Below are 104,389 nucleotides of genomic sequence, written 5' to 3'. Positions count from 1 at the left end.
TCGGCCGGGACCGGGACCGGGACCCTGCGGGTGTGGCGGGGAGCACCCCCCGCGCCGGGCGCCCTCCGCTGGGGGGGGCAGGGCGGGCAGCCGCCCCGAGCCACGGCGGGCGGGGCTGGGCCGCGCCGCGCCGTAGCAGCCGGAGAGGGAGCCCGGGCCTGAGGGGCCGCGTCCCGGCGAGCCCCTTCTCGGGGATCCGGGTGGTCGGGCTGTGGCGCGTTACGGCGGGTCCTGGAGGCGCTGGCGAGCCGGGAGCTGGTTTTCTTTAACTCCTCGGGTTTGGGGCTTCCCCGTTGCCGCCTGGTACCGCTCGCTGAGGGGACGGCCGAGGGGATCCCTGCAGCCCCGCGGGCTGCTTTCCTGAGAAAGGCTTTTGCTCAGAAATACGGCCGTTCCCGGGAGAGTCCGCTGGCGGTAGCCGTGAGGTGATGTAGCCAGTCTCCTGAGCAGAGGCTGCCGCAGCACGGGGGATCAGCCTGCGGTCCTGGAGCTGCCGGGGTTCGTTCAGATCCACGCTTTGCGCACAAGGCTGAGGTCGCAGCGGCGCTTGCGGCTGCACCCGACTTTTCCACGCTCTCCCAGGTAGTCGGAGGAGGTCAGCTTACGGCCGGGAGGAAAGCAAACGCTGCAGAGGTTCGCTGCTGTGTGAGATGCCGTCCCACCGGAGCGGTCCGATGTCGGTCTCGTCAGTGAGATCGCTGACACCCGCCCGCTCTGCTGAAGAGGTTGCGCTGCTGCTTCCTCCAAAGCACAAGGCAGCACGGCCCGTAACGCGGAGTTTATCCTCACAAATAGGAGCGCCCACAGCCAAGCCTTTGGCATCTACCGCTGCCGTAGCCGCTGTCGAGGTGCAGACTGAAATTCTCACAAGAGCTAGTGTAAGCGGGAAGTGGTCACAGAAATAAACAGAAGGTGAGCCCTTGTTTCCTGGAGCGTTTGGATTGCCAGTCTCCTGCTCCGGTCAGTCATACCTGCAAGTCTCCTTGTTGCAGTGGAAAGAACAGAGTAGCTACCACATGAAACTTTACCCAACAAACTGCTGCCAAATCAAAGTGCTCTGTGAAGTGCTGCATATGATGTATTAGCAGGCAAACAAGGTTTTGAGATTAGATTTTTTTTGCTTCACAAACCATTTGAGCCGCAACTGATTGGTCTGAGAATAAGCTTGCTCCTAGTACTTTGCCTCATTTCATTTTTTGCAAATTGTAAACCAGGCTGAATTCGGTTTAATCTTCATCTCGATAGCAGTGAAGAATATCCTCAGTAAGACTGTATCCTCAAACTGTATTTATGGGCATGATGGGGAAAATGGCATCTGCGTCAAAGCACAGGAAGAACATTTCACAGCACATATTTGAGCAGTAGTCAACTAACATCCAATCCTAGACTGAAATCCAGGTACAGATCTTCCCGTACATACGCAGGCTGGAATAGCTACAGTAGGCCTATGAGTACGAAGGTCATCTTCAGCTCCCTCAGAAATTTATTGCTTCTATCAGCAGGTGAAAAAAACCTGTGCATTTTAATATCTCTAGAAAGAAACTGTAGGCACCTCATGGCACTGTCTCAACCTCACAGGCTTTACAACCCAGTTCATCTTACTTCTGTGCTGGTATTGATACCAAATCAACAGTATATTAAGATCATTCAGTAAACTTATACTTCAGATAAGCCACAATTATGTTTTCACACACTCACTTTTGGGGGCATTGGAAAACAGAAGAACAGCATTTCCTGAGGGCTTTGGTCTTTAACTAGAGTAAATGCTAGAGCATGCTTTCGGTCGAAGAAACTTGACCACAACCTCTCTGAAATGCCAAAGTCGCCTAGGAGTACCACATCACTTTTCTCCACGTGGCAGGCTTAGCAAGATTTATTAGGCTAATTAGGCTAGATAGCTATATAAATAGCTGACTATCTTCAGACGTGCACTTACATTAATGTAGTTAAGAAGACAAATCTTCCTATTTCTGAACTTACTGGACATGCTGGATGTCTACAAAAAAATGCATTGAATCTTAATGCAACATACTAACGTGAAAATAGATACAAAGATAAAACTGGTGGAGGGGGAGTCATAGCCCAAAACTAGATGTAAAAACTGACACGTAAACTAATAAATGTGCAGCAAACTTTAACAGACAGCTGACAATATGCTACTAAACTTCAGTCAAGCTATTGTTTCCTTTGCTTTTTGAAGTACTATATCATGCTTGTAAGCATAAACCACGTTTTTATTAGCAAGTTCTTCAGAAAATTCAACTGGAGCAAGATGACAGAGTACCTATTCAGTGTAATTGTTGCTTGTCGGAAAGCAGTGTGACTAATGTTTGGAGGTTTTCTGCTGCTATCACATACCCATTTGTCAGCAAGGAAAATTACAGGGCACTTGAAATTCAGAAGCCAGCCCTGTATTTCAGATCCCACAATCCTGCTGCTGCCATGGGGTGGCCAGCCTGGCAGGCACACTAGAGAAATAGGTGTTGTCCCTGTCACTTGTCACTGATCACACAGATGCATTAAAGTGCTGTGCCGTACCTATGGTGAGCACACATTCCACAATACTTAAACCAAATTTCAGTACGTCTTCCTTTCTACTTCTTTTTACTTTAATTAATCCTCTCGATGCTGGCGCATACACCACAGACAGACGCTTGGGAGCAAGACACAGACAAAATAAGAACCACCAAAAATGCTTCAGAACAAAAAAATGTCTTTGAAAAAAAGGGGGTAAATACAAGCAATATACCTTGCATAAAATACAGGTTAGGATCACAAATTTGTTCTGATGTTAATTGGAAACAGCAAAATATATATGCTTATAATAAAATGATGCAATCTCGAGAAACACCGTCAAAAACATTGCCCCTAAAACCACACTATTAATAGAGAAATGTAGTAGCATCTCGTGTCACAACTCCAGTCCCCCTGCAGTGGCTGCACAGAGATTTATGAACTCAGAGAGCCTTTGTGGGGATCGGTCCTTGGTGGAGTGACTGCAGCATGGAACAGAATCCATAAATACAGAGAGCAGAGAAGCTGATCTGTTTCAGTAGAAGACTTCAAGCTCATTGTGGAAATGATACCAATATGCTTTTCTCTATAATTTTATATGCACTTGGGGAAATCTCTGAAGATTTTCTAGACCACAAAAACGCAAAAGAGGCAAAACCGTAACAGTAAAAATGCCAGGCACACATCAGTCCAGTATGGAAGATGCATTAAGGATAAGCTTACCTGAGTGTTGGCTTGCTTATTACAAACATGTTGTCATTTTAATTAGAATAATTATGAAATGCTGATATAATTGGTTATTAATCAAAACATTTGTTTAAATACCTGTCTTGTTTCAGCAACTAAGGAAGCTAAACAAGTTAAAGTATATGCTCACCTAAACTGTCAAATTTCAGATGTCCCCTATAAAATAAAAAGCTATGTGTAAGTGCTGTACACAGATTGAGTTACACTGTTTTGGCTTTATGCTCTTAGCTGCCTACCAAAGTGATGCTCCAGAACCTTACTCAGGTCTCCAAATAGAAATACAATTTTCAGAAACATTATTTAATCCCGTTATAGTTTCAACAGTTTGCTTTCCATGCACTTACTTCCTTGGTTTGGCATCTGTTCAGTTCCCAATTCAAGCATGGAAATAATTGTGCCAAGAGTAAATTGAAAACATTTGATAACACTTAGACACTTATGCTGGTTTTTGTCTGCAAAATTAGCTAAATGGAATTTTTAATGCTATTCATTTTTTCTTACAATTCAAATTTTCTTCAAATGAAGCTGCTGGTTTGCGACTGGAGTTTTTGCAGATTAACACCCTCCTCACTACCATTTGAGGTACCTGATTTCTCTTCTGGTCTGCACAGATCTATACAGATAGTTACACAAGTAGTCATTTTTTTCATTTCCCTTAGAATCCACTACTATTATAGCTACCTGCACTTAAATTCCTTCGGAGTCCAACCACTCTTAAGATTTATTCACCATATCCTGTCTGCATTTTTAAAAGTACAATGCAGAGCCTAAACCTTGCAGTATATATACCAGAGCTGCTAGAGCAAGACTGCAGTTGGCCTGTCCTTGGTGAACAGGAGGCCGTAAGAGAAGGGCTTTTTCTGTACGCAGCGCTCTGCAGGGCCATGCCTGGAAATCACCGTCTTTTCCTCTGGTTGGTGCTCTGCCTGTGGGCCACTCTGAACGACCTGCAGGTCACCTCCTTTGCTTAAGCAGGCACAGGAATCAGTATCTATTTGCTATGACAAGGAGTTAGAGTGGCCGCGTTTCCAGGAACAAATAAGCTGAACTCTATCCGCCTGCACTTAAAATAGCCCCATACCCCATCCTTTCTTTCATATCAGCTTGGAAATTCTACAGGAGTCTTGCAACAGGAGAATCTGGGGGCTTCACAGCTGATTGTGGTTCTAGTTTGGTTTTGACTAAGGGCTTTTTTGGTTTAAGTTTTAACATAACCTCTGTTAACAGCAATGCTGAATAATTCTTTAAATCCTAGTTTTACCAAATGTCCTCATAGTATCATGTCCTTCAATCTAATCATTTGTTGTTTTACTGACACTGACCATTAGGATGCATTCACAAGATCTTTTTTAAAAGTTTAACATTGCTTAGGTTTTAGTCAATCTCTTCCCAAGCAGTCTACAGTCAATTACAGTCCCTGTTACTTACAGTCAGTTGCATATGCCTACATAACCTACCACCCCTTCCTTATTCTTCTTTAAACTCTGAATGTAGATTTTCAAATATTTGCACAGTATAGGACACAGTTCTTCAGTTACCAGTCTCTCTTGCCATATACCCTAAACAGCTCTTCATTTGTTCCTGAAGCGCAGTCCCTTCACAAACAATGGGGTGAGAAAGTTACAGGTTCATAAAATCAGTTTCATTAATACTAACAGCATTTTCCTGCCCCTTCTTACTATTTCTAACTGCTCCTCAGTTGGCACTACCCAGTAGGTCCATCCAGTCAGATGTGTGCTAAAATATGCTATATAGACATGTTGAATATTTTGTCTTATAGAGACTGTAGCACAAACTTGCTCATGTAGACCTTGGAAAGTGACAAAAGTAGGGTGTTACATAGCGTAAAAGCAGAAAAAATCCCCTTACAATGTCAAATCTATACAGTGATTTCTGGATGTTGCTGAGCTAAATTATAGAATATCCATTGCTCTCCACTGCAGATTTTAGAAAAGTTAAAGTCACTTGAACAAAGTACTACTTCAGGGGATGACAACAGATGATTAATTTTCAGGTTCTGTGGACAACTCAGAGTGAACCAGCTGAACAAACAGAAAAGGACAGCTGCCATCTAGGACAGGTAGCACTGAGGGAGATGACTGCAATAAGGCAAGTTTCACAATTGTACTCTGAAGGCCACAGAGTAAGCTACGAGAGTATTAATATTCTGAGAGATCTATCTTCATCCAAGTTAAATCCAAGATTCCTTCAGCCCATTCAATCTAGGGGAGAAATCCCTTGGTGAGTATCTGTAATCCCTAGTCCGTGATGCTATGGCTTTGGAAACAAGAAAAGGTAAAACTCTAGTGAAAGTACTGTCAAAGTCCCCTCTAAATACAGGTTGAGAAAAAAATTGGCAGCTATCAGTACTATTGAGGTAACATTTAGAGCTGTGCATAACGTTTGTTCGAGAACCAAATGGGACAGTTTCAAATCTGTGGGATCAGAAGCAATAAAACCCAATTATGTTAACAGGGCTAATGCAGCAAGGGACAAAGAAACAAGCAGGAAACTTTCTGCACTGTTTTCTAGAGCTGGAATGTGGTATCCATGCATGGGTAGGTATGCGACACCTACAAGCCCAGCATTTCCATTGCTTTTCAGTTTCAGAGTCTCTAACCTTCTTCCCCCATCCCCAACACAAACAGAAATGCAATAGGAGCCCAAGCTGGACCGAGGGAAGATGTTGATTTGGAGCCAGATGTTCTCCAGCTCAGAAGATTCCTCCAGGGCTCGAGTGTGTGAGGATATTTTCCCAAGAGAAAAAGCAGTAACTAGTAACATAAGAATTGTGTCTAAACAGGCATCACAACCGCAACTCTCCTTTTTAACATCCTTTCAGGAAAAAGAAAAAAAAAAAAGTGTAGTAGTTGCAGATTTGCTGCTTATGAAAGCTTTAAAACAGCCTACACCTCCAAAGCAATAATCGACACGAGGGAATGCTGCCTTGCAGAAGGGAAAAACTTAAAAATAACCGTTTCAAATGAGTCAACTCTAATGGTAATACAAAGGAAAAAAAAAAAATTATGGTCTGGGGCCCCCAGCATAAGAAAGACATGGACATGTTGGAGCAAGTCCAGAGGAGGGCCACGAAGATGATCAGAGGGCTGAAGCACCTCTCCTGTGAAGACAGGCTCAGAGAGTTGGGGTAGTTCAGCCTGGAGAAGAGAAGGCACTGGGGAGACCTTATAGCAGCCTTCCAGTACTTAAAGGAGGCCTACAGGAAAGATGGGGAGGGACTCTGTAACAGGGATTATAGTGAAAGGACAAGGGGTAACAGTTTTAAACTGAAAGAGGGTAGATTTAGATTAGATATTAGGAAGAAGTTCTTCACTGTGAGGGTGGTGAGGCACTGGCAGAGGTTGCCCAGAGAGGTTGTGGCTGCCCCATCCCTGGAAGTGTTCAAGGCCAGGTTGGATGGGGCTTTGAGCAAGCTGGTCCAGTGGAAGGTGTCCCTGCCCATGGCAGGGGGGTTGGAACTAAATGATCTTTAAGGTCCTTTCCAATCCAAACCATTCTATGGTTCTATGAAAGTAAAGTCATAGACTCTCCCAAAGCAAACTCTAAAAGAATACTTATTCCTTAACAAGCAATTCCTGTGAGTTATGCATACCCTTTATTGTTGCCAGAGTTAAAGTCAATAGCAAAGGAGAAGGACTGTATCACAGACCATGGATTTCCTTCTCAACCCCAGGGACACAGAGGACCTGTGCGTGGTCACTAGGAGTCATTCTGCCTTTATGAGGGGTTTACAGGTAGGGAACTAGTATGCATGGCTGGCCAGAAAAATTCACGTGCATCTAGAAGGGAATAAAGGCAACCCCCTGAACAATTGGTCTAAACACGACTTTCTTCCCTCTATTTCTGGCACTTTTTGCAATGGAAGCAGTGAGGTATTTCTCAATAGGTTGCTGTAGTTTCTTTTAAAAACTGACATCCAAATGGATTTCCTGATGGGTTTTGTTCCCCTATCCCTAGACGCTTATAATCTAAGCTGTTTCAGAGACAGTTCTCTGGAGTACATTTAATTCCAGGAAATTCAGGTCTGGTGTCTTAGAGACTGGCACTTACTTGTAGAGTAGCAGTTTGTAAGTGTGTGTGTGTGTGTGTATAAAAAAAACCAACCAGCTACTTATAAGTAGCAGCTAATCTTTCACTGCTCACCTCAGCTTCTCACTCATATAAACAACATCTAAATGGAAAAATCGACAATAAAGAGCTTTCTGTCTATTCATATATTTTATTCCACATTAGAGGAAGAAGCTCTTCAGATCAGTGGCCTCAGTGGTTCTGGGAAAGAGTTAATTCAAGACAAACTGCTGCAAGTGAAAACACATTTGCCATAACGTCCTTAGATTTTCTCAGATGTATCAGCGTAACTGGAAGATAGTTGTACCTGAAGTTTCTAGACCATAGGATTAGGAAAGCATCTCACAGAGACAGCAAGCTAGGTTTAAGTGGAAGATACTATACTTACTTCTCATTAGAACATATTTACATTAAGTCACCCAAAAATGTTTAAATATATGTACTGGATGGCAGTTAGGGGCTTTGGGATCCATTCAGGATGGAATGAATAATGTTAATGTAAATCTAACACATCACTATCAGCCTTGGATCACCGTCTTGAACATGGGAGAAAACCTGGCTCCTCCCAGCCTGTTTACGTAAACTCGCAGTTGTACCGTACTTTGTTACTTGTACAGTCTTGCCCTGGCTCAGAGGCAGGAATGCTAAGCGTACGTGATGGATAGCCCCAAATTCCAGTAAACGTGTAGAAAGAATTTGTCATCTCACCACAGACACTGGCCCAGAGTCTGCTCCAAGTGATCTCCTTCATGCTGGTTGATTCTGACTCTTGGAAATAATGGGGAGGGAAGAGGAGAAGGAGGGGGGAAGTAGAGGGAGAGAGGAAAACAGATGGAAAAATACCTCACACATACAATGGATCTTAATCACTGAAAGAAAAGACATTGAAAAGTGCTTGCTTGATACATCTACATAGTACCATTGAGATAAAAATTAACTCCAGTGAGCCTTCTGAATCATGTAACTGAAGTGTGCAGTGAGTTTACAAGAAGTCAAGTACCCTGGTGTCCTCTCCCTCAATCTTACTGTTGATGTATATTTTGGTCTCTAGCAATGCGGGGATTTGTTTCATTGTTTTAAAGACAAATTTAGATAGGCAGATGATGTGGTCTGTAAGAGCACCTGTACATTTTATGAGTTATGAGGAAGTCCCTAGAGCACGTCACATGCTCCAGAAGCAGTGAGGACAAGAGCCCTGAATTGCCAAAACACAAAGCATTCAGTTCAGTGACAAATGCCGGCCCCTTCCAAAGTACTTTCCACGTGATCTTGGGGCTGTGGACCAAGAGAAAATCTGCACCTCTAAGAGCTAAACCTCTCCTGGAGGCAGGGTTGAGCTAGATCTTGTAGACTGATCTGGAAGATATATAAAAGCCATTCTGGCTTCATCACCCAGAGAAGGCTGGCAGGTGCCTGAAGTCCAGGAGAGACCTGCCTTATTTCATTTTTTTAATTATAAGAATAGAACGCCCCTGTCTTATGAATCAAGGAGTCTGAGAGCACCTTCCCTGCTGTGGAATAGCTGCCTGAGTGGGACTTCAGTTTTTCTAAACTGAAAATGTGAAAGGCAGAAATGATGGAGAAGTAAATTCAGGACAACTTTGACCGCCACACAGTATCCAAACTGTAAAGAACTAAATCACTTGTAGAAGTATTTTTGTAGGGTCTGAAAATTTATTTCCCAAAAGGAAGGATTAAAAAAAAAACAACAAAAAAAAATCCACTTGAGTGTTCTTTCCAGCATCACTAAACTAGTATCAGTTTGCTGTCTGAGAACACAGAAGGGGAAAGAGCTGCTCAGCAACAGTTTCCAGAACTGTTAGGTGTCCCACTAGTCATAAAGTATAATAAAGGTTGATTTACTTTATCAGAATAATAACTTTTATTGCTTCCTTATCAGTGGTTTACATAAACAGACATTTAGATAAATATGTATTCATTACATGGCAACAGCATCATAAAGTGCCACTGTTGAGGTGTCACTCTGAGGTCTCAAAATCTACAGGTGACAACAGATTGCTTTCTAAACTTGTCATTCTTCTTTTCCCCACCTCTCCCACCCACCCCAGGACATTTCAAGGATCAGTTTATCCTTTTTTAGGTCCCACCACCAATTTTTCTCCCACACTGGGGAGTAGTAATCATTCCCAGGGCCTGATCAGCCAAAACCAAAAAAGCTGGTACACAATTGCACGTTTTTTAGAAACTCAAACCCCACCAATTTGTTTAAAGAAGCGTCTTCCTTGTGCTGCATTCCTGTTACCCAACCACACCTCTTCTGCCCTTTTGAGGATCTTACAAAACTGGGAACCTGCTTAGCAAGTTGACTTCAGCCTTTTATTACCCACAGGCAAAGACAGTTCCCTCCTTGTTCTTGCTATGGTTCAGCTCTTCCCACCTCTTTCCTCCTGAGCTATGTGCTCCTTGTTCTTCCCGACTCTGCCACACTCACTTCTTATCACACACCCAGCAGAGACCATGATATTTTACGAACATGTTTTGGATCAGCTTCTCTATCCAGACAACTTGTTTCACTTTTGAAGGGCTCACAAATTACTCCCCACAGATCTCATGACCTGAGTTATGAGTCATTTTTTAATTAACTTGTATAAAAACCAACACGAAAGTGCTTTTCCCAAAAAGCCTGATAGAATGGACTGTTCACATCAATGGGAAATGTAACCCTAGATTCCTTACTGGAGTTCATGGTGGTGGCTATTTTAGTTTTTAATTGTGTCTAATGAAATACAGATTAGAAACTACATTACTACTTTTTAAACAAAATTGCCAGCCTTTCACTAGTGGGTTCAACTGTGTTCAGATACTGGAGTAACATGTGGAATTCAACTGTACCAGACCCAACCTTCCCTCACTTACAGCAGAATAATTGTGTTCAGTGCATGCGAGAATGAACTCCTAAAAAGAGAAGTGTGCTGGGCAGTGGTGATAAAATGCATAAGTGATATTACAAAGTTAATTATTCACCATAAAGCATATGCAGCAAATGATGAAACTATTTTGGAGATGCAGCAAGTAAAAGGAGAGCAGCTACAGCCAATGGACACCAGAGAGCTTGCATGTTTCCTCGTAAGATTTGTCTTCTTCCTGCCGCCTTCTCCAGGCTCACTTGAACAATGAATACACCGTTTAAAAAAGGTGAAAATAGCAAGAGAGCTAATAAAAAAATTGAACAAATGTAGCAAAAGATTTAAAAATATTCAGATTCATGAACCTGATTTTTTTTTTTTTTTTTTTGTCCTTTTGACATTAGACCAGAGATGTAGCAGGTGGAGGTGGAGAATATACTGGGATGGAACCACACACCAGACGACTTCTGGTGAAGAGTGAGCAGAGTCAGTAAGCAGAAAAGCTCAGCAACAGCCTTTGATACTCCATGTTTGAACAATGGGATCCTCTTTGAACCAAGTCTAGCTCTTCATTTGACTTGACAGTCAAGCTCTCCATGGGATTTTGGCCCTACCTACCCAAAAGATGAATTTTCTTACATGCCTGTGATCTTTTACACTAAGGACTGTAACTCTGTGGATCAAAGTGGGAATTGTAGATGTGAAAGACAACTTCCACTTCACTAGCTGAAATTCATGGAGCTCAGTCGCGCTGCCAAAGAGAGAGCTAACCGCTCTCCTTACAAGAGCCCCAGAACTGCAAACATTTACACGCATGCTTAACTCTGCAGATGAATGGCCTCATTGAGCTCACTATGGCTGTTTACATGCATAAGTTACTCGCATAACTGTTTGCACAATTTAAGCCAAAATGCAAAACTAATTTCTTGCCTTGGCTTCACCACAGTAAGTTTTTCATACAGACACCCTATATTTTCAGGGGCAAGAATCAAGTGGTTAAAGAAACCAACTGTTACTGCAACAATGACTTAATAGACCAAAACAGAAGATGTTTTCAGCTAAGTCTCTTCAAGGAAAGACCGTTTACTCCAGAAGTTCAGACTGTGAGATTTGAGCACACAGGCAAACAAGATTTTATTTACTCACTGTTTTAAGACGGGGAATACTAAGCTTTTGCCACGTACAGTTTTAGAAGTGATGAAGTTCAGCATTTGGTACAGATCTTGAGGGTGATTGGGGATCCCACAGTATCACAGCAGAAAAAACAGTATTTTCTAGCTCTAGCTGATGGCCCAACGCTCAACAAATCTGTGTTTTGATTAAGTACACACATTGAAATGGTCAGAAAAATTCACGTCAGAAAGAGCCTGGCTATTGCTGGATGCTACCAGGACTTACTAACCACTCTGCAGACTTCCTCAATATCTTAACAGGCCTAAAATATGCTGAGGGTTCCAGCAGGCCAGTCGGTGCGTTGCAGTGGCTTGCCCCAGCTACACTGTGTCCTATTTTAATGCGTTCTTTGCATTTAGCCCTGCTTTTTAGCCCACACAGCATAACCTTCCGTGGAAGCTGTTTCAACTCCTCAGAGCATGAAAGGCCCTTCTTTGGTGAAGAGCTGCTGTAATTGCAACTTTTTTATACTGTTGAGGTGTTACTTCTCCCTCAAGCATCGAGAAAACTCTCAAAGTTGTAGTTGCATGCAATTGTATATGCTTGCATATTTGCTCAGTTACATGAAGCTGACATTATCCAAAGTCCTTAACTCCTTGTTCCTCCTCAAACTCCCCATTTCAAAGTGATTTTCATTTCTAGTCTTTCTCTAGTCCAACCCTCTCTTGCTCAATTTTCTCTCTCTGCTGCAGTGTGCCGGGGTTATGCTGCAGGCAAGAGCTTCATATTTAGGAGCTCCCCAGTGCTGCAGGCAAATCCCAGTTGAGTAGGAAAGCAGCTGGGACTGCATGGTGCCGAAAGCTGTACTAACCTGGCTGGCTACCAGGACTCAGCCTGCATCCCAAGCACACTCGCCTACATTTGTATCATCCAACTGCATTTGAGCTTTCACTACCAAATCACACCTATGGCAGCAGCAGCAACAATAAAACCCCTAGAAGCAGAGTTTGAGCATGGCCTCTTTAGTGCTGCTTTTCATGCCTGGAAATAAAAAGATACTCAGAAAGCAAGAAAAGGCTCTGAATCAAAAGAAACAGCATACCACAGAACCTGCGGCTGAGTGAGGCTACTTTTGCAGTTTGGCACACAGGACAGGGCAGAAGCAGTCCGTTAGAAAGCTGTGTAAGTAAGTGTACACTTTCAAACACAACTGCAGTTGCATCATGGTATGGACAGACATGTACTGATCTCATATTCAATGTCAAGTGCAGGTTTTTAAGACTTTCAGATTGAATTAGCAAAACCCTGATGATGCTTAACACCTGACTTTGCAAGCAGCTATGCCCTTATTTCCAGCCTGTACATATGGAGAACCCTGTGATGTAGGGAATTTACTTCTATACAGTTTAGTAGAAAGTTTCAGCTTATGCTTTGTCAATTTAAATCATTTTAAAGTGGTTTGCACTTATATTGCTACAAAAAGCCCTCAAGATAGTAAATCTTCTTGTCTTTGAGCCTGTAAACATCAGTGTCATATCATGTCTATCACATTACCCTTCATTTCAGTCCCAGCCAACTAGGTTAATGTTCTCCAGTTCTGTGTCAAGAGAGCCAACAGCTGCCATGAATATGTATACAAAATTGCACATTGTTTGCTTGTTGTTGACAGCAAAGATTATGATAAACCTTTGGGAAAGAGTGAACCAGAGCTTTCATACACATATCTTAATGGTAACATCCCAGACAAGGCTCAGAGGTCAAAATCACCTGTGTTTTGTAGTTCAGCTGAGGGTGGGAGTGAAGAGGCATTGAGCTAGAGGATTTTTCTTTATCTAGGTTTGAGGGATTTTCACTGCAGGTCTACATAGATGTTCATCCTCAAAGAAAGGGAAGTAAACTTTCAATAAGTGTCTTAAACCTTCACATGCACAGCTTTAAGGGATAATGTGGAAGTGAGCTTTACACAGAAACAATTACGACAGGTGAGGGGTCTCCCTGTAGAAGCTGAAATACCTCTGATTCAGCTCCTCAAATCCTCCTTGACTTCTGCCCTCCCTTAACTGTAGGGAATCTCTAACTGCACCATTTTCTCCCACTGATTTACCTCTTTCACAACTCATCTTTCTTCCATCAAATGCATGAATTTTTCATCTCTTCTCCTGAAGTTTTTCTGCTTGCCCTCAGTTCCATCCTAACCTTGATCTCCATTTTGCTGTTGTCTTTTGCTCTTCCCCTTAAAGCTATTCTTTTCCCTCACAATACACTCTTTAGTGTCTGTATGGGTGTGTGCACATGGGCAAATGTAATGCTTGAGCGTTTTGCTCCCCAAAACATTTAGTATTTGTTTTCATTTTCACCTCCATGCTCACTTCTTGCATTCATGTCCTGAAATTTTTTTTTGGACTATGTCCAACCTCGCTTCTCTCAAACCAGTTTCCAAAGGCTTTTTGATTTCAGACACTTCAAGTGTAGGATCCTTTTCCTCCTCACACTGTCCTGAAAATTATTCTTCCTGTGGCTCATGCTTTTTCTGACTTCTTTCCCATCTTTTTAACACTTTCAGTGTACTTCAGGAGAGTCCTCCCCCAAGCCTTCTAGCAGCATGGGCACTCCAAGTAGTCCCTAACAAACCCTAATATCACATAGGTGTGCTCTTACAATCCAGATTTGTCTCCTCCTGCACAAAGGTGTTACACAACTTCTTTTCTCTTTTCTTTTTCCATAGACACCTAGCCATCAGCTGAAGCTCCATTTGGCTTAATCACACCTTTTCTCCTCTGTTTTCCCTTTTCTACCCACTTTTCTTATCATTGTGCTTGCTGCCACCATCCCAACCATCACTGATGCCTATTCCCTTCCACCTGGACTTCAGGTGCTCCGATTTGGGCTAGTCAGATCTTGCAGGTCTTTCCTGCTGAACATGTAAGACCTTATCTTCTCAGAATTCTTGTCCATCTCATTTCACCTTCACAAATAAAATGTCTTGCTTACGCCCACAAGAGAACAGCTGCCCTCCAGACTTTTGCTAATTGCATCATTTATCCTCATCTTACCTCTTGCTCTGCTGTTTTCCATCACACTTAACAGAACTACTTGTTTTCAGCTTCAGTGTCCTCCACACCCTTACTTTTGCCCTTCATGCTGTTCTAAGAGATCAACTTTTGCATGACTGACCTGTCATGCCAGCCTTCATGGTCCTCTCCAAGTTTTAAGGCCAACCTTATAATTTCTTCCATGCTGCCTCTCAAGTTTGCAAGTTTCCTTCAATTCTTCCAAAGCCATTTCACTGTTTGTATTCCTCCTCTAAGAATTTTCCTTGACTGAGGCACAACACAATCTTGTATAGATTGCATGTGTCATTTTTATTTCCACCACAGAGTGCTACTACAGGTTCCTTGCACTCCTGCCCATTACTGGGGGGGCAGGCAGGAACCCATATCCTTTTTGTTTTGTACAGCCTTTAGCACAATGGGTCCTGGTCAGAAGCCTGGCAGAGACTTTAGTGCAGTCCCACAACCCAAGGTTATAATGAGCACCATCTGCAAGCACCTTGTATACTTTCTAGGTCCTGTATGAGAAGGGCAAATATAAAGAATAGGTATGCAACTGAGGGACAAAGAGAAGACATACCAAGGAGTGACTAGCACAAAAGCCACCTCAGCCTGAGAAAATTAATAACTGACTTGTGCAGGCACTTAGGGACATTTAAAGCAAGCCTGGCCACCAACGCAGCAAAGCTGTTTTCCTTGAAGTGATGGGCCCAGAAGCCCTTTGCTGGGCAAGGCAGAGTGCCTTCCCGGGGAGGAAGAGTGACACTCTCAGTTCAGAAGTGCCAAGTCTGGACTGAAGGTTATTCCTCGGCCATATGCCAAATAATTTTCTTGTCATTGCTGAAGTAAATTTATTTAAATACAGTTCTCTCCCGTGCTGCAAGACTGCTGCTTTCTAAACATCCAGCACTCTTCCACTGTACTCCCCTGCTTGCACTTGACCTTCCTGGCTACTACTGCATTACTGATTTACTAGTAAGGGCAGAGAAACTGCTATTTACTACAGCTAAATAAGAAAAACTGTTTTGCCAGACATACTTGATGTCACATGGGAGATGAAAAACAGCAGACTACTACCTAACCAAAGTTACATCTGCCCACATTTACATGCCAGCCAAAAGAGAACTGTGTTCAAACCAAAACCAATTGCTTTAGGAAAGTATGCAGCTTTCCATCAGCTGCCTTCCTACCTAGGATTCATATGCAGTTTCTTGGCCCACAAGCTCCTGCAAGGCTAAAGAAATTCACTTTTAGGTAACTTGATACCCTGGAAAAACATGAAGATAAGACAAAAGAAGTCACTGCATGATCATTTCAGGTACTTACACTTTGTACTTAAACTTTGTTTAGGAGTAAGCTACCTCTGCTCTCTCTAGTTGAGCTGCATGAGTGAGAAATAATAATTGGAAAAAAAAAGAATAAAATAAATGCTGTTAGGATACACTGTGTCAATTTTCTCTTTAAATTGTGTCATATATTTCTCTGTTGACTTGATGTTGTATTACACATAAACTACACTATATTCTCACCATGACCGAAACAAACCCCCAGAAGTCTTGAGTCTTGGTCCCATACCAGTTATAACCTAGTGATCTAGCCCATGTGGCCAGTGGAAGGAAGTATCCCATGTGGGATTGTTTGTTTATGGCAAAGTCTGCAAAATAAGACTTGAATAGAAGAAAGCACTTGCACTTATGAATTTGGTCCATTTTCACCCATCATATCAGGTATTACATCTGCCTAAATAAGAGTGACTAACCTGGCCACAAAGACACAGTACCAGACGGCTAAAAGGAAGAGAAGACAAATGCAGATGCAAGATTTAGTCAAAATAAAATTTGGTGCAGCAAAATACCCAACAACTAAAATCAGGACAACTACTGGAAAAAAGGCACTCCTCTCATGGTAGTTGGAAAAGAAATGAATTAGAGGAAAATGCTGAGTCAAGAGAGAAGGTGGGAGGAAAAGAGCTGTAAGCATCCATGGAAGAACCAGCACCAGGGCAGGTGCCCACGTTACCAACCTCTTGGACAAGATGACAGGGCTACTTTGCTTCATGAGCTCCTGTTAACAGGGTCAGTAAATCAGGTTAGTATTCCATCAGGCACCGTACACTTAAAAGGTATGATAGTTACCAATTCAGTCTATTGACCTGCAAATATTCCTATTATGGGACAGGAGGAAGAAAATACTTTCAGTTAAATATATCAACATAAATGGACAGTTACTCAACTAGACAAATTCAGCCTGACTGCAACAAAATCCGGTTACAGCTGTGCATGTATTTTTGCCTAAAAGACACTAGTTTGCCTCTGGGTAATATTCACAATAGAAATATCCTATGTTAAAGCTTGAGTTCATGAATTTCAAGTAACTTGCTATATTATAAAGCCAGTTTGTATTCATAACTAGTTACTGTGACTCGTTCAAACTTTTTTTTTTTTAAGGTTAAAATTGATCTTTAGTACACCTTGTGTTCTCTCCTGAACACACCTCGCAGGCAGTAGTCTTGGCTTTCTGTCCTTCCCACTCAGAAGCATCATCCAACTACTGACTAGATCTCAGAGATACTCTTCTTCCTTTTCCACCCTTACTACTGCTCCCACTGCCTTTGCAACACATAAGCCCTTTCACTCCAGTGCTCTGAAAGCCAGCAAGTCAGTTACTAAACTCAAATTACATTTTCAAATTTCTTTATTCTTCTATTCCCCTGCTGTTAGTACAAATCAGCACAAACAAAAAAAACCAAAAAAAGCCTTTATGTCTGAGTCATTATACCTTAGGATATCCTTGCCAGTGTTTGCAAACTTTTCTTAACCCAGCTGAACTGCCAAATAAGACTGGGAGAAACACGGTCTTGTTTGCAGTGTGCTCTGTGTGGTCCAAGCCTTATCACCTGCTTAACGCTGACAATCCATTCCCTCCTTCCAGCCAGGAAGTCTAAGGCTTAGCTCTCATTTCTTCTGTGATCTAGCAGTAGAAAGAATATTTTCAGACTGCAAATCATAATAACAAAAAAGCAATTTTTATATTTTTTTTTCCCTGGATCTTCATGATCTTCACTTTTTACCAGCTTATTCCCTTGCTTCAACAATCATAATTGTTCTGGCCAACTGTCATCAAAACATCTTAACCATCTTACATTAAGCTGATACGTTAATCACGAGTTGAATAAATTATGCATGGCTACAGCTGGATTGTGGGTGGTCTGCCTGGCACGAGGCCAGATAGTCTCAGAAGTGTCCAGGCTACACAGAGCTTCCCTAATCTCAATTCTGCCTCACAACCATCTTCCTTACCACCACCTCCTCAATCCTCAGGTACACCAAAGAGCAGATGCTCTAAGATACAGTCATTGCCCAGCTCCTTCTTTGGAGCCCAAAGCCTCTGCTCAACTTTGATGAAAGTGGCTTTAATTGCTGTGCAACTCTCCTTCCACATCCACAAGACAACACATGAGGAGCCACTTGTCACCAGCAGTACAGTATTATCAAGTATGTGAAAAGCACAATGATATAGGTGAGATAAATTATTGTGCTAAGCGACCTTGAAATAAACCAGCAGTGGTAACACTACTCCATTAAAAACATGGAATTTGTACTTACTATATATGAAAGCGTAAGTTGCCACTTCATACCGAGTGCTATGTGGCACAGTGGGAATTACAACCTGAAACACACAGTTTAATCCTCAAATGCAAATATATGTGTTCAGCTGTCAGATAGTAAAAAAACTGTTTAAAGACAGTATGATCTACAGCTAAAAGCAACTACTCCAGCAGCCGAGTCACTGTGTCGCACTTGATCTGCAGTCATGCTTTTAGAAATTTGTCTCCAAAGAAATCCAATCCAAGATTTCAATATACAAAACCCCAGAGGTAATTCTTCGAGATTTTTCATTGTTCTGCACAGTTGCCAAGTCAGAAACTTCTTTAAGGAAAACTACATGTAAATGCAGCAGGCTTTCCTAACAGATAAGTAAGAAATAAAAAATGCTCAAGTAATGGTCTGATTACTAAGAAGTAGAAAGCTACTTGCCAAATCAATACAAAACCCAAAATATGCTGCATAATAGAGATGAGCAATGATATTAGTAGAGCTCAGCTTTCTTCTGAGACTTGAGAATTTACATTTCTAAAACATGGAAAACTCATTCTTCTCTTGACGTGATAATTTACTGCATAATTTGTTCAATATTAATACATGTAGAAAATTTAATAAATGGAATATTAGAAAATATTAGAAAAATACTGAAGGAACAAGTCAATGCAGTGGTTATTAAGAAGAATAGCTGGGTTGAGTAGTGTTACTGGTTCTATGCTACATTGATCAAGTCAACTGTATGCCTGATAAAAGCTTTAGAGACTGAAGTTGAAGACTGCTTTTGGAAAAAATAACATGGAAGACTGGAGCTAAATGAAAGGAAAGATTATTCTGTGATTGATTTCAATACATGTATAAAGTGACTTGGTCTAGATCTGTATTCAGTGATAATTTGCAAACTAATGTAATATTCTAAACCCCTTTAAATTCAATTTCAAATAACCACAGCAAAGAAGGGTCTTGTTTTTTGAAGAAGCTGTTAAGACTGGATAACATTTCAAAGTTACCACGTGAAACTATCCAGCATACAGCACCCAACCCTGTGCTTATCACTGTACCACCTACAAGGGCGGATACAGAAAGTAATGACATTGGGCAGGTTTTGCCTTGCACTTAAATCTGTCAGTTTACCTGAAATAAACTAGGTGAAAATATAAATCTCAGATGAACATAAGCAGGCAACTGAATTTTAAAACAGGTCTGTCAAAGGATACAAAAATCCATACAGGACAATCACAGTTTCATGTTGCTAAAGCAAAGAAAGGCTGAGAACTTTCCGTGATGAACTCAGTCTGGAATATGATCCAAATCCATGCAAATCTAAGGGAAAAAATATGAACCTGGATGCACTTTAATTAAACATTACCAGATGGCCTGTATACAGTGCACAGATTTTTGTCAGCCCTTGCTCTAACCGAAATTCAAATGTGGAAACCAGAAAATCTACAATCCCCACAGTTCTGTATTTTCTTGGTAGAGAAATATGGAAATGATCCTTAAGAAGTACATCCAAAACTTATTTGGAAATTTTCTTATTTAACAGTTGTTTCAAAAAGTTACAATGATTTGGACTGTCCAGTGGTGATGACAGCCCATCGTGCATTACAAAACCACAGGAGATCCATAAATGGGGAAGTCTCAGCTAATCATCTTCAATGCAGGGGAAGGGGAACAAAGTTCAGGCCAACTTTTTTCTGCCAACTGCAAGACATTCCAGCTGTCTGAACTGTTTACAAAGCAGAAATCTAGTTGATATAGGTTATCCCAAATGACATAAATCATTGAATTATTTATTTTTAAATGAATAATTGCAAAACTATATCCATGGGAAGTTAAGATAAGTATTTACAGTGCATACAGTTCTTTGAAAGAGCTCCCCAGCTAGGCAGTCTGTCATGAGTACCAAATGCATCGTGATTAATCCACAGTCAGACAGTAATTGCAAGTTATGTACCTCTTGAAAGTTATAATAGGGCTGCTATCTGGGCATTAGCTTTCTTTTAGCAGAGAGGCCCTAAAGGTACAAGTAGCAAATTGGATGTAACGTTTCCATGGCTAAAGATCAGATTAATAGTTTCACTACCTAAAATAATTGGTTTTTTCCTCTAAACATTCTTCTTCACTTCTCCAGCATCATTGCTAGCCAGAACTTTTCAAGTAGTTTCTAAAAATAAAATCCTGAGATTCACTATTTTGTTCACGTACGAGATCTATAAGCTAAGCCAGACTGCTATCCTTCACTCTATTTTAGTTTGCTTCTGAATACAGATTTTTTCTTAAGAGTAAAAACACCCATAGTGAGATTTTGACTTTCTTTAATTTAAAGATTGTATTACAGAAAAGTTTAAGTAAGGAATCCTTATAAGGATTAACTCTTGACATAATATATTGCCAAGATACAGTGTAGCTGCAAGGGCTCTATGTGAACCTTCATATAAGTTGCTTTCTTACATACACAGTCGCTGAACAACAAAAATGGTATTTACCATTTGTAAGAGAAGACAGTGGTATTTAAACAGTCCTTTTACCAGTGTGTTCTGGTTTTCCCAAATTAGAAACACGCCATATTAAAACTGTAAAATCCTATTATACAGAAAGTTGATAGAGATGAATTTTCTAAAGATTGCAACTGATGAAACATTAAAATGAAAACTAAGGAGTGTTGATTACGTAGAATGGTTTCTCTTTTACTGGCAGGTCAAATATACTAGAAACGTACAAATATTTTTTATAATCTAATTCCAGATGAACTCAAAACACTGAAGTAACATACACAGGCTAAGAGAATTCAATACTGTTTCAAGGCACTTACTGAATCTCCATGACTAGATGAAAACCAGAACAAATTAGGTCTGACAATTAAACAGTATATAATATAAAAATAACCTTTTGCTTACAATTTACAAAATGTATTACAATCTTTATCTCTGCTAACCTGCAATTCTGGCTGTGTGTGTCCAGCAATTTTTGTAAAAAACCCCAGAAACTATTTTCTAAAACTTCAGGGCAAATAATTTACAAATAAGGTACACAAAAATTTAGATCATGCAGAGATTTCTTACATCTTCTGTTAATATTTTATGATTGCAACTTTATCAAATTATATACTTACTTGCCCTGTACATATACAAAATAATGCATACATGGTAATCAAACGTTAGCAAAAAGTAGTCCATAAACACAATCTGTCAAAAGTATTACTATATTAACATATGTCTACAAGCAGCGTGTAACAGGGTTAAAAGACGTTAAGGCAATAATACTTGAAGTTACAAAATAAATCATATGTAATACTTTCTCCTAAGTGTGATAAGGCAGGTAGATGGCCCCAGCAAAAAGTTAAGTTGTAATACTGGAATCCACTGTTGTGAACAATGTTTAAAGTTTTGCATGGGATGTACTGTAAGAGTGTACCATTTGGTAGTTAGATCTACACTGCTCTGTGTTAGTTGCCTCCCAGAAAAGTGGAATACTATTTTTCTAGTTCTCAGTGGCACTTGAGTTTTCCAGTATAATTTATTGATGGTATGTCCATTGGTTCTTGGATCATGTCCATTCTGAAGGTGGCTCTCTTGGTCCTCTGGGCTTTCCACAGCGGTTACCAAAACCTAAGGAAAGAAATGTTTTTAATACTTCTGTCCACTCGGACAACACAGTCTCACAAATGTTGGCAGCAGTCAGAGGGATCAGTGTAAGATATGCTCCAGCTCTTATGGAAGAAGTTTATTCTCAGGGCTAGAAAATGACTTTGTAGTATTAGGAACTCCAAAAAGCACTATGGCCACAGGAAATACAAACATGAAGAATTTGTATCTAATTACAGTTCATTATTTAAACCTCACTTGGAAAGTACTTTTCAGTAAATACAGTATTACATACAGCCTTTGTTTTCATTTATTGATTTTTTTCCTTCTCTGCATACCAAAGCAGTTTTCTCAGGTATTATTTCTGAAAGTTTTCAGAGCTCTACAGAAATCATATCCCATTTGAATAATTCCATATTTCATACACTCTAAAAAACAAAGTCAAGAATGACTGAATCTCTCATTCTGGGAAAAATCTCTTTCAGCAATGCTGAAGAGACAAGGCAGGCTTATTTGGCTGGGTTCTGCACCTCAGCAAGTTGGAGGGAGATAGTAGTAGCAGCTATCCAAACTAGTACTGCTAATGAATCTTCTGTTTAAATCATCTAGTCATTATGTTTTGAATGAACTGTAATTACCAATATCTGTTACTTCTGCAGGCAATTCTGAAATTTGACCTCTTGTATCAGTGGAACCAGAAAAAGAAATCTGAGGTAAAACGTCAGTTGGTGTTTTGTTGCTTCTTTCAGGGCGATCTGGAAAACACACACACCCCCCCCTTACTGTAACATTCATTTAGTCAGCACTGTGTGAACGCTATTTTTAAGTAAAGCTCAGTCCAGACCACAACTTGCACCAAATATTATTTAAAAAAAAAAAAGATTTAAAAGCCAATTTCTCATATTTTAAAAAACATACTTCAAAATTCTTTATGAAGCAGATGTTCAATGACAGTGACACATTTCTGTTTGCCAGATATGGATTTTTTTTTTTTAACGTTTGTATAGATATTTAAAATCCCATCTAGCACCTTTTTATAGCAAGAGCTCACAGTACCGTTTAATACATCAATATAAATGCATCTGTTCATGTTCTTTCTAAACTAAAGGTGCTTAAGAAGACATGATAGGTAACTCTGTGTTGCATTACTTGTATAATCGCCCTATGAGCAAATCTGTAAAATTTCTGAAAAACTAATTTATTTTAAAAAATCTATACGCAGCTCCAAATGGACTGTACAAGCCCATTCAAACATAAGCAGAAGATACATGGCAGACATAAGCTTACAGCTGAAGCAGCTTGCTGCAAAGTTAAACATCAGCTGATAGCCTACAGTTCTTACTGAAGCCTTTTCAGAAGATCAAAAATAAAACACTGGTAAACATGCAACATACATACATACATATATACACACACACATATCACTGCTGAACTTATTTCAGGTTTACTCCTGTCTTTATGAAATTAAAGAAATTAATTCACCAACTTTTACAATTTCTATTGCAATAACATGGGAACATTTTAACTAAGCTGAAAAGATGTTGTCATTATAATATGCATTTAAATTTTGTATTTTTGGTCTTCATTATGTTAGCACACCCAAAGTTTAACATAAATTTTTAAATTAGACTTGTAACTTGCTTCCTCAGAAAACCTTAGGAGCTTTAAAAACAGAAGGCCTTCCAGAAATACCAGTGTTTTGACAATATACTTAGATATCTTCAGAGCAAAAGCCAAGTTCAGGAAAAGTTTTGTTCGGTAGAAAAAATGTATTTTAAAAAAAAAATAATTTCCATCACTTACCAGGTAGTATAGCTGAAGTTGTTTTCAAACCCTGTTAATAAGAAATATTTAAAATAATTCTATAAAATGCTTCCAAAATACTAAAAGAACACCAAAAATTTATGATGAAAACTTATTCAAAAAATATACATCATCAGTGGAAATATCTACTTGCTTCTGCATTTCTGACCTGCTATAACATGACAAAACATGTTACAGTAGTTAATAAAGAATTTACTATCAGAACCTTACTTAATACTTAATAAAAAGTTAAAGTAGCCACATTACAAATTATTTGCAAAATTAGGTAGGTTAGTTCTCATACTAAATTTACAGTCCCTGAAAATTCACATCTATCTTTTTTGTCACATTTTTAAGTGGTGTGTAAAGGTGGCTGAAAAGTATATTGGGGATGCACAAAAAAAAAGGCATGAATGTAAAGAGGATTTATATGCTTTTGAAGTTTTGCCAGCTGTTTACGCTGGACGACTTTAAGCAACTAGTAGACTGATGTGAAAAGTGCAATCTGATGGGCAGAAAAGGGTTTGTTTAAAATAAATATGGATATAAGGAAAAATTTTATCAAGCAGTTAAACAGGCTGCCCACAGAGAATATGAAGTCTCCATCTCTGGAGGTTTTCAAGACCCAACTGGATAAAGCCCTGAGCAGCCTGGTCTGAGTCCCTGCTTCATGCAGCAGGTTAGACTAGAGACCGCAATTCTCCTCCAGCTTGAATTAGCCTATGATCAATTAAGGGCAGAGAGCAAGCTCCATAAAAGCGGCATATTTACACACTTAAAGCCATAATTTAAGGTATATTAAGGATGACTTTTACAAGTATTGCTGAACTTAGAAAATCAGACAGTTTTCTGGGAAAGAAAACATGCTCTTAACGCATCAGTTCAGCAGCTCAGGGAGAAGAAAAACTGGCCAGTTGTAGATGATCAACAGCTGTAACTTTTCACAAGTATGTATTTTGGTTTTTGTTGTAGCTTCCAAGCGAACTAGAAATGACTGATTAGTACAGACTTGTCTCCTATACTTACTATAGAGACTGTTTGTTCAGGGAGATGCTGATCACGCAATATGCTCCACTCAGACTGTGCGATCATAACTGGCTTCTGCAAGGGTGTGCCTAGGAAAAATTAAATCAAACTCAACATACTTGAGTTCTCTGCATGATGAGGCATTAGAACACAGCATTAGAAATGTGCTATAAAGGAACTTTTTTTTAAATTAAATGCTTGTAAAAACATGAATCTCTCTTTACATGAAGAGCGCTCAAGGTAAGGGAAAACACAACATAATTCAAGACACAAGACTGCAGTGTTTGTATTGTGGATATTCCTTTCCTTCATTTGGGCATTCCTAACCAATAGGAAAACTAGCTTCTTTTTCAATGATGTTTTAAAAATTTTGTTACCCCAGCTGTACAGTAATAATAGATCTGAAAAAGACTAAGTAAAGAAAACACACAAGTTAGGACAGACATATCTGTCCTTTACTGACACCATGCAAAAACACAATCAAAATTGAAGTGTTTTTAGTGATTCCAGCCCCAAAGAGTTTTTAATTTTTTTATTTAAAGAAAAAACTTTGTTTCTTGTGTACTTGCAGAAAAGCAGCAAGTCCGCAGTATCCAAAGAAAGGATCACTTTGACTCTGAACTACCTATGCTTATGATACTCAACGGACATATTTACAAAACTTCAATGTTTTTATGCTGAAAATATCTATATTAACTACTTTGGCCAAAAATTTTTCAGTTTCACAAAGTGACACTAAAGCCTCAGTAAATAACTAGGTTTTTTGGAAGATACCAAACATCAACCTAATTTATCACTTCAATTAATCTTTTTTGTATTCTGCCATTACTAGCTTGAGGAATGAAATATGAAGATATAAGCACATCATTTTTAAGCGTCAGTTTTCTCTTTCAGTTATCTGATACAGGCAAAGAGTAAACTATGTTAAACTTAAATAAACTGGGCTTGTTCATTAGATGCAGTGCAGTATGAAATGTCATCTTCTTCCTTTGCCCAAGAAAGGAGAATCAGATAATCACTGTTCATGTGTTCTCCCAGGCCCTACCTGGGAGCAGCAGGAAACTAAAATAGCTGGGGAATCCCCTAACTGTACTGCATTTCCCCACTGTATCTCATCTCCATACCCTTCAGATTGAAAACCAGCTCCACTGAAAACAATATTAAAGTCTCCAATATACTTAAATACCATGTAACAGCATGCTTAGTCAGAAAATGAGAAATAATTTGACTGTGTTCAAGGGCTTGTGAAAGTTAAACCTCAAAATAAGCCATTACACATGCTAGATTTCATTCCATTTTACAATTTGCTCCAACACTTTAAGATTAACCAAAAAGCAGGTGCATTCAAATATAATACTGAAATGCGTTTCACATTTTATCCCCAATTATCACAAAACATTAAGAACTCACTCTGTTCACTTGCTAATACAAATGATTCTGGTGTTCTTTCTGGGAGCGGGGGAGAGGAATCTTCACTAGTATCAGCATCTAAATCAAATACAACATTTAGATAAGTTAAAACATATTTAAATTTTCCTCCTACATTTTTAGAAGTTGATCTCTTGATACGGGAGATCATCCTAAACTTGGTATTAAATTTAAAGCAAAAGGAAAATTTGCTCTAAATATAAAACATTTTGGTTTACCATACTAATGTCTTGGGAGCAACTTCATGCTAACAACACTACCTTCACATTAAGGGGGTAGGATCAGTTTGCGTGTTATGAGAGAAAAAAAAGTAAAATACATTTTCAGTCTGAATAATTTGGAGGAAAAAAGCCTTCAGCAACTCCAATGAATACATTTTCTTCATTCTTTCAGAAACAAAAGATAAGTAGAATTAACAGTCTGCACTGGAATGGTACCATTGGCTTGTTGAACAAGTAACTTGCCAGTAACTGTAACCATAGTAGTTACTGTAATTTAACTGCAGTTCAATTACATGTCTATTTGCAGCCACTGCAAGTGAGTTAAGCTCATTACAACACATTGACTTCTTGAACTCTTCTACACATACCAGTAACTATACACAGTTGGTGCCTACTAGCTGCACCACTGATGAATCTCCCTAACTATGGTAAGCAGCATGTTGCAAACATATATGAGCTCTTCAGCTGTGCTGAAGACAGTAATTTACTGCTGATGAGCAGCGATTTTTGTCTTTTCTTAAGTGGCTCTAACCATACTTCCAAAGTCAATACAGCACAGCTAGATTGCATGGTGCAAGGACATTAAGCAACATTGCTTTTCAGGACTGCATTGTGAGACAGTAAGTTCTAGGAAGCTCCACATTAACCACTTCTCTAAAGCCCCAAATCTCAGTTTTGCTTCCCAAGTCCATCTCAGGGCCCACCCAGGCTGGCTCCCACACTACTGATATAAACTAGTTAAAACAGTCTAGCACAAGGTTTACTAGCCAGAAGGGTAAATAAGAGCCAGAGGAGATGGATACAGTCGGTGCCAGTGGCACATCCTGTCCTCAGTCTGTTCCCTCTCGCCTCTCAGGAGTGTACTAACACAAGCTGTTCTGGCAGCAAAAGCCCCACTCCAGCCTGCTAAGGAACTTGGAGTAGAAATTAAAGGTTTAAAACAATTCAAAGTAGCTGCTGCAATAAGAAGTCTCATCTGACAACTGTATTCTACACAGGATTCATAAAAAGATGAAAACACATTTTTCAACTACCGAAGCCATGAAGTTTGCCCTGCCAACATGCCAGCAGCAGGAACAAGAACTCCATCCCATTTTACAAGCCAAACACATTCAAAGTGACTTCTCTGACATCGGCTCCATCTCAAGTTTACTATACAGCATAAGAAAACCTTCATTTATTGAAATAGTCTCTACAAAAATCAGCAAATAAAGTCACTATGGAGTATGCACTAACTGAAAATGAGTTTTGGGGTTTATTTTGTTGTTGTTGTTGTGGGGTTGTTGTTGCGGGGTTGTTGTTGCTGTTTGGGGTTTTTTCTAGCCTCAGGGCACAACTACTTTTCACTTCATTTGAACTAAAAAGAGGATTTAATTATGCGGTAAGACTATGCACACCCAAGTTATGGTTAAGCAACTAGGGTGCTGGTATGTTCACGGGCAAGCTTCATTGATGATTGTACCCAAATCCCCAGCTTCAAACAGAAGAGTCCTGAACAAGTATGAAAATTAAAAAAACACTGTAAAACATGGTTTAGGATCACTGGTGCAAAGCAATCTAACCCTATATTCTGGAGTCCGAGGTAGATCAAGACCTGCAACCTGAATATAAAATGGGAAGTGCTCACTATCATACAAAAGGGACCACATACACCCTTGATAACAAAAGATAAATCATAAAAAACTAATATAAAAATTTTAAGCCATTCCTGTGAAATCAGCAGCACACCAGCACCACAAAGGCTGTACTGTTATTTCAGGATTTCCTGATATACAGTTACAGGAAACAAATTCTTGAGTGACATTTCTCCCATTTCTTTATTGTATTTATGATATATCTCTTATTTTATTTGCATGTTCTTACAGCAGCTACATAAAGAGATGTGTAGAGAGGTAACGATTTTTAAACAGTGATAAATAATGATTGCCCTGGGAAAGAAGGAAAAAAGCCTGGCTAAAAGCAGTGTTGGAAAAATACTATAGCAGGCAAATCTACCAAAAACAAATCCAAGGAGGACTGCTTGGTATAAACATTGAAGTAACTATGACATAAAGGGCTTTGCTATGCAAAGCATTTTTAAAGTGTCGCAGCGTTAAAAACACATACATATGTGCAAGTATTGTTTTGTGCATATACATAACACAACAAAATCTACAGAAACGTTTTTAAAGCTGCAAAATAGTTCACATTTCTGAATATATGACTTTTGGTGAAAACTTAGTTCACAAAGCAAGTATTTTTAATTCAGCTTGTTCTGCATCTTGCATCATCCACTGAGCACCATTTCACCTCAGAAAGTCATGTAGTCTGCAGAGGCTCCTGAAGCAAGGCCATCACTGTAAGGAGCTCCTAGCACAAGAGTCTGACCCAAATACAAAACTCATGTTCTCCTTTCAGCTCCACAGCCTTACTATGTGTTTTGTTGGACTTTGCACAGGCAGTTACCAAGGCCTAATTTGTTCTTCCCATCTATGTCCTCCATCTGATCTAAGTGCGCCAGCCTGACTGAAATCTGAATCTGCACATTTTAGGACCCTTTTGCCTTCAATAAATGATGTTGTAACTTTTTGCAGAAGCAGTCTTGCAAACTTTCCTTGCTCAAGGAATTCCAAAAAGCAGTAAAAGATTAAAAGCGATCGAATAATTTTCAAAGCACTACTAAAGCAGAACTTAGATTTTTAGATGAACAGCAATGTTATTTTGTCTCCCCCGGCCATGTACAGAAAAAGAGGAAAGCGGGGCTAAATATTTGCAATGCTATTAAAATGCAGGAGCAACTTCAAAGACTGATACAGTGAAAGAGGTTACATCTACATTTTTAGGACCAGCACATCAACCAGTAAGCATGAATTTGATGTGTGTTTGGACAAGCCTGTTTAAAATACTTTGACTACCCAAAACTGCCATTATTATAGACACTTCCGTGAAACCGGACACGGAGAAGAAAATACGCCAACCAATAACACAAAAACCTGCAATTAAGAATGCATTCATACCTCACAATAAAGCTTTTGAAGCAGCTTATCAAGGTCTGTAGTACCTTGTAACAGACATAGCTCACATGCAAACCAAAAACTGGGAGGAAAAGAGTTACACCCTTTCTGAAGCTGCCATACTGCACTGTTTAAATTTACATTTAGAAAATTGCACTGTAAAGAAATTTGTTCTCCAACTCTACAGATGCAACCAGGTTAAAGAGTAGCACTTGTGAACCACGATGAAACCTACCTTTGCCATCTTCAGAACATGTTACAGCTGTTAAGTCTTGCCTAGCAATAGACATTGGCAATACTTTTCTGGCAGAAATGTTTTCAGTATTCGTGGCAGCAGAAACTGTGGCACTTGCGGTTGAAACATTAGATGCACTTTTGCTCATGGCTCCATCAAAGTTCATCTCATCTGTGTCAGAATCATCTGAATGAAGAGGATTAGTAAAACAGAGGGGTGCTCGAACGGAAATAGTAGTATGATCAACATTATCACTGGAAGGATGTTCAACTGTGGCATTTGATACCAGAGACAGAGTTTTAACACCATGACATAAGATGTCTGAAGACATGTCTTCAGATACTGACGTACGCAGTGCATTTTCAGGCCCACGCAGTGACCACGTGGCATGTCCCTTTTCTGTCAGAGGCAGACGATCTGGTCTTGGTGGAGTATCAGAAACCTGCTGACTCTGCAAACTTTCCGGTGAAGTTATTAAGGCTGTGTTAGAATGTGGCACGCTGCAATCCATACATGAGTTTTGAGAAGCACCTACAAATGAATCCCCTGAAATCTGTCCCTGTGGCTTAAAGCTCTTATCAATTACACAGGATGACACAGGCTTCATTTTAATTGCATGTCCCCTGTTCAACAGGGAGTTCCCATCAAAGCTTCGTGGTCCCTCCTGAAGAGGTACCTTCCTGATCTCAAAACTTAAGTTGCGCTCCAGCCTTTTCTCTGCACATTCACTGGGTTCATTCCTCCCTGAATGTTCTATTGACTTATTATAATTCTCGTTGAGGTCTGTTGAATGCTCTGACGAAACCATGTGCAAAACTGGCTTTGGATGGTATCTATCATTGTCCTGCCACACAGTAGTGACTGTTGGAAAAGCTGATGGGGGAGATGGTGTTAAGATTGGCGGTACTGGCTGAGGCTCTGGAGGCTGCAAGATTTCTTCTTTAGCGTCTCCTTCTACAAGGCAACTGCAAAAAACCCAAAACAATTGTGTAAGTTTTCTGTATTTTGACAATATTTAAGACATCTATCCATCCATCTCTGCAGTAGTAATGCTTTCATGCCAATATTGAACTCCAAGCAGCGTTTCCACTGCATACAAACAATAGTTATAAAATATGACTAATGGGGTAGGCAAGAATTAAGTCAACACATTCAAAACGTCTTTCCAAATATCGCAGACACATGAATGCAAGCCACAACTAATCCTCATTGATAGTTCAAAGATTGCTCACATCCTTTCCCAGAAGCATTTTTTCAAAGACTCTGTAAGAAAGGCCCTCTTGTGGCAGGATTTCAGTACTTTTTTTTGCTTGCTTCATTCTTAAGAAGTGGCTCAGAGGAACACGACATATGGAATTCAATTTTCAATAAAGCCAAGAAAAATTTCTTCCAGAAAAAAACTTGCAGCCTGCTTAATACCAAATATCTTCCTTTATTTTTATTTTTCTGCACATACCTAGGAGAATTTTATTTTTATATTTGTGTATTTAATAGTTCCTCCATAGTTGTAAGGCTGATGATGCAGACCAAATTTAGCTGACATGAGGTGCACACTGCATAAAAACCATTCACAGTAGAATATATGATCCACATTACAGTGCATATTAGCAAGATCACAGCACTTATTATTACAGTTGTCGTGGTTTAACCCCAACCGGCAACTAAGCACCACATAGCTGCTCACTCTCTTCCCCTGCCAGCAGGACTGGGGGGGGTGGGGGGAGAACTGCAAGGGTAAAAGTGAGAAAACTCATGGGTTGAGATAAGAACAGTTTAATAATTGAAATAACAGTAACAACAACAACAACAACAACAATGTAACGAAAAAGAAAATAACCAAAAAAAAAGAGAAATAAAACCCAAGACAAGTGATGCAAACGAAAACAATTGCTCACCACCAACTAACCGATGCCCAGCCAGTCCCCGAGCAGTGGCCCCCAGCCAACCATCCCCTTAGTTTTATTGCTGGGCATGATGTCATATGGTCTGGAATGTCCCTTGGGACAGTTGGGGTCAGCTGTCCCAGCTGCGTCCCCTCCCAACTCCTCGTGCACCCCCAGCCTACTCGCTGGTAGGGCACTATAAGGGGCAGAAAAGGCCTTGGCTCTTGTAAGCACTGCTCAGCAATAACTAAAACACCCCTGTGTTATCAACACTGTTTTCAGCACAAATCTAACACATAGCCCCATACTAGCTACTATGAAAAAAATTACCCCAGCCAAAACCAGCACAACAGTTCATCTTAAGCTACTTAAAAGGAGAAGCTCTTCCAGCATATGGTCAATTTACTTTCAGATTAGATGCAGAATATTTGACTGCAAACATTTTGCACAACTGATTAAGGTCTTGTCTACAAACAGGAATTAGACATTTTTATTCAGAGCCTTTAAAAATATTTTGTTTCATTATGTAAGACTAGTAACAGAGTAATAACTGAGGTACAAAACAAATGTTTGAAAAGAATAGAAATACAATTAAATAAAGAAATGATACTTTCAATCCAGTCAGATAAATCAAAGCACAACAGACTACAGTTTGCAAAGGAGTGCAATTTGGCCACATGCTTGAGCTGAGAAACCAGTTCATTTTATGTACAAAGCTCAGATCACTTCCTGCTGTTGGCAGAGATATCCTTCATGGGGAAGTAATAAACCCTCTATACAGGCCAGCACATAAAGTCCAAGATAGTGATACTTAGAAGACAGATGCTCCCATCCCCCCATGTTAGGGGAACAGACAGTTCCCAGGGTTACAGAGTCTTTACTGACACATTCAGGTGGTTCCAGCACCAGAATAACCTTGAACAAGCAGAAGTCTGCTAAATCCTCATACACCTTTAGTTTTCTGGGATAATCTATGTCACGGGCACCATGAATCATCTAAATCCAGCTCTGCAGCAGGAGACTTGGAACCTTCCCCTGGAGATAAGGTTAGAGCAGGACATTCTCACCAGGACACCTCCCTTGAAAATTAAGTCACTGGTAGATCTGAAAGACTGAATCTATTCAGAAGAGTGTTCACAGTACTCTTGTGACACAGACGTTTATTGGCAAATTAATTCAAGGCTACACACTGAAAGCCAGAAAGCAGAGGCTTCCAAAAAGGCAAAAACTCTTACTACCTGTGAGATGACAGATCACTGTGGCAGTATCCTCCTGCTGCATTTGTGTAAAACCTGGGAGAACACAGCATACCTGGCATGTCTGGAAGAAGGTGTGCCAGTAGTAACTCTCATGTTGTAAGGACCAGCAGGATGATATGCCCATCATATTCTCCCGGCCCCATGCTTTCAGGCTATTTAAATGAAACTTCCATGATAGCAGTAGTAGTTAATCATACATTACTAACTCAGATGAAGAATAAGAATATATTTGCCATTTAGAGACAACTCTGTGGAGGAAAAAGAAATCTCATAATGAGCCATCAGCTACATAATGAAACAGCACCTTCACAGCTTATAGGTGAAGTCCAGCATACAAATACAGGTTGCCATTCAACTTGGAATAGTTGGATAGTGCTAGAGGTGGATGCTTTCTATCTTGTTCCTACAAATCCTTCACAGGGGAAGCTCCGTCTGAAACCAAGAGTCTAACACAGGCCTGAAACATTTCAGCAACTGCAGGGGAGCTCCAAGAAATCTCAGCCAGATCATCACAGTCAGTCACACATGTAAGATGTAAGAAGTACAGATCAGAAGTAAGAGGCATGTCTTTCAAACCCTTTTTAATCAGACAACTACCTGGACAGAGAAAGGCTGTCACTACTGCCAAAACATTAACAAGACTTTTTAGAGCAATGGACAGACAAGACCAAAGAAAAGGCTTGCTATTAATATCACAGCTTATCTGACTATAAAGTGACTACATCAGTAGACAAGGGAAGAGCTACAGAGGTCATCTCTCTGGAGTTCTGTAACGCCTCTGACACAGTCCCCCACAACACCCTTCTCTCTAAATTGGAGAGAGATGGATTTGATGGGTGGACTCTTTGGTGGATGAAGAATTGGCTGGATGGTCACATCCAGAGGGTAGTGGTCAACAGCTCAATATCCAGATGGAGATCAGTGACAAGTGGTATCCCTCAGGGGTCCGTATTGGGACCAGTACTGTTTAATATATTCATCAATGAAATAGACAGTGGGATCAAGTGCACCCACAGCAAGTTTGCAGATGACACCAAGCTGAACAGCACGATTGACACACCTGAGGGACAGGATGCCATCCAGAGGGACCTGGACAAGGTCAAGAAGTGGGCCCATGTGAACCTTATGGGTTCAACAAGGCCAAGTGCAAGGTCCTGCACCTGGTTTGGGGCAGTCCCCAGTATCAGGACAGACTGGGGATGAAGGGATTGAGAGCAGCCCTGTGGAGAAGGACTTGGGGGTACTGGTGGATGAAAAGATGGACACGACCTGGCAATGTGTGCTCACAGCCCAGAAAGTCAACCGTATCCTGGGCTGCATCAAAAGAGGCATGGCCAGCAGGTTGAGGGAGGTGATTCTACCCTTCTACTCTGCTCTTGTGGAGTACTGTGTCCAGCTCTGGGGCCCCCCAACATAAGGAGGACATGGACCTGTTGGAGCAAGTCCGGAGGAGGGCCACAAAGCTGATCAGAGGGATGGAACACCTCTCCTATGAGGACAGGCTGAGAGAGTTGGGACTGTTCAGCCTGGAGAAGAGAAGGCTCCAGGGAGACCTTATTGCGGCCTTTCAATACTTAAAAGGGGGCTTATAAGAAAGATGGGGACAAACTTTTTAGCACGGCCTGTCACAATAGGACAAGGGGTAATGGTTTTAAACTAAAAGAGGGTAGATTCAGACTAGATACAAAGAAGACATTTTTTACAATGAGGGTGGTGAAACACTGGAACAGGTTTCCCAGAGAGGTGGTAGATGCCCCATCCCTGGAAACATTCAAGGTCAGGTTGGACGGGGCTCTGAGCAACCTGATGTAGTTGAAGATGTCCCTGCTCATTGCAAGGGGGTTGGACTAGATGACCTTTAAAGGTCCTTTCCAACCCAAACTATTCTAATGATAAAACATACTTCAAAATAGACATTCTGAAATTTGATAAATCAATGACTTCACTTTGAAGACTGACAAAGGCTAGCATTGGTCTCCTGCGCTTCTCGATTAAGGCATTTGGCTTTCCAAGTCAAGTCTCCATCTTCCTTTTGTTTCTCCTACTAAGTCTGGAAAAGCCTTTTTACTTGGCAGACATGGGCTAGTAACATAGCTCTAGGGCCAAAGAATCTTCCGCCTTCTCAGCCAACATCAGTAAGAAAGTATTAATTAAAAACAAGTAGAAAGGCATATAAGAAAAAAGCAGAGTACCAAGTTATACTCTGTACCCCTTCAGTATTTTATTACCCAGCAATCCATGGTGACGTTTCTTCTCATACTGCTCACATATGCCAGCCTATCTTCTTTGTCAGACAGCAAGAGAGGAAGCAAGGATGATTCAGAAATCTTCATCACATTTTCAAAAAGGTTACTGGAGAGCATAGACAAATAAAACCCCTCGATAGCTACAAAATTGAATTGCTACCTCTTCCCTAAGGGCATTATTTAAGTGAAACACAAAAAAAGCATGAAGTAGCAAACATGCTGTTTCCGCTATGCTGGAATAAAGCCAACAGTGGGCTCACTTTTAGGAGTTATAGGGAATAGGGCTAAAGACCACACAATTGCACAAGAATTCCTGCCTGTCTATTCACAAAAGGCAGCAGACAGGCTCTCGTTACTTGTCTGCATATCATATCACAAAATCAAAGTAATACTATTAGCTCCACTACTTGCAAACAAGACCTAAAAAGGACTTAGCCAGTGCAAATTCTTGAGACTATCATGACCTATGTAAAAAAAAATTAAGAAAAAAAAGGGGACTGCCTCACATTTGAATCTTCCACAGAACTCAAAGCATACCTGTCTTGGGACAGACTACAGCATGAGTTTCATCCTTGTGATTTATTAGCACCATACTATAGCAGTATGGGATGAAGAACTAAAATCCTTATACAAGGATTACAAACTGAAGAGAACCGTTTAGATTTTCAGTTTACGAAAATCCCTACCCACTGAAGTACTCCAAGCTCCCCAGCTTCCAAATTATCTTCTAAAAGTTACTATATCTTTGTATACGAAAACCCCAGATCCCCTTGCAGTTCTCCCAGGTGCTCTCTTCCATTCTGTGCCTGACTCCTGTCACAAAGGGTTGGACCTCAAATTCCTTCTCTTCCTCCCCTCCCTGTGCTTGTATATTGCTATTTTACATTACGTTAAGATAGGAGGAATACAAAACACATAAAACCAATTTAATTAAAAGTAATTTGGGAAATCTCTTGCCTCTAGACATTCTTGAAAAATGAACAAGCTTGAGAATAAGTTGTTTGAATTAGTAAAGATAAGCCAAGTGGGGGGAGGCAGAGTAAGCCTTGCTCCAATTTCATACCCACTAAGAAAGATGGGAGAATTTCCCTCCTCTTAGATCTCTCTCCTCTCTTCCAGGAGGAAGAGAGACAGGGGGAAAAGGAAGGGGAGACAGTTCACTTGCACACATGTTTACATGCCCCTTTGACCAGCAGTGATGCTCATGAGTAATCTCCACTAAATCCTCCTACTGAAAATGAGGTTTCCCCCTTATTGACCTCATTTTCCTGACCCAGAGTTATACATGCAATCAGCAAAACTAATTTCTTATCTGGTACAGACATACCATTAAGCATTACAATTACCTAAACATGCAAATTAGCATTAAACTAGATATGTCAAGATTATAGGCCCATAATACCAGTCAAAATTCATGAAGTTCTTCACTGATCACTGTTTAATGAAATCCCTCTCCCATTTGATTCATTAGTAAACAGAACCCCACGTGTATACAAACAGCCCCCTTAGAGGTATGCGTAGAACTGATGATACAGGAAATACTGCACAAATCAGCAACCCAGAAGTTGTTTAATCATCTTGCTTGTACACAGCTAAAAACAGAGCTATTAAAATGTTCCCCATTATATTTGAAGGTAAAGTCCATTCCTTCACTCTTAAGTGAGAGCTTAGAGTGATCAAATGAGAAATTCTTTATCAAAATCATTCTTTGCCTTATTAATATTGAATATCCATCGTCAGAAAATGTGATGTCCAAATAGCATTCTGATGTAATTTTTTTTAAAAAGGAAATTGATGCCACTCAGGATTTCCCGGTTTTCTCTGAATATGTAACAATTTTTCCATTTTACTGTCATCATAGTATTATTTCACATGTTCTGCATTACAAATAATCTTTTTGATTCTTTTTACAAAGCAGAAACATTAGGATATGTATACATTTAAGAGGTCTTTGTTTGGCAGTAGCTTCTTCTAAAACTCTTTGCCAGAAAATCTTGGGCATTTTGGGCTGCTGCATAATGCTTTCTTTGGGTATTTCCTTCAACAGCTGTGCTCTATAGACACTTCTCCCCCCAGAGGCAGAAAATTATCTGAAGATGAACTACTAATATTATTTACTATACTGTCTCCTGTCGTTTGTAAAACAGCTTGATTTAAATTACCAGGAAACTAATAGAAAGCTCATGAAAGAGCATACTGAGACAGAAAAGAATCAGTGAACCAAAGAATACCAGGCCATTTGAGAAAAAGAAGTAAGCTTTCCCGTATTAGACCTTTAAGTTAACCCTGCACTGCTTTTATGTATTGCAAAAGCAAGCATTTCTGAAGTACATTCGTAAAATCACACTGTGTTATAAAAAATAGAAAGCCTTCTCATAACTCAGCCTTGACAGTGTCTCTTCATATACAACTGCTACTGATTATCTTGTAATTCCACTACCTTGGCACTTCAACATACATAACTGTATACAGAATTTCCCTAGGTGATCAAGGCAGCTTTTTCATACACTTTTATTGCCACACAACCTGAGCAGCTGATGCAGAGCCTTAGTGCCAAAGACCTCCAAGTAATGGCTTCTCAGCTGGCAGGTAAACCATGCATTAGGTAAGAAACTTTTTAAAATTATTTGTCACAATAAAAAATAATTAATTATAATTTGTCAAAAGTACAATAATTTGTCAATAAAAAAAGCCATGCCACAACTTTGCACCAAAAATGTACACCTGGAAAAAAAACAAAGCTAAAATGAAGCGATGGCAATGCTATTTTTGATTTTTCTGTAATATATTCTGAATTTTTAGAATGTGCTAAAATCTAAGCTGTCGTAGCCTCAATGGAAAAGACCTATATTATTAAAACAGGGCACCATGGTTCAGATTTAAATTAAACTTGGCTGGTGTTCAAAAGAAAAAAAAAAAACCTTAAGTAACCCATGGTTATTCTATGCAGTATACTGTAGGGTTTCATTTGCAAATAAAAGAGAGTGATGCCAAGGTCACAGAATGCAGCTGCTACGATCAACCAAAAATAGATACCAAGCTCTACATCCTCCCTCATAATTAAAATAGGAAAATTAAATTCAATATAAACCAGCTGCAGCTAGACAACCACATTATTTTACTTAAGCATTAAATCACTGCCATCCATGTGGAAGAAAAGCTGCAGTTCAGTGAAGCTGTCAAACTATACTGCAGACAATTTATATAAAAGTATAAGGAATGAATAAAAATAACCAACTGGTGAATTTTTCGTGTAAAATTTAGGTACATGAGGCTTTTGGGTTTTTTAATTGTGACATACAAATTGGAGACTGCTAACTAAGAAGGAACACCAATCAACGGTTTTTATCTTGGCTCGGGGGAAAAAAGCTACAGATGCAATAAGGAGATCCATCATGTTTAACAGTTTCCTTCTCTATACAGGAATTAAATTAGAATCTTTCACAGATTCTGCTCTCCCATCCTCCCCAGGAAAAGGATGTCAACCTATGCCAGAACATCCACAATATGCAAAACCTGGCTCTAAGTCCTGACTGAAGTAGGCTGCAGATTTGTAAAATTACCTCCCACATCAAAAAAACCCCATGCTCATTACTGGGTATTCTGAGGAGATGTGACCAATAGCAAATAAACTCTTTCCTCACAAGCATCTTCCATGAGGGGTTTAATTAATTGTTTTTAAAAAATAATCTCCATTTGAAAATGACAACAGCTTTGCTAAAAGCTTCCATTTTTTCACCTCTGAGGAACTGATCTTCCTGCCAGTGCTAGCAGATGGGAAAGTAAGAGTTTATGGAACAAGGCCCAAAAAAGACCAGGTTTTATAAGAGATTAAAAGCTTTTAGCTTAACGCAGCAAGAACAATGCAATGCAGATAAGACAGAAGTGTGGTAAAACATGAATTATGAATATATGATTATTACATGAATATATAAAAAAAGATAAAAACTTAGGTACACCTAAAATTATTTCAAGGAACACTAATAAGGAACTTACGTGTTGGACAGAATCTAAGTTCAGTGACTAAGTTTCAAGAAGAGCTTGGAACTCATCATGAACACAGGTTAACAAGACTCCTCTGTCATCATCCTATAAGAAGGGGATCAGGCCCAGTCAGCATGGGTTTACTAAAGGCAGGTCCTGCTTGACCAACCTGATCTCCTTCCATGAGCAGGTGACCCACCTAGTGGATGAGGGAAAGGCTGTGGATGTTATCTTCCTTGACTTCAGCAAGGCCTTTGACACTGTCTCTCATGGCATGCTCCTTGAGAAACTGGCGTCTCGTGGCTTGGATAAGTGTGCTCTTCACTGGGTGAAAAACTGGCTGGCTGGCCGAGCCCAGAGGGTTGTGGTGAATGGGGTGAAATCCAGCTGGCGGCGGGTCACAAGTGGTGTTCCCCAGGGCTCGGTGTTGGGCCCTGTTCTGTTTAATATCTTTATCGATGATTTGGATGAGGGGATTGAGTGCACCCTCAGCAAGCTTGCAGACGACACCAAGTTGGGAGGCAGGGTCGATCTGCTTGAGGGTAGGGAGGCTCTACAGAGAGATCTGGACAGGCTGGATCGATGGGCTGAGGCCAATCGTATGAAGTACAACAAGGCCAAGTGCCGGGTCCTGCACTTCGGTATCAACAACCCCATGCAGCGCTACAGGCTTGGGGAAGAGTGCCTGGAAAGCTGCCCGGTGGAAAAGGACCTGGGCGTGCTGGTTGACAGCCGGCTGAATATGAGCCAGCAGTGTGCCCAGGTGGCCAAGAAGGCCAAGGGCATCCTGGCTTGTATCAGGAACAGTGTGGCCAGCAGGAGCAGGGAGGTGGTTGTTCCCCTGTACTTGGCACTGGTGAGGCCGCACCTCGAGTACTGTGTTCAGTTTTGGGCCCCTCACTACAGGAAAGACATTGAGGTGTTGGAGCGTGTCCAGAGAAGGGCAACCAAGTTGGTGAGGGGCCTTGAACAGAAGTCTTATGAGGAGCAGCTGAGGGAGCTGGGGCTGTTTAACCTGGAGAAAAGGAGGCTGAGGGGAGACCTTATCGCTCTCTACAACTACCTGAAAGGGGGTTGTAGTGAGGTGGGTGTTGGTCTCTTCTGTCAGGTGGCTGGAGATAGGACAAGAGGAAATGGCCTCAAGTTGAGGCAAGGGAGATTTAGGTTAGGTATTAGGAAAAATTTCTTTACTGAGAGGGTTGTCAAACATTGGAATGGGCTGCCCGGGGAAGTGGTTGATTCACCATCCCTGGAGGTATTCAAAAAGCAAGTGGACGGGATACTTCAGGACATGGTTTAGTGGGCATGGTTGATAGTTGGACTCAATGATCTTGAAGGTCTTTTCCAACCTAAATGATTCTATGATTCTATGATTATAAGCTATAAGCCTTCCAGAAACTAGCTAGGGAACTTAGGCACTTACTTTAGGAGAGTTGCTTCTTTAGCTGTCCAACACTCAGGTTAGGTACCCATTTTAGGCAGATGAATCTGTTGGTTCAGATTTATTTTGGCTTCCTTAAAGTCAAGTCTATTTATTTTAATAGCTAGAGAGAATTTTCTTTTTCTTCTGTTGAATGAAAGGATCGGTGAGATCAATTTTTCTTCTCAATAGGAAATAGCAGCACTTGTCTGTAAGGTAACATTTTCTTCAATAAATGGATATGTTTCATTATGGTTTTGCCTCCAAAAATGAGGGTTCAGTCATTATTTGAGCTTTTTTTGAAGTATGTTTTGCTACTATCACCTAGCAGAATTAGACCACAGGTAGATCTAACATATCTGACTACTGAAGGGGTATGCTTGTCTACTCACACATAGTCATCGCAAGATTAGTATATTCAAATGCAGACTTTGCAAAGATATTAAAGCTTGTATTTAGAGAGTGTATTGGGTCTGGCTGAGATGGAGTTAATTCTTCCCATAGCAGCCCTCGTAGCGCTGTGCTCTGCATCAGTAGCTAGAAAGGTGTTGATAACACACCAGTGTTTTGGCTACTGCTGAGCAGTGCTGGCACAGCATCAAGGCTGTCTCTCCAACATTTTTGCCCCCCCCCAACAGCAGGCTGGGGCAGGGCAAGATCTTGGGAGGGGACATAGCCAGGACAGCTGATCTAAGCTAACCAAACAGATATTCCACACCATATGATGTCAGCTCAGATATAAAAGCTAAGTAAAGGGAGACGGAAGGGGGGCATTTTTGTCTTCCTGAGCAACCACTAAGCGTACTGAAGCCCTGCTTCCCAGGAAGTGGCTAGACATCGCCTGCTGACGGGAAGTAGAGAATAACATCATCTGTTTTTCTTTGCTTTTGCATGCGACCTTTGCTTTCACTTTATTAAACTGTCCTTATCTTGACCCACGAGCCTTTTGTTATATTTCCTCCCCCCTGTCCAGCTGAGGAGGGGGAGTGATAGAGCAGCTTTGGTGGGCACCTGGCACCCAGCCAGGGTCAACCCACCACAAGAGTCAATTACAAGACTTCTATTTGTATTATGTATATTTCCATTTATAAATCGAAAAAAATTGCATCTTAAAAGTCTTTGCAGTATCAGTAGTTTTATTCTACTTTTAATTTATGAAGCATGTCAATCTGTCAGCTTAAAATAGTATATTAACATAGTTAACTACCTGCGAGTCCGTGGAGGCTTTGGCGGAGGAGAATCCTGTTTCTCAGCATCTGAAGAACTGACAGCATTCTCTGTATTATTTTCATCCTGATTAAAAGAAAAAGTTTTCATTCATGGCTGTAAAGCTGATACACACAATATTTAAACCGTAAGGTCCAAAGATCCATAATGATACTTGAAAATGATGTATGACAGTATTACATATTTCTGGCTATCATATAGAGATCACTTTCAAAATTCTACTCTAAATTAATGATATTCTTTTATATCTTGTGTATCCAACTTCAAATTTTTCCAACTAAACAGTTTGTTTTGCATGTAATTGCACAACCCACTAGAGAAAATTCTCAAAGTCTAATGTTTCAGGTAAGCAGTGAGCAAGCTCCCTTATGTACTCCAAATTATTCATATTGAAAGCATTTATCTTCCAGTCAGTCTATTTTCACTTGTACAATCACTACACTGAAGATAAGACTAATCTACAGTGCAGTAAGAAAATGAGAATTTCTGCTACTGTAAAGAGACAAGTGGATAAGATTTAATGTATGGTTCTAAACCACTTTCAAATCATCTCCCATTTGCGTACAATGAAGTTTCACTTACGCAGCAAAGCATGCAGATTTTTATTTCATTTTAGGAGGACCATAAATATAAAATATATATTTTATATATGTATATAATTAATATATGTGTCCATACACATTTATATGTATATAGATATAAAATACTGTTGTAGGTTAACTCCAGTAGGCAGCTAAGCACCACAAAGCCACTCACTCACTCATTTCTCCCCTCCACCCCTAGAGAAGGAAAAGGAAAGGCAAGAAAACTTGTGGGTCTAGACAAAATTGTACAGTAAGCAAAGAAGTGGTGGAATAAAAGAGAAAGAAAACAAAGAAGTGATGCAAAAGCAATCACTTACCACCTCCCATAGGTAGACTTATGCCCAGCCAGTTCCTGAGCAAAAGATGGCTAACCTCACTAAACCCCCTCTTTTTCCTCTTTATTGCTGAGCATGATGTTATATGGTGTTATGGCATATCTCTCTGGTTAGTTCGCATCATCTGCCTGGTTGTGTCCCCTCCCAACCTCTTGTGCACCCCCCCAGTCTATTCACTGGGAGGGCAGACTAAGAAAGAGAGGCAGCGTTGACACTGCAAACATTGTTCAGGAATAGCTGGAACATTAGAGTGTCACCAGCATTGTTTTGCTCATAAATCTAAAACACAGCACCCCAAGAGCAGCTATGAAGAATATTAACTCCAACCCAGCCAGACTCAGTAAAAATATGTATAAATGTGTATGTATAAAAATAAAAATAGAATATACAAGAGTCTAAAGCTGCTATACCATTTCCATACACATGCCACAGCCAAAGATCCAACAAAACCAAGGAGGACCTTAGTGTTATCTTGAGTTTAACATGTATTTTATCTAAAGGCTTTTCTTGCAGGATTTTTCTTTTGAAAAGCAATTTTAAATAACCACAAACATCCCGAATCTGTGTAATACATTTCAAAGCAAAATACCACGTTCATGCAACAGGGTCTACTATCTGCTAGCCTATCTGTTCAGACTGGGTGACAGAGACTGACCTCCTGTCTTACAAAACAAGAGGGAATTCCCTGTTAATTTCTGCTTCAAATGTGATAGTTGCATTTGAATTTGGTAAACAATTTCAGCTTTGGAAGATAAACCATAACTAAGTTCTCTCAACAGCTAACTACCTTCACTTAAATTTAGATTCATAAGTTACATGTTTTTAATTTCCATTAAGAGTCTTAAAACAGCTATGATGTCACCGTCTGCTAATGTGATGAGTCTATTATCAAATTCTACTCCTCGGTGTACTAAGTGAAGCTTTTCCTGTGAAGAAAAAAATTAAATCTTTAATCTTTCTTATTGTTCTTCACTAACCTCCCCCATTAACTGGCTGTCCAATACAATATACCAGAAGTACTCCAGCAGAAATACCCTGTTGTTCCTATATCAATAGCTTGTGTCAGCCCTTTTAGACAAATTGCACAGGGAGTTCATTGTCCTGCTGACCACTGGCTGTAACTATCAAGGGGTTTTTTTGGAGTGAGATTCAATTAGCAGTTAAAAGCCACTTACATTTAGATGACCACAACTGAAGCTCCCATTGCAGTTAACCAAGGTTGCTTGGTTTTCATAGAATAGTTTGGGTTGGAAAGGACCTTTAAAGGTCATCTAGTCCAACCCCCTTGCAATGAGCAGGGACATCTTCAACTACATCAGGTTGCTCAGAGCCCCGTCCAACCTGACCTTGAATGTTTCCAGGGATGGGGCATCTACCACCTCTCTGGGAAACCTGTTCCAGTGTTTCACCACCCTCATTGTAAAAAATGTCTTCCTTGTATCTAGTCTGAATCTACCCTCTTTTAGTTTAAAACCATTACCCCTTGTCCTATTGTGACAGGCCGTGCTAAAAAGTTTGTCCCCATCTTTCTTATAAGCCCCCTTTTAAGTATTGAAAGGCCGCAATAAGGTCTCCCTGGAGCCTTCTCTTCTCCAGGCTGAACAGTCCCAACTCTCTCAGCCTGTCCTCATAGGAGAGGTGTTCCATCCCTCTGATCAGCTTTGTGGCCCTCCTCCGGACTTGCTCCAACAGGTCCATGTCCTCCTTATGTTGGGGGGCCCCAGAGCTGGACACAGTACTCCCGGTGGGGTCTCACCAGAGCGGAGTAGAGCGGCCAGGTAGTAGATGCAGCCCAGGATACAGCTGGCTTTCTGGGCTGCAACTGCACATTGCCAGGTCATGTCCAGCTTTTCATCCACCAGTAAGTGACCAGCCAGTAAGCCAGGGATGAAGGTAACAGATCAGTTGGCCCCACTGACTACATTTGGAGCTTAGACATGTAGACCACATGCAAAGCCTCCATTCCAGACCAAGTTCTGCCCCTTTTTGTTTCCAGATCTGAGCCTTTACATTTTGCAACATTAAAGCACACTCTTGCTCAATTTGCCAAATAGCCAGGGTGGTTGTTTTTTTTTATTTATCTCACAATAAATTTTAGCTTTTAAGTGTCTGTTACTTCTATTAATAATGATTTTTGGCTTTCCTGGGGTAACGCATAAAAAACTAACAGCCGTATCAGGTCAACTGATCATGTTCTACCTTACTGAACTAGGATTATTATCCATTGGTTGGCTCCCAGAGTAAAGTATACTGTGAACTAGGTTTTAATACATTTAACATACTGGGGTTTATATCATTCTAGCTTCTTAATAAACAATATTGGTTGCAAGTCAAACACCTTCAGAGATTTATTGCATCAGCACTACCTTAACAATCACTCTCAGCAAAAAGTGCTGTCATCAAGTGTCCAAAAAGTCACTGTCCAAAAGTGTAGAATGAAAAAAATGGCTAATGAGGTATTTAAAAAAAAAGTACTAATGCTATGCTCGATTGTAAACTGAATGCAGGACCCCGTGATCTTACCTAGGAACAAAGGTACCCGTTCAAGGCCTTTGTCAGTTTTCCATGACTTACTGAAAAACATTAAGGGCTCAAAGAACTTTTAAAATCTAGCTACAAACTATTGCAGACATGCTAATTTTTAAAAAAAAACAACTCGTATTTTTTTTTCTAGTCATTGATGGAATAAAACAGTGCCATAGGACATGGACATCCAAGCTCTCTACCAGCCTCCTCTCAAATATGCAGAAAAGCAATTTACAGCTTTTTGACATCAGGTAATGGGTGACCATACAAACTGTTTCACCCTTAACATACATGAAAATTAATTTTATTGCCCTCATTCAGGCAGAGTACCATTCTGAAGGTTGGTGCCAAAGATACTGAGGCTCACAGTATCCAACAGCAGCAACTCAGTTTCCTGCTCAATGGTTGTGTCATGCGCCTCCCCACTTCCCTAAGTTGTGTAAAGCAAACTCTGAATGTCTCCCATATGTAGTCGTTACTGTGGATAGTACTAAATGCACTGATATTGTACTAAAGAGCCCCCCCCCCTTAATCGTAAGTACCAGCAACTAGAGTTAGAAACTAATGCAACTGCATCCCGAGAACAGAGCGGGCTGTTCGCCTTGTTTCGGTACCAAAGCACATCCATGTTTCATAAGGCAGAGAGACATTAGAAAGAATGACTCCGCAGGAAGAGTTCCTCCCCCTTACCACCAACTTCTCCATCCTACAACAGATCAGAAAAGTACTCCAGTTCAGTTCCGCCAGCACAGAAGTTTTGAGGAACAGATTTCTTATTTATGCACTCAGTTTTCTAAAAGGTACTGGCAAGGGAAAGGGTATGCCTGCTGGCCGTAGTGTAGACTAACTTGTCCAGAAAAAAACCCAGCAGCTGCATCCCTGTCCTTCTGTTTGTAAAGCAAAGTGTTTGTGAACAGAATGTTTCCTGAGATACACTTTTCTCCCAGGGGGAAGAAAAAGCCTATTAAAGAAGCTAACATATGTCAAAGTTTTTAAAATTGTATGTACAGAGTAAGAAACTGTTTCTAGTTGAGACAGGCAGAAGTAGCCGAAGAGGCACTACCATTTTTGCTTCTAGTAATAAAACATATGTATATACCTTGCAAAAACATGTATAAACTCAAATGTCTGAGGCACAAACACAACCACAGAGAGTTTACAAAAACAATTCCTTAAAAAAAATTTTTAAAAAACCCCAAACAACAAAAAGCACACACACAAAATGGTACTTTTAAATTAAACCCCAGAAGAGAAGTTAGTGATTACCCCAGCTTCATACACTGGGAAGGCTTCAGGCAGATACATGTTCAAAAGCTTTCACTTCTGCATTAGGTCAAAATCAGGATCAGTTCACTCTGTTCTAGTCACATTAAATCAGGAGCAAGAACGTTACATGAATTATTGTCACCAAAGAGATACTTCACTACTTTGCTTAATTAGCTCAATGGACTGATGCTTTTTTAAAAGCTTCATTTACGTTTAGACAACTCATTCCCCATTAAGTGAAGGATTTTTACTTCAAAGGCTGAAGATGATAGAAGTTTAAGGCAGTAACCAAATGCACTAATCCATGCAAGAAAGAAGACAGTGCTCATATCAACTGTATGCTGCTGCAGCATTTTTAAGTAATTGTGCTCAGTTAATACTGATCTCTTTTTGGTTTTAACTGAAGAAATACTGCTTGCTGAACTCTCGGAGCAAGTCTGTTACTTGTTCTCAGTTCTGTGTTACAAGATATAGTGAACAACCAGTATTTTGAGCACCCTTGAGTGACACCAACTCACAGATTTCCCCTTCCATCATGTATCAAAATAAGTGAATTGGCAAACATGCAGAACAACTAACACAGAACAGAACAGAGGAAGCTCAACTGTAAAAAAGTGAATATAGGGTATCTCCCTGGGATGACCGCATCCGTTGAGAAGAGCAGATGGCAGTATTAAGAAAAAGCCTTCCAGCCTTCCTAATCACAGCTTATTGGCATCAGCCAACACTCTATTGCTTTTCTAGACATATGTTGCATTCTCAAGCAGAATACAGTTTTAAAAAGTATCAGCTTAGAAAAACCAGGACAACATATGTAGTTCACAAGGGTCATCATACTGAATTTTTTTTTTTTAATGGATTAACAAATGTGCAATTCAGTCAATTAAATAACTGTTCAGTGCAGCGCCCTGCTTTCTTACAGAAGATAGCTATCCTGTCATGGCAGGCTTCTCACTATAAGAAAACAGAAGCATTAACAATACGTGGGTACACAAAAGAATAGGAGCTTTCCCCAATCTTTGCCTCCATATACTGCTGAACAGTTAAAGAGTTCCAATAGCCTTGTCGATTTTGAGGGAACAGCTACTCATATCAAGTGAAAATGCTAATAGTTAGGAATTTCTAGGTATTCTGTTAAATTACATATATGTGAAATGTGTATATATCTATGAAAGACTACATTAACAAATGAAAAGACCATAAAGTCAAATGAAGTGTAGATTACATGTAGTCTACAACAATACAGAGCAACTGGTGTTCCCGTGGTAATGCAGAGGAACAAGGAATTCTCAAGGCAGATGCTGTGTCTGAATTCAACTTGCTAAGGTGACAAACTGTGCTATCACCTCCCAAGTGTGGGTCTTTTCCCCACCTACTTCCTCTAATGGCTGAATCACCAAACGGAGCTGTCACTAACATAGAGCAAATAGAGGATCACCATTTTAGACTGAGATTTCACAGGCATTGCCTACAATTCAAAACCTTTTGCCCAGGAACTGCAATGCATAATTTTCTTTTGGAACTTACAGTGGAAACAATGTCATTCAGAAGCTTTCTGTACTGGTAAAGTACAGCAAATTTACTGCAAAGACTTTTCCAAAAGTAATCTCATGGTTTCCCTTAAAAGGAATTGAGGCATTCCTTTTGCCCTTATCATAAAGCAGCATGGGAACCACAGAGGATCAGTAGATAAAAAGAGAAATACTTCAGACTGAAATGATACACTCAAATGATTCAGATTAAATAAAACTTTCCAAGCACAGGCAACAAAATAAATGTCTCTGAAGACCTACATGATTTTTTAGAATGTTACAATCTCTCTCCAAGCTGCAAAACAGCAAAGAAAACTGGAACAGCAAAGTCTTTTCACTTAAGAGTTTCCAAACCACTAACGTTTTGAATATCAACATCATTCTTACAGCAGCCGATTCCTCCACAGCTTCTAGAAATGCAATCAACCACAGCAATAGAATCCTGTCACTTTTACAGGAAAAAATGCAAGAGGTATTTAGGAGTACTGGCAATGCCACATTTTGGAGAAAGTGTTTATTAATACAAGCTTCTATTAGTGGATAAGGGTAAAACAAGGACTTGCAGTACTGTAACATGATTGTTACTGTCAAGAGACAAAATTCAACAAGAAATATTTTTGAAGAGAAAGTAAACTTTTTCTTGTTTGTCTTTTCATCAGTTTTCCTTTTTCTACATACAGAGCATCCAACTTCACAGAATTTCATCTGATTCAGACTTTCCAAGACAACCATGCTTCACTTTAGATCATGGAGATGCCTCTCAAGTAACTCACAAAATATTCTACTGATACAAATCTGACATACCTTATCAGATGATTAAGAGTAATCAGCTCACATATGTTTCAAAGCTTCCAAACACAAAACCAAGTGTAATATTTTCACAGCCATACTAATAAAATCAATAATGGCGAGAACCACACAGTTAATACTTCAAATACATGACAATGGGATCAAGAATTTCAGTGGGAAGGCGGCCGAGTCCAAGACTCAGTTCCAATTTAATTGTTTGATAATTTCAGAGAGTCCTACTACAGGGTGGGGAAATAGTTCTGATGATCAAATTTAGCATCTGAGTCTTTTCTTATCAGAAAAAAATTGCTTTGAGCAGCAATTTCATCTTTGCCCTGAAATTTGGCTACTGTGGGGACTGTTGAAAGTACTCTATCTGGTATCTGAAGACAGCTTTTCTTCATAAAATATCATTTACATACTTAGTATTATTTTAAGCACATTTATAGTTCTATATAATCACAATATGTATAACTATATGGTAAGAGTATACAATTAACTACATTATACTATATCATATGTGCATTTTCTACATGGCTTTGAATCCTATCAAATTCTAATAGAAATCCTACCCATATTGTAAGTCTATTTTCAAACACTGCATGTATTTTTTTTGTTGACTTGTTACAGTATTGTTTCCAGCAGGGTAAAGCTGGCAAGTTCACGGGAACACACGTTCAGGATTGTGTCTAAGCTACTTCCCTATGAATACTGCTACTTGTTGCCAATCAGATTAACTTTTCACTGTGATGTTACTGGCAAACACTGCTTACAAAGCTTAGGTAACTCAATTCACTTCAAACACCGCTTGAAATGGGAAAAGCAATTGGACAAAACCATGAAACCAACCCTAAAGAATACTCCAACTCTTCAGAGTACTACCAAAATACAATAAATGAAAGACAAAAGAAAATTTCCTCTTCGGTTCAGTGGTATCTCCTATATAACTAACAGTAATATATCTAAAGTAGGCACATTCTTTTATTTGGAATTGTTTCCACTGAACATAATTAAAACCCTTCACATGTACACAATTCTACAGTTGCTGTAGCATCTGCAGGCAGAGTAAGATCTGGAAAGGAACCATAGGATATTACATTATATTTAATAAAGTTATTGGAAAACTTTCTGCATCAGAGCTTGTTTCCTTTTAAGAGATTGTTTCCTTTTAAAAACCAAATATTCTGGGATGTATCTTAGTTAAAAAACTAACTAGAACATTTCTGGGGAAAACCAGATGTTATATACAACAGATTCTACATAATACCCTTGGAGGGAAAAAGGGAGCTTTTTCAGAATACCAAAAACACTGTCTCAAGTGAGCCTCAAAGTTTTGAGAATCAGGTTAAAGCTACAAGCAGATATTTAACCAGATACGTGAGGTAGAAAACCACCTTATAAAGCCAAAACAGAAGCTAAGCCTACACCAGGTAATTCCCTGAAGGCAAATTTCCTAACAAACAAATAGTAGCAAATTTGTTTTTAAGTACCAGATTTTTAGATACAGGAACTCTTTAACTGCGAGACATTTCTCCTCAACCCTCCAGCAGACGTGTTCAAGCTACAATATGAAGAAGCATCATTTCATAATGCAAAAAAGGCTGTACCTAGCCAGACTGAAAGATTCATTTTGCCCTGTTTCTAGCAGTGACCAAAAGAAAACTTACAAGGAAGAATAAGGACAGAGCAGGCATGCAGAGATCCTTTACTAGGATGTTCTCCAACAGTTTGCAACTCTGGAATTTCATAGGTCAGAGGTTGGGCAAATTAATGGAAGAAGATTCCAAGATGATGAGATATTCACCTCAAAGCTACAGACTTTCAGCTGCAAGGAGCTGTGCAGTTTCATGTTGCATGAAGAATTATCTCCTTTTATATTAAGTCTGCCATGTCTTATTGATACCCTTTAGAACGGGTTAATAGGAGTCAGCTTTTCACTGTTACTTAGCCTCTATCATATCTAACTTCAGCATTTCTTTCCCAGCTCAATCTGGTTGTTCTTTAGATGGAGCCTTCTGAGATCTTTGATCCTTGTCCAAATTTTTAATGCTTGAATTCTGTAATACGCTTTTGAGATAATCAGACCAAACCTGCAGACAGTATTCAAGTTGCAAGGTATCCACACAATGACGTTATGTTCTCTACCCTTATTAGTTTCCAAATAATTGCTAAAATTCAAATTTCCTTTAAAACTTATTGATTGTAACCAAGATCATATCCAAGCAAAACTCAAAACTCACACTCCATCACTGCATATTCAGAGTTGAGATTTCTCCCTGTCTCACCCCCATGCACATTACCTATCCATAACCTATTTGCTCTTGTTTTATTTACTCACTCAACTCTCATAAGATGTGCTACAGACAGCACTTGCCTTAGTTACAGACAAAGCATACTGTGTTACCTCCTTATTCAGATGTTCTGGAATACATGTAAATAACAAGAGACATTTTTGATTCTATGTAACAGTGCAGACACAGGTCAGATCACAGTCAAATAACCAGAAGATACAGCAGACTGATCTGCCTATTATTTTATGACCAAAACTCAAGTAATAAGGAATCACTTCTGTACAAAGCTAATAAATCTGCACGTTCCAAACCCTATCATGCTCATTCCTCAGGAATATAATGAAAATTCACAGACCAGCTAGACTGAATATGAAACCTATAACAAATTAAAACAGCCTGCCCTATCCATATTGCATTTAGTCCATCAGGTTTCTTGTCATGACTAAAGACCTCAGAACTACTGCATGAACTGATATAAATTCTTAAGAGTTAACAGAAGGGTATATGCCTTTTTTTCCTAGAATGAAAAACATTTTAGACTTCCTAGAAAGCACAGCTAAACCCATAAAATTAAAGGGATGCTTATTAATAAAGGCAGACTTAAAATTGCTTCCAGATATTTCAAAGGGTCCTGAAAATACTACTCATACTCCCCTCTAGAGAGCTATAAAGCCTACACCAATTAGGTACTGAAGGGACAGATAAAATTACTGAATAAACAAAACACAGTCCAAGGATAAAGCGCAGTACACAGTTCTGGACTGTGGAAGAAAGAAAGAATATATTGATCCAAAAAGCCATTTTTCACATAGTGCCCGGTAGTAGCCAACAAAACTTATCTGAACATAAAAAAGGGAAAAAACCTAGGGGACATGAAATTTAAAGTGGAGGGACAGAAAGACAGAAAAATCCTCAAATACCATGATTACCAATGAAAAATATTATTTTTCCAAAGTTTTTTTTCCTTTGTTAAAAGGGTAGAGTATGAAGCTTCCTGACAAAGGCATTTTTAAGTTATTTTTCTTTACCCCAATCTGCTCCAGTGCAAAGAGTACTTCAACACAATACGAAAAGTTATTACAATCATTCATTGCCAGTCCTGCTCAACCACATCAAGGCTGTGTTGGGCCAAGACCAAGGCAGCACGCAACAGCATGTAATATCCAAGTCTCAACTGAAGAGTCAGATCAATGCTTATCTACTGGTTTAAAATTAGGTCCAACACCACACTGGGGCAAAGGAAGAACAGAACACTTCAGTGAAGTTTTCCCCTTTCAAGAGTTTAACCTAAACATAGATCAGATTGAATTCACCTATATACACATGTATATTTCTTTATTTTTATTTATATATAAAATATACATATATGTAGGCTGGTGTTTTATTTTTAACTTGCTCTTTACCACACTGTTTAACAAGCCATTTGCAGAAAGTCAGGCTTAGACAAAATTTCATTTGCTGCCAATATATCAGAATTGGGGTAAATACGGCCAATCAAAGCAGATCAGCTGTCAAGTACTGCCACCTCACCAAGGTAAGGGCACATTTTGCAGTTTAAATACTGAGTTAGAGTCCTGTATTTCACCCATACTAGAATTCTTTCTATTGCTTCCCCCACTGCAATTGCATTTGGTATATGTGGTAAATATTCCTGTAATTATCTGACTCAATTTTTACAACCAAGTCCTCAGTGTAAGTTGAGGTAAGCCTGAGTACAGGCTAGCTGTCCCTATTCAGCAAAAACCACTTGTAGTCCAAACAAGTTCTGTATGTGCCTTAACACCATTGAACACTTAACTTTAAAAACTAGACTTTACAGGAAAATCTTGAACAGAAGCTAACACCTACAACTGATTGAAACTCATATGGGAAAGACACATACCACTCCATCTGCAATCTTCCAGTCTGCACAACTTTCGTATTTTTGCAGTTGCTTTTCAAACAGTTGTGCTATGGCTCGATGGACAAGTTCATACTGCTCCTATAGTAGGTTACGAGATAAAAATTAGTGCACGAGATCTTTACAAAGAATGATGGTATATTATCATATGACAAAAATTCATTTTAAAACAAACTATACCTTTGTCTGCACTGCAGAATGCCTTTGTGTCCTCATTTCCTGTATTAAATTAAATACATTGAATTCTTCAGGAATTTTCTGAAACATAGAAGGAAGTCAATTACATTGACATAACTGTTTGTCAGAACAGCAATACAAAAGCTGTTAGAGATCCAAAAGTATGTTTAACTTTTGTAGGTAAAGCCAATCTGTTCTCTCCACATTGCAGCTATTCAATTTTTTTTTAAAAAGCAATTCCTTTCCAGAACTGGTTTTAAACATTTAAACATTTAAACCAGATGAGAGCATTTCAAGTATTTTGAAAATGAGACATCCAATGGAAGTATTAACATGACACTGCAACATTAATGATGCTTCATAACCTAAAAACCCCAGAATGAAGTTACCTCTGTATATTTGAAATATCAGCCTTTAGGAGCTGCAAGATTAAGCGGAGACATTGAAACAGTTGAATTCAAAATCACTTTATACTGAAATATATTTTAAAAGATATTTGGAATTTTACAGTAACTTTTTTTTAGATAAAAACTTGCTGTCAAAGGAAAGCAAGTTCATACTAAAGCATGAATGCAACGAAACTAAACATCCAACCTGTCAAAAGAGTTCTGGAACATCTTAAACATTTCACTGTTTTAGAACATTTGGGAGCTCAATCAATCACTGTTATGAAATGATGGAATGCCACAAAATCTCTTCTTTTAAGATTCCTTACCCCAGCTTTAAGCAAATTCCATGTATAATCTATGGCACAGATGGCTCCTGTTCTTCCACACCCTGCACTATGAACATAAACAGTTAGGTGTGTTAGAAATTATTGTAGTTTGTTAAAAACAGCCTATAAGTTTTACATTTCCAGAGTCCACGTGGAAAAAAAAAAATTATATCAAAATCCCTCAACTATCATTTTAAGCTCACTCAACCTGACGCCATAGTGTCATAAAAATTAAAAAGTTAGCAGTGCAAAATGGAGCATTGAAGTTTTTAATGCAAGTTTTTCATAGCCAATTGGAACTGAAATCATGAAAGATGAAAAATGCTGACATTTATTGCCTCTTTTGTCACACTATTCCTAGTTACCACTGCTTCAACAGTAGGGCTTTTGTCCAAGTTTAATGATAGATATGTTAAATGACAGAATAGAATATGTTTAAAGACTTCCCACATTTGTCTGATTTAGATATCTGTATTTTCTGCTTTTTATCTAAAAAACTTAATCTGAAAGTTATAAAAAATGACAGTGAAATATCAACATTTATTCTTCCTAATAGTATAAATTTCTCTATTTTACAAATAAAGAGTTATAATGTATGCATTTTTATTACATTATAATTATACTGTTGTAAAGAACCAGCCTTCACAACTGTACTGACACTCAAGAGAAACAGGACAAAGTGAAATTGATTTCAGTGCAAAGTAAGTTTTTTTTATGGTTTTAGACCTCAATTACTTAGAGTGACAAGTTTAAAAAGAATGCAGCTAAAGACAGTAGATTTTTATACACTTTAAGAGAATAACCAAGCTCTAAAGAGTAATAAGCACCAACAACTGAACATTTCCTGGCTTAGGAATCTGAATTCAGTTTTTCTGACATGTAATAAATTAACTTTTGTTGCTTTAAAAAGTATCAAATATCATAGGCAATAACTTTCCAGAGAAATTGACAGAAACTGTCGATTCACCAAAACATTTTCATGGCAGTTTAGTTTCAACAGTCCTGTTAGCCAAATTTCAGGTCAAAGATTAAACTGCTGCTCACAAGCAAAGACTTACCAACCAGAAAATACAGCCTGCTCATTAGAGATCTTTTTTGTTGTATTAGAAGACAGACAGAAAATTGTTAGGTAGTGATGCACCTGCTATGTAGTCTTTCCTATTGAGAATGGAGCCTTCACTCCCATATCTGATTTGCAAGGTTCTTCAAAGTCTATTTCATCCTAATGAGAATTTAAATGTCTTAAGAACGACAAAACAGTTTTGCTTTCAAAGACTAATTCTTTTCTGATTGATATTCTGTCTTAAACTGAAATAGAAGCAAAATTTCACTGTGGCATGAGTTTTAAGACAATGAAGACTGTATGATTTTGAGTGAAGTTTTGACATGAGGAAATACTCCCTTTTTGGAAAACTAAAATAAATAAATAAATAAATTCTAATTTAGAATCAAACTAGTACATCTCATGCCAAAAGTCCAGACTTAAAAAAAAAATTAAAATGTATGTAAACTTCAAAAATAAATATATTTGATACCTGCAGTGTATGCAAATTGGTACATCTTCATGTTCCTGGTATTCTCTCATCAAGCTGATCATGTCCAGAATAGAATCAAAAGACGAAGGGACATCATGGTCAGGCCAGTTAACATAATGAAATTGATAAACACTACGAGTCTCCTAAGGGAGAGGGAGGGAGAAAGGTGTTACTGATAATACATATTTGAGGATTTTGTATGAAATAATCAGTTCTATGAACCTTCACTTTTTGCATGACTAAGCGTGCACAAGCAAAGCCAGTTACTGTATTAAAAAAACCTATAGCTTATACCACTTAGAAAAACAAAAGGGAAATTCTGAAATAGTATTTTGAGTGCTGCTAATGCATAGGAAAAAGCACTACAGGACAGTTCACAGAAGCCTCTCTCTATAATATATGGGTTAAAGGACCCACAACGTTCCACTGTGTTAAAAGATTCTCTGTCCTTACAGTCTTAAAAATTGAAAGGGAGAAATAAAAGGAAAGACTACCATGAAAGGTTATTTTTCCAATCACACTCCAGTAACTCACATTTGGAAAAAAAAAAAGGGGGGGGGACAGGGTGGGGTGTTGTTTTGTCACATTACAAAATAAAGTGTTCGTGTGTGCATGCGCGCGTGCACACACACACAGAGGAGAATTAAGAAAATGAGATAAATAATTCAGGCCATATCTAAATATGGATCACACCTGGAACAACAGCAGGTACACTTGTATTCTAATTAGCTCATGTCATAATAGTACTAAAGAAGAAGCAGGCTTCAGAACAGCCTAGTTACTCAGCTACCCAAATCCCTGAAAGACCAAATCCTCTCTCTCATCATCATCCAAACCATATGCAGTATAGCTAGTTCTACTGCACCTTTCCATGCTGTTGTCACACCTCTGGATTCTAGCATACCCTCAAACTAACATACTAGAGGCGCTTATGAATTTTTTGATCAATGTTACAGGTTACAAGTTGTAAGGTCTATGCTACCTTCTGTTTAGTTATTTGAGAAGCAACATAGTGGGCCTCTTGAGCACAGAAATTTATATCGTCTTTCAACTGAACCAACTATTTTTGATGCTTTACTTTTGCCAGACCTGTGGAAGCACTGTAGCTAGTAAAAACAAGACAAAATACAGCCCAAGAAAAGAAATTGTAGAAATCCAACTGATTATGTAAAACCAATGTCATCAGTAAGGAGGAAGAAAAGTTACAACTGCCTGTTAAGGTCCACCAAGAACTTTCACTTAATTACATTTAAAAAGACAAAGCAGTGATTTTTCACATTAGCAGAACCGTGAGAAAGAAAATAATATCCAAATTTGTTTTTTATATGGAAATTAAAAATGAAAAGGAACCTCCATAGTCCTTAAGAAAGAACTTGATGTTTTAGCTTAAAATAATTTTTGAATGTCAAACTGCTTTTCCTCCTAGCAACTAGAATAACTTCATTTATATGAATTTTAAATTCTTTTGCATAGTATTTTGTATGATACTCCATTGAAAATTTTACGGAAGTGACAAAACTTTTCATTATTCTGGAAAACCAGAAAGTGAACTTAGAGGGTATTACTTTATACCACAAATATGTATTTTCCTCCCCAGTTCAAGGCTACACGAAGAATTCTTCAAAGTAAGATGAAATGTCTGTAATTCATTACCAAAATGCGTGCTTACAGAAATCCTGAAGCAAATTTGCTAGGTAAGTCTGAAGAAAGATAATTTTATCAGCTGCACAGGTTGAATATCAACGTATCTTGTTAATCCTTTCAGTTACATTACTCCTTAAAGGAATATAAAACTTTGGGATCTTTGCTAAGATCAAAAGCATATGGCAAACTGTAGGGTTTTTGTTACTACTTAGTTTTTATGTAGTACACAAGCATCCTATAAAAATTAACTGGAACAGTACTCATGGAAGTCAAGTAGCTAAACATGGTTTGCATGTATAGTACATGCAAGCAAAATATAAATTAGCTACAGTTTCTGAAGTAACCAGTTTTCATGATACTCAAGTATTAAAAGTAATGTAGGTTCTGCTTTGGAGTTTTTGATATCTTTTCAGTTCTTTTTTTAAGTGCACCATTTAAAAAACAAGTTGCAAAGCCCAGTTATTATGCAGTTAATTTCTGCTATCTAAAAAGTTTCACAACAGTCAGTTATTAGCATTCAGGACACACTAACAGAAGCGAACTGATTAAGTTCATGCATCCCACTGCAAGCACCTAGCAAGCTACTGCAGACAAAAATTAGCCTCCAAAATTACCCCCTTCATGATTAAACAGTTTTCATAACTGTTGTGATATCGGTTGTTGAAATGGAACAAAGCATTGCTAAAGAAAACATAACAATAAGTGAGACTAACCTGTAATAAATGGTTTCTTAATACAGGATGCCAATTAAAATGACAGGTATTCTGTAAAATTGACTGTCAACCTTCATGTTTTTGCAGGACAACTCTACATTTATTTTTATTTACTGACAGTTGCTTTTCAGAAAAATAAACGGTCACCTCAAATCTGACACTTAAGTATAAGTTTGCAAGAAAGGCTTAAATCATTCTTTCTTAACATTTGTATGAGAACACAAGTGCTTTTATTTCACTGAAAATATGACAATTTTCACAATTAACATAACATACTCAATTTAGGAACTAGGTCTCATGTTTTACAGTAGTTTGTGTCATAAGTTTTCACTAAGATGAATAAATACAATTTCTTCTGTAAAGAGACTAGTTGTAACCATTTACAGTTGCCAACTTAAATAGTGTAAATTAATTGGTTTACCAGAATACTTGTCTGGTAAGCCAATTCTACATCTTGAACACTAGGATATCAAATCTTCAAGAATTCTGAAGTCTTGAGCTCACTTTTAAAAGTACATTTCTATCTTGACCCTTGAATATATTACATACAATTCCTCCACACAGAAGTTCTCCAAGCAAAAAGCCAATGCAACTAAATTTAATCAAGAACATTCCATATTTTTCATATCTTATTTCAATTCCAAAAGAGTAACTTCTTACAAGCTAGAGTGAGAAACTTTGACAACAACTTAGTGATTTTTTTTCTTTTCCCCCATTCTTGCTTTATTTTTACTTGGTAATACAAATATATGAATGGGCATCAGGAATATCTTTTAACATTGTAAAACCCTCTTGACAATGAATGAAAGTGTAGGGCAAATTCTAACAAGTACACATACTTTACCCCAAAAAAAGCTAACTATAGGAGACAGGGGTTTTTGACAAGTTTCATTCAGGTTATCATCATATTTTCAGTTGGGGTAAATAGTGAAATTCTCCTAGTGTGATAGAAGCTTTCTAGTTGTTAACACATGCTATTGAAGAGCACCACACACCTTTGGCTAACCAAGAACATATATAAAAGACAAGTAAGGAATTTCACTACTCTAAGCTTTTAACAGCACTTCTGAACTTGATGATTTACATACACATAGAGTCAGCACCTAAAAAAGTGAAGGTATTTTTGTGAGTTTCCTCCATCGTATCATTTTAGAGACATTTGAGCAACCATTAAAGTTGAGACCAGAAGTAATCATATACTTACATTTTGAAATTCAAGTAATAATGTTCTAATAAAGTAATCTGTTCTTGCTTGCTCAGCTTCCTAAACATGAGAAAACAGTAATGAATTGAAAAAAAAAGATCAATATGCAGCATACAGGATATAACTAAAAACCCAAAATCTAAATTCAGGTGTCTTTTTTTCAGTTTACTGGGTTTGTATCTATGATTTCACCAAAAGATGGGCAATCAAAACATTGATTTTAAAACAGCAACTTAGCTTGCTACACAAGATATGTGAAAGATGTTACTTTTACTTAAAATAAAAATGTGAGTTTTCAAACCAGTAAGTGTCTAGCCTGCTCCTGAAACCATCAATAAACCTTGTAAGAGTATTTCAAAGTACTTCTGCTTTATTTCTCCATGCATTTATTTAATTTACAGATTGCCTCCCACAGCCATCTTGTAACACTTCTGCTGTATAGACTTCAGCCTCTTACCACTCTATCCTGTGACATCTCCTTTCATTTTTCCCCTTCTATTATTTTCAATTAAGGGTGCATCTGAATGTATCATTGTAATTGTCTTGCTTGTGGCCAAAAAGCATAGCTTCTAGGCTCCCAGAATTTTCAAATCTGCCTTTGGAACATCAAGGAAGGTTCATACTGTATACACCAAATAATATTACTGTACTTAAAAATATCAGTAATATCGCAATTTGCACATGCTTTTAAAAGCTTAGCATTACAGCTTCCCACAGTGAATTTAGGAGACTGCATATATGCTTCCATGTGTTCCTATCTGCTACTGGGAATTTACCATTTTCCATCAAGAAAACAATTGCAACACCTTGCAGGTTTAAGGAGATAGTGCATAACTAGCAACCCATATACACCACTGTACCCAAAGGTAATAGATTCTCAGCTGTACCTGAGAAGTCAGTTACAGTGTACACACAATCCCTTTCCACAAATACTTGCCAAGTATGTGACCATCACCCACTAGGTAGGGGGGGCGGGGGGGGGGGGGGGAACTGAAACCCACAAGCCAATTTTTGAATCAATTTAAGGCTATTCAGAATCTTTACAGACTAAAATTTTTAAGTATATGCTTTCCTGACAAGATAAACTTGAAATGTACTTAATTCTTAGTAAACTATTTCAGGGTAAGATTAAGAATAGCTCGATAAACTGGCATGCTAACTCTTTCTGAACACCTTAAAGCACTTCAGCTAGAAAATTGCAGCACATAATTTTCAGTTAAGGAGAAGAAAAAAACAGTTTTGAGATTAATTTGGAATGGATCAATTCCACTGTTTTAGAGTAAGTGAACAGCTAAGGCTAATCATGAACTCCAGTGTAAAAAGTTCACAGTAAGATCATTTATACTGACGACAGTTATACTCAACACTTTAATGTCACATTTCATTCATATCCTAATAGTAACTAATACAACATAACAGAACCTGATTAAACTCCCAGGTAGCAAGATTAAAAATAAAGACACAAGGAAGTGTTTTCTTCCAACACCACAATGGTGTGAATGTCAGAAAGAGTAGGTGACCAAAATTTGTCAAATTCATCATCCACTGCATTATAAAAATATATACTGATAATCCAGGGGCAACATCCAATTAAGGAAGTCCTGCTAGTCCATTGCTAGAAACTGACAACAGGTACAAGGAGAAGGATCATCCTATACGTGGCTTATTTTCTATTTTCTTCCCTTAAGTAATTAGCCTGTCATTGAGCACAATGTGATAGGCTACATGGCCCTTGGCATCACCTAGAAATGAAGGCTATGTGATCACAACTCCAAGAACTACAAGTTGAACAAACAGGCCACAAATGTGTTTAAAGCAGGAAGGAATAAAGATACAAAAACAGGTGTGTACAAAGGCAACCAGATACTATCCCACACCTAAGGAATGCTGATCATATTTATTTTGGTGGCTATGCTCCCACACACCATATCCTCACCCATACCCTGAAAACATCACAAATAATGAAGTGAACTTCTGCTACTTAAGTGGTCCCCTTTTGTGAAGTGGTAATTGCACCATGACTTCTTTTACTATCCAACTTTCTCTACCAAGGAAAGAGGATTGCAAAAACCCATTGGAGTATACTCTTGTGTGATGCCAAGATGACAGGTGCCAAAAGAATGATTACTTTCAGTTCCCTGCTGTGCTTGGTATAGGAGATACTCACAGTCCCTCTTCCTGCTTATTTATCTAGCAGAAATCCTTACGTTACCACCTGGAGCAAGTATCAAAACTGGAAGAGGCTCTAGTAGTTATGCTCAGAGATGAGAATCCCTGATAACTGTGACACAACATGCAATGGAAATGTTCACGTTTCCTCCATCTTTCTGGAATCATAACTTATGTGACAGTTACCCCCCCCAGGAATTCTCCAGAAAAAGATTCAGACCTCATGGTGATCTGCTACTCATTTTTGTTTTGATTTTAAAAGCAACAATAGAAGCAGAGAAAGTATTTTCAAATAAACCTGTACCTGTTACCAACAAAAACAAGTTAAAAAACCCTAGAAGTTTAGTTTCCATTTTCTTTATTCATGCTAATTAACTTTACGTAACTTAAAGGAAATAACCTATTCCAGTGTTACTTTCATTTCTCATGCATATCCAGAATGCACAAGTGGTAACAGAGAGAAACAATTGCATGAATATTATTTGATTTCTTGAGTATGGTACGGACATTCAAAACTACATCATGTAAAGTTAAAGAAATTATACATAAAGATAAAAGACTAAGGCACACAGGTTCCCTACTTTAAAAAAATAAAAATAAAGATAAATCATGGAAGATTCAAAAAACCACACAGCTTAAATACACACATTGTTTTCCACTGCATTCCTTTCAAGAGTCTTTGTGTAAAATTTGGTACCTAACAATTAAAAAAGCATTTGTTTTGTAATACAAACTGGTTGTTGAACAGTTATTTTAAGTTACAATTCAAAATTAATTTATAAAGCTTTATACTTACACAAGAAACACGAAATGGTCCAAAAGTTACAGCTGCTTCTCCATACAGAGGCCAGTAACGTTCACATTTTTTCTGTTAAAGCAAAGAATCCTAATTTAATTCATGTGTAGTACTGAAAGATGATGATTAACAGAAACAAAGCAGTCAAAATGATAATCTTGAATGCCTTACTCTCTCTTATTTGGTGCTTTTCTTTAACATCTGCCCACTGGTGCCTTGCTGGACTTCTTTTAAGACAGTAAAATGTTTTTTCTTTTGGATACCAAAAGAAAAACAAAACCAAAAACCTAGATGACCAATAAATACAGCCAAAAGACACTTTGTAAATTAGGACGTGAACTTCATGACTGCCTGCATACGTGCAAGCACGCATCGTACAGATGGAAGCTATGAGAGCTAATTTATTTTTTGTGAAAGTCTGGAGTTCACAATTCTGGACCACTTTTTTTCCTTCTCAGGTCATAAGAATATAGCAGAGAGATTTAAAAGATAGATTGTTTTTACAGCTGTATCAATTGACAGGAAATCCTGAAGGACTCAGGATTTTGATAGTTGGCCTACATCCCACAAAGAGCAAGGGTTTTTTTCCATAGTGACATGACCAGAAACAGACCATTGGTACAGTTTGGTATACAAACACATATATTCCACTGAGATGACACCTAAATAATAATGTAAATAAATGGAGCAAAGAAAAGCGGTCGCATTCATTATTTTTCATGCATACAAATATAAGGATAGGCATTCTCATTCAATCTGGCAGATTATTTTACAGTTACGGATTTGGCATATGAAGCTTCACAAGTATTGGCATATTGCCCCGCATGGGCAATGCTCATTTAGTTTTGTATTTAGTATACATACCCTTCCCATTTCAAATTCTCGACAGGCCATTACAATTATCTGAAAAGGAAAAAAGATGCTTGAAGTCAGCTGGTTTTTGATCAAGTAAATTCAGCAACACTTCACTGCTTGCTTCTATCTGGGCAAATACTGATACTCCTTCATTGGTTACTACTGAAGGGACTAATTAATACTTTTTCCTACCTGCAGATACATGCTTTTTTAATTCTAAAATAGTACCCAAGTTCCATCCTGCACAAAATCTACAACCCTACTACAACATTTTTAAGGCTACTTAATTTGAATTCACTGTAATCCTGTACAAATATCTTACATATTTATTCAGCCTGACTATAAAGTCTAAACTTAATCAGAAAAATATAGAGCCATTTGCCGACTGGAAGAAACATAGCTATATTTGGTTAAAATAATACAGACTGCTTAAAATAGGTGCAAAAACCTATTTAAACAACAGGAATCAGATTTCTTAGGTGAAGCTACTTGAGATACACTAATGTGAACAGCACAATAAAAATGCACCAATAGGTAAGCTATTTGTTACAATAAATAACCACAACTTAAGTGTCTGATAAAACAAAAAATATCTTCAGAAATAATTTGTTGAACATATCCGATTTTAACAGTACTTAAAAGCTAAGCCCTGATAATAGCTGTTTAAACAGATACAGAATATATAAAACACTAAGTAACCCAAAATTAGCATAAATAAAAAGGTAGGCTTTTTGTTTGTTTGTTTCACATGCTGCTTCTGTATCTGATTTTGTCAGTCCACATTAAGTCAGAGTTGTAAGGTCTCCTACAGGACAGATGTAACCACAAGCACCAACCTATTCATAAATACGCATGATTTCATATTCATTCAATAAAATTATGACTTTGAATTTACATTATTAAATTGAATAAATAATATTAGTGATATATAGAACGCTATTTAAACCACAAAAACAGGATTTGAGAAGTAAATGGACTAAATCACTGTCAACATTTTTGATAATAGCCAGCTCAGGCAAAAGATACACAATCACTGTGCCACGAAATAAGGTAATACACAGTCTTGGTTTTAAGTAGGTACTTACAGCAACATTGTATTCCCATATCATCCTCCAGAAGTCTATTACTGTATTTGCTAGTGGTCCCTGGGTAGCAACATATGCTTTTGGCCCATGTACTCCCTAGGATTACACAAAGGAACCATTAACGTTTATAAAGAAAATTTATCTGCACTGAATAAAAAAGGCTTTAGGTTATAATCATGTAAAATTAGAATATCTTTTTTTTTTTTTGATACAACAGGAAGGGTGAATGTGAGTCCCATTTACATTAGTGAGAATTTTGCTGGTGATTTCAAGGGGACCCAAGATTATAACAGCTACTGTGCTGCCAGGGACTGTAACAGAAAATATTATTTTCTGTATGATCAGATTCTGAAGATTCCCTTTAAGTCCTCATTTTCTTTGTTACTCAAACATTTTATGATGAACATTTTAAAAACTTTCTGCAAAAAAGCATCCCCTTGAACAAATTTAAAGTTCCCCCCCAGTAATACATTTCAAAAATCCAAAATTATAGAATTTGTTTCTTTATATAAAGTTCAAATAAATTTACATTCAGCTTTTCAAGCTAAACATTCAATAAGCAAGATTTATAAGAACACCTGTTTCTGAATAAGAATTACTGTGTAGAAGCAGCATCAGAATAAGGCTACAAGGAAAAACTAAGATATTCGCAATTGGAAACAAAAGTGTAACAGGCTTTTAGCCAAATTCTGGCTTCTCTTTAAGAATGTTATATCTAACTCCATTGCCACACTTCTGCCATGAACAGCAAGAAGTGCATATTAACATACACAATTTGTCAAACGCCTCATTTATGATCCCTCTCAAAGTCTGGTATTTTTAACACTACCAATTGTTAAAACAATCGTATCTGAATTTCCCTATGGTATAAAGTTCCAATATGGTTGCCCGTCACTTTAAAATTAAGTATTTTATATTATACTTATACTTAGAACCATATTAAAACTTAAAAAATTGCTTTATAAATGGCATCATGTTTGCAAATTTATTCAAACCATAATAAAAGAAAATCTTCCCTCACAGTTTTAAATTCTTATCTCAGACTATAATATTAAAATTGCACTGATATGAAATAAAAGCTTAAAAAGAACTTAAGAACCATTAAGAGAGTAATACATACCTTAATAAAGTTTGCATTGATGTAGTCTGAATCTTGTGGGGGAATTTTTAAGGTCAGTTTAACCCGACTATGATCAACTAAAAGAAGAATTTTTTTTTTTTTTTAAAAACAAGAATTACAACACGTGTAAATCAATATGTAACAGTAAATATAATATATATATAGTACATATTATATGTAAAGAAGAAATTACACATTAAAGAATGCTCCCCAAAGATAAGTCACACAAGCAAGTCAGTCAATTTAATTTATGGGTAAATCAACTCAGGCAGGGATAAGCAGAGTAGGTCCTACTGCGATGTGCTTCTGATGCTCAAGTTTACAGACTAACAACTACTGGAATTCCAAGACCAACTCATTACAAAGAGGCAAAATTCAATTGATCAGAACTAATCAAAATTGTAGTTACACGATATTAACACAGATCACGATGGTCAGAATTAAATGCACACTTGCAGAAAGAATAAAAGACCAGTGCATAGTTAAAGGAGCTGGCAGGTCTTAAAGTCTCTGCCAAGGAGGACTCCAAGTATTACAACATGAAACATACTGCGGTTTATTGCTCAGACACAGACTAACTTCTATCCCCCCAAACACTGGGCTAGACACTTTGCTGGGGCACTTCTAAACTAAAAGCAGCAGATTCCTTCATTCAGGGGGTTTTGACATTTCAGGTTTCTGCCTCAAGCATTACTGTCTCAGAGAAAGCTTCTTATGAAAACAGCACATCTTTGGAGACCAAAATCCTCAGCAGTCTTAAAAGCAGCCTTTATTACTTGTTGACAAAATAAACCAAACATCTTGGAATTCTTTTTGGCATTGAAAACAAATTAAGTGCATCTTTAATACAGAAACAACTTGATGATTCTTACTAAGAAGGAGGGTAGGTTGTTCGCCAGTCCTTCCAGCTCTTGTTGATACCAACTCTTCCTAGCTATCACATAAAACTCTTTCAAACTATCTCTACAATAGAGGCTGTTTTAGTTAGAAATTCAGATTAAAAAAAAATTATCTTCGAACTGGGGAACAGAAGTATCTGCAGAAACAGCACCTGCTCGAGCAATTTCTGTTAATTTCTGCCCCCAGGGTCAATTCCTCAGAAAGCTGCTAAAACTTTTATTAGAGCTAAATTCAAGAAAAAAACAAAGAATGAGTCTATTTAAACAGAGGAAATATGGTTCACAGAGGGGGTTTTGTCAAAACATCACTGGTAATAAAACAAGGAACCATGCCCACAAGAAGTACATGCTAAAAGGTATTTCTATACAGAAAGCTCTTCCAAAAGCTTCCAAGATACTTGCTTCCAAGATGGTGAAATTTTCTGCCAGAGTCCTGATAACATGCAAAAAAACGTTTGTGTTATCATGCAATGCTTCCTAAAAAAGCACAAGTGTAGATTACAAGACATTTAGGTCACAGACTAAAGACAATGCACTCTCACATAAAAGCCTAGAGAAACCCTTAAAACATACTACACTGTATTACACTCTTATACATATAATCTAAAAGCAATAACACTTTATAAGCATGCAATGGTGGTATCACAGACTTAACACTAAAAACTACTTTTAAATGGTGGATCAGACTAATTATAGTGGTAGGCTAATGAGAGCTCCTATCTTCCCAGCACAGTAGATCCAAAATTCTAGAGCAGTTTCCAAATGTCAACATTTCCATCCTGCCTCTATCTGCCACAGCTCAGCTCCTTCAGAGTTTTAGGTCTGGAACAGAATTCTCCAAGAAAAATTCCATTGCAGGTTCCAGCTTCAGAAGATTTAGTGCCTGGATATTTATATATACCTTAAAGGCTATATATTGATATATATATGAGTTAGTATTGAGGTACTGATCTGTCTGGTAGCAGTAACAATTTCTGGTAAATATAGCACTAATATCTGATTCAGTTAGATTTGTAAGGTCTTTTCTGGATTTATAAAAGATAGGCAAAGTATCATCCCCCTTCGTCCTTCAAAACATCTCCTGGCTTTCATTTCTGTCAAGCTGGTCTCCCATCACTTTATTGCTGGACCCTTTGGATGTTTGAAGATATTCGTGCTTCAACTGAAAATATACCTTCAATTTTCCTCAATGTCAGCTTTGAGGTTTGCTCATTTTCCCCACTGTGATCTGTGTACCCTTTCAGTTCCCAATGAATCAGTTTTTATTTTTATGTAGATGAAAGAAAAGCACATCTACCAGTCTAGTTGCAGCCATTCACTACTGTACTAGCTATTAAGTGTCTCATCAATTCAGCCTAGGTGCTACCAAGATTACCAAAATGCCAGCATGGAAGGAAAGAGTATAACAACTCTTATTATTAAGACGACAATAACAAGTTCCCCTCTCTTTTTCGCTGCATCCATTAAACATGTTTTCTCCAACTAAAAACACAAAACAAACACAAAAACTCTAATGATATTTAACTATTTTGCTGCAGCTGAGCTTAGTACCACACTACTCTTCAACATTTGATATATGTTATACATAAATCCTCTAGCAAAATATGAACACACATGCTTTTCCTAAACAATCTAGGGCCTGTGGCTTTAGGGCAAAGTTTACTGCTGGAAGTGTTGCTCCAAACACTGATAAACAGTAAAAATTCCAGCACTAGAATAACAGAGCACACAGGTATACAACAATCTGAAACACAATAATTTGCTGGAGTTTATTACTAGAACACATTTTGAAAATGAAAGCTAATGATGCTTATAAGCATTTTGAACTTCCTATTCGTTATAAACCTCCTAACACTTCTGAGAAAGCTAAGCAGAGTAAAAAATGTATCTGTTGCTAATCTTTTTGGATATGAAAAATGGCATTTGTCAGAAGACTATCCTTAATCTCACTGCTGCCTGTTCATATTGAGAAGCACAGTAAGAGCTTCTGAAATACACGGCCTCACAAGCTACACAAAGTGAACTTGTAACAGGCAATCTTGTCATTACAGATCACTGATGCATTTTATCCACACATTGGTGGTTTCAAAATTTAAATTCTGCTCTGACTCATTTTCTGTGTTCGTACATTAAACAGGAATTTCATTTGGGCTCTAGCAAAATACAAACCAAAGATAATCCAGCACTGAAAGTTCTCTTGACACAGTTTGCAGGATATGAACAAGCAAAACGATCTATTTTACTTCAAACCACCAAGCCACGTTCCTTAAGGCTCCTTAAAATTTCATCTAAAGTTTATGCTGACATCTTTTTTGGTTTCTACCATGAATAACGTGCTCCTAAAGAAAAAAATACAGTTAAGCACCTAGTAAAGTTCTAGACTATTCCAAGTTAAAATGAAAATGTCAGCTTGATAGAGCTTGGGACCTAGCACACATTTTATCTTTAGGTGATAGCTCTCCTAAAAAAAAAAAAAATATATACAAATGTTCACTTACTTTGCCTTCCAAGTTAAAAATAAAAATTTTATGAAAGTTCTCTTTCAGCAATCTCTAATTTTGCCTTTCAGTAATAACTAAATAGTAAAATTCAAAATACATTAAGAATAACAAGCACTTTCCTTTGTCTTCTATTAACACATAAATCAGACTTACATGGCAATATATCCTTATATCTATTCTTTTTAACATTTTCTTCTTTTTCTCCAGTGGCTGTTGGGTAGATCTTCTCTGTTCTGTATTTTGTTGATAATCTTCTTAACCTCTGAAATAAAACATTTATGTTATATTTTCAAGTCTCAAGATAACAGAAACATACTTCATCAATTCAGCTAATACCTTGTGATAAGAAGATCACTCAAACCCTCTTCTCTCTTTTTACAATATTCACTATGATGAAGTTTAAAAATCTAATTATCCACTACTTTTAGGTCATCAGCAGTTTAAAGCCAAGTTGAAGCCAGCTCTATACATCATGAGACATGGAACTTTGCAAAAGCCACTACAGCACCAGTATGGAATACAGCTATATTTACTTAAGAAATACACTGCCCTGTTAGGGAGTAACAACTGCATTAAGAATATCTGTGAGAAACAGAAAAATCTCTTAATGCTCAGAATACCTGGAGGACGAACATGGAGCAGGCTGGTTCAGAAACAGCTGTTAGCAGCTAGTACTTTGAAGCACGTGGCTTCCAACACTGACAGCTGAACAGAAAGCAAAATCTTACTTTTAACTCCTCATGCCCAACTCCTGTTGAGTTTCAAGCTCACCCAGACAAAGAAGGTCCCTGCCTCTCAGGTACAAGGTATTTGCAATTAAGATGAGTGACAGGAGGTCTGCTGTATTCACAACAATGTCATTTTTTCCCCCTCCATCTATTTCAAATCCTCGAAATTTGAAACAGTCAAAATCTCTAATAATAAAATCCAGCCCATGCCTTCCAGCAACCTAGAAAATAACAAGAGCAATACAGCTTTTATCATCCCACTCAAATTAGACCTTTGCAACCTTAGAACTGAGGAGGGAAAAGAGGTATAAATTGTCTTTGAAAAAAAACACAAAAACCACCCAAAAACGAAAAACAAGAGGAGCCAGCAGTGCTTATTATTTTAGATTGTGTAGACATCCAGACTTAAAAATGAACCTGAAGAACTCAGAAAGTTAACTCTGGCTTCCAGCTAAAGCTAGGTGGTTGTAACACCAGCCATTCTGTGGACACTAACATGGTAGTGGTATGCAAAATGATCAAGAGGAAAACAGAGAACGTAGCTTCAAAGAACTTTACTATCTCTATTAAGTGGTATTCTGCACAGGAAGGACAGAGTTGCTCATGTTCCCCTCCCTCCATCTTTAATGCTTGATTATCATCCTTGAAGACCCAAAATTGTTCATGGCTTGCTTTCTTTCGGGCGAGGGGGAGAATGGGGGAGGTTGGTTGCTAGTTAAAAACATAAATCCTGTTTATCACTGACTATGCAACAACATACAGGCAGAAGGGCATCATAAATAAGAGGATCTGCTTGGAAAGCCAGTTTTCTTCTTGAATTCTTCTAAAACACTTGGGAGACTCACTGCACACTTCAATTTTTTAAAAAAGAAGGAAAAATTAATTGGCAACTCCAGTCCCTCAATAATTCTTCCAGCAAAAAAGGAAAAGAAAAAACACACAAAATTTAGCATTTCTGTTACCCACAGAAAAACACTTTCATAAAATGTGTCTGGATATCGTGAAAAAACAGCAAATTTTATACACAAACGTGGATAAAACTTTGCATAAATTTAGTTGAATAATATGCATCTAATAATACATAAAAGTAGCATTTACAGAGCAAAAACAATGGCAAGGTAAAATAAATTTAAAAAAGCAAATCAAGAAATACCAGTTTTCAGACAATTTTTTTTTCTCTTCTCCGAGGACTTTATCACAGATTAAATCACTGAACACTAAAGAGTAACATAACTAGCATGCAGGGGTCTTATTCTTAAAATGCATTGCTCTTGAAAAACTTGCAATGTTAATTGATGAAGAAAAAAGAGTAAATATTTGGAGATGGAACAGTAAGTCTCTGACCACATAGTGATCGAAGTGCTAAATATATTATCTGAAAACATTGCTACAGTGAAGAATAGGAAGATTCAATTCTTGAAAAGACATGTGAACAGTTACAGGAAGCTTCATCTTTGCAACACTAAAAACAAATTCACAGCATAACCTATACGCATAGCAGGCAGGGAAACCTGGTTTGTGACATGGTACAGACAAAGAATACCACTGCACATGGGACACATACTGTCCTATGTAATGCTGCCCTTACCTGTGTCAAAATAAAACACTGTGCCTGTGCTAAGACTGGGCACAACCAGGAGTCTAGAAATAGCAATATATAAATACACATAATTTAGCTATATCAGGTAAGAATAGCAAGACTGAGAAAAAGCTTGAAATAGGCTATAAGCCTCCAATTCGGGGGCGGGGTGGGGAGCAAAGAGAAACAATAATACTTTCCAAGCACAGCCACCAATATGATTTTGTATATTGTTCCACATCTCAATCTGGTTGTGACTTTGGGGGTTTGGTTTTGGGTTTTTTTTTTTCTCCATCTGACTGATTTTTATGGGACAAATGCCATGACTTTGCTTAGAAAAAGTAACAGAGAGAAGTTTGGAGAAAAAACAACCTCTGAAAACCCTGAGTAGAAGCAGAAGTTATTTTGCATGAGAAAGGATACACTTGAGAAAGTGATACAGGAAAAAGGTCAGGTATCAAAAAGCACTCTAAGATGATCCTTTTTGCTTTAGCCCATTTTAAAAGGCATACAAGAAAAGGCACATTCACAGGTACAACTTGGACCCATCGTAAGCCAAAAAGGCCGGAGTGACTAGTACCAATTTTCATTTTCTAGAAAGTGATGCTATGAGAAGAATTCAGCATAGCCTTCTCCCCTGCATGATTCAATAACTGTACAATCCGCTAAACAGACTGGAAAGTAGGATTAGCGTAGCCCAGCTCCAAGGCAAGACTGGAACTGAAATACAGGTTGATTTTAGCACACATCTGTTCCTAAAATACTTTAGGATCCATGCTTTTAATGCATGTTTGTCAGCTGTTCTGTAATGTGGGTAATAGAAGGTAAGTACAGTCCTGAGAGCAATCAGAAAGAGTAAATAGTACTCTATGATTTGCAGTAGTATCTGCTACATGGAATAGTATCTACTTCACACTTTGGAAGAGAAAGAATTGACTGAAGAGTAAGGAAAGAATTCTAAAAACTGAGCTTTGAATGAAGTACCACAGGAATGGAAAAGTGCCAGACTCAGCAGAAGATTCTGCCCTACATGCAACAGAATTGCTGCAGAAAGCTATTGCAATGTGCACACACAGCCTGCTGTAGGATGCAAGAGATTCAGTGCTTCCTTCCTAGGTTACAGCCTAGAGTGACGAGGAGGAGAAGAATGTACTCAATAGCAGAATGGGGGTAACGACAGGCCAGATGAAGAAAGTATTTGTTCAGACTATGGTAAGTTGAGGACAAGACAGCCAGTAAGATCTGTCACAGTCCAGTTTCATGCTCATTCATAATTAACAACTGTCTACAGTACAAAGCAGCACTCATTTGGGTTAAGGCAGTAAACTGCAAAATCGCTTCCCAGAAGATACTCGGATGCCAACAGCAGGGACATTAGAGATCCAGCCTGGTGCCTCTGGAGATAACAGTGGACACTTCCATGACACTTGCATATTCACTGGAACTGCTACTCTGGTACCACAAAAATCTTTATTCTTTTAAGAACAAAATGGTCAAAAAGTAAGTGTATATTCATGATTCATCATACTTAAAGAACTACATTCACGAGGCCTTCAGTTCCATTCTCATTAGAAAAGCTCGAGTTTAATTCTGCTTATTCATTGCGTGACAGAAGTGGTTTGTGGGATGGTGACAAACACTTACCACATGTGACAGTGGGGAGACAAAACTTTGAAGCAATTTGAGTTTCAGAAACGTACTTCCAACTTCCACAGTGGTTTGACAGTCTGTACTACAAATCTACTTCAATGTTTTTACAAAAAGACAAACCAGCTTTTCAAACCCAACTTGTGGAATCCTACCATATTAAGAAGAACTTGGTCCAATCAGTTCAGGAAACACAGATCTCTGACTTTTGCAGTCAAACTATTTAATCTATTTAACACTTTAGGAAGCCTGTAAAGACACATTTCTGGATATCATAGAAATGTTGTTTGTGAATTGAAGAAAATACTTATACAGCCTATTGAAATTTGAAGAACTCACTTTAAAAGCCTGAACTTTACTTATGATACAAAAGTTCTTGTAACTCCTTTCTGGGCTTCTTTTCAAGGAAATATTTCACCAGGGCTTCACTTATTTAAAGTCCTCAAATTGTCTCCTAAGCCTTATCTGACACTTCCAATGGTCAAAACATCAGTTAGTAAAACAGTGATGTTTACTTGAATCTCCTTTTTGACAATACCTGAGGAGCAGTACATATAGTGTCAAACGTCAGCTGCTAGAATACTCCACAGCACCCATGGTTCATTTGCTATGTGACAACAGGCAACAGCAACAGGCTTAGAAAGCTCTACGTGGTCAGCTATGGCAGAGTCATGAGATAACACCAATCACACAAGAACATATTTTCTTTTGCAAAATTTGCTTAAGTGCATTAAGAAATACTCAAAGAACTGAAAATTAAAGAAAAGCTTCCATAAAAGTTACCTTAAAAATCAAAGCATAAAAGATACTAGGAAACACTTAAAAAATGTTGTATTAATGCAGTCATTTCATGAAATAAGATAGCTATTTCCATCATAAGCTTGACATTGCATTGTTCTTACTAGCAGCAGGGGAAGAAAAACACGTGAATTATGGTCAACTGTGCTGTCATCCTAGTAATTTAGATAAACATTACTAGGGCACAATAAATTTCCTAGTACTTTTATACAGTGAGGAAAATGTACCTGTAAGCAGCAACATCAACCAAACTATCACAAAAATGTAAAAATAACTACCTTCTTGCTATCTACGGTCAGATTACACAGGTTTCAGATTCTATACCAATACTATGAACACAGAGATGCCAGAGACGCCTTTGTCAAAAGACAGCTCAAGTGCAGACATGGATGTATTACTGCTCAAATGGAGCTCTGACTTTCTAAAACTGCTTTGGTTCCAGAAGTATTTTAGCTTAAAGTCCATGCAAAGCCAGCTGGAGTTTCCCTATACCACCCTCTCATCACTGAGGGCTCTGGGAAACACCAAGACAAGCTGATGCTAATAAACTCAGCTGGAGGATGGACTGTTCTGAGTCAGGGGTGCCTCTGCAGCTCTGGGTTGCAACAGCAAGGAATAAATGAACACAGTGAACTGGGTTTCATTTAGTCACTCTGCCAGAACAAGAGCTGCATGGGGAGAGTGGGGCACAGTACAGCTTAGCCCAAAGTTTCTGGGGAAGTCAGGTCCAGTTGAGCTGAATCAACACTGAACTGTCCCACATGGGATATCACTGGTTACCTCCATTCCCCTGTTAACTAGCACAAATAATGCAGAGTTTAATATAATTTCAGGTATCATACTTGCATTTAAGTCTCCCAACTATCTCTGTGGTTTATATTCATACAAATAAACACAGCATGAAAATGTGAAAAGACCTACATGCAAGATAACGTCCAAACAGCCCAAGCTGACAATTAAAATTAGTTATGATACTAATACTTAGTACATACATATGAAACTAAAGATAAAACTAATTTTTGAGAGTATCCCTCTCACCACTTTGCCTTAGGAGTATTCGAAAAACAGCATACACTTGTGACATGTGTCAATCTTTCCCCAGTTATTCCTGTCAGCTTTCAAACAACAATTATTTTTTAAGAATTCCTAGCCCTCAAGATGGAAGGAAAAAGCCTTCCCAAACACTAGCCAAGCATAAATAATGAAAGGAGAATGATCTGGTTCTGTAAAAGAAAAGCTCAACATTCAGAAGCTCAACCGTATCTCAACATTCGCAGATGGCTTTGGCTGCAAGGAACAGGCTAGCAGTCTGGATTTAACCTATTTCAAGCCCTGAAGGGGATTGCAAGCTGAATTGATAGAATTGATAGATACAAGAAGTTTTCACTACCTTAGCATTCTCTTCTACTGAGACCTACTAACTCTCAAGCTCTAGGTGCTCCAAGGGAACCTCTGCTGAAGTGATTAATAGACCAGCCTGATAACTACAGTCCCTTGGGAGCTCTGTCTTCTGTGTTTCATAGCAGGACAATGACAGGTCTAAAAACCCCACTGTGTTCACGGAGGCTTGTGTGAGCCACATAAAAGAAAAATCCCTCCAGAATTACCCACGAAACTGAGAACAGCATCATGTCAGTACTAGATGGTATGGTGTATTCTATAACATCTCAACTCTGTTTGGTATTTTCTCAGGGAAGAGGGGAACTCATGCTGTGGCATTAATTGGAGATTCATATCCAATAAAGAAGCATCAGTCAATGAAGACAATGCTGGTAGATCCTCATGCAGAGAAGGCCAAATGACAATACTGAAAGGAGCCAGTTAAGGAGTATATCCTACTTTCTTCAGTATCACATTAAAACTGGGAACAGGTGAAAAAAAAAAAAAAAAAAGACAGCATGCTCTCAACAATTAGGTACTGCCAAAGTTAAGACCAATGTTTTCCATCTTTCCAAACCTGTGTATTCCCTAAATGTCAGAACCAGGCATGTCTCCCACGCTGCTAATAACTAAAGATAACTTTACAGACATATCAAAATATGGGCTGATTGCTTCAAAAGTCTCCTTTTCTCTCCCTCATTTCTGAAACTATTTTTATACTATCTGCATGTTAATCCCAGCCTAAATTAGCAGTATTATCAATTACATTTGCAGTTAATTTATGTTCAGAGTAACAGTTAAGCAACATACATGCTGCCAGTAATGGGCTAGTTTTACAAGGACGGAGGACTAAAGAGATCTGTGGTTTGTTGATGAGCAAGTATATAAGCAGACAAAGCAAAACATTAAATTACTAAAGCATACTCAAGTTTTAGTTAATAAATTACTAATGTATGTGCTAAGATATTCTAGAAAGCTCTGCAGCATACTCATTACACATGCCAGAATTGGGTTTGTAACTTTCTATCTCTGACCATACTGTTTCCTTAGCACACTCAATTTATTGCAGAGACTATTATGAACACATTACATCACGTGAAAATGTGCAGGACAACACAGCAGTGACAGTTAGTTATAGGCTATGAGTGAAGAACACAAAAACTTCTATTAGTCTGAAACCCTGTGATTAGAAAATTGACTGCTTTGGGTTGAAGGCTAGGAAGCATGTCTTGATGCAGAAACAGAAAAGGCATTTAAAATTATCACTCACTACAAATAATAGGCTTAACAGTGTTAAAGCAATTCAGGAACAATTCTTGATAATCTAAAACAGAAATAAGCCTCATTTTTTGCAACAAGATGATTTTCAGACCCAACAATATAAACACAAACAGTATAAGGAAGCAAAGCAGTTAAAGAAACAAAGGAGGAAACAAAACTCATAACCATGGAACCTCCCTGCTTAAAAGCACGATTTCCAAGTTACTGGATTCACTATTTTCTTCTTGTTCCTTCAGTCCTAGGTTTTGGTGGTTCTATGCATGCTGACAGCACAAGTATATTAAAAAATATCGCATTTAATCTTGATTTTTCCCTTTAAATCTTTCTTTGAACATATACAGTTCTTACTCATCTCACCTTGCTATGTGATTAAAAGGGAAGATGCTCCTAAAAATTATTTGCCATAGCTTTAAGAGAATGTTTTTACAACATTCTAGTTGATGAAATGTTTCAGTGGATTCAATCAACATATCTGCAAAAAATCCAGCAGCTTGTTACTGAAGAAAACAGCTACTAAATACAGTAAAAAAACCTCAGTCAACTGTAGCATATAAAATATGCCATCTTCCTATTTAAGCCTTCTATAGCAGTCTCTTCACTGATTCATTTTTCGCAAGTAGTTGAACATTCAAGTCAAGATGGTAACTAAAGGTTTGAGTTGTCCTTCATACAATTTTCTGCATTTTTTTAAGACAACTAACACCATTCATTTTGGGGGGAAATGAATGATGATTGTTTCTTATGTGAAAAAGAATTACTAATATCTAAAAATGTTTAAAGTCTTAAAACTTGCAGAATAACTATGCATACCAATCTACTGAATAGAAAACATCTTGAAATAAGGAAGCAAAAGACAGTTTTCCCCACCTCCAGATCTTTTTGTCATAACACTGTAGATATCAACTGTATTAGTAGTTCTTGTACAATTTTACTGCCAGCATTTTATCAGTTTTGCTGATTTGTTCAGGAAACTGAGGGATGCATATCTATGCCTCATTTAGGTTGAATCTACATTCAGGTTTGAGTCAGAAATTTAAAGTCTTACCATATAATGGCTATAAATAACTTGCAAAAAGAATTGTCAAACTCAGTCCAGTTTTCATTACATGCGTATTTCCTTTGTAGCAGGAAACTACTGTACCATCACATCACAAGGGTACATAACAGCTTCCTACAAAACAGGGTTTAGGCACACGTAGGGGACAACAGGAAAGGTTATGCATTGTAGCTGTTCTCCGAGATGTCATCTATACGTGCAATCAGTGCAGGCATTTACAGTGTAAGCAAAACAAAACTGCGTATCTCACCCTAGACTATGGTAGCCCTCAGAATCTCTCGGGTAATTCAGCAACACGACAATAACAGGTCAGTTGGGAGTGTGCACAAACATCTTGAATCCAGAGTGTCTGGCTATAAGGCATCCAAAACCAAAAGGAAGATTGCTCAATCTTGTTATGGTCCCAAAGATTTGAGCTGCTCAGTAAGACAGTAACCAGAAGTAGAATCACTGATATTAAGCAGAGATTTAGCCTTAAATGAAAAGATGTAGAGAACAGTTTAAGTGGCCACCTCATCTCTCATCTTGCAAAAGCAAGCGGAAGTAAACCTGCAACACCAACACTGCCATAGCAGAGCCCTGCTGAAAAGTCTTGCCAGGAGCAAGTCTCAGAGCAAGTATGAGACAGGTGGGATGAACTTTCCACTCTGATACTGGAAGTGGGGTTGGTTTGTTTGTTTTAAAAGCAAAAACTGGTATAGGTCCAGGTAAACCTTCTCTCAAGAGCCACCCTTTGACCATCCAGGAGAAGCGCACACTACCATCCACTCTATCTAGACAGACTAGCTCTGAAGTCAAACAAATTTTGACATCCTGGATGTGACATTGACACTGTCAGTGCAACATCTGAACTAAGTGAAGGCTTTTACAGAGTGTGCCCTTCACCTGAAATAGAGATAAAGATACTTGTCCTACTTCCCTTACACCAGATTGAAAGTTTCTCAGGGAAGTCCAAGCCCAACAGCTATGACCTAATAAGAATAGATATCAAAGTAATAGCATCCCCAGGACCAGCCCATGGAAGCACAGAAGACATTATCTAAAGGCAAGTTGAGACTTCTTCCACAAAAAACACCCAAAAGGCAAGAGGTTTTATTCCAGCGTAATCAGGTAGCTAAAAGGAATGTAACCTATGCTTTTTTCAGGGCTACATGAGAGGGGCTGGCCCAGTCACTGTCAGTTATGACTCTACAACTCTTCGGTTTCAGTGCTCATGCCTTAACAGACATAACACCCTCAAACAGTCAAAAGCACCTTGTGACAAGCATTCAAAGGAAGAGCTGTATAGCCAATACAGATCAGGTACAATTCATATAAATAAACAATACAAGGATCTAAATAGGTATCAGCTAAGCCTCTGTCTCTGAGGAATGTTTAGTTTGTTTAACCACATCAATTCTCCCTGAGAAATTTCATAATCTATTACCATCAAAACTTTATTCTCCCCACAGTCTTTACCATTTTCTTGCTTGTGACTTCATAGTAACTTCATAGTATGTGGAATGAGGCATTAAATTCCATGGAGAATATATATATTTTGCTTTTGTGTCTGCTCAGCACTAAAAAAGGAAAAACAAACAAACAAACAAAAAAATCCTCCACCAAACCAACCCCGAAGTTCTTCTCCCTCTTCCTTCACAAGATGCAAAACTCTTCCTCTTTTCCCACGCCTTGGAACACACTTCCTTGAGGTCAGTGTTTGTTTTTGGCCCAGTTATACTAGGTGGAAAAAAAAAGCACCACAACCAAAACAGGAAACCCTGAGCTTTCAGTCCAATAGAAGTAAACTAGAATTTCCTACCTGCTGGTCCCCCATTACCAAAGCTGTCAGAAATAAAGGCACAGGAGAATAGTCTTAAGGCATTTTAATAATACCCCCCCCCCCCAAAAAAGGGTCTGCTATAGCTGTTATGTCCTGCCTTACAAAAAGGCATCAAGGCTTTTTAACAGCTATGTCTTGCCAATTTATCTGAAACAGAGATCCTGCCCTGTAAGACTTTCACTGTGAATGACTTTAAGCTGAAAAGCTGGAGCCTAACAAATGTTCTGGGTAAAAAGCATAGCTGTTTGTGCAGTCAAGAAACATTGCAACTGGGATCTGGTTTGGGATCCAAATTACCTTACTGAAACATCTCTAGAACTCAAAGGTGCGGCTCCTTTCAGCTATATGACATCCTCTAGCATACAGTTGAATCACTATGTGATGACCTAAGTCCAGTGTTAAATATGCTGATGTTGGACATGCAAGCAATTCCAATAAAAATACGCCAATTTTATCTTTCCCCAGAAGCCTAACTTTTTTTCAGAAGCAGGCTTGAACCTTGTATAGAAATACAGTTTCTGTAGAGACATTCAGTAGTTTAGAACCCCCAGTATTCAGCAGGCGAGATTAAGATACTGCTAATATAGTTATGTTAGTTCATAATTGGCAAGTAGAACACCCGCAAGGTTTTAACGACTATTCCCCCTTCGAAAAGCCACAGTCTAAAACCTTTCCAGACATAAATACAAAAAAGAAAACTTCTGACAAGCACTGAATCAGTACTTCCATGCAGTAACATACACAGGGAATATATAAGGAAATGTAAAGGGAAAGAGAAGGTATCAAATAGAAAATACATTTCTACTAACTGGAGAAAACATGCTTACAACTATTTTCACCCCTTCTTTAAGGCTGCGTCTGGAAGCCAAGGAATGTGCTAGTTATAAAGAGGCCATTTATGACAGAGTTCAATAGCATTTTAAGAGCCAGAAAGAAGTAGCCTCATTAAAGACACAAACTTGTACTAAGATTTCAACTGTAATAACCCTAGCTAATAACCAGCACAATATTTATGGATAGGCAAAGGAATTTTGTGTCATAATTGTTTATATTTGTAATTTTTGCCTAACAAACATGTCCCCGTCAGTTCAAAAGCACACACCTTCCAACCACAATATGCCGATTCTGGTTTCAAAAGAGATAGAACAGGGAATGCAATGGCCAACAAAATTTTCATAATTCCAGCAGAAAGAGCTATAAAGCAACTACTTGAATGAAACCAAAGCAGCAAAGGCTAGTACAGAAACAACAAATCTAGACAGTGTTATTCACAAGCATGATTTTAGACTATTTCTCTCCATTAATTTTTTTGTTTTAATGGCTGAACATTCAAGACTTGGCAGTAATACTGCTAAATGCCTGAACAATATAAACTCTATCATTTAGTTTGTTTCTGCTGAATTTAAAAAAAGTCCTTAAATCTTCTGCACACATACTGTGTCGTATGCAGTTCCCTTCTACAAAAGTAACATAGGCAAATATGCAGCATTTTCTACTACCTTATAATACTACCACTCATACAGAAAATGTTTCTTAATTTCCTCATATTTTGTTCAACGAAGTGCTTCAAAAAAGTAAAGGCTGTGATTTTTCTTGAATATAACCATTTCAAATATATTCTTTGACATACCATTAACATAAAGTTCCATGGTAACCTTAATCACAGGTATTTTCAAGGCCATGCAAATCCAAAAGTGACTAGCAAAAGAAATAGTTGCCTTTTCCACAGTCATATATCATGATTTCATTAGAACACCCAGAGACAAGAATACTACAGTGAAGTTACCAAAAAGTAAATTAAAATACCATTTTAATCAAACAGTTTGAAGTTTAACCTTTTTAAATCACGAACATTTTAGCGGAAATTTTTAATTCTGAAGACTTGTAAAAGCTCACATCAAACTAAAGGGTCAAGTAACAAGCATATTGTATACGCCCTCTTTTAAAACCAGCATTGAGAACCTAAATTCCTGATACTTCTAAAATAAAGCCTTTATAGAGATTTTATTGCCTTTTGTACACCAAAGCTGCAAGTCAAACTTTAAATTAATTTCCAGTTTGTAGGATACCTTTATTACATATATAATGTAACTACTTCTGAAATTCTTCTATTTTGGGGAGCAGAGAAACATTTACTTCATATGAAGTATACACTCAATCACATAAAGGTTTCTAAAATAGCCTCTCACTGATGTTTGTACCCTGCAGGCTATGTTTGTTACACAGCTAATTTGTGAAATGCAGTCCTCCTACTGTGCCAAATTTCAACAAAGGTACTAAAGTCTGGTAAAGTGGTAAAATGTAGCTGGTTCAGGCAAGTGCCTTGTCAATCAAGCTGCTGATAAATTTAAAATAACCCTCAACTGTCATCATTTTAAAAAGCTGAGTATTTATAATCCAGAATGTAGAAGTCAATAGTTTGTTTAGTAAGCAATAGTGAACCCTCATTAAGTTTTTTCTATCTGAAATACAAACAACTTTATTCAACACCCCTGGGGTTCTGGATGATAGAGTTACTTCCAGGTATTACAGAAACGCACGGGAATACCTTCAGATCCAGCCTCAAGATTCTTATCTATAATTCTCATCTATGTGGAATAAGTGACAAAGTAATAAGACTCCACTTCCTTTCTTGGGAAAGGAAGCTGTTCTAACCTGAGCTTCAGATAAGTATTTGATATGGTGCCAATTCAAAAGAAGAGTATGTGAATTTTTACAAGAATTCAGATGAGCCAAGAGTCTCTTTAGTCTTTACAAGGAAAAATATTGGAAAAAAATATCATCTGACTGAAGGCATTTCACAAGCAGAGTTTCTCAAACAACTTCCCAGGCCAATCCGGCATTTTCCTTCATGAGTTCTCATGAAAAGCAGAGCACACTAACAGACATTTGATGACAAAGCTAGAAAGCAATCAACAAGAGGGGAAGATGGGAATATAACAAAGTAAGCAGACAGACTTTCAGGGTAAAAAATAAGACTAAACTTAAAAAATGCCAAATAAAGTTGTATACTAGAAGCTGACATTGAAGGAAACACACACGCATATTATCATAAATTAACTAAGTGGCAACTCATGAGTGTTTATAGTAGTCACCAAGGAAATAAAGACACAGGATATTTGCTGATAAACAATCTGTATTCAGTAGTAAGTCCAGCATGCTAGGAAATTTGTAGAGATGAGACAATATAAATTCTCAATAGGCAACTGGAGATAAAAGTTATTTTTCTTCTTAATTTAAATAAGAGGTCAGTTGAGACTGTGATTTTTCTTTTTTGATGGATTGTATGTTCTTATTTTTCTTTGTGGTCTGATATTAAAAAAACTGATTCAACTTGAAATTATGGAAATTTCCTCCTAGGACAGAAACATTCATATTCATTTATCTATTGCTTGCATTGCGTAAGTGCCCTTTAGCACAGAAAAAGTGTTATAGTCTTTACTTTTTATTTTCTGCTTGTGATATTCTGTTTTTACTTGAGGATACTTTCGCTGTAACCAAAGAATGCCAGCAAACAGTAAAATAACCTTAGCATCTTTCAGCAAAAAATTCAATGTTTTCTCTGGACAAGGAAGCAGTATTTTCCCTTTTAAAGACTGTCACCAAACATTTAAGTCTAACACCCTCATTCTAAGCACTGTCGGTCCACACATTCTCTGACTCTTCCACCGTTAAATGGGGCCCAAAGGCGTCTTTTGATTTTAAGCCATAGTTGAAACTATCTCTTGTTTTAACCTCATTTAGAAATTTACTAGATGGTCAAAAAAACCAAAACCACTATGTTACTGTTTAACAAACACTAGTGCAGAACGACTTAAACTCTCAGAGGTCAAACAATAATCTGCAGCAATGGTGTTAACTGCTCACAGGCACAATGATTTACTCAGTTCACACCAACTGTCTCTGACAGCACAAGATGCCATGCTTAACTATTAAACTATCAAGCTTTATGCAGCGTTTATTTTCTTTGATAAAGAAATCTGGATTTTATTACTTCAACTGAAATGTCCGGGTTTGTCTTTAAAGCAATACTAACATTTTGATGAACATTTTCAGAAAGTTTGATTTCTAGGCACTGTTCTCTGCATAGGAATATTCCTGGAAAAATTGTGGTTTTGTTAAAACTTTTCCTGCTACTCGATGCCCAGTTAAACTAACAGATGTCTGAGATGAGCTGCAAAGCAACACTACCACGCGTTATTAGGCTTCAAGTTTCACTGAAAGGATAGGGCCAGAACTGAAGGCAACTTAGAGGCACTATCTTAGAGTTAAGAAGATGGAACATCTGCCTCTTCTTGCTGTGCTACACAGGTAACTTATCTTCTTCACAGGCTGGGAGGACAACTAGGGAATGCAGTATCTTAAATAATTTTATTACAAACATCTGAGGCTCACATGCAGGTGACTTGACTGAGAAAAAAAAAACAACCCCAACCCCATCACCAACAAAAATCAACTAGTTTGACTGCACAAACTTTACTCCTTAAACCCTAGAAGAAGTTACACAAAACTGGCTAGGCTTTGCTTCCCCCCACCCCCCTTTTTTTCTTCCAAACAACCCTGAGGATCTAAACAAAAGCAAAATTTAGGTAAAATCCAGAAGAAAGACAGCCTTAAAGCAGCAGTTTGCTTGCCCTGTGTCTGTGGAACCCATCCACTAGATGTCAGTGTCCCCTTGGGCAGGTGAAAACCTTCTTGCATCCCAACGAAAAGAAGGCAGCTGATAGTTATCAGGTCAACTGTAAACGACGAAATTCTTATAAAGCATCCCTGGGCATCACCTGGGCCACAACAGAAGCAGTCAGCAACAGCAACATTTGTGCATATCAGATACAGAACATAAATATAGTCCTAGACACAAAGTTTAGCCAGTAAGGTAAGAGGCTAAAGAGCAAGAGCTGTTTCATGCAACATTACTGATTAAAAGTACAGCACATTGATCAATAGATATTAAGGCATGCTGAAAATGGGTGATAAAAAGGCTGCAAGATAAAGGTATTTCTGCTTCCTATTTCCTAAAATATCCCAAAACACAAAACAATGCTTTTTGACAAAAAAATACTAGACACAAGAATGGGCTCTACTTCTACCAAAATTCGAATCAGGCCTGAAGAGGCTTAGACTCAGAAGCAATAGAATAAGTTATTATAGCACAGCGTAAAATCCCCTGTGATAGGCATGAAAACACCACACCCTAAATAAAGGACAGAGAAGAAGTCAAAGTTCAGGCACATTAAGTGCCTGTTGCAGGAAGAAATGGGTAGGTGTTTCTGTTCACCTCCATGAAATCTAGATATTAAGATAAACTATAAATTTATAATGGTATATTTCAGTTGGAAGGGACCTACAACGATCATCTAGTCGAACTGCCTGACCACTTCAAGGGTGTCTAAATTTCAGTCTAAAAGGAGAATACTGATATAAAAGGAATCTTACACTTGATGGCAGGACTACTTACTCAGAAACTAATGCCACCCCTACAAATTATGGAGTGCTGACAGGCAAGGGCATGCCAGAGGGGAAGCAGCATCATGCATTACAAAAGCAGACACACAAACAAAAGGAAGGTGAGAAAAGTCAAGCTAAATTTCTATAATATATTTTAATCCACCCAGGATTGTATAAGATCTATACTATCAAGGAAGCAATCACAGTAGTGGTAGCATCCACAAGAAACTTGGTGGTTCTTGCCAAGGAGATTGGGAAGGCTACAAAGCTGAAAAATAAGAAATTAAGAATTTCAGAGGAGGACAATGTACAGATTTCTTTCTTTTTAAAGATATCAGATCAATTTTCCAGAGAATCTCACTCAATCCCCCAGTAAGAAAAACACCTTGAAGCAGATTTGAGCAAGCACAGGACCTGGCTAAAGACACAGCTTCAGAAGAACGACTTACAATTACTACATACGTATACCTGGTATCTTTGCCAGACAGGAAAAGGCTAAAAAAAAAAATTCACCACAACTTTTTCCTTTAGAAATAGGAACTTTAAAAAAAAAAAAAAAAAAGAAAATGAGGAAGTTGAATGAAAGGAAATTATAGAGAGCTAAAAAAGTAGAACAACTGCAAGCAGCACAGGGCCTGTTTAAACATGCCAGGTAGCAGTACCTGTCACTATCCTGACTGTCAATACAGCGGTAATGGGTCCTGGTGTCCTGTGATCATCAACCTGCTGCTGCTGTGTACACAGTTTGGGAGCTTCTACTCAGAATCTGCCACTGAGAGAAACTGGGAGGATGGCTCCATTTCATGTCTTACATTCTTTCTCTCAGTACCTACCAGTCAGAATAAAGTATTAGACTAGGTACACATTTGATTTGACGCATTACAGCATTTTTTTATATTCTGAAGAAACCATAAAGTATCATATGATCCTAAAATCTTATCTACTTATCTTCCACCCCAGTTAAGAACATACCTATTGAACGATGTAGAGCAGATTGTATCGTGCTGCCTGGAAAGGATAAAAAAATAATCTCATTCTGTTATTGCTTTGTCCCAAACACCATAACTGTAGTTATGATCATTTTAACTGTTCACTGTTTTATAACCAAGTTATTTTTAAGGTACTGTCTGTCTTCTACCCAGCTCCTGTTTGCCTGAGCAAGTCTCAAGACAGTTTTACCCCTTTGATCTTATGCTGCAAAACCAAAGAAATGTCAGGAAAACTGCCCTCAATATGGCAATAATCATAGAATCATAGAACGGTTTGAGTTGGAAGGGACCTTAAAGATCGTCTAGTTCCAATCCCCCTGCCATGGGCAGGGACACCTTCCACTAGACCAGCTTGCTCAAAGCCCCATCCAACCTGGCCTTGAACACTTCCAAGGATGGGGCATCCACAACCTCTCTGGGCAACCTGTTCCAGCACCTCACCACCTTCACAGTGAAGAACTTCTTCCTTACATCTAACCTATATCTACCCTCTTTCAGTTTAAAACTGTTACCCCTTGTCCTTTCACTACACTCCCTGTTAAAGAGTCCCTCCCCATCTTTCCTGTAGGCCCCCTTTAGGTACTGGAAGGCTGCTATAAGGTCTCCCCAGTGCCTTCTCTTCTCCAGGCTGAACAACCCCAACTCTCTCAGCCTGTCTCCATAGGAGAGGTGCTCCAGCCCTCCGATCATCTTCGTGGTCCTCCTCTGGACCTGCTCCAGCAGGTCTACGTCTTTCTTATGTTCGGGTCCCCAGAGCTGAACACAGTACTCCAGGTGGGGTCTCACAAGAGTGGAGTAGAGGGAGAGAATCACCTCCCTTGACCTGCTGGCCACACTTCTTTTGATGCAGCCCAGAATGCGACTGGCTTTCTGGACTGTGAGCGCACATTGCTGGCTCATATTCAGTTTTTCATCCACCAGTACCCCTAAGTCCTTCTCCGTAGGGCTGCTCTCAATCTACTCGCCACCCAGCGTGTATTTGTGCTTGGGATTGGCCTGACCCACGTGCAGGACCTTACACTTGGCCTTGTTGAACTTCATAAGGTTTGCACAGACTCACCTCTCAAGCTTGTCCAGGTCCCTCTGGATGGCATCCCTTCCCTCCAACGTGTTGACCACACCACACAGCTTGGTGTCATTGGCAAACTTGCTGAGAGTGCACTCAATCCCACTGTCCATGTCGCCAACAAAGATGTTAAACAGCACCAGTCCCAACACAGACCCCTGAGGAACGCCACTCATCACTGGTCTCCACTTGGACACAGAGCCATTGACTGCAACTCTTTGAGTGTGACCATCTGGCCAATTCCTTATCCACAGAGTGGTCCATCCACCAAGTGCAAGTCTCTCCAATTTAGAGACAAGGATGTCATGCAGAACAGTGTCAAACACTTTGTACAAGTCCAGCTAGATGACGTCCGTTGCTATTCCCTTATCCACCAATGCTGTAACCCCATCGTAGAAGGCCACCAAATTTGTCAGGCACGATTTGCCCTTAGTGAAGCCACGCTGGCTGTCACCAATCACCTCATTTTCCATGTGCCTTAGTGTAGTTTCCAGGAGGATCCGCTCCATGATCTTGCCAGGCACAAAGGTAAGACTGACTAGCCTGTAGTTCCCCAGGTCTTCCTTTTTTCCCCTTTTTAAAAACGGGGGTTATGTTTCCCCTTTTCCAGTCAGTGGGAACTTCCACGGACTGCCACAACTTCTCAAATATGATAGATAATGGCTTAGCCATTTCATCCACAAGTTCCCTCAGGACCTGTGGATGCATCTCATCAGGTCCCATGGACTTGTGCACCTTCAGGTCCTTAGATGGTCTCAAACTTGATCTTCTCCTACAGTGGGCAGTTCTTCATTCTCCCAGTCCCTGCCCTTGCCTTCCGTGACTTGGACGGTGTGGCTGGAGCGCTTGCTGGTGAAGACTGAGGCAAAAAAGTCATTGAGTACCTCAGCCTTCTCCATGTCCCGGGTAACCAGGCCTCCCGTTTCCTTCTGGAGAGGTCCCACATTTTCCCTAGTCTTCCTTTTATCACTGATGTACCTATAGAAGCTTTTCTTGTTTCCCTTGACATCCCTGGCCAGATTTAATTTTATCAGGGCTTTGGCTTTCCTAGCCTGATCCCTGGCTGCTTGGACAATTTCTCTGTATTCCTCCCAGGCTACCTGCCTTTGCTTCCACCTTCTGTAAGCTTCCTTTTTGTGTCGGAGTTTGTCCAGGAGCTCCTTGTTCATCCACGCAGGCCTCCTGGTGTTTTTGCCCGACTTCCTCTTCGTTGGGATGCATTGCTCCTGAGCTTGGAGGAGGTGATCCTTGAATATTAACCAGCTTGCTTGGGCCCTTCTCCCCTCCAGGGCTGTATCCCATGGTACTCTACCAAGCAGATCCCTGAAGAGGCCAAAGTCTGCTCTCCTGAAGTCCAGGGTAGCGAGCTTGCTGCACGCCCTCTTCGCTGCCCTAAGGATCTCGAACTCTGCCATTTCGTGGTCACTGCAGCCAAGGCTGCCCTTGAGCTCCACATTCCCCACCAGCCCCTCTCCTTGTTGGTGAGAACAAGGTCCAGCACAGCACCTCTCCTCGTTGGCTCCTCCATCACTTAGAGAAGGAAGTTGTCATCAACACATTCCAAAAACCTCCTGGATTGCTTACGCCCTGCTGTGCTGTCCCTCCAACAGATATCAGGGTGGTTTAATTCCCCATGAGGACCTGTGAACATGAGGCTGCTACTATATCTGTCTATAGAGGGCCTCATCCACTCAGTCTTCCTGGTCGGGTGGCCTGTAGCAGACACCCACTGTAATGTCACCTGTCCCCACCCTCCCTTTAATCCTGACCCATAAGCTCTTGGTCAGCTCCTCATCCATCCCCAGGCAGAGCTCTATGCACTCCAGCTGGTCACTGACATAAAGGGTGACACCCCCATCTCCCCTGCCTGTCCTTCCTAAAGAGCCTGTACCCTTCCATTCCAAAACTCTAGTCACAGGAGCCATCCACCACATGTCCATCTTGCCAATGAGATCATAGCCCTGCAAGTGTGCTCACACCTCTAAGTCCTTGTTTATGCCTCATGCTACATGTAATTGCATAGAGGCACTTAAGTTGGTCCCCCGATGAAGCTGACTTACTGGCTGAAATTCTTTTGTGCTGCTCTTGAGGTGCAGGTTTTTCTTCCCACGTGCATACATGCATTACAAGAATACTGTGCTTGCTGGTCTGTCTCTTTCCAAGGTAATTGTTTTGATAATTTTAATGAACAAGTGGTCCTTTAACAGCAACAAAGGCAATAAGGAAAACACAGCATCCTGGCCAAATTCCAACTCTGACAACATTTCCTGTAAGTCTTACACTGTATCTTCATCCACCATGCTGAAACTATTGGTTGGTCAAATACAGGTGTACTCAGCACTGGCTTAACTGATCTGTAGATTCATCTACTCATCTTTCTCCTCAGTTATGGATATACATATTATACCATGTGTGGCAGATTCTAACTTTAACATCACTAAAAAAAAAAAATAACTAAAAATACAGTATAAGATAATTATAAGATGTGGATAGAGGGGTTTCCTACTTCTATAGCTTTGGGATTTTTTTTAAGTTTGGTATGAGCTATGCTTCTTCATCAATGCAAGACTGTTCAACTACCACCAGGACAGAGTTTCATACCCACCCCTACAGACAAAGGTTAGCTGGACTGTTTTTATCATACTGGAGGCAATAGTTAACATCAATGACAACAGCTATTTATATATTGAGATTTTACATATCAATCACTTATCAGTCTTAGCCTTTTACTTCAATTCCGTTTCCTTTAATCTTATTTCTAAGCCACTAATCCCCTTTATTGCCATTCTTTCTTTATATCAGAGCAAATGCTGTCTGTATAGTAACTTGCTACTGACACATGGGCTACAGCCCACAATTGCCCATCTAGGAAAAGGAAAGTTGCTGAACACCAAATGAAGTATTCCTCTTTTCTCTGTTTACAGATACATTTTAAAAAATTCTGAGAAAATACTACAGTTGTGGTCAAATTCACATTCTAATTCTGGAAAACCGGAAACCGTTTCAGCAAAGCCACAGAATTAACAAGGTGACTCGGTGAGATACTCTGACTGTGGACACATCAGAAGAGAGGCAGTGGGTGGATTAGCATCACAAAGCCCACTGCCAGCAGAGACTGGAGTCAGGCCTTGTTTGTAAAATACTGGTGACAGTTTCTGGCACAAGCAGAACTTCTTCCACATTTTTACTGTCTCTTTCAACTCAGTATATTGCTCAACATACCTTGCTCACAGAGAGAGCAGCAGACTGCTAACCTGCACACAAGTAAGGTACAAATACCTTCCTGTTTTAGCTCACTAAAATGCAATGTAATCTCCACAAAGAAACTCCTGTTTTTGAATAGCTTCCTCCTAACTTATACTCTTCACTGCTTCCTTCTCCATCAAGATGGTTTTTTTACCTCCCTCAAGAAAAATTACACTTCATAGCATTTTACTGAGTATTGAACTTACAGATCTAAAATTGGAGAATCAACACTTAATTACACTTTTAGATAATGGAAATGTAAGTTTGTGAAACCGCTAGTCATGGCTCTTCAGAATGACAAAGTAAATGAAATACAGGAAATGAGGAAAGTTGCATTACCAAAGTTACTTCCTCAGATCTATCAAAGCTACTCTTGGGAAAGGCTAGATAAGAAAGAATGGAATCTAAAATTTTACAAAGTAAGATAGAAAATACTAAAAGCAAGCAAAGTATGGGTTTCTTTTATACAAGAAAAAAAAAGAACTGGGAAAGTGAGACTACATAGCACTGAACAACTTAAAAGGAACAGGTTGTACTGCTGCTTACAGCCATGAAAACTACGTGACTTGCTTTTCAGTGTGGAAACAGATATGCCTTAAGTCAGAAAAAACCCAAACTTCTGAATTCCTACAGATGTGGAAGACTGCTATTGCAGGATTTCTAGCTAGGAAATAGGCTAGATATTGCATGCAGTTTGGACTCGGGAAAAACAATGACCCTTTCCAAATACCAGAACTCCCCACGCTTAGTAAAGGAGAACTATTTAAGCACACTATAAGTAGGACACAAACCAAGTTTCTCAATCTTATTTTCTCCTGATGGAAGTGGCAGCCTTCCAAACAAAATCAATAGCTTTAAAAGATCTCAATTTATTTTCAATGCGTCAGCTAAGTTTAACCTCAACCGCAGTGTCTGCTGCAGTTTGACTTTAAGGAACACCAGCATTTTTCTAAAGCAATGCCCTCTTTAATCCCTGCATTGTGCCTTCCCTTAAAGGCTACCTTCTTCGCATTCCCAGTTGCTAGCATTGTGCATCAGTATTCCACTGGGTAACCAGAACAGCTATTAATGCTAATAAGCCCAGACAGGAATACACGTTTGTTCTAAAGAGACAGTAACTGCATGACAAGTAATAGGATGAGACATACAGGATTGCTAAGTCCTGGCTTTAAAATGCAAAATACAGAAATACATACTCTCCAGACAAAGTGAATTAATTCACAGGAGCGGTGAAGTATCACAACATCTTATCAGGACACAAGTGCTTCTTATAGATGCATTACAGTGAATAGTACATTATGTGAGAACACTCAAGTACACCACTTACTAGAAGATTGCATCATGACCCCAACGCAAGCTGCACTGCTATTCTCTCTGAATATCGACTGCATCCCTTGTAGCTGTCAGGACTCAACATTTCTTTCAAGAGACTCAGATTAGGCTTTGGTCTCCAGGAACCTCTGTAATAACCAAGCTTAGATAATAGTTCAATACTACAATTCCTCTTTTCAGGAAAGGGATTAATAAGCAGTATTACCTGGTCCAGTGCAAACCCTGGAATATTTATCCTGGTGAAATGAACAAACCGTAACATGAAAATTCATAAGGAACAGCATACATGATGATTCTTACAAAGACCATTTCCAAAGAGAATCAAAAAAGTCCAACTGTCAGACATGCAGAGAAAACAGCCTGTTACATTCAAAACAGCTTTGGATAAACCCTTTCAATCCCTGCAGTTGCTTTTAACCAGTCTGGTTAAGCCTCATTGTCCTACTTCCCAGGCTTCTTTCCCCATTGTCCAGAGCTAACACACTTCTAAGATTTTTACTTATTAAAAAAACGTTGGTTATCAGAGCTAGATAACATTCGCAAACTTAACTTTCTCTTTAAGAGGATAATAAAGCCAATAAAATGTGTGGCTAAGCTATTCTGTTCTGAATTTAAAACCAGGCTCAAATAGCACAGCCAGTTCTCCTTTGACCATTGAATTAAAACGAAACAAACAAAAAAACCAGCAAAAAATCCACCCATATACGTTCTCTCTTATTATAAGCCAACAATTGATCAATCAGTGCTTGCACTGCTTAAAAGCGAAAACTCACTATAGACAATCATTTGCCTTCAGTTCATTAAATCCATAACAACCTGTATAAAGTTAATGCTTGTTCTGAAGAGCTTCCAGTCTAAAAGCAAGGCAAAGACAAATGTGAAGATACTTAACTTATTCACATGGTTTTCCACTCATCATGCAATGGCCTCTGTCTTCCGAAAACAGTAACAACGGATGGTTTAAAAAATAAGGAAATCATTCTAGCAGTACAGGGATAAGGTAGCACAAGCACAGGAGTAAAGGGGAGGGAGGCAAAAAAGAAAGAAAGAAAAAAAGAACAAAAAAACCCACAAGAGAGAGATCAGAGCTGAGATGTGTTGAATCAAAAATACATGTTGCAATTTGCATAAGATCTGACAGAAGTACTATGCCCAGTGGAAAACTACACATTTTGCAGGGATGATTCAACTACTAGCTGACATAAATGCAGAATTCCTAAAGGGTATCTTGTTTATACAATGTCCAGAAGCTAGATCCAACAAGCTAGAGACCAATCAAAAGACAGCAGTATGAATGCAAAAGGAAGGCCACACGAGCATTTCTTCTATCTTTTCTTCTGCAAAAATCCTTCCTCCGTGGCATTTGAGATATCCTTAAAATTCACAATACACCTTGCATAAGCTAAGTTCCCCAACTTTCTTCTGGAGGTTCTCTCAAGCCCAGTTTATAAATTAAAAAGTTTCATGTACTTAACTTTCCACACAATACAACAATCATATATACCCATTAAGCTGACCTACCACAGGAAGAAGGTTGTGATCTCTATCCAAACAAATCTTCAGTTCAAACATACAAAGTTTGTAAGCTACATTCCTACAAACAGAACATTTCACTTTCTCAGTTGTTACCAATAAACACTAAATTACAATACCACACTAGCAAGAATCTGTTAATGGGGAAAGGAAAAAAAAAAAATCATACAAATCTTAAAAGTAAATATTGTCTGCTGTGTTGTTATCACTTATCTTAGAATAGTTTGCAAGGAACGCCACCTGAAAATCTACACCATCAGTATATGATTCAGGAAACTCCTGACTTCAGAACCAAGTTCTGGAGGTTTTAAAATAATACATTGGCCCCATAAAATCTAAAGGACATGGCACTGAAATACAAGAATAGAAGGAACTCATTTTTGCATTTATTTACCAAAGCCAAGTCCAGTGACTCCCTGACATGCCCTACAAGATCCTTCACCTGACTAAAATCATTTTTAGTTCAAAGGTACTGTCCCTCTAGAAATAGATCAATTCACAACTTAATTATATCCCTGCACTGAATTCCCTTTTTACTTCATTGCTACTTTTCTTACTTCTAAACACATCCTGGCCTGATATACGCTTAATAGGTCTGGAAGTTAACTTCATCTGTAAGAGCTAAAAATATCATCACTGAGGTTTTTATATCCACATACTTTCTTCACTGTTCACTTACTTTACCAGACACGGAATATTTTTTCTATGAATACAGGAAGGGAAGCCTATTATGTATGCTATAAGACTGTACAAACAGGATGCTGGCTTCATTTTCACACAATCACCAATTTAAACAGTGCTAATGCTTTTTAAAATGCTGCACCAGAAAGATACATTGCTATAGCTTTGCACAAAAAATGGTATAGTGTTTAATAACGTGTAAGTTACCTAATGTAAGCTCTCAGTCAGGCTATTCCATATTAGAATTAGTTACTGAATTAGCTAGCATTTTAGAAGCAAATATTATTTCCCTTTAGGAAATCACAGTTTATATATGGATTTATGGCAACAGCTTGTTGACTTTAGGATACAGATTTTTTTTTCAGTATTATTGGTCTCTCAATTTAAATCATTCACTAACAGGCTACAGATTTCTGTAACCTGTAAGAAATACAACTAGGCTTCTCTCTGCCACAGTTTCATGTATAGAAGTTTCCACCTGTTCTTTTCAGAACAACAAAAATGGGAAGTTGACATCCTAAATAATTTGCAGGCTGCATTTTCACTGTAACAAAAAAAAAAAAAGAACAAAGAAAAGAAATGAAAACTCAAATTTCATCATGATAATCAAAATATTAAGAAAATATCTGGCACCAATTAAAGAAGCAACTGGAGCAATATTGCTACATAATATCAGGGCAATTCCCACAGCAGTTCTGTGCAATAGCCTTTGGAAAAGCTCTTCTGTTTATAAGGAAAATATAAAAGCTTGCAACTGATTTGTGAGTGACTATATGGCTTAACACCCAGCTTAATGACAACTTACTTCAGAACATTCAGTTTGGAAAAGGGACTCGTGTCCAAAGATCCTCTGTTCCAGTTTTATAGCAAAAAGCTGCTAAAGGAAACAATGTAGGTTACATTTCTCCCTTCTGGGCCTACTCTTCATGAAGTAGGAATAACAGAAAAATAAAGTATCTATAAAATAACACATTTCTTTACTAAAATAAATTCCAATGTGTGCCTGAAGTACTTTCCAAGACCCTTCCACCTGACTAAAATCAGTCATTTTTCTGTATTAAAATTTAAATATAGTTCCCTATATGTCCATTAATATTTACACACAGTTATGTTTCTGCAACCTCACAGGAAATGAGTTAAAATTAGTTTTACATTTTAATTTGGTCATAATAAAAATCAACACGGCTTTGTGTAACCACCTATACTACTAAAAATTGAAGTCTTTACAAGAAACTGTCAAATACTTAGAGCTATCTGGGAAGACTCACAATATCTAAGAGATTATTTCCTTCCTTTAGCAGTTTGTGCAATAGGGCTGCTGCCCTATAGGCAATTTATAATTAATTCAGTTCTGCGGGAATGCTCAGGTTTTTGAAGCAGTTAAACTAACCTACATATGCCCTTCCCTCCAGAATAGTATTTCATTTTCCAGCTTTATTTTGAGCTAAATGATTCCCTTGAGTACTCCTACTGGACAACTGTATTAATTTCAATTAACAATTACCTATTTGCTAAAATTATCAGAATATACATGAGGGAATAACTAATAATGAAAGCATAGCTTCCAGTTGTAATCCTACTTCCTATGCAGGAAGGCAAAGATTCAAGTAGAAAATAGAGGAAGAATTAAGACTTATTTTCTACATGTGGAAAAGCAGTAAAAAAAAAAAAGCTATACACTGCAAAAATGCAGGACATAATACATTTCCCACTGAGGCATCCCCATGATCAATTTTACTCACTCACAGAGCAGCTAGTCATCAACTTACAAACCCAGCCTATCCACAGTCTAAATGCAATGCACTATTCATATCACTGTTCTTCTTTGTTTGTTCTGCTTTTTATGTTAATTAATTTCTCAGTTTGCACAGTAAAACCATGCAAATACTGGACAGCTAATCCAATAAGAAAACCTGTCTATGTAGGAAGCTATACCCAAGCACCATATATGCTACCAGAACACCGAGTGCCTTGAGGAAAAAAAGACAGTGTTCCAGTGCCGGGTTATGCATTAGAGTCAGATACAGTCAAATAAGAAGTGAAACGTTTAGCACAGAGTGGAACACCACTCAGGCTTCTCAAGAGCTGTACAGTTCCCACAGCAATCAGTCATTTCAACATGATGCATAACCTACGCTGGCAAGTCACTTGAACACTTAAAGACAGCAAACCCATGTAGCATCCTTTGAATCAGGAACCCAGTTTTTCAAAGATAGCTGTGTCCTCCAAGAACTATCAGAGGAATAAAAATAACGTCAAACTAACATAAATGAAAGACAACACCCATTTTAAAAAAAAATAAAAAAATCAAACAATGGAAAACAATATGAAAATTCTGGACCAACAGCCCCCTGAAACTCTCAAATGTGGTCAGTAGCCAGGAATCATGCCTATCAGTCTCTGAAGTCCAGCCAAAACCTGCATGACCTAGAACCTTGTCTAAACAGCTACAGACATCTAGCTCAGCACAAGAAATGGATTTCTCATCCATTATATTGACCCTATAGCAGATAGGAAAGATAGCAATGATAGCAGAGGTGCTAACTGCCCAATCTCAATAAAAGCAGGAAGACAAGCCAATGCCACTCATGTACCACATTCTTTTCAGCCTCCCATTGATTGTCCTTCATTAGCTGTCCAGAAGAAAAAGTCTTGGCCCCTTGTTCCCACTGTAGCCCAGCTGCACAGATGAAAGATGGTCATCTACCTCTTCAGAACCAAAGAACAAACTGCTCTCAATCTCACTGATCCACGTAGAAGCTGTTCTTCCTGTGATCACAAAGAGTACAAAACATCTGTGTGTTTTCAGATGAAAAACAAAAAGCAGATGTCATCCACACAAGGCAGTAAGAATGACAAGACAGCAAGACAGACAAACGCATCAAGATGCAAAATTTTTCAAGAGTCCTCTGACCTTAGGAAAACAAAACCAGCTACAACTTACAAGCCTACATGAGAAGTTAATGTTAAAAAGATAGTTTAAAATTGACAAGTTCAGTATTATAACCAAATAAAAGAGATTAAAGTTATGCATATGTTCTTTAAAGCAGTATGGTTTTAACTAAGTTAACTTCCCCTTAGAGACTGATGCTTTCCAACCCATGACTTTAGACACCAAAACTCATAGTTAAGATCATACAATTAAAACTAATATATTTCAAAAGAATCAAGGCCTGCTCTCCAACATATAAAAAATTAGAGTATAGCCCCTCCTCCAAAGATAAAGGAACCTAAATTATATGGATACATTTATGAACACTTAACAACTTTGCTAGGATTTCTCCAAATCATAGCAAATTAAAAATTGAACAAGCCAACCAATCCATACAGCACTTTACAACTTTCAGTCTAGTAATGTAGTTGCCCTTGGCACATTCCTAACACTAGGCAATTCAACTTTTTTTACTGGAGTAAGGGAGCTCAGAAGTATAATAAATTTTAAAAATTAACTGTCAGAAGCATCATGGTAGGATTTCCTTCAAAATTACTCATGCTTCCTTCTAGAAATCTGAAGGAATGAAACACATATCTTCATTTGCTTTCACTCCTAATAATACATCTAGCCCATGAGGCAACTTCATTCATAGCTTCAGTCCTCTTACGATAGCTAGATATTTTCCCCCATTGAAGTAACTGGCTACATCAGCTTGCTACTTTTTACAGCTGATAATTCAATTCTTCTAGGCTTTTCTTTCACAGGACACTTCCATTAGAGCAATATTGCCCTTAAGTCTTCCCATAAATTGATTACCACCAATAAAATTACCTTTTAAGGAAATTAAAAGTATCAGTTTGTAGGAGGACAGATAGGAGGAAAAATTAGGTCAACCAAACTAGGTCATCCATTTATACCTCTATTTTTCTGGCACCTTTTCGGAAACATTTCTCTATCTTTTTAGCTGTGTAAGATTTTTTTTTCATTCTAAAGCTGATGGTAAAAGAGTAGTTAGAACAAGGCCCTCGGAGATAAAAGCAGTAACTTCCCTACGCAAACCTCACAGCGACTGAAACATCCTGACATCAGTATTCAAAGATACTTTAAAACGGTTCCCAACCCAGAAGAACAATGGTCCTAAAGTCTGACAGACTTCACTGTGCTCTACTCCTCTTACAACTCTTTCCTTACCTTGCTGTTGCACCCTCAGCTTCCTTAGTAAAGCTACTAGCTTTGTGCTTGTACTGTCTCAGCCGTATTGGGTCTGAACACAATTTTGTTTCTCAAAGATGTAGAAGGACTCAAGACAGTACTCTAACAATACAGCCATTCTCTGGGGTTCCTGGTTCTGGATCAAAAACTCCACAGCTGTACCAGAGTGTTCTCCTTCCATGAACACATTCTGACCGTTCAAATTTGAACAAATAATTCATGAGTTAAATTTATATTGGCAAGGGGTTTTTGCCAGATGAAGCAGGAAAACAAAGAACTTAATCTCTTTGCAACATTCACATGATAGTTAACAGAAATAGAAATGCATATCCATGCTTCATTTAGGGCAAATATATACAGCCGAGTTATCCGAGCCTGCACTGGCATAGCATAACTGTAGCAATTGTTAAGTACAACAGCCTGAGGAAAACACCAGGATGCAAATACCAGGATGCAAACAGCGCACTTCCTAACAGCACAAAGAGCTTCTGCTCTACCCAATTAACTTAGGCTTTACTCAGTTCCGTATCTGACCTTTAACACTGATGTCTCTCCCTAAATTAAGTCTGTTTTATAAGACCAAGAAAAAAAAAAATCATCTAGCTTCCGATTTCAGTTCTACAAACATGTGCTCAAGGTACTACTATAGTTTCACCTTTCCCCAACACTAACAAGTGCATTACTATTTTCCCTATGCCAAAATGTCCTAAGCATATTACAGTACACAACAAAACACAAAATCCCTGAATCTTAAATAGCAAGTGAAGAAAATCAAACAGAATTTCCGTTTATTACAAGTCAATGGCTTTAAGATGAATTTAAAAGCCTCAGACTTCTGTTGCACTTACTACTAAAAACGTATACACATTAGATAAGCAGATATTCAGATTAACCTTTTCCTGCTTCCAGAGCTGATAACTACTATTTAGCTATAACAACAACAAGGAAAAATACCCTGAAGCTATTGCAGTTTTAAGGTAAATTATGTACACTCCAAAACAAGAAATTCATACCATAGCAATCAGTCACACATATATGCAGAGTAGTATATAGACATAAATCCAGATATATATATATGTATATACATATATCTCTGCATGTACATAGATCTAGAGGACTATAGATTAGGGTCTATGGTTGATGAACTATGGTCACATGAGACATATCTATATATAGGTATCTAGGTAGGTGTATATATATACCTGCATACACGTTTAACTATATACAGCAAAAGGCACTGTAGGATTGAGATCAGAATAAAAGCAAAGTATGTATTTGACATGCTATTTAAATTATTTGGAGCACATGTAGTATGCCGTAAGGTGCAAGGTCAAGACTACCATTTGCTCCCCCTGAACAATTCTATAATAACCAGCAAAATCAGTACACAACCCTCTACTCAGTAAGAACTGTAGACTTACACACTGCTGTCTTTAGAGACTGAGCAAACAGAACTTATTACCATGCAAGCTATTTGACACAACCCAGAGCATTGCCTAACTGACTTGTTTTAGTTTCATTTGCCCGAAAGAACTACTGCAATTTTAGGTAGAGTTGCAAGCTCTTATACCCCAGGGTCACTATAGCAGCTTTGTGGTTGTATTCAACTACCTCCATGAAAATTCAGAATGGCATCTTTGAAACAACAGGAACAGCACTCATTTCCTCAGAGGGGGACAAAAAAGCTGAATATTTAAACTGAATGGTTGTTCACAGAAAGTTGTATTTTTGTGTAACATTTAAAGAACAGTAGTTCACAAAATTTCAGAAGCCTCTGAAGTTAAGCGTTACTGAAATTAATATTCAGTCATATTGCTCCAACCAGATGTAGTCTATGTAAATGAAGCTTTATGAATGGCCTGGATGACTATCACTGCTCACAATGAAGTAATCTGTTGGTGTGTGTCCCTGCAATCAAATTAACAGGATCCAGTTGAAATATAGTTAATGGAAATAAAACTTCAAAAATACATTAACACTCAAAGCGTAATATGGAAGATGAGTAGTAACAGACCCATTTTTTACCCTGAAATTACAAAAAGGCTCAAAGCATACCTGAAGTGACAGTTGTCTATGACCTGTTAACACATCTCTAAGAGCAGAGCTTCTTATTACAGATCAGCTGTACAACATACTTACAGGTCGTTTTCTCGAAGGCAATTCCTCTTTCTATCACACTTAAGGGAAGAGAAGTGCTCAGAACTGTTGATGTTCATTCAATAGCCCCTAATTTACAAGAATTTCATGCAAACCTATATTTACACCAATTTTTTTTTTTTAAGTCTCAAGAAACATTTTACCATCTAGTTGATTGTACCAAAGCATTTTTCCTACTCTAACCTTACCAGATAAAAATTATTTCTCCTGAAAAGACAGAGTGTATTTTATAACTTATATGATAAAGCAAAAGTTGAGAGTTCATGTTTCAAACTATGTGCTACAAGCATGAAATTCATTAAATAAATACTAGAAAACATCATTTCCAAAAACATCTATACAGCTGGGTTTTTTTAAAAATTAAAAAAAGTAACACAGAGAGGTATAATACTCTTTCTTCACTAAGTTTCCAGATAATATGCTTGCCTCATAAATTTGAAAAATATCTTCACAGATACTCAAGAGGTACATTAATGGTATTTGAATCAGAAACGTTTACATAAATGCACATTAATACAGACGAGCTTTTAAGAAGGGTGTTTCCCAAGTGTTATGGATGAATACAGTATTTGTGATATTTTTAATGCTATTTCAGAATGTACAGGAATTAGAACAAAATCAACATCACAATTGCCATTAGTACACAGACTTTCACTACGTATCTTAGTAGTCTTGATCAGTGATTTAGAATAGTCTAGATTGTTAATTCATTTTTAGTAGTCTTAAGCATTTTAGAAAAGATGCACTTTCCTGAAAAAAAAAAAACAAAAAAACACACAACCAGGGAAGGAAAGTTTTATAACATCTGGTGTAGCACTGCTTATGATCAGCTTAGCTTTTATCCTTAGAAGTCAAGCACACTCCACCTCCCCTTTATTTAAATAGGATTTTCACAAAACAATGAGGTAGAAGCACTTAAAAATAAAAATTTTTAAAATAAAACCATCAAGAGGTTAAAAGCATAGAAACCACCTTTTTACCTGTTTCAAATCAATGACCCCTTCAAACCCCCGTTCATACTTTAGAAAACAGCACATCAAGTTCTTTACTATCTCCAAACCTAAGAGTTTCAGCTTAGATGACCAGAACACAGATACACAATATTCAGTTGAGTTAGTTACCAGTGTCCTCTTGAATGAAAGGTATAAAAAGATCTGAGACCAGATGTAGGTACCTAGTAACTCCTTGCAAAGTTGTTAAAAATGAGGATTATTTAGACTGATGATCTAAGAGGATCATATTGACATCACTCCCTCCAGACAACAGCTGAGGGTCCCCTACACAGTATCCACTGCAAAAACCACCAACACTTTCTTTCATCCATCCTCTGTGTTCCATGGCAACGGATTAGCGAGAGATATAACCCAAAAGATTAAGCAAGATTGTCATATACCACAAAACATTTGAAACGTGATTTTAAGGTAAAGCTTTACACCATTCATATTTCAGTTCTCCTATAACAATGGCAATCTGTATCAGACAAACGATAGAAATGAGTATCAGAACGCTTTTGTCCAAGAAAACAAAAATGTGTTATTTGTGGACAAATTAAATGAAAAAATCAGCAAAAAATATTTACTGAGGTCTGTCTAGAATCTAGAAAAACTATTTTCTTTGCCATCATATGGAGCTTTGACTTCCAGCCCTTGTTTGATGTAAAACACATGTTCATTATAGAAAATCAGAATCTAGACCATGCTGGTTGTATTCATACAACATGAAACACCAAGAGGAAGCAATCTATACTTACTTCCTTTTGCCCAAACAGCAATGTCAGCAGAAAACAAGGAAAAACTATGCTCTTGAATGTAATATAACTATACCAGTAAAATCCTAACCTACATTATTTTAGGAAAAAGCCCACTTGCCCCTATATCCACAGACACATGCTTATTGGCAAAACACGCAGACAAGCCTATACTGTTTTCAAACTACCCACTTCATTTAAACCTAATTGTGCACACCCATAGTACTGAAGTAATCTACTAATAAGTCCTGCTTACTTTCTAGTGCAAACTAATTAAAATTAAATACATTTGATTTCCAGTAGCAAGCTTGCTCTTGGTGCCCAGATTATACAATTTATTTTTAAGTGGTGGGGGAGGAAATAATCAACTTTCCACCTTCCAAGTGGAACATGTTTTCAGGTATGTCAATGGCATTATTAAATAGCAGTCTTAGTCATCTACACTATGGACTTTCAGTAACATTCAGCCAGACCAATCAGTCTACCTGCACATAACTCTAGCTTTTCTACCCTCTTCCAGCACTCCCTGGCACCTATCAAGTACTTTTAGTTCATTCACTCAGGCCTAAATATAATTCTGTAAACCTATTACTCAACACATCCAAAGGCAATAAAGATGTGAAAATAAAGAAATGTTTTCAATTGCATTCACCCATTATTCCCATCCTATTTTAGATTCCATTTTGATTTGGAAACAAAGCTATGAGTAACAGCAATTTCTATTCCACAAATTTGCCACTGCTTAGCAGCAAAAGTACATCCTGCACTTAAATGAGAAAATACAACTTCCTCCCCCCCAAAACCTCTCTACTAAGTCTTAAAGAAAACAGAATACTGAAGCTTTTTACCCCCTTCACACCTCTCTTCTCCCTTTTCAATCATTTTAAAGAGCATCTAAGCATGGCTCTGTCAAAAAAAAAAACAACACCAACACACCAAAACACATACCCAAAAAAGCAACAAAATATCCCAACATGTTCATAGTAAAAAAAAAAAAAAAAAAAAAACCACGAAAAAAACCCAGTTATTATGAGTCTTGTCACCACACTAATCTATATCTGCTTTACTACACAGAGGTGACTACTGACACAAATGTGAATATTAAGGCCAAAGATCAGCATCCCAGTTTCCTGGCTTTCCTATAATTTATTATGCAAAAATCAAGTCCAAAAGTTTGAAATAGAAAATGTTAAGAGGACAAAAGAAATTTTGAACACAGTTCTTTCCAAAGCATTTAACACTGTTTCAGGTAATATATCTTTCTCCTGAAATGCCTTGCCAGTTAGTTCCTTCAATCCTATTTTCCCATTTTTTAGCAGCATTCTCTTTGCTTGCTGCTGTATGAAAGCAATGGGAAAGCTTACTGACTATTCAGTTGAAAGCTATAGAAACAACAAGCTGTCAAATAGAGAAATTGAAACAAAAGCTATTTTTCCATACAGGGGTGCCACTACTTAGAAGAAAGGATGACAAAACTATTGTATACTATTCAACTATAACAAAGCTAAAACATTAGGCTATTTATCAGATATGAAATGGTAGAAGTCAGTTAGGAGGTCTAGTACAAAGTATTTAGCATAAAGGACATTAAAATAATCCCGCATTTTCCACTAGTCTAGGACACCCTTTCTGCAAAATACATATAGTTTACGTGAACAAGACTGACTCGTCCGTACAAGATGTCAATTTATGTTTAATAGCAATTATATTGCTAAAACTATCACTTAATGAAATGGTTCTGTCAAAGTATTTAACCTTTATTCAGCGTTAACAGATTTAGAATTGTCCTATCGCTCCAATGCTGTTCTTCATTTTACATATTTCTCTCTTCCTTTCCCACACGCTTAGATGTTTCGGCAGCATACTTTCAGTATTTGCAAAATCCTGCCCAAAGAGCGTGGCCGATTTCCCACGGGCTCCCACCCCACCCTGGATGAACTCGTTACTTCCCAAAGTCCACTCCACTTCCTCTTCCACCCCTGGACCTGCTAGCACTCCCAACGCCCCTCCGCCTTGCGCAACATCTGCGGCCTCCTCCCCACATTTCAGACAATCCCTGATGCTACATTTACATTGAGGTTTTAGGGTTTTTTGTTCCCAGACGACTAGCAAAGATTGACAGCTTAAAGGGCTAATGATGTGGTTTTAAGCCCAAGTAGCGCCAGATAATAAAACAAGCTACAAAGATACACGTATACGGAGGTCGCTAACCTGCTCATCTTCAGCTCTTCTGTGGGCCAAAATGTATTTTGATATTAAGTGTTTAAACAATATTGAAAAGTGCCAGCGACATCTGCCCGATCAAAATTATTGTTCACAGCTCAGACCATCTATTCAAAAGATAAATCTCCTCAAACATTTTAACAGCCCGATTAAACAGCTAAAATAAACCAGGAAAAGAGCTAATTCGCCAATAAATTCTCCCCTCGGAGCACACACACACGTTAACCAAAGGCTGACGGTGAACTGATCTGGAAGGAAGAAAGACGAGGGATACAGGCAGGGCTGCGATGGGGGATGGGGAGCAAAGAGAGATGTTAGGGAAGGGAAGATGAATATTCCTCCAAGGACTATTCAATACATTTAACACATCTTCTCGGAAAAAAGAGAAATCGCAAGCAGGCGGCTACAGGGGCAGATAAAGTGGGAAAGGAGAGAAGGAGTGCCCGACTATCCCCAGATGACATTATACATGGCAACCCTGCGAGAAAAGGGGCTGTTAAGGGAGAGGAAGAGCTAACAGCCCTCTCCGAGACGCCTCTGTCCCCTTTATCTGCTCAGGGAAGGAAGGGGGGGGGGGGGGAGGACGTGGGGGGAGGAGGCTCCCGTTTAATTTTGCAACAGCCGATCACCTACCATCTCCTCAGGAGCAGAGGAGGGCCGGGACAGGGGGCTGCGGTGACAAACCTTCCCGGGGGGGTGGGGGCAAGAAGGCGGATAAATTAAGGAGGCCACTTCCCCCCCCCCTCCCCTCGCCAAAATCAAAAAGCGGTGGGGGGTACGGGGGAGCCGGCCGAGCTTCGGGGCTACACAATAGCAGGTCACTCCCAGGGAAGCGATGCTTCCCCCGACGCCCCCCTGCTCGCAGGGGGATGGGGAAGGGGCTGCGGGGGCAGCCCGGCACCTCGCCCCCCACCCCCCGGCGGGACCACCCACCCGCCCCGAGGGGAGGCAGAAACCCTGCCCGACCCCCCCCCACCCTGCCGCGCCGCCGCCCCTCACCATGAAGTCGCTGGCGAAGTTGTCCTCCCCATTGTGGTCCGTGTCCTTCATGGCCTGGACTCGCTTAATGAATTTCCTCAGGATCTCCTCCTGGCTCATCCTGCCCCGCCGGCCGCCCTGCGGAGCGGGAGCCCCAGCCCCGGCCGCCCGCCCGCTCTCCGCCTCGAGCCCCCTCCGCCGCACGAGCCCGTCACCCGGCTGCCTTGCCTTCCCTTCCCTGCCCTGCCTTGCCTCGCCTCTCCCACCCCCCGGGCCTGCCCCGCGGCCTGCTGGCGCGACGCGGCTCCCCACCCCGCTCACGGCCGCTCGGCCGCCCGCTCCATCCTCCCCTCCCTCCGCCCGACCCTCCCTGGACGCCGCCGCCGACACAGGGACACGACGAAGTCCCCACCTCCTCCCCCCGCGCAGGCGCGACTCCCGCTCCTCCGGCGTTTCCTACGCCCGCCCCTCCTCGGGAACCGGCCCGCCCCCGCTTCGCGCCCATTGGCTCCTCTGACGGCCGCCTCGTCGTATTGGTGACCGCGCACGCTAATTACCGGTTAGGCCAGCCTCGAGGGAGAACTTCGCTGGGTTCTTGCCTCGCCCCACTCTGCCAGCCCCTC

The 104,389-nt window shown here is 38.7% G+C and overlaps 1 protein-coding gene and 1 long non-coding RNA gene across 2 annotated transcripts; both read right to left on the bottom strand.

Annotated features, from left to right (window-relative positions):
* Positions 1-20,280: 20,280 nt before the first annotated feature.
* PTPN12 (protein tyrosine phosphatase non-receptor type 12) lies at positions 20,281-104,031 on the bottom strand. Its single transcript, XM_052788901.1, has 18 exons — positions 103,788-104,031; positions 68,081-68,189; positions 64,528-64,604; positions 63,408-63,503; positions 62,332-62,370; positions 61,468-61,539; positions 58,503-58,562; positions 54,942-55,084; positions 53,407-53,473; positions 52,695-52,772; positions 52,497-52,595; positions 41,272-41,357; positions 29,273-30,237; positions 25,806-25,883; positions 24,396-24,484; positions 23,370-23,400; positions 22,205-22,321; positions 20,281-21,590 (listed from the first exon to the last, which is right to left on the bottom strand). Exons 1-18 carry the CDS (start codon positions 103,884-103,886, stop codon positions 21,529-21,531), a joined length of 2,367 nt encoding a protein of 788 aa, XP_052644861.1. The 5' UTR covers positions 103,887-104,031; the 3' UTR covers positions 20,281-21,528.
* Positions 82,788-92,667, bottom strand: LOC128142673 (uncharacterized). The gene is made up of 3 exons (XR_008235474.1): positions 85,717-92,667; positions 84,640-84,675; positions 82,788-84,496 (listed from the first exon to the last, which is right to left on the bottom strand). It is a non-coding gene; the product is annotated as an uncharacterized LOC128142673 (long non-coding RNA).
* Positions 104,032-104,389: the final 358 nt, after the last annotated feature.

Source organism: Harpia harpyja, chromosome 6, assembly GCF_026419915.1.
Source record: "Harpia harpyja isolate bHarHar1 chromosome 6, bHarHar1 primary haplotype, whole genome shotgun sequence".
NCBI classification, from domain to species: Eukaryota; Metazoa; Chordata; class Aves; order Accipitriformes; family Accipitridae; genus Harpia; species Harpia harpyja.
This window is presented reverse-complemented; position numbering and strand designations above follow the sequence as displayed.

Bases quoted from the DNA above. Each gene is read 5' to 3' on its own strand.
- PTPN12 (XM_052788901.1), bottom strand. From the start codon at position 103,886: ATGAGCCAGGAGGAGATCCTGAGGAAATTCATTAAGCGAGTCCAGGCC. The intron at 61,540-62,331 runs GTATGTATACTA...TTGCTTTAACAG, and splicing joins GAGAATTTGAAATGGGAAGG to AAAAAATGTGAACGTTACTG. The intron at 52,773-53,406 runs GTAAGGAATCTT...TCTATGTTTCAG, and splicing joins GGAATTTGCTTAAAGCTGGG to AAAATTCCTGAAGAATTCAA.